This window comes from Oxyura jamaicensis, chromosome 5 (genome assembly GCF_011077185.1).
Source record: "Oxyura jamaicensis isolate SHBP4307 breed ruddy duck chromosome 5, BPBGC_Ojam_1.0, whole genome shotgun sequence".
NCBI lineage: Eukaryota > Metazoa > Chordata > Aves > Anseriformes > Anatidae > Oxyura > Oxyura jamaicensis.
In genome coordinates this window covers 56,713,031-56,857,209 of record NC_048897.1, presented here as the reverse complement: position 1 = coordinate 56,857,209, position 144,179 = coordinate 56,713,031, and the positions used below count along the sequence as shown (strand labels likewise).

Here is a 144,179-nt window from a genome sequence, read left to right as displayed (position 1 = left end):
ATTTCTCATCAGCATTTCCCACATTTATACTAGTAGCCACTTCTTAAGTATTAGGATAGCCTTTCAAAGTTTTATGAAAACGTGGAGGACAAGAGTGAAAATGAAGCGACTAGTTAAAAACTGAGAGTTAAAGTGAGAAGTTTCATTGTTATTACTTGCCCCGAAAGACTAAATATACTCACATAATATGGAATTAAATTATTATTTTTAATTCAAGTACACTGCTGCAGCCTCACAGACCTCAGAACACTTTAAAGAAAATGAGGTAGGTGCTTTACAGGAGAAAAGAAATGGGATTTTAAGTTAATTCACCACAGTGTAAAACATGACACCAGCCGAGAGACAGCCGTACTTAACTCACCCATGAACAGATGAGATTACAACTATATGATGAAGTTGACCATGACCTACTGCAAATTATGCATACCTGTACCAGGGCAGATCCATGTGCAAGATGTTCCATATCTCAGACTTGCCCGAGTTGGGCAGGAAACTGCTTTCCCCAGTCATTTGTAAAACATGATTTTAGAGGTAACTTTAACCTGACACTTGATTCCTTATATCAAAGGGGGTGTAGCCACTGTAAAGATAATTCCACTTTCCCTAGCAAAGACAGTAGAAACGCTTCACAACTGCAATTACAGTGTTTTGGATAAAGAAATCCTGCGTGTCCTATACATTAGCCTCATGGCTGGAAGGGATGAGACAACATCGCATTGTGCATCAGTGATGAGAGGCAACGCCGTGACTCCTTCTCTGCTGCTGTTCACATGCTAAAGCCCAGGGTCTACCAAAGAGCAGAGTGCTCAGAAGAGAGGTCTCTGCATGCACGTGCTTCTCAGTCCCTACTGGTTTCCCCTCACGGTGTGCCAAATCACCCCAAGAAGCTCCCCTGTGAATATATACAATTTTCCACAGAGTTATATAAGCAATTGAAATCTAAAGGCCCATGACCACACACATTTTGTATACAAAATGCTGTAATCTTGCAATCAATACACGATTTAACGCAAAGCTAGAACAGCCCTTAGGGGAGGGGGGCTGTGCTGTGAACGCTTAGTTAGGGTGACAAGGTTTGCTGCTGTCTTTCTGCTTCGTGGAAATGAACAGGACTTTAACGTTACTGCTCAACAATGCTATCTGATGGTCACAGTGTCTTGGAGTCATCAAAAGCGACTATAGAAAAAAGCAGTCAAGGCAACGCTTGAAAACAGAGCATAAGCATACCTGCTTGGTTCAGACACCCACATCCTATTCCTCAAAAGGGAATTTGCTGCCACACTTACCGCAGCACTGACAGTAATTTTTGAAAAGTCACAGCAAGCTAGGAGAGACAGCCTGCTTCACCCCTCCTCCCCCCCAAAAAACAACAACAACCAACACAGCATTGCTTTGCAGAACTAAACGATGGGCGTACTCCTGATCATTGCTGTTATCAAAGTGTCATTATGTAGGAACAACATTTATCTGCTTTCAAGCTTGAAAAGAGCTTTGGAAAGAAGTAGGATAGCATCTACTGAGTACCACTGATTTACAGAAACTATTTCAAATTTAATTATGTCAGTTATGTACTCTTTGTCATCTGATAAAGTTACATTCACCTAACTGAGGATTTTTTTTAAGTGAAGTTTCCAATACTAACATCTCTTTTACATTTAATTAGACAATAAGGAATTAAAAGTCAGCTAGGTAAAACCAGAAACAGAGTAAAATTAACTTGAAATCATTACACATCCAGAAATCCCATATTTAAACAAGCTGTTACCCTTGTCCTTGCTGCTCACCAGCAGTGGTGGAGACAGAGCAGTGAAATACACAGATGATAGCTCTAGCACTGTATAGCAACTGATGTGAAGCAAGGTATTAGTTCAAATAGAGAAATTGTCTTCTGTGGCAATAGGCAGGTTGTTATTTTGGTTTTAGTTAGCATTTTCATTTGTTATTAGGACTACGGTGTGAAAAAAATGTACCGTGGTCTTTACAGCTGGTAACAATTTGGGATAAACGGCAAAAATGCATGAGATTACAAAATTTGAAGAAACTAGGTAAATTAGAAACACATGCAAAGTTAATACATGTGGCAAATATAATCCCAAGTACAGATGGAAGACGCAAGCAAGCAGCATAGAAAGCAAGCTAACTATCAAGGAACAACATTTCCTGACGAGCTCTTCCAAGCCCTGTTAGCTAGGTTAAAGAGCTTTCTCGGTGCTGGCCATCCTACCTCGTAGGCAAAAGAAGTGATGTGCCTATTCTTCAGTTTCCAGTTCAGAGCCAGGCCCATTATAATGTAAACCACTATTGATTTCAGTTCACGTTAATACCCTGGACTGAACTGTGGTGGTGAAGGGCTCCAATTCATAACTCCTGTCAGATTTAGCTGCCACAGTGAAATCCACAGAGGTTGTGAATAAGAGACCTTAGAAATCATTTCAAAGTGAAACATGATTCAAATAGGCAGGTACAATTTGAGGATATATACACCAAATCACAAGGTAAATTATCAACTAGCTCTTCTTCTACAATGGACAGAGACAGTTTAATTGAATGGATACCACAAAGAACTACAAGCTCAGACAGTGAGTTATGAAACCACTGCCTGAGTGGCAGGGGAGAAACACAACTGAGGCAGTCAGCAACAATACAAGCACCTTCCATGTTTTGGGCACTCGTTCTGGCCTCTGCATTACAACATAGCAGGCCTTCAGGGAACTAGTTCTCCCCTTGAGAATTACAAGAATCCCCTTGTAGCCTCACAGCACACCCTGGGTGGGCAAGATTACCAAAAGCAGTACTGCTAAGAAGTCTGTGACATGCAAACATTGCACAAGCTACTTGTGGATCCTTTGGCATCTTGCCTTTTTGTGCTTTTGCTTCCCAAGCCTACATCTGTTCAGACCATAATCTTCTATTTATACCCACCCTCCAAACTGCAATGGTTCAGTTCCTTGGCTGAGGCCAAGCGTTTAACATCCAAAACAACACAGCAATTCACAAACATATAAAAGTCTTAAGATTCATTTGTCCAGATTTAAATGTCTGCACTATACAAGCCCACTTATGGATTAAATGAATCACAGTACAGATTTATTCTGTCTTTCTACAGACAGAAGCCCACAGTCTAGACATCTAGCCCAGAGGTAGCTATTTATCTAACTACTGACATCTTCAATACAAGATTAACTCTACCTCAAGTCACTATAAGAATAACTAGAAGGAAAGGAAAAAAGAATAAGGACATTAGATCAACTCTAAAAAAAATCCTTCTGTATATAAAGATTCCCCTATCTTGGATTTTTTTTTACAAGGATTAGGCAGAAGCTTCTAGCAGATGTCCTATGGGTAAAGTTCTGCTCAGACAGGAGGAGTTGATGATTGAGCAGACTTCCTCCATCAGCAAGTCGCACTGTCATTACTACCTCAATTGGTAAGAGCAGTCAGTTTATGCTGCCTCTTGGCATCTAGAAATACTTCTTCAGCAAACGACTAACCACAAACAGCCTAAAATTCCTCCTGTGCCTAGACTACCACTGTGATTTAAGATGCTGAATCAAGACTAAAACAATACAATTAAATCAAAAGAAGACAAGAGGCAGTCATAATCTCACTGTGTTTGCATCTACTTTTGCAACATTTTACACAGACTAAATTTTGGCAGGCAAGCACTGCTGTCATATATACAGAAATACTTGTATGAAACAAATGCGTCCAAGCACTTTCTGCATGCCATTGTGTGCGCGTAAGGTTTGGAAATGCAAGCTGTAGCTAACATATACATACAGGAAACCTGGGGACACGCCCAATTCATAGCCCTGGGGAACCTGGCAGTTCACAGGGGCAGTATCAGAAGATGAGATATTTACAGGGACAAACTGGCACCGCTGAGGCAAATACTAATGAAGCAGTGTCAGGGCCGGGCCCACAGGGCTGAGGATCTTCTACAGGTATTTTAAGAGAAACCTATGATCTCTAGCATCAAAAGCCACTGAAAGATCAGTAAGAATTAAAATTGACAATGTGCCAGAATCCACCTACTATAAAACAGAAGGTCACTACAAATCCTCATTAAAGCTGTCTTACTGCTTTGGCCTGATGGAAATTTTTCAACCAGTTTATTATTACCATGAAGGTAAGGGCTGTAGTTGCCCTGCCACAACCTTTTTCCAGGACCTTTGCTAGAAAAGGTAGATCTGAAACAAGGTGGAAATCTGAGGAATTGCCTGTGGACAGCAGAAGGCTGCTTAATCAACTGCTCCGATCTCCAGCAAAGAAGAAACTCTTACAGATGCCATCCAGGTGTTAATGATAGATATTATAAAAGAGAACTGCTACAGTACATCTTCCAAGGACTGCTACAAAAGACTTGCTGGCAAAAGATCAAGAAAACAGCTTGCAAGTGCAGGACCATATCTGTAATAACAGCACAATGTGACAGGTTTAAAATCCATGAGCTGTGCTGAAGTACATAGTTCAGAATCCCAATGACCCAGCTGGAACTGAAGTTGTTGAAAGCCTAAGCACCGCAGGAAAAGATCCAAAAGCATTTCACATCTCTTCACCACTAGACCTTGCACTGGGAACACCAGCAGCCCAGATCGCTTGCCCATGATCAGTTGGTTTCCACCACCACACCTGGAAGACTTCAGCAGATATGAATACTATAAAATAATCAGCCATAACAGGAAGGTAACAGCAAAACCACAAACCAAAAATGCCAAGCCCACCACTTAAAACAACAGGACGTGCTAGCAGCTGGGTGTACAAAGGGGACAATGGCAATTTCACCTGAGTGTCTCTGGCCTTTGAGGCAATGTTTTAGCAGGCAGCGTGGCCATCTACTTACAGCAGTATGGTGATTTTCTCCCAGCTCTGTCCCTCTTGTCGTCTCTTCACTTGTTGTGGTTCTTTGGTTCTTTTTGCTTGCCACACTTGCTTTGGTTTTCCTTCTCCCCTGCAAAGGCAGAAAGGCCTTTAGTTTGAAGTTGTTTATAAGTCTGATTTAAGAGAAAAACTTAACAGAAGTCTCTTTTAGCATAGAGTTTACATCTCCTTTGTAGTACAATACACTCTTTATCAACCAAACGTTTACACAAAAACATCTAAAGGCAAGAGAAAAAGGAAAATACATATAGCTATAGCTATATGTATTTCCCTCTTCAAAACCCCAGTGAAACAAACAAGCATCCAATCTCCCCAGCATCTAATACCCTCCCAAGCCCTAAGGAGGGCAAGGGAGCAGCATTTCATTAGTGCCCTCTGGGTTAAGTTTGAGAAGGATTAGCATTTGTTCGTATCTTTGGCAATCGAGCATTGCTGCTTTCGAACACTGTCGTTACGAGTGTTTTGTCGTCTACAAGTTAATACAATGAGTTTCTCTTCTCTGTCGTTACGAGTGTTTTGTGGTCTACAAGTTAATACAATGAGTTTCTCTTCTCATCGTTTTAACACAGATCTTCAACTTAACTACATCTGACTCGGATGAAAACTCTTCATTAGCCTCACATGAGCTCGCTGAGAAACCGGTTAACAGACAAACCTTTCTGTCCTGGGTACCATATGATGCTTTTTTCTCAAATGTCGTGGATTAGGGTGGATGCCAGTTATCCCACTCCTGTTTCGCCTTTCCCATTATCTGATTCTGTTTTTTCCAACAATGGTTTTGCTGGTTCCAGACTGGAGTGAGCAATCTGCTTCTTAGTAGCACTTCAGTTGAGCCAAGGTTAGACCAAATTTAATCTTCTTTCAGAAATGGTAAATGTATTATCAAATATTTGCAATAACAGAAAGTGGCTGAATGTCCTACAGGAAAGCTACTGGGAAAGGAGCACGTGCTCAGACTCTAATCCTGAGGAACGAACTAGGCAGAGTATTCTGAAGTCCTGAAAGGAGAAATAGTGATGCCTAGAAGAGGTGGTGTGACAACAAATGTTATTAGAGAAACGAGAAACCATACTTGGGCCAACAGTAGTGCCATGTCACTAACTTTGTGTCACAAACTTCTCTTTGTTGCATGGCTCACACAAGAAATAGACACAAACACAGAGAAGCAAAAAATAAGGATCGTCATGTATCTCCTCAGTTCTGACTCAAACAGAAAGCAATCCGCTACCTTGTCCTCTCCAACAATACATATTTACAATCTGGTCCACAGAGGAAAATACTTCACCTTCCCCTTCAAAAACATACAGTCCTTATTTGGGATGTAAAAAGCAGACGAGCTATTACCATGTCATTGATTATGCTACTAGACGGTGTTCATATGCCAGGACTACAAAACAATATGAGAAAACATTTTAATTAAAAAAAAAAAAAAGTAACAATGAAGAAAAATGCATTCTGGTAGAATTTCTGTCATTCTTGCATGAATATATGTATGCTTTGATAAGCAAGATAAAGAAGATCTAGTTACATTGTCCATAGGCAGAATATATTTTCATTTGTCCATAAATTGCAAGCCAAACTTGAGCACAGACATTGCTTGCCTGGAAGCTTACCAAATACATTTTTCTTGAAGTAGCAAAGTACATCAATAATATTCCTCCAAGTCTTTTATTTCTCACTTGGTAGTGATTACTTTACTTACTCTGCATCACCACTTCATCTTTGTAAAGATGCGCGCGGACCCAAAGCAAGCTCCTACTTCAGTACAGCATTTGAGCACATGCTGAACTTAAGCACCAGAAAATTCAGCTGAGTTGTTTATATATTTGCTCAAATATAATCAGACACAACCAACAAAAACGCTGCAAACAAGGTAACACTGAGCACACCTCACCTGTTCACACCTCACCTGTTCACTGCAACTGAGACCAATGGTTCAGGCTGACCCTGGCAACTCCTGACTGCTTTTGCAAGTAGCTAAGCATCCTCAGAATCACAAGGCAAATCCCAAAACATCCCCCATTAAGGAGGGAAAAGGCACTTCTCTGGCAGAAAATTATACAGCACTGATACTACACAACAAACAGCAGGAACATTTTGCTATAACATTAAAAGAAACGCTATTAGGAGTGCCTATAGCTGTGTGAATGAAATGCTGAAGCATGAATGCTTAAAATGAACAAAGAAGCAAAGGAACCACCACAACAGACATGATCAATTCAATGCTCTCCCTCCCACACTCATTTGTGGTATATGATACTGTATTTGTATAAACAAAACCACCTGACCTGGGTAATGAAATGGCAGCCTAACTATAGCGAAAATCTCATTGTAACATTTAAATGCTGACTTCTGCTTAAAGCACAGGAGTTTGTCTCTTACTTCCAAGAACACTCAGACATAACTAGCCAGGTTCTATGGTGCTTCACAAATGAAGGAGATAGCTTCTGTTAGCTCAAAAAGCCTCAAATAAAGAAAACTCAGATATATAGCAGAATAAAAACAGCTGATAAAGAATATTCTATCTCAAAGTTCATGTCAAGCAGCAGCAAAAACCACAAGATGGTGATAACAGGTATTGTCAACCTCAGGTCAAGGATACTTGCTATATGCTCTGTCAATACACTGTTAACCATGATTGATTTGGTCCAGTGACGGATAATCTATTATGCACTCATACTCCAACCCTACTAAATCAGAGATAGTTTGCCTAGCAGAACAAAATGACACAAAATAGGAGAAAGTACAAAGACAAAATAGTAGCTTTCTCTTCATCCAACTTATCCTCCTACAAGAGGAGGAAACCAACATACAGCAAAAGCTTTAGCAAAATGCTAGTTTAAATCTTTCTAGCAAATGTAGAGGAGGAGAAGAATAATGTTGTAAATGAAAGCATACATTGATGGAAGAGAAGCAGTAGAAGAAGTCCTAGTGAAATGTCAGAGTCGCAAATAGACTAAATGCAAAGAACAGAGGGAGAGAAGTAAACTTCAGAGTCAAGCTGTGTAAATATATTTACATAAACCCTGGGGGTGAGCCTGGTTCCATTCCCTCATTGTCATCAGCTACTGTATGGGGAGGGGGGAAATCAATCCTCTCAGAGTACCAATTAGCATAGCTTGCATGCTTTTATACTATTGCCTGGGACAAACTCGCAGCTTCTGTTTGATTCTCTTTTATATTCTTTCCTCCACTGATGCTGACACCTTCCTATAGACAAGATGTCTGGAGACAGTACCTTCTTGCTACCTGCATTCTAACACTGCTGTTCTAAAGCTAAAGACTGCTGAGCGCCTAATGCCATTGCAATCCACCGGTCTGTAAGAAAAGTAAGTGTGTTTATCATTCACTCTTAATATCCTGGTCCTTGTGATACCAGTAGCCCATGCTAGTAACAGGCAACACATTTCTGGGAAGCAAATGATCTCCGTTACTGTCTTCCAGATACCCTTTGTTGGCCGCAATGACCGAAGACAAACGGACCGATCGAATATAAAGAAATAGCAGAGGACATAAATAAACAAGCAAGTAGAAGACAGATACCCTGAATAAGTCTGGAGCATTAAGTTGAACACTAAACACTGCTGAACAGCGTCCTTTCTTGACACCTAGCTGCTCCTATACAGATTGCACAATGGCAACTAGTTGCCCTGAGATGGGTAGAAGTGTGATAGGCAAAACCAATAAAGGACCGCAAAGATACCTGCAGCGCGCAGCCACAGCATGGCCCCAGATCACAAGTGCTGTACGGGCTCTCCATCCACTGCTGCCATTGACCTACCTCCGAGCTGGCCTGTCCTTGGCAAATCAGCCAATACCTTTCACAGCTGCACAAATCCATTTCTGGCCGTACTGAAGAACCTGATTGCTATGCAGGGGTGTGGAGAGTTATTAAATAAGATCTCCCCCTTGGGCCTTTTTCTTTTAAAGGTCTACGTGGCATGGGCCAAAACTAATTTTCTCATCCAACCACTTCTAGCGAGAATAGCTCAGCCATATACCGGAGCTGTGGAATATTTGACAAGGACAAAACTCCTTGGAGAACACTGCAAAATTCACCTGGAGGTTGTGTTCATCCCCCTCTCCATTTAATATGGGGCAGAAATAAGTGGTCCACCCTGCATCACAGAGTAAATATATTACTATTTTACATTATATTGTGCAAGTACAGTATATATGAATTCAACTCATTTTTACCACAGGTAAGTAGCCTGAAGACACTTTGGTGTTTCCTCAGTTTTATTATTCTCTTCCTTTAGAGTATACGTACATAGACTTCTTTTTTAATAAAGTATATGGGAGATGCGTATAAAATTCCTCCCCAAGCTTTGCAAAGCATCATCAAAGCAAAGGAAGAAAAAAAGCCCACCAGAGCAGTAGTGACAGGGACCTATTTCACTTATGTGCAGCTGGCAGAATCAAATTTACTTCAGCTTTAAATGCATTGCTGATTTGAAAAATTTAACATGGACTTCTTTCCTTCTATTAATATAGACCATTAATAAGTAACGGTTACAGACTGCTTCCAGCTTTCACAGCATCTCCAATATGCAAAACTCAATAGTCTTACATAGGCTGTACTACAGAAAACCTCTCAAGAAATACACATGGATCAGACCTTCAGCTTGCATGAGCCCACACCCCTCTGGGGGTTTAAGGAAATTGTTTCAACTTAGCCTCACTGAAGAAATGTCCCACAGCTTTAAAGTGTATTTATTTCCATACTGTGACTGACACCCTGCATACCAACTTTAATCTTAGTATTTATCCCATTTTATGCATCACTGAATTAAACTTAATAGTACCCATGTGAGAGGAGAAAGAATTGTTCTCAATTTATAGACAAAGCGTAAGGGAACTATGTGCTTGCTCCAGCTTACACGTGAACTCAGGAGCAGAGCAGAAATGAAGCTTGCATTTCCTGACAACAAATCCAACATCTGACCAACAAGCCCCCATCCTCTACTTAAAAATAAATCAGATGTTGATTTTGACCATCCAGGGACACATCTTCAGCTGGTCCAAGTGAGCACAGCTATTCTGATACCAGCACAGTTATGCTCCACCTCATTTGTTTATCTGATCCAGAGTTTTATTTACATGAAAGACAACTAAATGCAAGAGAAATATAAAGCTTAAGCGAATTCAGGTTATATGGTCAACAACCAATCTAAAATGTTATCACCAAAGAAGCTCCCCACCAATAAATAAATAAATAAAGGGTTAAAATGTGAATAGTTTAGTGCCAACAACTATTTAAAATAGTTGATTTTAAATCTACCCTTTCTCCCCTCAGGCACTTAAATTAGGCTTATGAGAACATCTGGGGATGTACTTGTCTTTCATTACCATAAGAAGAGTGACCTCCCTGGCTGGCTGATTTTTAAAGAAATCACATGGTGGTGCTATCATTTATCCATGGTTAATAACTTGGTTGTGCCTCAGAGGCAGAGAGAAGAAAAGTCTCATCATACTGATTAAAGAAAGATCTAAGAATGATACTACTGTCAACTTTAACAATGCAAAAAAAACTGAATATATAAATACATTTATTTATTGAAATATGTTCATTTTACTAGAAATTACAAAGAGAAGACCAGATCATGCTTCACTCAATAGAGAACATTCATAGCCTGTGACTTGTTTGTATCCTATTTCCTGTAACAGGCAGAGAGAAAAATGAGAAAATACATCAAGAAAATCCAGTGGCTGAGCACCATATAAACGGAGAATGTCCATCTGAGCTCTATGCCTCCTAATCAGCACTTCAGCCCCAAAATACTGAGACTTCTGAATTTGTTGACTGGGGTAGAGCCATGCCCTACCCCAAACATATCATTTTAAGGAAAGGCTTATGTCACAGCTGTACATTCCTTTTTCCAAGAACAAAAAACTGTCACAACAAAAGCCACTTGGAAGTAGGCCACTTCTGAAAAATATTCTAGTAATATTTGATGTATGAATATGACCAATACACAAACCACGCCCCAGTCCATCTGTGTTCCCCAGCCCTACTTCGCCAAAAGCAATACCTGAGAAATAAATGCAATTGCTTGTCAATTGTTGTTTTCACCGTATGCAAATAAGCTAATGAACTTACATTCAAAATACATCCAGGTCACAGAAGTGTTAGCACAACCATATATTGAGATACAAGCGTATTATCCTCTGGACAAGAAGACTTCAGCAGAAGAGGCGTTAAACCATAAAATCTTCATTAACAGGCCAGCCGAGTTGCAGCTTACCTGCCTACGAGCACTGTGTGCCCTGTCCTCTGCGCCTCCACAGCCCACTGGAAGTGCTGGTGGAACTCTCTGGTGACTTGTACAGCTCACCGAACTAGACTCATACCATAGAGGATCTCTTAAGCATGCCCACCTAGTAGAGGGGTTGTATTTACGCATTTGGGAACAATTATGATAAATCTTTTGGAGACTTCAAAGCATAATTAGCCACTCAGGAAAAGCCCACTGAAATATATGAACTTGCATACTTTAAGGATTAAATCTTCTGAAGTACGGAGAGGCGTTACCAAAGACCTAAAAGCAAAGTTTCCCCTCAGCCAAATGCGGTAAATCTCTATTCTGCACGCCTCACTGTAAGCAACGCGAGGCTCGCTGGCATTTGCTCAAAAACAGCGTGAGCAGCTCAGATCACAAACTGGATACTCGTGAACTCTGGCAGAAAAACCCCAAGCTGTTTTCTTTTACTCCTAGCACAGCACGTGCGTGCTTGCACTGCGCCAGTAGCTCGAAAGCTGCTTGAAAAGACACAAATCCTCCGCTAAAATTCGCCAGTTTCAGCACAACTTACCTGTCAAAGGAGGCAGTGAATGGCAGGCACCTGGGTGGCAAAAGGGACAGGTCCCAGCCGACGTCCCCGCCACCCCCTGAGCCTCGCGTCGTGCTCGTCAGGCACCACCACACCACCACGCCAGGCGGGAGCTGGCCTCAAAGCCCTCGGGCCGCCTGCGAGGGGCAGGGCCTGTTGGTGGCCGAGGTCCCGCCTGGCAGCCCAGCCCAGCCCAGCCCAGTCCCTTCCAGCCCCTTCCCGGCGGCTGCGGCTCACCTGAGCGGAGCCGCCTCGCCTCAGCGCTGCCGTGGGCCCGGGGGCGGCGGTGCCCGGCCGGGGGCGGCGGTACCCGGCGCTCAGGCGCCACCTTGCGGCGGCCTCGGGGTCCCCCGGCGGCTGGGGCCGCGCTGCAGCCTCCGTGCGAAGCGTCGGGGGCACCCGGATCGTTCCTAAATAAATAATTAAATAAGCATTTAGGCGACTCGTCCCTAATACGCACGTAAATAAATAAATAAAATATTTGGCTGAGATTACGATCCAGGAAAATGAAACCTCCTTCCTCACCGCTGCGAGGGGGCAGCAGAAGGCCGGCAGGGCCTCGCTCGTGCGGCTGCCCTGGTGGGTGCCAAGGCCGCGCAGCTGCGAGGCCTGCGGCAGCCGCCTGGCCCTGCCGTCTCCTTCCCGCTCACTGACCTTCCTTGCCAAGCGGCACGTCCAGCAGGAAAATACCGAGGGAGAAAAGGGTCGATGAGAAAGCTTTTGATGTGCCTGTGGAAAAGAAAACATAAATAAATGTGTCTTTACGTCCGAGGACAAAATCTCTACTCCGAGTCTATATTGTCTCTATAGCTCCAAAAAGCAGGGTTTTTTGCTAAATCTCTGAAACTATCCAGTCATTGCATCAGTTAAAGTGTCCAACAAAACAGTGGACAAGAACCAAAGCTATTGGGGTGCAAGGGACTGTCTTTTTGTCGTGTTGACTACTGCACATTTCTGGTCTCCACAGCTATGGTAAGAACAGTGAATTTAGAGAAGATGCCAAGAAAGGCAACAAAATTTTTCATAGGGAGTAGCCATTATGTGAAGAAGAAAGTCTAAGAATCTAGAAGTGGTGTGGAGGTGAGAAGACAGAGATGTGAGCAAGCTTTACACAGTCACAGATGGAGAACTGTTACACACCACATCCTGCAACGGGAGGACTTGGGACACCCCATGAAACTAGCAGGGAATTAGTTTAAAATTTGTACTTGTCCACATGGGCAGGGCAAGGCAGCAGCGATAAGTGGGCAGGTGTTTGCTTGCCTTAACACCTATACCTTTCTGGCTTTCAAACTAAATTAACAAGAAGAAGGGAGAAGAACGAGGGAAGAAGCAGCAGGGTGCATGGTTAGAGACCTTCTGTGATGAGGGGAGTCAAGGGAGGACACACCTAAATCAAGTCCGTAGTGCACAGAGATTTTGGGTTGTGTCGGGTGAGGTGGTGCTGGGAAACAGCCCGCGTGTTTATGGATGCTGGAGGTGACCCCAGCAACAGTGACAGGCTGAAGGAACCAGCAGGATCATAGACTGTGATTTGGGAACAGTTACCCTGCTCCCTCGTCCCCAGCTACCCAACTGCTCTGGCTTTTTGTAGATCATGAATAAAAGCACAAGGTATTACAATAAAAACCTTATGTAAAGAGAAGAAACTCCTGAGATCCTGAATGCTCCCTGCATGCGTTGCCTGGGGAGCTGTGTGAGTGGAGTGTGGACAGGATCAGGCTCTGAAGCAAGGGAAAGGCCTGAGACATAAGAAGTAGACAGGTTAACAACATGCTGGAGAGCCGTAATAGTTTGATAAACTACTTAAGTAGACATATAGCATGTACCTATTTTCTGGACTCCAAAGAGATGCTCTCCAGAGCTCTATTTTTTATGTATTCTAGCACTCAGAATACTTGGGCCTTGATATCAGCTGGGACATATTCCTATTACAATAATAAAAAATGACTAATTAAGTGTGAAGGGTTATTTAAATACTGCATCAGTCTTGTGCTAGATGGAGGCATAGCATTATACAGCCTCCGTATTCACTGTATGAAAATTAAAAAAAAAAAAAAAAGGCCCCTTCTTTTTGGTTTTAGAAGTTTTCTTTTAAAGTCACCTTTCTCTATGCTGTTATCATAGGCCGCTCTGCTGTATTTTCCATGTGAGTTTCAGATGTTAGATAAGGCAAAAATCTATAATTATTATTTTGTATCTTAAGGACTGTGAAAGAAGAGACTGGTGTCGCATTACTGAGCTCAGGGGTTCTAAGCATTCTTGGCATTTTGTGTGTGCTGTTAGAGAAATGAAATATTAGAGTGGAGAATACTGTTTCCTGACACTTATTTTTAAAAATATTTACATGTTATATGCTTGTGTTCTGTTGTATTTTCCCTTGATATGACAAATGTTTTAGAAATGCACTAGTACATTTCTTGTGTTCTTAATAACTGTTGTAATATTTGATACACTATAGGGAATCTTACAAGCATTATGATCAACGTAAAAGCAGCTTGAATCCCAGCAGTCCTCTTTTTAAAGAAAAAGAAGAAAAAAAAAGTTTTTAACCTTTCATATCTAGCAGTCTTTCTCCTGAGCCCAGTCCTGCAAGTTGCTGAATGGCAGAACCACCAAAGATTAAAATGAGAATTAAAGGAACTAATCTCTGCCTATTCAGACATCATCACAGTAACTGAAGTAACAAAAATATAGGAAGGAATTGGAACTATTTATCAACTTCTGATAGATAACTAGGACCAAGAGCACGCTCTTCTTCATCCCGTAAAAGGTAGTTGTTATCAAAAACAACTTTTTATTGCACCTTTAAAGCAACAAAGAAATATATTTTACAAACTAAATAAAACTAAGAGTTTCTCTTACATATATACTGTTACATATATATTAAACATGCCAATATGTCAAGATTTTGTATTTATTTAAAGAGCTACAAAATCAGACACTAAATCAGAGTAGTTGGAACTCTGGAGAAAGGTTCAATTTCTGCTTGAGCATGCTAAATGAATACTTTTTATGATTTAAGTGAGAGAAAAAAAAAAAAAGTAGCACAAGAAGCTGTGACCCTTTAGGACAAGGATCTTTTCTTTGCATTTAAGATTTTGCATGAATTTAGTGTTTCCGAAGTAGGCAAGTAACTGTACACATTTTATTAAAGTCCACCAGAGATTCTGCCAAATACCTTGCTTCCTGGCTACACTTGCTCCTCTATTTTAACATAATTCCTTCATCAATGACTGATGGGATTTCGAGATGTACACTGATGTTTTTTTTGGAAAGTTCAGTACCAATGCTAAATTTGTATTACACATTATTTGGTCTTCAAGCTCTGACGCTGACTACAGAAGGACACGTGAATGTGCTTCACACAGTATGAGCTGATTTTAGTGGATATATTTCACTATATTTTTAGATATGGATCTAAACTCAATGACATGTTAAAAAAAAACACACCCATTTATTTAACTGGACTTTACGTTACGAATATTTTTATATAATTTATTAGATCCATAAGTCTTTTCTGACAGAAGCCTGGTGCTAGAACCTGCACGTGATTTCAAGACACTTTAAAAGTTGAGGTCCAGATAGGGACATGCTTAACAGCAAAAGTGTGATCTTACTCTTCTCAGTGGTTCATTAGGTATAAACAAATCATTATTTTCTTATTTGAAAATACTTTCCTTTATCAAGGGAATTAAAGTAACATCTGGTGTAAAAAAAAAAAAAATTGCTTGGAAAAAAATTAAAAATTACCATACTTTTACTTGGAGGTTATTTGACATGTATTGGCAGCTCCTATTTTCAACATTCCCTTATATCAGCCTGGTAAAAATGGTAATGTCCAATTAAAAAATGCTGTAATAAGTACAAATCTCTACATCATCATTGTGTTTAAATGGTTTTAAAAAGAATGCAAGATAACAGGTTTTCCAAAATTAGAAGACGCATTTCCTCCTATCACCTCTATATAATGCTTCCAGGTTTTTGCCTAGGAAATTTCAGGAAATATTTTGTCTGTCAGAGGGCCCAGCCTTCTGGAATAATCCAAATTATGTTTTGTTACAGAAAATTTTCTTATTAAAACTGCTCTCATTCGTGATTTTAAAACTGACAACTCAAAAGACTGGGCCTCAGTCTCCTCCCAGTTACAGCAGAATAACCCCATCAATGTCAATTATCTTCTAATAATGTGAAAATCAAGCACTTACCACTGTCCACTTGCTGCTATCTATGCAATAGAACACTGTGGGCATCAAGTTTGGCTTTCTTCTGTAGAAAATTATTTCTCTTTAATACTTTAATAATGAGATCTAACATAGCAAGAATCAAAGGGTCTTTTAAGAATTTCTTATTTGTTCTCTTTTGATTATTTTTTCTAATATACCCTCAAAACTTAAACCAAAATTTAAAATGAGATCAAAACTATTTAAATTCAAACCCAACTTGTCTAGACTATTGATTTATGCCTGCTGAAATCATACTAAATAATACAAGCTGAAGAGCCATAGCTTCGAGCCAAGTCTTTTGTATATTCATAAAAGCTTTATCAAGCCTCTGTTAAAAATTGCATTAAACTAACATGTTTTTTCTTAATGCATAAAATTATCCTATTATTTTATACAGTTTTATATTATCTTAGAAGTTATCTTAATCCCTTACTACGTTTCAGTTCTGTACTAGTTATTCAGTTTTTATATCATGTTACCTTTTGAAAACTGTTTTCTCATGATAACAGATGATTTTGAGAAAACTCATAACCAAAGGAAACACAGCAGTAGCCAATTCTGCTAAATAAATAAATAATTTAGATTAAGAATATTGAACTACAACTGGAAAATTTGTGATCTGAAACCAATCATAGGCAGGTGTATACAGCTGTAGTGGATGCATATCTTGTTTTTTTTTTTTTTTTTTTTTTTCAAATTCTAATGTTTAGTCATACTTTTGGATATGCTCTTCTTCAGTATATATTTTCACACAGTACAGAAAAGGGCCAGAGAAGTTTCTCCAAGGTATCTTATTAGTCTTTCAGTTTTCTTTTTTTTTTTATTGTTTTGTTTTGTTTTGTTTTTGTTTTTCCTTTATTTTTTTTCTTTTTAGCCAAATATTCCCTATCCAGAATCTTGTGCTGTTTCTCTGAATTGGTTCAAGAAACTTGTAATAAAGGAGGCTGGTATAGCCATGAATCTGAATTTTAATTTCTAGTTAAAATAGGCAATCCTATTCAGGGGATATAAGATTTCAGTTATGGATTCTAGAAATCAGTCGCTGTATACTCCTGACTATATAACTGGTCTTGTGCAGCCTTTACCTAACAGAATTCTAAGGATTGCAGAAAACTTTTAATTACTTAAGAGAAAACAAGAACATGAAATTTGTAAATTGTCAGTAGTTTCCAAGATTGCATCTGTTGCTGGGACTCAACGGTAACATAACTACATGGCTAGCATTAGTGCAGAATTATGCTACCTATGATGATAATCAAAAAATTATTTGTAATAATTTTTTAAACAAACAAACAAAAAAAGCATTCAGGACAACATGACTTTGGCTATAATCTGTTCTCAGAAACACTAAAGGATTTCCCATACTTTCAACAGAAAAAAACAACAACACCTTAGTCCATTTAGTGTAAACTGAGACTTGTACTGATTTTGGAAATAAGACATTATCCTTATTTGAGGAAAGAAACATGAGAAGCAGGAATTCTAGGAAGAAAAAAAAAAAAAAAAGAAGAATAGATCATTTGATGAGTCATACCCTAAGTAGAATCTGAGTCTTTAAACTCAGAGATGATCTGAAAAGTAGGGAATTTTCAGAATAACATGGTAAATGGACCCTGGAATCTGTATAATACAGAGACCTAATTCCAGAAAAACAGCCAGGAAAAGAAACAGATTTGTTCTTAATTACAAGGTCATAGTATAGTTGAGTTAATGGGAGTATTTCTAATTTATCTCTGGTGAGGATCTTGCCTAGCATCTCTCAGTTAAAAATACTCTTGGATGATACTGATGATTTTATTAACACTTCTTAACTTTCCAAGAATGTCTATGATCACATTATTTTGTCACTGAATCTTCAGCTAGTTAGGTTTCTCTAGCTAGCTCGAGAAGGATACTGATGTATTCAAGCAGTACTAAAAATGGCCCCTGTCCTCCTAAGGCTATCTCTGTGGATCTTAGTCCAATGGGTAGTTTTAAAGGAGTTCCGAAGATTTAAAACCAAATTAAAATGAATAAGGTTTCTTAATACTAGTTAAATCACACTCTTCATTCCAATTCACTTGCATTTTTCTAATTTAGAACTAAAATATGTCTTCTACTTTTCAGCAGACGTCTATTTTTGAATATTTAAATGCTTATACTAAACTTCAAAACTCCAGACAGGATTTGTGAGAGAGACTTCAAAACTTCATTGTAAGCAGATACTCATACCACCTAGGTATCTACTTGAAAAACCTAATTTGTGAGGTTAATCTCTTCCAGCTGTATCCCAATTAACAGGGACAAGACCCCTCAGGGGCTAGTCCACACACTGAGGATTCCTCTGGAGGAATCACCCTAACTATGTTGCAGGCAGATGCATATCCTTAAGTACTGTGGCCACCTGCTTCCTAGCGTTCCAGTCTCTTCCTACTACTTAATTTTGACATCTCTAGAATCAATTTAGTACACAATTTAGAACATGCACAATTCACAACTATTTTTTTGAGATAGATTGCACAAATACTTATTTCTAGTTACTTTTTACACATTTACAAGAATGGTAACTAGCTTCCTAAAACAAGTCTAGTGCATGAGAGAGCCCAGGTAACATCAACTATACAGTGATTTACCTTAATTAATTTCCTCAGAAGAATGTGCCTGCAAATTCCTACTCACAACATCAACTTTTTTTTTTTTTTTTAATCAAATAACTTTTAGAATGATTGCCAAAGAAATTCTCATCTGTCCAAAGAAACAACAAATACTGTTAAAATCTGCAGAGAAATTAGAAGAAAAACACATTTTAACAGAATAGATGCATTAAGATTAATAATGATTTTAAAGTTTATAGATTCATACCCCTCAAGATCTCGTGTGAATTCTGAAATCCAATTTTATTATTATAACTGTAATAAAGTTTTATAAATGTTATAAAGGAGGTCTTTATTAAGAATGAAAGCAATCTGAACTATCTGGCCAAGTAATAAAAATGCGTTTCTTTGTTGTGAAGTGTCAGGCAAGTAAGGCTTACCTGAAAACTGATCGATAAGTCTTCCGTTTCCACTTGAGTGCACTCACTTTTTCTTCATAGGGTAATCATTGTTTTAAAGGGGTTTTCCATTAACATCAAACTTAACTGCTAGGGAAAAAAAAAAAAAAAAAAAAAAAAAAGGCAAACATTAAGAAAGAAGAGATAGAAACAGTCAAAAAACTTTAGTAATCACTAATGATATTGCATTACAACTTTGCAATGTGTTTTGTTTCTTCTTGTTTCTTATTTATTACAATGGTCAGCTGAAGTCCGGGCTTCCTCCAGCATTGCAAAAGGGATTGTCAAAGCAGTTTGCCCACACTTATGCTGAGATAATCCTGAGTGGCAGATAGTCCATCATTTGAGATACATACTTTGAAATGATACTGTGATTCTGAAAAATAAATCCTGGAGCACTATTCTAGGCGTGTGCATTCAGAGTGACTTCTGTGTACCTCCCCCCAAACATTTCTGTCCTGAAAAGATTACAGCAGGTTTGCTGGAAGGTGACTCATTTGTCATGCTTTCAACTGCTGATTATTCTGGATAAACAAATCTATTTTTTAAGAAGTTTTTGTACATGCATAATTTAGAGAATTATTTGTGCTGCATTTGATAGCTTTTGTTGCTGAATGTCTTAAAATTCCTTTTTTCACTCCGTGTATTGCTTTTGCAACTGAAGATCAATAATTACTTTCTCCCCATCATTGAAAAATAATGACATGTCCACATATTTGATCAGCTGCAAATGAGGCCTCTAGCTAAATGGCACCCCTTGGCCAAGTGAGCCTGGATAAAACAGGCAAATTATTTTGCTGTCAGACGTGCTCGTGCAGTGAAGCAGACAGAAGGCAAACTATACTTTGTTGCTCATCACCACTTTATATAATGAATATAATAAACATGAGTGAGGAGATGATTGGAGCATTTAAAGTAATAGGTGTGCTTACCTGTTTTGCTGGATAGCAATAGACTCAATTATTAACACTAATAGCTTAACTACATCACCACATACAATTACGAGCAGTTTCAGATTGGCCCTACAACACTGTGAATTTTAAAAAGATCCTGAAATAGTTAAAAGGTATCCTTATACTACCTCTTTAATTAAAATGTTTTATTAATACAGCTTAATACATGAGATTTAAAGAATATATTGTGTCCGTCTGCCCTGCGCGGGGCCGGCCCAGATTATTTTATACTTCTATTTAAACACGGTGGATGAACAATATCTTTAAAGATTGTCATGCTACTCTTGAAGAGGACTTGTCCTAAAAGTATGCTTTCCTTGGTTAATATTTTGAGAAATATACTCTTTCCTTGTTCATTCTTCTGTGGCATAGGAAGCTGGAGGAACTCTGGTAACCTCTGGTATTACTCTCTGATAAATTAATGCAATGTATTTCTCTAAATTTCACACAGTGCTAAATGTTTTTGGCAGTACAAGATGGATATTATGAATTAAGTTTAGTTTTTAAACCGCTTTTCCATTTGTATGGAAACTCGGAAGCACCTTGGCTTTCAACCAGAGAACTCTTCGCTTCTCATGTCTTATTCCTTACACGTTAATTATTTTGCAAAGAAAAACATAATAATTAAAAAAAAAAAAAAAGAGAAGAGAAATAATACATGGGGGAAAAAAGGCAGAATACTCTAAAAAAAGGAATTGCATTTTCCAGCACTTTGGTGAATAAAATACACATTTCAACTAAATCAATTAGATTCCACTCCATGTAATTATTCTGAATGCAAACCCAACTTGAATTTAACTAACTACAGAAACTATGCAGTTTGCCTGTTCAAAAAGACAGCTTTTATCACCAGCTAAAGGCAGTTCAATTAAAATTGGAGGCTTAACCACCCAGAAGCCTGCTGGCACAGTCTTGATGAGCTGTAATTCTAATTGGAAACTCTTCGCAGTTAGCACACAACAAAGAACCATAGCTGTTTTTAGAGTGATGCCCGTATTCTTTGCAGATGTTACCTATACGGCACATCCAGAAGGGGGTTATGTGAAGTGCTCCATGGATGAGGGGGTGAAGGATGATGAAGCCTGGATCCACCTGAACTACGGAGCTGGTTCATTCTTCTTTTATGTCGGGTCATGATCTTCATTTTTCTAAAGCCTCCATTTTTTTTTTTACAGATGTTTTTGCTTAATTATTTTGCTGACAAGTGAAGATCTATTCTGTATGTCCAAGAAAAGGCCAGAGGGGACTGATTACATGGTAGAGAGCTTTTTAAAAGGAGTTTTTTGTTGTTGTTGTTGTTGTTTGTTTTGTTTTGTTTTTGTTTTTCCAAGAACTAGCTTAAAGCATGAAAGCCATAGTAATAGTAACACAGTCAATTATATTTGAATCCATTTGTGTATTTTAGAGCTTATATTAATGGATTCAATGCAGTTGTAGGTGACAGAGTCAACGCAATAAATCAACACAACTATTAGTATTCAATTATCATTTAAACAACATTTTTGTTAATCTTTGGTTTCCTTAGGTAATGTTCATACATTCAATAGCAACGTAGATCAGAATTCTTTATTACTTCTGTATGTGCTGTTTCCTCTGCATCTTTCTGCCCCTGAATTCAGCCTAAAAAGCCCTTATGCCCTTGTACTGTAAACTTCACAAGGCAGGACCTTCTTCCCCCCACCAAGGGCAGCAGATAACAGAGAAACACCAGACAGTTCCAGTTTTACCTCAGAAATTAACATAAGACACTGCTCTCAGTTCATTGACTCTGGTACTTCAGTAATTAGAATGGAGATACAACTTTATTTCCTTATACCATTATGTGGGGCATTGAGCAGAATTTTATGATACTCCTTGTAATTGCGATACCCTAAATATGTTTATGACTGTTATGAAAAAGGTCTAATAGTTAATAGAGCAGATAACTTTTTTCAAATGTCAAACTTTAAATCAAAAGCACTTCAAAAATCATTTCACTGAATCACCTTGAACATTTTCAGTAGATTTTGGGACATTTGGCAGAAGTCAAAAGGTTAAGTCTTCTACTATATTTCTTGAGTAATTTCACTGTTTTTTAAGTCCACATTCATCTCAAAAGATTTTCTTTACATCAAAGGAAAAAAGACAAGTAAAAATTCTAACTCGTAACTTTTTAGTGTTACACCATTTTTTCTTGTAGGTATGATCATGGTAGCTTTTTCAATCTGATCTTTGAAGAAGAAACTACTGATGTATTTTAGATCTTTTCAAGTCACCTAATTTAGTATCTTTAATATCTTTACTTTTTTTTTTTTGAAAATAGAATGTACCTTGGAATTAGCGTTTCCTTTACAAAAGAAGTACATTGAGGGTGTTTCAAATTTTAATTAAATGTGATGCTCAAACTAATTGTGCTCTAATACTACTACTAATATTCGGATAAGAATACATAGGATTTTTTGTAGATTTTTCTATGACAATGTCCCTCAGAAAGGGAGGTTACTTACAAATAACAAGAATTCTTACATTCTTACATATTCATTCCCACAGCTGGTGTATATATGTTTGGGCTTTTTTCATTTGCAGTATCTCACCTGGGCATATGTAGACCACACTTTATAGTGTGGTTTACAAACCACAAACCATAGAACGGCTTGGGTTGGAAAGGACCTTAAAGCCCATCCAATTCCAACCCACCTGCCATGGGTATGGGTGGGCATCCACAGTGTCTCTGGGCAACTTGTTCCACTGCCTGACCACCTTCTGAGTGAAGAATTTCCTCCTAACCTCTAATTTAAATCTCCCCTCTTTTAGTTTAAAAACTCTTCTTAGAACACAGCCCGTGTCAAGGATGTGTAGACTGCAAGAAGGAAGGGAAGGTCAGAGAGAAGATAACATGATCAGGAGAACTCCTGTTAGTGCCGGACTGCTCTATCAAGTGCAGCATCCATGAAATGTTGCTGGTGAAGGAGTGAATAGAGCTCTGGCTTAACTTGTGCTCCAAATATGTGGGCCACAATGTCTGAAGGGCTCTGCCTAAGTAATCTTTTAGCACACCTACCATCCTCTTCAATAACCTGTGCACAGAGGTAACCATTTCTTTGGACAGCTGTTAGTAACAGCTGTACAGAATGACTATAGACATCCCCCTGACTTCAAGTGAAATTCCAATGTTACTTTGGAAACATTCCTAAAACATAGGCAATCCCTCAAAAGCACAGTATGCGGTCGGTCATTCATACTGATCTGTATCTCCTGTATTCTCATAGCAAAGATAGTAGCTACTGGTAAGCTACTTTCATAAAATGATGTAATAACGAGCAGGATGCTGATCCTTCAAAACGTAGCTGTTGAGGAGTCCTGAAATACCAGGCTAATGTCCCAGTGGGGAATGAATTCTTAATATAATAGCCTACCAATGTCAAGCAGAACATCATTGTGATAAGGTGGGTTTCTAACTGAATTACCAAGCCTCAGTAGTCACTAATCTGTCTTGGGGCAAGACGGCTAACAACATTAGCAACTATGAAGTTAACCAATACGGTAATGAAAGTCACATAAGCAGCTAAGATTAGTTCTTGATTCTCATATGCTTAACAATTTCCTTAATTTTAAGCAGGAGATTCCCAGTGAAGACAATCAGAATTTCAAGTTGACTAAAGAAACAGTTAATCTTAAAGGTTCTGTTGCATCACGCTTGACCCTGAGCATGACAATTTTTTTTTATCTAGAACAGATAGAAAATTTTCTCAGGAATTGTAAGAGTTTCTGAATTTCTGCTGCTTACACTGCCAGTTTTTCTCACGTTGTAACATTTTTTTTTCTTCCCATGGTAGTGTACAGGCACCAAAAACAGTTAACGACTTGCATTTCCCTCAATGCAAAATGTTCTCTGAAGAAATCTTGCAGTATCACGTGCAATTCTGAGATACATTCTTCTAAGGGCAGCAAAGTCATTCTCCTAAGATCTGTTCTGTAAGCTATGTATGAACCTCTCTGTTTTTATGCAGCTACTTTGTAGTATTGTTTTTTATATTTTCCTTTTTTCCTGGGTATAAAGTGGTACATTGAAGCTGCCACTCCTTCTGCCATGCTTTTTTTGCTCGCTCAGTTTTTGGTAATAGGCTTAGGCTTCAGTTTAGCCAAGGATGTGAGCTTAATTTCATTGCGGTGCACAATGGACACACAACTTCACTAGACAAAGCTCTCAGCACTGAGTGAATTCTTTCATCTTCTCAAGTTTGAACCTGCCTCACAGTTACAGACAAAGCACTCCTCTTTATCAATTTTATGGAAAAAAAATCTTTGAGATGTGCATTTTTGTTGTTGCTATCGCTTACATGCTGTGGACTATGTCGTAGCTGTTAAATATCTTGTAATGATTTGACCAAATCCATTTCAGCTTCTGTCTGAAATTTTCTCAAAATTATTGTATCCAACGTGATACTAAGAGTGGAAAAATTATTGAAGAATTTATGTACAGACACTGAAGGCTGTCAGTTGCTCAGCTACTACTCACATATTGAGCAATCTGTCACAAAACGGGCCACATCTGCTGCTTACCTAATGCCTCAAGCAGAGAGATGGGTACTGCTAATATGATCCAGAAAGTAAACTGGGAGTCTGGGTTTTAATAGAAAATGATAATCATAGTCACTGTATCATAGCATTAATAGATATTTTCCATATTCTTAAATTAGGCATTGTTTAAAATAAAATTAAGAATCAGTAGTTAGTAACAAAATTGTTTTCTTCTTTTAGCAAACATGCTGATGCTAACATTTCATTAACAGCAAACCATCCCAAAACACCTATGATTTATTAAAGAAAGAGAACAATTTCTGCCCCTCTGTCAGTAATCACATATTGTTTAAAACACAATCCAAAGAAGGAAAGCCATGGCATAAGGCTACACATAATCTCCCTTTAAAATTATGAATATTTTAAATTTTATTTATATGTATAAATATGGATTTACTCTTTTTTGTCAGTAGAAATATAAACATAGGAAGTCTCTAGATATAAAGAAGCGACCAGCTCTTGAGGTGTATTTGCATATTTTGCAATATTGCAATGCATATCTTAGCTTCTTCTGTAATTGATTTCAATATATTTTGTTCTGAAGCTGCTACAGCAACATTAAAGTGTCAGACTTCAATTTATATGCCACTCTGTCCAAATCTGCAGTCCAGTTACAGAAAGAGAGGCAGTCACAGCATGAGCTGTTCTTTATTTTGCTTGAAAACCCCTTGCAAATAAACACTTTATGGCTATCAAACCCTCACGTTAATTATGGATATGAGAACTCTTTAGACAAGAAAAGTATGAGATATGCAGACAAACACAGTACTCTTGAGGATGCTGAGTGTGCAGTATGGTCACTGATCTGTCACTGCTGATTTACCTTTGGATCACCTTAATGTTTCTGTAGCAGCAGGAAATATATCTTCCATGGGATGCTGTCAAGCTCAGAGATGTTAGTACCTTTCGAGTTTAATAACAACATGGTTTCTCATTCATCTAAAATACTGGAATCTAATCTGTGGCTTTCAAATAGTTGATGCAAATTTTTAAAAGCCCTCTAGAAATTACCAGGTTTGTAAAAAAGCTGTGGTAGTTTGCAATCGTGACCATAAGTGCAAGGTTTAACCAAAGGGTTAATAACAGTGAATATTTCCACACCCTCAAAAATTAAGCATTTAGGAGTAAGGATCTGTAGCTTACTTGACAAGACAGACAGACACACAGACACCACTTGGTATGATAGCTAAGGGCAGAACTTCACGTGGGTTAATTCCATAACAATACCAGCAAAATTTCTTTTTGATTCACTTGATTGAATGTTGTCATGCATGTAAAAATGTAAAGCATGTTACTTTTATAGAATGGAAAACATATTTCTAATGAAGTCAAAGATCTTCAGTTATCAGGTCTACTTCTGTGTTCAGGATAAACTTTTCAAATGTTTCATTACACTTCTAGAATCCTTTTAATCAATTCTGTATTACTATGAAGTTCATAGCAGTTCATGAACTGTATAGAGCTACTACTGATGTACCGCAGTGATGGAATAAATCACTTCTAACTATAAATAAAAAAATAGTGTCCACATATCTTTTCTAGATTCTGTTTAAAATTCCTATTTCAAAAAAATCTGGCTGTTAGATTTCCCTGGAGGAAGAACAACAGTATTTGTAGCAGCTGGATCTCGCTGCTTTTGGACGCTGGCATAACAATTAAGATTTGTACATTTTAAAATCAAAGTTTATAAAGAGATGACTATTATATACTATATATATTTAGTTTGTATTCGGTACAACAACACATAATATTTTATAAATAAAAATACAGTGAGATGACAGGACAAAATATCAGGAATACATATTAACTTAAAATATCTTGGTTGACCTACAGATTACAGACTAAAAGCTGCTATAGAATTTAAAGGAAATGAATCAGAATTTCAGTCAGGTAGTATGTCTCCTATTGATCATTTTAATAATAAACAATTTTGTATTTTTTTGACAGCTGCATGCAAAGAGAAATAAGCTGATACATAAAGAGAAATAAATCATAGTAGAAAAGAAGATTAAAAAAACAACAGATCAAATTGTCTCTTGGAGTTCGTAGATTGTTCTGTTCTCACATTTGAAAAGAAAAGAGAAAGAACTCTTGGACCCAAATAATATGGAAAAATAGTCACAATCTGGGAGGGAAGGCATTCAGTGTTATTTAGCCCTACCCTAAAACTCTTTCCTATGTGATCACTCATGCCATTCCCGCAGACTAATTATCTCTGCAGAACAGCTAGAAAAAAAGAACCATAGGAGATCCGTGTAGCAAATAGCATCTTGCTGCTTGAACATTTTAGTCCTGAAACCATTTTCAGAAATGAATAGTTTGTTACGTTTTGTTATGATTTTCCCAAAATCTTGGGGACCTCTGACTACACAAAGTTCTGGTGGAGTCTTAAAAAATCTAGGATTATTGCTATTGCTCTTTCATCACCTCTCAAAAGAGGATCATCATTTCATCCCTTACAGAAGTGGAAGGGATAATCAGGTTTTAGAATTCAAGCGTTATTGGGATATTAGGTAGATTTAAGTTAGCATAAGGGGGATTGTAATATTATAAGCTATAGAGGCTGAAAAACAGGGAGATATAAAACTGTAAGCCTCCAATTGAAGTACGAAGCAGTAAACCCAGAAAAATGCTGACAACCATAATGCATCGGGAATGTAAATGAGTTCAGCGTAACGGAAATGATAATTGAGAACTATCACTGATAATTTAGGATGAGTGAAAAATTTATAATTGAATCTTAGTACAATGTAGAGCTCAAGTTTCTGACCACACTAAAGGTCAATCTACTTTCTTAGTTGTCTGTAAGTATTGCTGCTGCATTTCCTGCATTTTCTAGCATGAGTTCCTTCAATCTCATATGCAGTTAGATGTTACCTTGTAAGGCACCTAATAAAAATTACTTTTCTACCTAGGTGTCTTTTATATTAATGACTATATTCCAAGTTTTCCCACATCACAGCAATTTAAACAACCATGCCATAACATTACATCCATATTTAAAGCAAACTAGTGATTAGTCCCTGTTTCACTTATACTACCCAAAATATTGTGAAGGACAAGTGAAAAGGCATTCACAGAAATACATACAACTAAAATGCTTGGTTACCAGTGGATGATTATCTTTTGGTCATCTTATTAAATCAATAGTTTAGTAGTGGAACACCAAGCAGTTTATTTTGCCCTCAAGTAAAACTTCATGAAGGAACTTGGATTAAAAATGGCCTAAAGAAAAAACTTAATCTGGTTAGGAGATGACAGCTCCATCCCGTATCAATTTACACAAGTCAGAATTGGTTAGCTACATCAGTTTTCCTTGGTTATTGTGTTCAATCTTGAATAAACGAGGGGAAATTCTGTCTATGCTCCTCACATGCAGTCATTCACTATTCCTTTCTGGTGAATCTCGTACGGTGCTCCTTGGAAATATGACTGGCGATACCAATTACCACAGGAATATCAGTAGAATGGAATATATTTCATTTTGTTAGAGAATAAGACATCAATGAAATCTGTTGTAATTTCTATATCCTTTGCTATTTAATTCCGATACTGTTTATTTTTTATTTCAGAGGATAAGTATGAATCCATTGCTCCCACTCAGTTTCTCATCATTACTCCATTAAGTCGAATTACAATAAAATTCAAGAACATCCAGATTGATGAATGATGGTATTGCCTTTCAAAAGCCAAGGAATCACAGAGGGAACATTCCTTAATCTATAACTTTGTTTTATCAGATGGTCAGGCCAGTTGAAGACGATATAAGTTTAGGAGTTTAGCAACCAGCCGCCAAACTGATGAATTGCTTGCAATAAGGATATGTTGTAATGCAAATGTCAATAATACCAGAAGTAACCGTTAAAGGGAAAAAGCAAGATCAAATAAAATTTGAGAAATTAATTGCCTTAAGCCAAATTACAATTTAAAATGCAGTTTGTTAAAGAAAGATACTTTTACTGAAATTTTAAATTTATATGAAGTCTAAATTTATATTTAGATGAAGAATTTCAAAAGGATTCAGATTTTACCACTGTGTGCAGTTAAGTTATAGTCCATTCTTTTTCAATAACATGCACTGGCCATCTGGCAAGACTTTGCAACTTGTATAATTTTTGTAGAAGGACAAATCTGATTAATTAATTCCCTTCTCTGCTCATAAAAGGTTCTCCTGAAGAAACAAACAGAACCATGTCTCTCTCTACCTCATCTCATGACTTGTGCAGTTCACTGTCTCGTGTACAAAGAGCTTTAGCAGGCTGTTGTGCATTTAGCTAAAAGGTGTGGTTATCTAGCAGATGAAAAAGAAAATACAAATATATTATTATGTCTGCTGGTGCAGCAACTTAAAATCAAGTCTTTATTTAAGGCATAAATATTATAAATTAAAATAATAATAATGGCATATAATGGTGTAAGAGAACTCGCTCCAGTAAAAGAAATGCTACAATACCTCTTGCCACAGACCCTCAGTCAAGACCCACACTTCAAGTCTTACACAAACCTTTTACAGTTGTTAACGAGAGTTTGAATAAGAAAATGGTTTGGATTTGATCCATGCAATATGAGATTAGCAGAAATGATCGAGGATGTTGTTTTACAGTTACCACCATAGACAGAGACATATAAATTTTGTAAGTTAAAATATTTTTCAAATAACATATCAACATGAATGCTTTTTATGGTAGTTTGGATGTCTTGGCCAGTTCATTCTGGCCAAGAAGGTGATCTAGGTCATTATTTGACAAATTTCAGGAATAGATCATTACATTCTTGCAACTTCACATTTTATTCCCCCAAATTAGTCAAACTGGCATTCAAGAAAGGGATAAGCAGAGAATGCTTGAATTTTGAATGTATGGGAATGCACAGGAATGCATATGCACGTATATGTTTACATAAAGAATAATAAATCGCTTTATAATATTGTTTTCAGTATTTCCTATCAGACATTAGATGTGAAGTGTTAAATAAAGTCAGCATAATTCATGGATTGTGCCAACACATCTAGAAAGACAGTTTTGGTCCCAGACAGAGTCCATTCCTCTGCTGAGGCCTACACTTGGCCTCTGTCAGAGCTCCCCTGATTCCAAGGGCAGAGCAAGGGGCCAAGAGAGTGGCTGTCCTCCTGAACCCCTGGGTAGCAGAGCAGAATGAAATAAAGCTTTAATGCCAGGCTTAGAGTCACTTTTTGTGGCTCAACAGACAATGGGCAGAACCTGGCTGCAATGCATACAGCGATTCAGGAGAGGAGATGCAGGCAGCTGCAGGTCAGGGTGAGACCATAAGTTACATAGGAGGAAGAGACAGCAGTGATTTCACGGGTAGCTATATGCAACTCTTGATAATGCCGGTGACCCTGATCACCTAGGTCTCAGATCTATGCATTAAGTACAGTAATAACTCAGCAAATATTGAAGGTAATATTTCATTCTAATGCATACACAAACAAATGACCTTTGCTCCTTTAGTTTTGTCATATTTTAATACCCTCACATCATAAATAGAGAGTAGGATTTTCCTTCAAAATTCCTCAAAAGAAATAAATATAACAAATTCACAGATAAGGCAATATAAAAGACAGATGATCAAAATAGTAGAAAAGATGATAACCTGGTGAAAAAAAAAATCACCTTATTCACATGTAAGATCTAGAGCTGCAAGTATTTGTTCTTATACTTCATTGGACTAAAGGTGAGCTGCTGCTGGAGCACAGCTATATCTCACATAGCCAGCAAATTCAAACTTGCTTTCTAACACAATTTTTGGGAAGTAACCAATCCTCAAGAATTGTAACTAGATGTAATCTATCAGGTGGAAAAAGAATTGTCTTATTTTACTTTTCTTCTAGCAGGCAACTATTTTTTTTTTCTGAGCATGCGGATAAGTCCATCACAAATTTTTAAAATTACGTAACTATTGCAATGAAGATGTTGCTGTAAGTTTCCTGCAGGCTTTCATAAAATGTATTTAACCAAATACATAAAGCAGTATGCTTTATAGCAAAGAAAGTGAATATGATTTCAAGCTCTCAGAAACAGGTTGAAAAGGTGCAAGTATTGCCGTACATTTAAGTATATGGTCATCAAGCTCCTTTGTAGAATTAGATGTCTTAAGTAGCAGGAGACTGTAACTTAACAAAGGTATCCTTGGAAATAGATTTCATCTATATGGAGAAATTTTACTGGCCATATCATAATGAAAAGATGAGGGAGGACTGAAAGCTGTAAGAAGACTGTAAAGCTGACAAAGAAGGCAACAAGTTAGTACTAGACACAATCATGGAGGTAGAATGAATCTGAAAAAAAAAATCATGGCAAGAGATTTTTAGAATAACCACCAAACTAACTATACCTTATTGTCTGTATCTTATAGCCCATGTCATTCATTTTACTCTGGATTCATGGTAACAGACCTGCATGATTGCTGTTAACAAACAAAACGGTTTCCCTAGTGAAGTTCTCATTAGTCTGACTGCACTATAGTAATCTATGGAATTAATCTAGTAATCAATCCTTGAATCTCCATGTTTTTCCAACAAGACCTGAATCTTGTAAGCTGCTCTGTGATGCAAGGCGCTGTCTTTGACAATCAGATCTCTTTTTTAGTATCTTTACCTCTGCAATTATTTTTCCTGAGGCATAAGTTCTATGGTCATGTTTATAACCGTTCAGATAAGCACAACTCTTTTTGCAGCTGGTTGATCATACAGACATCTCCGTTCAGGTGATGGCAGTTTAAGTAATAATGAAAAATTTCCTTTGGATTGCAACTCTGAGTAATATGTCAATAAAGTGAAAAATTTAGAGAAATAAATTATCACAAATTTCTCTTGAGATTTTAGACTTCATAAATAAATGAAACAATCCATTTCAAATACTCCAGTGGTATGTCAAAGAAAGAACATATATGCTAAGCTGAATGCATCTCAGAGTGATATTTTATACAACTGAGACAAGAGTTGATGATGGCCAACAGATGGTCCAAACATTGCTTACCTATAATTAGGATATTTCATTTTTCATTTATATTCCATGGCTAGATTTTTACCCATTTTATATTAGAGAAAACAGCTATTGCTGACTATGGTGGTTTTACTCTGGTGGCAGCTGAGTTCCACCACAGCTGCTCTCTCACTCCCCCTCCTCAAAGAGGAAGGGGGAGAAAATAAGACACAAAGAGCTCAAGGTTTGAGATAAGGATAATTTAATTAAAGGGAAAAAAAAAAAAAAAAAAAAGCCATGCAGAAGCACAGAGAGAGAAGAAAAAAAAGTTACTCTCTACTTCCCATCATCAAGCGATGTTCGGCCACATCCTGGGAATCATGGCCTCCATACATGTAAGGGTGATGTCCCCTCCCCATCACTTGCCCACCCCCAACCTGCTGGCTCTTGGGGCTTGGAGGGAGTCTTGATGAGATGCCAGTATTGCGCAGCAACAGACAACACTGGTGTGATAGCGGTGCTGTTCCAGCTATGAGTGCAGAGCACAGCACTGTGTGGGCTGCTGCAGGGAAAGTTAACTCCATCCCAGACAGACCCAGCACACTGACACGATGCTCAATTACAAAACTGTTGCTTTTCCTCTGCCTTCCATATTTGGGATAGAAATATGTATTGTGCACAGTTTATATTGTACACCATATGCTTAGCTAATCTCTCCAATCTGATCTAGAAGCATCATTTGTTATCTTTAGTTCGGCCTTTCTTCATGATGTTAACACCATCAATAAACTACATAACACATCAACAGGCTACACAGTATTAAGGTTATTAGCACCAGTTGTTGTTTCTTTTAAACCATGCAATTGCAATGCAGTTTTGATTAAAATGTTTCCAAAGAAAAAAAAAGAAATACATATAAGAATAAAAAGTTAAGAATAAAAAAATCCTCCCTACTACACCTTCTACATACATATATCATGGCTTAAGATCTGATCACATATCCTCTGCATGACCATGTACTAAAATATTGACTGCTTATCCGTATGGATGAAAATTACATTTTACATTCGAAATGCCTCTAAAGTAAACAGCACTCCACTCTTTGCTCTTTTCATGTTTTGACAGTTACCCTAAGGATTTGTTAGCATGGAAATCAGTCCTGTTTTACTGTCCTATATGTAATTAGTCATGCGCATGTCTGTATGACTATTTTTTAATCTTTTTAAAGGTCATAGGTCTAGACTTATAGTCAATTGAAACATTTTTGTGCTTTAAATTGTATGTATATTAGAGTATTTTGTTAAGCCCCTTAGAAATAATGTAATATAGCATCTTCTTAATTAATCATTGGGATCTTTAAAAACCAAAAAAATCGGTAAAGTTCTTTAACAACGTTAAGAATATTTTATAGTGTAGAATATTCACACAAAGTATATCAAAATACCTCTGTATACAGTGCATTTGGAATGAGTTTCATTTGTTCCTGAGTTCTTTTTTGTCCAGCCTCCGCAGGGTTTCACTATTAAAGGCTGGATAGGGCTTCTTGCGTGAACCAACATAGCTGGTTTAAAGGCTGTCAGTCTTTCCTCTGAGATGGAAATTATACTCTTCAGGTTACTGAGCCTGAAATACTAAAAAAGTGATTTGTAAGGCAAAACTAAAAAGAGGTTTTCTGGAAAATAAAGCTCTTGTAAATACAGAGATATCATTCTGTTCAGACTAAGCAAAAGGAGCAAATAATCTATTCATTGGATTTGTATTTGAATTAATCCAAGGATTAATATGTTGGAAACTTTTGTTCAGATGTTAGAAAAAAAAAAAAAAGTCACCTTCTTTATATTTTGTGTTTAACTTCTGTCTTGTTCTGCAACAGCAAAGGCCTTTTCCCACTATTCATGGATATAGTTTTGGATAAGGGATTAGGTGCTTGAAAATAACCCCAATTTACTTTCTTCCTATTGCCTGTGCTTTCCACTACTGTCCTAGGAGAGTAGCTCTTACGTGACAACCATGCTGGTACACAGTGTTAAACACAGCTGTGTTTAACTGTATTTTTTAAACTGCTGATTTTTTTCCACACTGAGGTTTACTAAACTTAAATATTAACTGCTTGCCACTTGCCTTGAGTTACCTCATGTATTTATAAAGATTATGGTGAATTATATTCTTCTGTTTTAACCAAGCCCACACATTACACCTCATTTGTTAAAATGCATAATTTAACTTGCTTTCTAATAGTTCATTTCCTGACATGGGCAATACTATTCTTCAAATTCCTGTTTCACAAAAAATCTGTATGGGAATAATGTTGTGTGTTACAAAGGCTTCCGTAGGTCAAAAAAGTGCCCAAATGCCGAACTGTATGAATAAATTTGGACTTTCAAAAAATACTTAATATAATACTTAATATACTTAGCATAAATTCCTAAATCTGTAACAATGTGCATTACAGAGTGCTTAACAATATCAACCTCGTAACTTTCTCTTTCTGAGTTTCTTGGCACGCAGATCAGTGAAAAATGTGTTATTTTATAGACAAATGGCTCTTTTTTTCTAAATGTATCATAAAATAAATACAATATTTCTACTGTCTATGTTTCCTATGGATAAATATGAATTCATAGTAGCTAGTTAGTATAATCACTATTACTATGGAAAAATATTTAATTTAAATTTTTAATTTAAAAATTCTTTTAAAAAGATGCAGAGTGACAAATTATGGAGATTCAACTATAGACAAATAATTGAAGATAAATGCCCTAATGAAGTTCCATGAAAGAGTGCAGATTTACCAAAATCCTTGAAAGTGAAGAAAAATATCTGCATTTATTTTAACTGTTTCTATTACATGAACTGTTCTATCATTAGTCACTTTTGTAAGGCAGCGAAGATGCTATTATAACATCTTATTAATGTAAAAATAGTTTAAAGTTCTTACTCTTATAAGCGAAAACTATCAGAAAATCAATGAAAACTGTCAGAAAATCAGCCTCATTACCTATGGAAATAAAGCTTATGCCACTGCAATGATCTGTCTATCTGTTGGTCCTTCCCCATAACATCTTTCAGATCCAATGGTTAATTCCAATCCACGTAAAGGACTCAGGTATATTACCTTGCCAAAAAATTACATGAAAAAGGACATAGGGTAGATGAGACAGACCCGGATTTTTCCCTGAGGAAAGGCATCATTACTTGATGCTTTTGCTTCCCCAGAGGCAGCCCCTCGATGGCCTGTATCACACACACCAGCCAGCCATTTCACAGGAGGGCAGCTTCGAGCATATCTTGTCTGTCTATACACTACAGAAGAGAAAGGGAGCACAGAGAGTACATACCACTCAGACAAAAAGTTGTTCTCCACAGGAAATTGACTTCTGTTAGTTTTCTGCAGATGTCCACAAGCGAAGAACCAGATGTCATGTTTAAACTGCCTGAAGTCATCAAGGATAATGTGATTTTATTTTCACTCTTTTCAACTCCCTTTCCTGGGTTTTCAGAGAACCAATGACAAAGTTTATAATGTTAGAATAAAGAATTTATTCTGAACTGACTATTTTTCTTCAAACTACCTACATTTACTTTCATCCATTTCCTCATGTGTTGGGTGTTAATAAAAACAAGTTAAATAAAAGGTTGAGTTATAATAGTTACATCATGGAAGAAGGTAATAAGAATAAACAAAGATACCACAGAGGTAGGTGGGAACATAGCAGAATGATCCACGATGAAAAACAATAGACGTGGAAAATCTCTGTCTCTGGATGCTTAAAGTAAATCTTTGTACTAACAGGGGCCTGTGTATGGAAATGTAAATACCATCAAGACTGAACCTTTATTGCTGGAGGACAAAGGAGGTGCACCATTTAAATCTTACAGGATTACAGAAGAAAATTTGTGTAAAAAACCTTTGTGAGATTTTCATGAAATCCTATTTAAACTAAACTAAAATTACAGAAAAGCAAATTTTTATATTTGGTATAGTGTGAGTCTCACTGTCCCTCTAGGCTTGGTTAATTACCAGAAAAAAATACTATTATTCTCTGTCAAAGAAACAAGCAAAAACTTTTAAGACTTTTTGAAAAGCTCAGGACTAGAATACAAGACTGCCTTTTGATATATGCCTTCAGTAATGTTTTCTGAAACCACTGAGGGGCCTTGGGAATGGATTCTGGTAAGGTCATGAATCTTAGTGTTTTAGATGAAGATGGTCTTTGACGAATCAGAAATTACTTCAAGAAATTCTGGAAATTATTATACTTGCCTAAGAAAAAGCTGAAGAAGCTGAAGAATGGGCAACAATGAAGATCTTTTAACAAAGGAAAACAACAGTTACCTTTTCTTCTGTACTCTCCATAAAACCAATCAGCCATTTTGTTCTTTGTCTAACCAGAGGACTTAATGATGATGTGTTTCTTTAATATATGTGAACCTGAATCATTAAGTACCTTTAAAAAAGAAAAAAAGAAAAAAAAAGAAGAACCTATGTGTTTACCATCCTAAAATCACTTTATTATGTTTACTCTGGTTATATGAAGTACAAAGGCAAGAACAGTAAGAAAATGAAAACGGAAGAATGTCAGCGTTATGTATTTTAACAAGTCACAGCTTGCTATTAACCCCACATCTACAGTCAGAAATGTAGCATACTGTGTTTACTTCATGTAAAGGATAATGTTTTAGCTGTGCCTTCCAAACTCCAGAATGTGCACTCTCACTAAGGGAGAGAATATATGATCTGGGAATAGGTCTGGCAGAAAATCAGGGATTTCATTAGGGCAAGGCGGTGTGGAATAAGAGCACACCTATGAATTCTCTACCATATTCTCTGCAATGTGTTTGTGTTCCATACCGGCTGATTGTGTCTCTGTTATACAGTAAAGGAAGACTAGTATCGATAGTCAAATCTTTTCATTTCTGCGCTTTTTAGGTTTTGAAGGTCCCATGGATTTCAGTGGAATCAAATTTCAGTTTTGATGTACATAGCAGTCTTAATTCAAACACAATGCAGGGATTTTGTGCATTAATGGTAACAACAAACTACTAATACTAATATCTTACCATTGTTTTAAGTAGATAATGAAAGATGAAAACGTTATGTACAGTAATCTGATTGATTTTTTTTTAACAGAACATTTTATATTATAATGCCAAGTAAACATTGCTGTAAAACCTTGTCTTTAACAAGAGGGAGGCTAAAAGACTCAGATTTATTCATTTACTTCTTTTCAGTGACAGCACTGGGTATTTATAGCATGAAGATGGCAGCTTTTAAATCTATAAATGGCTTTTTGGCATTATAACTCAGGGTTATGGTATGGCTCAAACTGTATGCTTACAGAGTGGTATGTCAAAATGTAAAAGCATCAAATGTCATAGTATTTCAAAGTTTCCTATGTAGATGAAACTTAAAAAAAATGACAACACAAAAGCAGATTAAAAGGTATAATTTCTCCATATTTTGACTAATGCTAACTTTTAGATACTTGTTTCTGAATCACAATGTTTTTATTTTAAGAACTTATATAGTGATACTGTTATGCAAGCAATGAAATAAAAGATTTAAAACAAATGATAGAAATCGGGAATTAATTGCTCAAGGCCTGCTTTTTCTCTTATAGTGCTTAACAAAAAGAAAAATATTTAACTGTACCTCAGACAGGTTGTAAACATGTTCATCCAAATTCACAACACCTCCAGATAAAAGAAAATACTCTTCAGCATACAAATTTCAGGATTTTGTCAATTCTGGAATTTGTATTCTTAAACCATAGCCAAGATAGCTCTGGTAGGATGGTTTAAGAGGAAATTCTAGATAAGCCAGAATGACCTTACCTTAAATTTGTATTTCTTATGCAGTAAAAAAGTACACAAAGAGCAGATGAGTAACCAAATAAACATGTCCCATACTATTAATGCTAACACAATGAGTTTTATCTGCAGGTTTAAAGAACATCAATACAGAAATTTGTCTCATTAACAATGTATTTTAAAATGATCTAGAACTAAAAAATATTAACACACAGCATTAAGGAGTCTCAGAAGTCCTTCTGTGAGAAAGTTTGCATTTGAAAGAAAATAAAAAACTGTTATTCCACACCCAAAAGGGTGTAATAACAAACAGCGTGTGTTTTTATCATCTTTGAGATTTGTATCCTATTAAGACATAGTATAACACTTAGAAACACTCAAAGTACGTAAATTAAATTCACAGTTTGAAAACTGCACTGCCATTTTTGTTTGAAGTAGCACTGAATGGGTTTTGCATTCATTTTATAGAGCACATCAATGCCAGAAATTTTTGAACGTTTGAAAACTAAAAATATATGTGTTTGTTCCACTGTTTTTTTTTTTTCCCTCTCATTTTGTCTTTCCCTTTCTAGATTTCTCTTTTGTATATATTTATTTCTGATACAATGAATTACCATTCTTTCCAACATGATAGCTTTGTGATATGGATATGTCTATTTTATCTTTTCTCCCATCTATTAATTCTCAAAACAGCATCTAGCATTTATGCCTCTCATCAGAGTTAGCTAGCTGTATACATTCTTAGCCTATCAATTCAGTTTTGCTGGCAAAAGCATAAAAGTAGTAGATTAAGAAATGACATTGGCAGTTTTTTGAATAAAGGCTGATATGTCATGAATCCCTGCTGTTACTCGGTATGTCTACACAGCAATAACTACCATGCAATCAACCCTTTATTATCACCTTTTATTGAACTTTAGCATTTTTAAGAGAGAGGAAAATGGTGTTGATTATCTGAGGGTGCAAATATGGCTACAACAAGGTGAAGGCTGCATAAAGATGGACAAAGAAAGGAAGAATGAATATTGGAAGAAGAAATGAGGAAAAGTGGAAAAAAAACCAATGAGGTAGGCATGGATCTAATCAGTCTAAAGCAAAAAAAAAAATTGCTTGCTAGGGTAGAAAATAATTTTGGTGGAGATGGTCAGAGTGACAGCAGGAACTCAGGTATGCAGATGTCTGCACTTCAACAGAAATTGCGGACAAGATCAAGGTATTTGTTTTGGTGCATAAAAAGGGTTTGAAGATGAAGGCACTTAACAACAAGGAAGTGGTCCACACACCGAGAAAGTGTTTCATGTTTCACTAAGTACTTTGCTTTGTAGGTACTTGATTTAATTTCATCTGTATCCTTCAGAGTGATTTTTTTTCCCAAGCCTCTGCAATTAGGCTCCAATATGTGAACAGAAGTAAATTAGCCATACGACCTATATTCAAAAACACAGTAGGTGGTTTGTGTCCTCTATTTTTACTTTGTAGCTTAGCTGTCAAAACAGTCATTCAGGAAGTCAGAGGGCCTGACTCTAGTTTGTCCCACTCTCAGGAGCCTCTTAAAATACAAACTACAGCACAGTTGGTCAGAAATCTCATTGGTCTCATTGTGAAAAAAGGTCATTACACATTTAAATGAGGACAAAGAGAAATCCCAAAAGAACTACTCTTCTTATCCATAGTATTTGCATATTTAGCAAAGATGGAAAAACTTCATTTCTGGTCTCTCCTTGCCAACACTGTCTATCCATTTAAGCTTAATTCATTAATTGGCATAGTGTGTGAAACAAGGAGCAAATTGATGACTTTTGAGTCTTCTGTTTGTAGTATCTAATTACTGGCATTGATTTCATTCAGGTTTAAAACTTTCAATCAGCTTGCTGTGGACAACATATGATTTTCATATATGGCATTAGCTGTTCTGCAAACAAAAATAGACGCTCTGGATCTTGTATTGGAAGCTAATTTGCATTTATGTCTCAAATTCTCATGGAAGGAACTGGGATGTGAATATGAGCATACATATTTAGCCAGTTTAAATAATATTAAGTTTTAATTAGTAGACAAATCCAATTATAGTGCAGGAACTAAACCCAGTAATATTTTGGGATGGTCATAATTCTGAACTTATCTGAATTTACATGACTGACATCCATCTAATAATTAATGATATACAAAAACAAAACTGCAAATTTAACAGGATATATTGTACCTCTTTAATGTTTGTTAAATCTTTAAACTAATCTCAAATTTTTATTTCTCTTTTGTTACTTTCAACAGACTAGTATATAAAGTGGATTTATAATCCCAAGGGTCTTTTTCCTTCTAATTATTTTAAGTGTATTAAGAACAATCAATCTTTATGTACTCATATCAAGTGAAAAAGTAAAAATGATTAATGGTAATATTATAAAACTACTTCAGAAGTGTACTCTGAAATGTATATCACCTTGCATGTAAGTCTGACCAATTAATAATTTTTCAGTAGCCTGATATTTATTTAATATAACCTTTACACCAAGTCTGATTTTCAATAGCATTTAATTAACCTGTGCAATGACTGTACTTGTGTACATAGATTAAAAATTTGTAAAAGTAATGGTCAGTTAGGCAGCAACTAGTATAATCTGTACATACAATGACATTAATTATGTTCTCAAATTGGGCACATCATTGCTTTAGACAGTATAAAATTCTGGCCTTCTAGGTGTATTCTGTTTAACTTTTCACAAAAATTTTGAATACCTATTTATAGTGCAATTCAGTATTCGGTATGTCATAAGGAACAGATTTCTTCTTTTCTCCCTCCTGTCCAAAGTTATACAGCACCTTCTGAAATTAATCCACGAATGTAAAAGCAAATGAAGCTGAGTTAATAGAACTTCAAGATCAAAAACATCAGAAAATGACTGTTTTTGGAGACAGTAGATAGCAAAAGAATGTGAGAAGTTAAAGAAGGGTACACTTTATGCTTCATTTTCTCACATTTTCTTTTGGAATATGACATTCAAATTAAAATGTTTTAGTTATTTAGGCACCTTTTTATCAATCTGTAGCCTAAAAAACCCTGTTCTGTAAAAGAAAATCAAAGAGAAGTAATTTCCTTTATGCCATCTTAGATTTTACAGAAAACTATTGCTGATTGTTTTGAAATGAGTAGATTTAAATCAGAAAGAATGTTCTGCATTTATGCTGGATAAGAGATAATCCAAAAGAGAAAGGCTGGCATAAATGGCATGGTAACTTAAATTCTGTGTTCTTTTCTCTGTTCACGATTTTCTCTCAATGATCCACTTTTATGTACTGTTTTCAAAGTGTTTCTTTACTGGCAATAATCTGAGTACAGGATGATAAAGCACTGGCTAGGTGGTCAAGGGAAGTGATCGTCTCACTCTACCCTGCACTGGTGCGGCCTCACCTTGAGTACTGTGTGCAATCTGGGGCACCACGCTATAAGGAGGACATAAAACTATTAGAGTGTCCAAAGGAGGGTGACAAAGGTGGTGAAGGGTCTAGAGGGGAAGACACAAGAGGAGCGGCTGAAGTCACTCAGTTTGTTCAGCCCAGAGCAGAGCAGGCGGAGGGGAGGCCTCATGGCGGCCTGCAGCTTCCTCACAACGGGAACAGAGGGGCAGGCGCTGAGCTCTCTTCTCTGGGGACAGCGACAGGACCCGAGGGAATGGCATGGAGGTGGGACAGGGGAGGGTCAGGCTGAGTGTTAGGAAAAGGTTCCTCACCAAGAGGGTGGTCAGGCACTGGGACATGCGCCCCAGGGAAGCGGTCAATGCACTGGCCCTGCCACAGCTCAAGAAGCAATTGGACAACGCTCTCAGATATACAGTCTGAGTTTTGACTGGTCCTGCGTGGAGCCCGGAGATGGACTCAATGAGCCATCCTTGTGGGTCCCTTCCAGCTCAGGTTGTTCTACAATTCCACGATCTACAGTCAAGCAAATCAAGCTCACCTGTTCCCAGTATCAAGGCATAGTTTGTAAATCTGTTCAAGATCTGTAGCAGCTAATAATGTACCTGCTCAGCAAAACGCTGCAGGCAATGGGGAGGATAAGTAAGCCTTCTCATTTGATTTGATAAGTAAATGAAGAACAGCATCCTTGAAAAACACGAGCATGTAACTACATTAGTTTGAATTGGGAGGAGCTTAGCGAGATGAACATCACTCACATTCATTAGAATGCATTAAGCTTAAAACAACTTTACTCACAGAGGAAGAGATTCTACAAAGGTTGTACAAGTTACTCTATGTGAAAGAAACAGGAGGAAGATTCAAACAAATCTGCGTTCACACACAGAAGTATTCACCAGAGACATAACCAGCAGGTTTAACTGCTGAAGAATTGAGATGAAACAGCTATGAAAAAGCAAAAGTACATACCACGCAATGATTTTTTCTAGTCTGATCAGTCTTTACCATACCGCACAGTTTTGCCGAACAAAAACTTAGAAAAGTGAAACATACTGTCTACGTTCACAACTAGAACACACAAAATGTTTTTACCAGTCAGTTATTACACATTTCTTTTCCATTTGAATTTATATATTTTTTATTTTAAAACTACTGCTTGGGATGCCTTGGCTCATCATTTCTATACTCTAGCACATTACTTAAATGTTCTTTCACCGACCATTTATTTTATATATATATATATATATATATGTGTATATATATATATATATATATATATTTGCAACAAAACTAGCATTTGGAAGTCAAGTGTTGCTATAATGCACACAAAAATTGGTCAAAAAATATATATAATATATAAATGAAGCATATATATACTAATATGAAGTATATTAAATTTAATGATTACACCTGGGACAAGGATTTGTATATAAATATACATCATAAATTATATTCTCTGCTTTAAGAAATCCACCCATCTTACCTGAAGGACAACAGGACACCTCTGAATTTTCACTTTAGTCCTTTCACATGCAGTTGGTTCTGTGGGCATGGTAATTGTCAATGCCAGGTTTAAAATCACTCATCTGGTGAAATTTCTAACAAAAAAATAATAACAATGCTACGTTAAAATACATGTATTGCTTTTCTTTGTTTATTTATATGCAGAAACCTCACCAGAAAGGTTATCTGCACATTGACACATGCATCTTGGTTCCATTACCATAAGTATCCATTCACAGTTTCAGATTTGTTCGCTAATATACACTGTATATGTACACTTCGCATTAATCAATCCTTTCAAATTGCTCAGCTTTTTCAAAAGCACCCATCTCTCAGAACAGTCTCTCCCCTCCCTTCATGAAGAAAACTTATCAGCCTTTTCATCCAAAAAGATTTTTACTTGCCCCCTGAAAAATGGTTGCAAAATCAAAGGAGAAAAGTTGCCTGTGCCTTTCCTCCATAAACAATAGGAGGAACCTTTGTCTAGATAATCAGACAGCAAGAGCTCAGTCCTATATTGCACCTTTAAATGTCTGCTAGGTATTTTCTACTAGTTCTAGATTCTACCCACACATACTTTAATCAAAAATAATTTCTCAAGCATAGATAAAGGTCTAAAAAGCACACCAACATCAAAAGTACTAGAAGACATTATTTCCTGTATTAACATGAGAAAATCTACATTAACCAAGTTCTTATTCTTTACTTCCCTCTGACGGCATACAGATCACAGCTTCTTCCGCTTGATGTGTACAATAAAGCTCAGCATTTTTATTTCTGCATTCCAATAACATTTATTTTTACTAACATTAACTGTAAAGAGCAACTCTTCTAACCACGATTCATCACCCCTTCCCCTCCCCCCCCGCCCAAAAAAAAAAAAGGCCACCACAATGGTTGTGAGTGTAACACGATAGAAGCCTACTTTGCAAAAAACAAACTCTGTCTACAGTGCAATCCAAGGTGTGGCAGCAATTCTGCAGTGACACAGCTCATACAACGTATACAGCTGCAACCAACTCACAATTAGTATTTTGGCAATAGCAGCTGTGAAGCAAAATTATCTAATATGGAAAGAAAAGCATGTCGGATGGTACAGAAAAATAAATTTTAAAAAAGCAAAGAAAGGGAATGCAATGCTATTTTTGAGAGGGTAAAAATCAAAAGGGGTTCAGGAAAGTAAAAAACACTTTCTTATTAAAATTGATGAGTGTTGAAAAAGATGACCCCTAGGGAGTTTTCTTTGGACTTAAGTTTTCATGCAAAATAGTTGCACAATTTGAGATATGATGAAAAATTAGTTTAACAGAAATACATAGAAGAATTTGAAAATACCACCCTAGATATATATAAATATTTGATGCCTAGACTTATTTTGAGTTACAGGAGATTCAAAGGGAACGCTGCTATTGGAGTCAGACACTTTTCAAGAGCACCACTTTGAAATTATGTTGTTACTACAGAAAGGTCCAGTATCTCTCTTCATGGGTCTGCTGACTGTTCAATGTATCTTCTGTCATGCTGCTGCACTGGGTTTCATCTCTTAAGGGAAAAAAAGTAAAGAATAGAGGAGTAGTAAACGGCACAGCAATCTATAAAACTATTGGCATTTCAAGCATGTTCAGTATGTCTTTGTGATTAAAGGCAAATGGTGCATACATGCTGATATTTTTTTATCTGTTTTTGAAAGACACGGCGTCTGGACTTCTTATATCAATACTAATCTGAACTTTTGTAAGAGTATAGTATTTTTATTTGATGATATTTTGATCCTAAGATCATTTATTATGTTCAGAGAGCTTTAAAGCAAAGAGCACTTCGCATATCTGTCCAACAGTCCACAATTGAATGACTATGATTCATTTACTAGATGGGAAGAAAGTTCCTTGATATTAGTCTTGAAAGCAATCAGTCATTAGACTGGCACATTAGCTTTGTTCAAAGTCATTTGTGAGATTCTTTGCAGGAAATAGTGGCTAATAAAGTAAGGAAATGATAGAAGAATATTGAGACCCTATTAAATCATTAAACCCAATTCCTTCTCAAATACAATAAAGGCTTTGAACAGCTAGACAACAGTCTATAAAGTTGCATTTATATTCTAAGAAAAATAATAAAGAAAGTCTGCCTCCATAACATTGGGTCTTAAAACACAAGGAATGGTTTCGGTTGTCATTCGCTTTCCAAAACTGGTGTGACTGATACCATCAGGTGTCTTTTCCACCAATATAACCTCAGGCCTAAAACATAGGTCAAAATCCCACACTCTCAAAATAAGGCTTGGGAATGCATGATTTATAATGTGCTGATCAAACTCCAATAGCTGTCTTGTGCTTTGTTAAATCCTGCAGAGAGCTTTGGCTGAGATCTGGATAAACAGCTGAACTTTAGGTTGATAAAATACTTTGTGAACTTACAGTATAGAGTGTTATATACAAATATTAATCTTCAGAGTCTCTATGTTTTATGGCCCAGGTTTCTAACTTCCTCATGAGAATTATATTAGAGAAGTCAGTATAATGCATACTTGCAGATGTGGACATAGACTAGGAAGGCTGGATTAAGAAAAAAAAAAAAAAAAAAAAACAGGAAAAAAAAAACACAAAGAAAGGGGAAATGGATGGGAAAATATTTCAGAGAAAGTATAAATATGTAATCTTGTGATTTTTGGTAGTTCCTTATCTTGAAATGATTCTTCACTCTTGTATTTTGGGAATTCATTCTCCTCATCAAATTCATGAACACTTTCTTGTCAGAACTATTTGTATTTTAAAAAGCAAGAATTTTCTCTAAGCTTTGAAAACACAAGGCAAGGGAAGGCAAGGCAAGACAGGTTACCTCTCATGGAAAGAGACGCAACACATTTTGTAGCGAATGGCAGGTTTTTTATTCTCTGTAGTACACTCAGGATTTCATCTACAAATTAATTTTTATATATGTATTTATCTTCTCCCAGTATTAGTAGTATGTTAATGCATGTATACTGTTTTTTAAGAACTAGAAGCCAGTATACCAAGTTTCTGATGTGGCAAGAGGTTGGCTATGCAGCAGTAATAGTCCCACATAAAAATTACCTTCCTCTCTTTTTTTATTTTAGAGATAGGAGACGCTCACTTTTTTATTATTATTATTTTTTATTTTTTTAAGTTACAAATACTGGAGAAAAGTGGCTAAAAGTTTGATCTCCTGGTTTGTCTACTTTATGGACAACCAAGCAGAAATTACAACGATTCACATGGGCACCAACCAGTAGGTATTGGAGGAAGGCATGGTCTGACAGCTCACTGTGCATCTCTGTGGGCACTCCAAGGGCCTGGCAGTCACCACGAGGCCTTTCGTTTTGCTAAGAGCTACCTCCTTGTGAGTACATGCAAAGACAAACTACATGAGCAGTTGCTGTACAGGAAAACTGTGGAGCCTCATTCAGCCAGAAGCAAAATCAGCATCTTTGTCTTTCATAGACCTGTGCGTTAGCCATGTTCCTCGGGGAGCACCTTCAGCCTGGAACTCTTTCACATCACACCATTTTCTGGGCTCAGTAACTAAACCCAGACAGTGACCTTAGCAGGGAATGGCTTTAGGATTTTTTTATGTTTAAATCCTAGGTATGTAAAAGACTGTTTTTACAGTGTAATCTTCTAAAGTTACCATGTATCCAGAATTGACATATACATTGAGTTTCTGAAAAAAAATACTTTCCTATAGGATTTCAATAGCTGTTGATATAAGATTTATAATTGTTTTAGAGACACCTTCTTTACATCTCCTAACATATAAGAAAATACTGCCATCTGTTGTTACATACAGTAAGTGCAGCTTCTTCTTACAATTAATATTTCTTAGACGAGTTTCACATCCCTCTGCTATCTTTGCTGCCTTAACAACTCACTATTCAATTGTTTTCAGGAAAAGCTGTGATATTACAGTCTCACATTAGAGTAGGCTAATGAATTTCAAATATATTTACATGTTTAAATGTTGAAACAAGCATAATACTTTTATTTTTCTGTAGTGGGCTTGGTTAAGGATTTGGGGGAACTATGTCATTGAACAAAGGGTGATTTCTGTAACCACTAGATATTAACTGTTGGGGTGGCTAACAAACAGTCTGCTGAGAAATATCAGCGCATTTCGTGCTGACACTTACTTAAAAAGCCTGGACTCTTACCTTGATACTGTAATGAAGCAAATGGCACGAGGTAACTTGTGGAAAGTTTAGAATTTGCAATACAGAAGAACCTGTGAAGAATGATAATCTTATTGTAACACGTGGCCTTTCTAAATACATCTAACTAATCTAACATCTTTCTAATACATCTAACAAATGATTTTATATTTTAATATATAAAATTTTCCTGACTCTTTTTTTCCCCATTCAGATACTTAGAGTCATCATTTAAACTCTTCATGTCCAAGAAAAATCTCTTCATGTCCAAGAAAAAATCTCTTCATGTCCAAGAAAAAAAATAAATCCTTGTGAAACAAAAATTCTTCAGTAAGGGGCATGACATTTACAATCTTCTGCTTTATTCATAATTTATTCCAATTAGGTTGCACATATTTAGTTTCTCAGGTTACACTGTATTGTATTGTTTTACTAAAAAAGTCAAACAGGTAGCATATGAAGGTATGGAGGGAAAAAAATGGTTGTATTTCAGAGGACTGTGGATCTTTCAGTGCAACCATCTGCATTTGAAACTTTGCCTTTGAATTCTTACAGTCACATTTGATGGGAGAGAATATGGTACAAACTGGATGTCAAAAAAGGAGAGCAAAAATCTGTGAACAGTACAAGTTTAACCCACAGCATTTAAAAAATTATTCTGGTTCTGAATTTCTGATTAAATGTCTTCTGCTTTACTTTCATCATCCTCATCTTTCCTATTCTTTCTCAGCCTCTTGCTGTGCTCTTTATTTCTTTCCCTCTGGTTTTAATCTATAACTTCTTGAAAATTTGACAAGCTACCACTTAGCACGTGAAGCTGATAGGATGCAAAAGCTACAAATACTTCAACATAGCTGCCAGCTTGTTCATGTTATTTTTTGTTAATAATGTGTAATTTCCAAAAGGCAGAAGCAAAATGCCTTTCTTACAGATATGGACAGCACAATCTAATCAGGGTGTTCACAAGGCTTTTATTCACAAAGGTTAAGCTGATAGAGACTAATCTACAACCAACAAAAGTGGGCTTCACATTATGATTTGTCCATAGGGCACTGAATTACTGTATTAACTGTAGAGGGAGTCTAGGAAGATTAGCTTCATCAGATTAAAGCTAGTTTTTTGGACAGTCACTGTAGAAATACCATGTTAGTATGAGATCGATATGTAGCTGCCTTTACCGTATTATATAGATGTGTATCTCTGCTAAAATTTATGCATCACAGCTGCTAATGTGACTGTTCCGGATTACTTACAGATAATGATCTAAATTGTCTTCTATATTGTCACTTTCTTCTTTTGTTTCTTCCTCCAACTCCTTATTTTCTTTTTTCTTCACAAGTAGAACATCTGTCCAAAGGAAGTCTGTCTCCGACTGCATTTGCCTTTTACTTCTATAACTTACTACAAATACAAAGATGCATAAAGTGAATTACAAAACATTGCTAAAGCACTGTCAATCTGGTGTCATTGTATAAAAGTGAATAAGATTTTTTTTTTTGAAAAGGTTGATAATTTTTAAATATTTATCTCAACTTCCCATCCTTCAGAACATATTGTGAACTTTTAAGATATAGTTATCACTGTACCTTTTTCTCTCTGTCTATACCCTAAAACCCAGAACTGAAAACTAATTCTGAGACAGATACTAACAAAATTACAGGATTATTCTCTGTGTACATCATAAATGAGATTTGAATGTGTTTAAGCCATGTCAAGGTTTTCATTTTAATTTTCTGCACCAGGAAATGGGCACCTGATGAACCTAAAATGAGGCATTCCCTAAAGCAGACGCAGATGAATGCAGTGTAATTCTCTATACCTGGGCTGATGCATCCCACCCTAGATTTCTCCTGATTACAGGCTCAGTGCAGCTATCATTAGAGCACAGGGCACTATCAGGCTCTACGCAACAGAGTCCACTTCTTAAGCATAGCAGCAGGAATTGCTCTCTGTATACGATGGTAGGAAGGGCACTCATTCAGGGAGTGGGAGACCATCTGCTGCCATTTGGGAACGCCCAGCTGCCTTGCTGAAGACGTGCTATTGTGCAGAAAGCTCCCGCCACCCCAATTCACCAAACCAATGGAAATGACATGAAGCAGCAAACCAGTATGGTGTGTGCAATTGTAAATGGGAGATGTGGATTCAGGTTCCTTCTCCCAGAATTCTGGTACATATTTTCTGAAGGCTGTTCTGGTAGCAGAAATGGAACTTAAGCATAACCACCTGTTCTGGAAGGCTAATCCTGTATATAATAAAGTCATGTTACCAGTTTTATATCAGTATGCAGTATTTGTTTACCAACAATGCGCAACATGCAAGTTCCTGTTGGCGTTGGAAGTGGCTAGGAAGGTTATGCATTTATTGCTAAATATAAAATATACACAAAATATTTATTTGCAGCATTTAGAGAAGATGTGAAGCAACTTAGAGTTCTCTGATTCTGGTTTTTGAATGATTATAAAGTTTGTGAACACGGACAAACTTCTTTCTGGCAAAATTCACTCTGAGAAGTTTGTCTGTGGATTGCCTATACCGAGAAACAGCAATGATCTTTTGATTCCAGGAAAGCAAACAGGAACCTGACTTCTTACTATAGAATTTGAGTATACTTACTTTTTAAGGTTGACGTGAGATATTAACAGCATGTACAAAAATATAAAGTGTTTGAATTCAGTAAAAAGTTTACAAAATTTCAATTACATTCAATGCTAGTTTTTGACACAGTATCCACTTCAAAATACAGAGGAAACAACCTTCATGATCATTGCCTTGGGAATGCAAAAAGAACATTAAGCCTGCAAGGAGAATCCTGACAACACGCTGTGTGGCAATGAGATTTCTTCCTGTTCTAAAACACCAGCTTCTATTTGCTTAATGCTCCTGGGGTTGCCAAGTAAATTGTTTCAGGAAAACGATCCAAGGTAAAATTACATAAAAGCAACAAACACAGCTAATACAGAAAAAAATAAATAAATAAATAAAAAAGCAGCAGGATAATTTCACTGCTCAAGTTTAGAGAATACTCCCACATAGAGCTGGACTGCTGCTAACACAGAAGTGGCTGAGGACAGAGCAATGGGGGGACTTTTTCTGCTGGCTTTGGTGTTGGAGAAACTAGCATAGGGCTCTACCTTTATGCCTGGATTCTCCTCATATTCTGTGAGATTCTTTTCCCTTGACCTGTAAATGGATCCACTGGCTGAAACAAATGGTAGAGAAACACAAGAGATATGGAGGACTACTTTTAGGAGCCTTACAGAAAAGAAAATTCAACAGCTTAACAATGAAAACAACAAAGTCAAATGACTCCAGAAATATGTAGAAGTCAGAGGTGCAGAAGCTAGAACAATTCATTAAAGCTCCATGTAAGAAGATCTGAATTATTTTCAGAGCACTGTATTTGCATTTTAGATATAGCAGAATGAACTAATTATGAAATGTATGCGTCAAAGATTTCAATTTCAGGCTTGACTTTACTTTGGAGATTAATTTTTTACTTTATCATTTTTGCAGGCAGTTCAGTGGACAGCCTTATTTGAATGTTACTCATTGTTCAGTGATGTATGAAGTGTATTTAATCAATGTGAAGAAGTAATATTAAACTATTATGAGAAGCATCAAATGTTCTAAAAAAATCTCAAACAGAGGGTCAAAAGGTAACAATATGAGAAACAGTGTATTAAACTTATTCTTTACATCCAAGCTTTTCATGGTATATAAATTATCCTTTTGTCACATAAAAGTAAAGTGTAAAATGCATTTTTCTATCCCCTTGATTAAAATTATCATATATATAATGAATCAGACATTTTTCCATGTTTTGCTATTTGCTAAAAGAATTTTAAATAATTATTTAAGATTTGGTGTGCATTTTAAATGGCTGGCTGCAAAAACCTTTGACAGGATGGTCCTCACAGTCATTAAATCATTTGTCAGCATTTTGTTATTGCAGAATAAGGTAATTGCCAACAAGGACAGTTATTTCAACAATTCACATTTCCACAAGTATTGCAAACCCCACTTTATGAAGATCCAAGCCTGATCTTAATAAAACTGTCACATGAACCTCTTTTTTTTTTTTTTTCCTTTTTAATCTTTTCAGTCACCAACACAATGACAGTCATCATCTTAGTTTCAACTATGACAGCTAGACATAAGGAACTGCTCATCCCAAACCTATGAGTGGAACAACATTCATTTTCAAGCCAGCACTGCCAACCCCATTGTCCAGTGCTGCTTCATTTGAAACGTACTCAGGATTTCTATCCCTGTCCAAACAATCAATGGCCACATTTTAAGTGCATTTTCACAGCGGGTGCCATAGGTTAAAATGTCCTGGATATAAAGCCACAACTCTCTTAGCAGTGCTGCATACAGCCTCAGTGGGCTAGGTCAGTGTGGAAGGCATACCACCAGCCAGAAAAGGAACTGCCCAAAGGAGCGTGAGCTATGCCAGAGAGCACTTTCTGACAGACTTAGACTGAAAATATTTATTTTCCTTGTACACTGGCTCACAGTTGTGGATCATACAAATAGTAATGGAGGAAGAAATAATGACAAAATACAACCTTTTAAGTCTTGTATGGCTTGCACTTCCTAAGTCAAGGAACTCTCACTCAGAAATGAAGAAGCTACTTTGAGATGAACAGAAGGGACTCAAAGGAAGAAACGATGTGCATTCAAACCTTTGACAAGGTAAGATATTCTCAAAGGGTAATAGAAGGGTAATACTCAAAGTCTGTTTGAACTAAGGAAAAATTCATTACTTAATAAGGAAAGTGATAGCTTTGGCTCCTGTGGCTTTTGGAGAAAGTTCATCGTTAAGGCTACTGATAGCTTTTTTGTTTGTTTGTTTCTATTTGAAGATCTATTCAAGTTAAAGTTAACTGCATTCAAAGAAATTAATTTCATACCACTATTAAAATGAACTGCTGCCACCTCACTGTGTCTTTAACATATTTGTGATACCTCATCTAATAACGACGGATGTCCTTGCTTTTGTTTCTATCTCCATTCCAGAAAACTTGCAGTTTCACAGGCACAAAGTGATAAGAATTCTGGACTGGGGAGTTAAGTAGCGAACAGGCTTTGAATCAGCAGCATTTCAAGTGGCTAGAATAAATGTTTTCAGCGAAAAAAAAAAAAAATATTGAATTTGGTACACTTCCTTCAACAAACCTTCTCAGTTTCTGCTTTGACTTACTAGTGTTGTGGAGAACGCTATATATTCAAAGTTAACTGCACACAAATACATTATAAACATAGGCAGCAATGAAATCTGATATAGAACACAGACTGACAAAGGAAAATGTTTCTAGTTTGTCTACCTTTGAAGAACATAAAAAAACAAACATGAAATGAACGAACATGAAAAAATATCTGAGGCTTCAAAAAAAGTCTTCCACTGGATTTACAGTGTTTTATGTACTACCTTCCATCTACAACCACATTTTAACATTGCCACCATTAAGAATTCCATTGGCTTAGAATTCCATTGGCTTGCTGAAATCAAGCATAACTAAGTCTTTTCAGGATTTGGGTTACGCTGTCCTGCAGAATACTTTTGCTCCTAACTTTACAATCAGAGGTAACTGTACAACATTCCTGGTGGAAAGTGCTACTACGAACAAAATAAATGTGTTCCAATTTCACTAAAGTCTCTGATAGATACCAAAGCTACATAGCCTGACAGACAACACTTAACTACTTTTGCTTCAACTTCCCAGTAGATTATTTTCTTGAGTGAAGCTAATCTATCAAGTCCAGATTTAATACAGTTGAAAAATATCATCATTTAGATTGCCAAGATAAATGAAGACTAATTTACATATCATTACCTGACAGCACTACTGCTGATGCCTTGGCGAAACCTAAAGGTCCACATGACAATACAGTGAAACTCAGAGATTTAAATGAACCTTTTTAATTATTTGAAATATGAAAAACGATTATGTTAAGTTTAAATTTTTGTTCATCTTGATAGCAAATTTTATTTACTGTCCAACTTGTCTTTATGTCGAAGATGCAGGAAATTACCTAAGGTAACACTCAGAGCCTTATATTACATATACTGACCAGGCAGAGCTCAGACTCAGTAGAACAGTTGTCCCGAATTCTTTGTCTCTGACTGATGTCTGGTTAACGTAACGACAAAACCTTTTCATTTAATACATATATTTTTTATAATAAGCAAAAACACATCCAAACAATGCTCAAAATCTGATTTAAATGGCAAAAAACTGTTACTATTCTTATCTTGTCTTGTTTAACCTATTATAACTCACAGCACAAAGATTTATAATGTTAATCTTGATGTAAGTTGTTAATACACGAGTTTACAAACTGTTCTACTAAATCGGCGAGATGTGACACTATCTTATTTGAGCAAGATTAGATAAATTAGTTACAGTTCATAATCAGAAAAAACGTGTTTAAGATTATCTAGAAAGATAAAAGTGGGTTAGATAAAAGTTACAGTTGTGATGGAGTTTCCTTATTACCTTCACACTATAGAAAGGGGATTTTATTTATTTTTACAGTCTACCCACCAAAAAATCCCATGAAACTTTGTATGATTTTGAGCCTTTTAGAATGCCATAACATTTTATAAGATCTTCCAGTCCCTTCTTACGCAAAATAATAGAGTCTGTTAGGGTAAGTATCATAGAATCATAAAATGGTTTGGGTTGGGAGGGACCTTAAAGATCATCTAATTCCCACTCCTCTGCCCTTGGCAGGGAAACCTTCCACTAGACCAGGTTGCTCAAATCAATGCACAGTACTTCACCCAAGTTCATCAGTGACAGTTACAGGCATCTATAATTCCTTAAAAAGAGACAAGCTAATTCCTGGGACAGGTACTAGGTTCAGTGTAGGGAGCCAAGATTGAAACTTGTAGGAAGAACACCTTACCTGTGAAAATTTAACATATGTTGTAGATTGAAGTCACTGTTTGTCTTCATACCTCTATTAGTTTTGGCATGGTGGCAAAATAATCTCTCTAAGAATAAAGCTGAAGCTCTGTGTTGCAGATGTTTCATTCATAGGAACAAATTCTATTGCACATGAATTTTCTGTTATGTTTGAAAGTTTCTCAGTAATGTGGAGGAGGTAACGGAGGCAACATTGAATTTCCAACTAGTTTTTAACCTGGTATAGGAGTAAAAGATTTTGTAAATTTACAATAGAGATTATTTCAGTTAGTAAGCTGTTACAGTATAATTATATCAGCGTTAACTCCTTGAACTAAGTTGTGCACTACCACCTATTTCTCCTGACTCAGAGTCAGTGAGTCATTAATTTACATACTTGGGTAGCTGAAAATTAATCCTATCCTGATTTTTCTTCTCTTCCTAATGGCACTAGGAAGAGGCTCTTGAACCAGACCCTCAGTAGCATATGAATAGTTCTGTGAAGCTTCTGACAAATTCTCTGTCTTACTGTTAATGAACGTTTGTAGAATATGCCAAAAGGTCTTTGCGGCAAACACTATTATGCTGGCAAATGGGGAATCTTTATAAACAGCTTATAAGCCTTTATAATTGCCTTTTATAAAAGCTGACATATTTAAAACTATAACGGCATTAATGACTGCAACTGTTATGACTAGATATGTACAAAAAGTTGTATCATTGTAGAATCCCATCTGTAACGCCACCTACCAGAGGGTTTAGAGGTGTAATTTCTTTCAGTAGCACGAGGTGGAGACAATGATTCACACACAACGCTTGCTAACATACATTTTTCCAGCTGCTGTACCACAGCCACTGCCAGTTAGCATGATTTCACTTTTCCATTCACTTCATTACAGATTGCAAGGTTACATTTTTTGTAGTAGCTATAACAAAGAAAGTAAAATAAAATTATTCGTGCTTTGAGTAGGTACCAGGTCTCCCTGAATCTCTTTCACACACGTGTATGTGTATGTAAATCACAAAACGCCAGGCAAACTATAAACAAAGTACCAGAGCTTTCTTTCCAGGCCTAATATACGTGACATTTATTTACTAACGATAACTCTGACCGCATTTTTTCTTGAGCCATAAGAAACATCCTTACCCATAATCTTAAATTTACTTTTTTTTTTTTTTTTTTTTTTTAATAACTAGAAAATACATACTCAATTAAAAACCTCAGTCTTTGTAAAATCAATGATACTTCTGAAATTCCTGGAAATAAAAATTAACAACAACAGAAACATCCATACACAGTAATTTACTTTCCCCACATTAACTTGATTTATTGAGCCTTTCATAGCACATTTAATAGTCCTTACCACAGAACGGTCTCCCAGTTAGCAGCTGGAGAGTTTTGACGTCGGCCATGACCAATGGTTGATATCATGTGCTCTGTGCCCATCTTTAACTTCATAGGAACTAGTTTTGAACTAGTTAGGAGGCACTAGAAGAGAAAAGCCAACAAAGATAAGCGCATGCTACTAAGCAACTGCCAGGAGACCCCTTTGCAGATATTCAGCCTAAAATTTAAAAAGTGGTTAGCGAGTTAAGAAGGTTTATTGCATCAGTATGAGACACCGTATATAGCAGCAAGGGACTGCCTAATACAGCCTGCAAATCTGACGTATTTGAATTTCCAAATGATAAAAATAGTACAAGTTAAAGATCAGGCAAAAGTAAGCTGTTTTATTTAAGCTGCTGAAACAAATGCAGATGGAGTTCTTACTCTGGCATACTATCTCCTTGTCGTCTAAAAGATGGGATCTCCTAGCAACTAAGTTGTTCTGAATTAAAATGTTTTTACCACACTAAATGCGAGTGTGGGCTAATTTCCCTATGGCAATCAAAGTTTTGAATTTGGCTGAGCCTAGCTGTAGCAGACTGTAGTCTATGAAAGCATATTGGGAGTCTGCATCCAAAGGGATCCTCTTGGAAATATCCGTTTAAGTTAGCAGAACCATTAGAAGGGTTTGGCAAATTTCCCTCTAGGCTGCTGGGGTTTGATCCTGGTCAGGAAGCAGCTGGAATTTATGTAGCTTGGGTTGATTCCTTTAGGTTTCTTTGCACTATTGCCTCTTCCAAAGAGAAAAGGAAGAGAAGTATTGGTTGTTACTGTGCTGTTCATGACATCTGTTCAATGAATAACAGACTGGTTAGGGGTTGGAAGGGACCTCTGGAGGCCATCTGGTCCACAACCTTGCTCGAGCAGGGACACCCAGATCAGGTTGCCCAGGAACTTGTCCAGGTGGCTTCTGAAGATCTCCAGGGAGGAAGAACACAGCCTCCCTGGGAAACCCATGACAGTGCTCCGCCACCCACACAGCACAGAAGTGCCTCCTGATGGGCAGAGGGAAACTCCTATGTGCCAGTTTGTGCCCGTTGCCTCTTGTCCTGGCGCTAGGCACCACTGAAAGGAGTCTGGCTTTGTCTTCTTTGCATCCACCCTTCAGACAACCCATCCATGCTAAAAAAAATCATAAAAAAAATCAAAAAGCCTTTTCAAATGCAGGGTTGCTTTTCAAGCAATGAAGATAACCATTCTTTAAGAACATGATGCTGTGGTCTGTAGCTGTCCTACACACTTTTGCCAAGTGTGAGGGAAAAAAGAGAATTGAGCAGGCTGTTTGAGTGTCAGAAAGTCAGCAGCTGAGGTGACTTAATATTCATTGACCAGCCTGGGAAACATTCACCGAAATGATCTATAATATAATTTAATACTAAGAAAGAAACTTCTGTGATTAATGTGCGCTTCCATCTGATTCAGTCTAACTATCCATAGGAGTGCAATTTTTTCTAGCTAGTATCAAAGGCTCTTACATGTTTTAATAAGATCATAGTCTTTGAAGCATTACCAATACTGACATCGAACCTGAAAACAAAAGCCTAAGTGTAACCGGTCACATGAAACGGACCAAAGGGGACATCTTTAGGTAACATTCACAGCATGAAGGGTTTGTGTTTCTAGTTTGTGATGGTGACTGGAAAAACCTCCAGGCTGTCCTTCCAGAGTATTTTACCACCAGTTTATAAATATTTTAGTCTTGGCAAATTAATAAAAAATTCTACTTTCTCTCTTAGTTCAATTTTCTCAATGACTCATTCCAATATTCCATATTTCACAAAATTGGACTACTTATTACTACTAACTTGAATCTAGTTCTGCTTTTCTAGGGGGGTAGTTTTATGGATGGAGTTGTTAAGTAGAAAAGTACCCCCTCTTTGGCGCCCCCCCCCCCCCTTTTTTTCCTTTTTTTTTTTTTTTTAAATACAGACTGAAGTTTTCAAACCATGGTGTTTGAAGTTGCACTCTGAATTCCATACTGAAGAGTAGTCACATTTCGGAAGACTCTCTAATGAGTAGCATCGAAATAAGTAGGAACTGCTGGTGCTCTGGAAAATCTAATCACTTTTTGTAATAGACTTGGAAAGATGACGGTATGAAATCTAAGCTAAAATCAGTTTGTGTTTTCAAATTTGTATGTGATGTTTACTGTTTACAAAATATTTCAGCTCCATGAAAAATGATAGAAAAAAATCTCCTTTCCACTGTAAGTCACCTTTTTTTTTTTTTTTTTAAAAAAAAAAAAAAAAAACATAGCTGGTCTTAATGCTCCTCATAAATAACTCTCCAATATACTTGACTATATAAGCTATTCTGCACTCTGCTTGTAGGGGATGATGGAGGAAAAAAAGGAAAAACCCTTTCCTCTGCATCTAAAAATATTTTTGAGATTTTCCTTTATCTTCTTGATGTATCTATGAGAACATCCATCACAGAAATCCAATACAGCACAAAATAGAGTACAAAACACTGTATGATGTTGCAGATTTGCAGTGGTACGTGACATCCACAGCACTGCTCTTAATTGTATCATTCCTTAAGTACCTCATGGCAATGATAGGTTTAGACGTCACGGTTTACTGTGGAAGGGAAAAGCCTTGTGTGTGTCACAAGTCCATCTTCGTTCTATTCTCCCTTTATAATGCTGGGGAGGGGACAGGACCCAAAGAGGTGATATATCCAGTTTTATAAGAATGAAAGCAGGTATTATACAGTGAGAACTGACAGAGCCTGGAAAAAAAGACGGTATGCAGAATCACGAGTAGCTATTTGGGGTGCAGATACTCTCAAGTCAACTGCGTGGTGCATATGATACATGTATCGTGTATACGTTGACCACCTGTCAGTCATGTTCCTGCTCCTGGTCACACTTTCCTCCCTGCACACTGAATCCTTCATGCTGTGTATAATCTAAACCTGCTTTTTCTGGCAGATTATTTCCAGATTACGTATGTAGCCACTTATTGACAGCAATCAATATTTAAGAGTTGAATGTGGCAGGAATATAGTAAAGGACAACAACATGAGCCGTTTTTTCTAGGCATGAGATAAAAGGAAGATTCATTATTACAAAGAGGAGTATAAGAAGTGTCTGCATACCTACTAGGTCAGCAGCAACAAAAGCGGTCGGAGAGCCCAGCTGAAATATGAAGAATAAGGATACAGCAAAGGTGCCAATGCTGACAGCTATACACATGAACGCTGTAAAGGATAACTATCTCAAAAAATCCCCAACCCTCCAGTATGGGATTAAATTCCCATCCATACAATCTCTACAACCCCCCTGACAGGGGCACATCAGCATTCTCATGCATGCTATCAGATAATATTCAGATCATCAGCCATATATTCTGTTCCCACACAGTATCATTTACTACATAAAAATATAATTACATTCACAGAGAGAACCACAACTACCATACTTTTCCAAAAAATAAATGTATACCCTTAGTGAAATTCTTGTTGAAGTGAAACCACGGGCAAAACTCCCACCGATTTTGGCGCAGGCAGGATTTTAACCACAGATTTCAACAAAACACAAAAACAGTAAGATATATTGTTCTAAGTAGAATAACTGCTCTGCATTTCATACAGTTGCAAAAAGTCAGAAGCGGTTCTGTGAAATGGTGTTGTGTTTTTTTTTAATGTGCATTAGATACATTTTAATCTACTGTACTTAATCTTAATCCAAGTACTGGCATGTCCCTTTAGGTAAAAAACAAAGCCAAAAAGCCAAAAACCATCAACAAAAAAAAAATAGAAAAAAGGAAACATAAGTATACCCCAAATGTTTATTTTTTTTAATAGTGAAAACTACTTAATATTCAAAGCTATACAGTGCAGACATAATGAACGGCTTTTTAAATTTCTGCTTTCTGTTCAGACTCATGCTGCATTGCTGAAACACTGCATTCCAACCCCTGAAGATCTAATGCACTAATCTAATGCACTGTGGCTGACCTATTACGGATGATTATAAATTACAGAAGTCCTTGTGTTGCTATAATTTTCTAGAGATTGCTTCTTAAAGCCAGAAGGTGAAAAAGAAAAAAAGTGTAAACTACCATTTCCTCTGTCTATGCTGGATTTAGCTCAGTCAGAAACACCATTTCAGAGCGATAGACAAAGTACCCGATTTATTTACTCCCCATATGAAATTTACACCATAAGGAAGCAGACACAAATTAAGCTCTCTAATAAAAAATGAGAGGAGCGGCTGGATCCTGTGTTGCTTACTCTTGGAAGCTTTTGCAATTTTTGTACAATACCTATGCTGCAGTTCCACAGATGAAATGGGAAGAATTATTTCTTTCCTTTGAAATGATGACAAATTCATAAAGAATTGCGAGATGCCACTGTACCACTGCAATGTCGCGCAAGTACATAGTTTAGAAAAAAAATACTTTGCAAATAATAAAACGACAAAGTTTTTACTTTCAAATTGTTACTACTTCATTTTTGTTGGGCGCGTTGTTTGCAGGATTAGGGTGCTTGAAAATTAATAGCAATGCTCTTTTGTTTCATTTTATGCAGTTCTGGAGACCAGAGGAGCCTCAGGAATTAATTGTAGCCTTCTAATAAACACAATGATGTAATGACGTATTTAACATCACTGGTTTTTGTTTGATTCCAAATAAATTGCAGATTTTTTTTTCTGCTGTGATACTAAAACAATTACCTTTTTGAAAAAGGATAATTAATCTACAATTTTTTCACATTAGATCATATATCTCTAAAGAGTGCCCACAGATTTGATGGTCTTCAGCTGCTGTGTATTTATTTTTCATTTTTTCTACTGATGTACCGCCCCATCAGTGCTGACATTTAAATGAGTGAGTATTCAACACAAATGTGATCATTTGTATAGCATCCAATGCGGCACCATACTGAGATGATTGCTTCTGGGAGCCATCCATGGGTTCTCGAATAGGGGGGAAAAGCCAGGCAAAATTTTATCAATTTACATTTTTCTGTGATTAATTTTTATGCAAATAAGGGCCCGACCGTGCTCCCATCTCACCTGAATCATGCGGATCATCAAAGACAAATTGAGCATCACTTATTTAAAAAATAGGCTTTAAACTACTCTACAGCTGTGTTGGAAAATGCTAAGAGCAGGGCATGAACTTTTCTAATGTAACAGGAATAGATAAGAAAATGCTTTTTTGCATTTTTGTCCACACTGTGATAAACATGAATCTTAACAAAATCCTAAAAATTGCTTTTGTTTTATATTCCTTTTGCCCTTGTAAACATTTGGCATGGGAAAGCTACATAAGGGGATTTTTCCAGTTTCAGAATACAAACAAGCATACTTGCAAATAAAAAGGCATTGCTTAGTGATGAAAAATGTTGTACTGGTTAGCACACTTATAGTAAATATTTCCATATTCTTTCCATATTCTATTTAGATAGAATTCAAGAAATCAGAAAGTAATACACTATAGTGGAACAGGCCTTATATAAACAATCATATAATGTAAATGACAAAAAGGCATTAACTCACAAGTAAATATATAAGTTCTGTTTATAAATGAATACATTTTGCTTTATTGTAGATATCTACACATGTCTATATTTGCCTAACATGAACTGGAAATTTAAGAGTTAGCTAAACAACAGGCTTTTAAAAGTAATTTTGATGAGCAAATTACACGGGGGGACATTTTTATAATTACTGATATTGAGAGTAAGTAGAAAAACTAATCTTTTTATCAACTTGAAAACAAAGTATTTCTCTTCCTGTTGGAAACCAACAAAATTCTTTAAGACACTACAGTTGAAGGCAGTATTATCAGCCGTGAGTATAATTTTTGTAGCTGTAAAATAAGTATTGCTCAGAAATACGAACTCTTGGCCCTCTATTTTGCACGTGAAATTAGTATACAGGTGTAAGAATGCATTCTCACGAAAAACGTTCCCATCTCAAGAAGCTGAATTTTGAAAAGGCCGTTTCTCTTCAGAACCATGTTTTGAGAATTATAATATATAATGTTCAGAGACTCATTTTACAAGTCTTTGTACAAATCACTACGCCTAGAACTAATCTCAGAGTGAGATGTGTATTGGAGATAAGATGGTCTTTATCAGTTAGTATTTGAAAAAAGAGGCTCATGTACCAGATGCTCTTGTGACTTCAGCGCAAAATATGTCCCCTTATATATTACATACACGAAAGCTTTTTTTTTTTAAATGGATTTGATTAACCCCCACTTTTAATGAGTTACCTTTCATTAAACTGCACAGCTGAACGAACATTATTTCATATGCAACATAGAATATGCTTGCACACATGCAGACGAGCAATTTTATGTTCAGACCCTCCCGTAAATACTGCAGCCCCATATCATTTACTGTGCAGCTGACTGGGGGAATTGTCACTGTTTTAAAGCTGCTGGGAGTTCTGGTACAGTTCTCAGAAAATCCAGACCTCCAGCTGCAGTTTTTTGAGGCCTGCAGACAAGAACACCACAACTGATACTCTTAAATACCTCAGATGTGAGCAGCATGCGACCCATCATTTTTAATGTTTGTATTAATTCCTCTATCTCATGTAGCCAGGAGTTTTGAAAAAGACTATACTGTGGCAAGTTCTGATCAAATCCAATACATTGACTAAATAAATGCTACAATTTGCTATTCAGAAAAGGACTTGTGAAAACTAAAGCATTGCGAATGAAGACAGTAAGACAGTAAATTGTTTAAAACAAAAGACTTTTTTCCCTTTAAAAAAGGCCTTGTGCAGAAAAAAAAAAAAATCAAGATGTTGAAAAAGACCAAGTTACAAAGACAAATACAGTGCTGTTATTATTTTCAAAATCTGTCTAAAATATTAAAAGCATCAATTGCACAACATAGATTCCTGTGAAGTGGAACAAAGCTTAAAATATTTACTATTCTCTGTCTTTCAACAAACTTAACATCATCTATGGGAAATATCTCGTATGACTGCATTGATACAAATACAATAGTAGATCTATCCAGTCCACCTTCCCTATATGACAGGTTTCTGTATGTTACTCTGTGCCACTGATGCCCATATAATTTCTTATAAACTATAGTCATGATATCCTACTGGAATAGTTCTGCTATTATAATAAAGTAGTATATGAAAAAGTACTATGTAGCAGCTTACAAAGAGGATTCTGAATCAACTGAAAATGTTAAAAGCGATATCCTGGTGTTTCATTCCAAACACTTATCACAATAATCTTATGGGATATAAGAGAGGCGTAAACAGATTATTTTACCAGCCACCGGCATACATTCTAAGATGCAAAATATCCGTTGTTTAGTACCATGTGATCGCACCACACACATTTTAAGGCAAGTAGAAGCATTAGGAAACACAATGAATACGTATGTCACCTCTAAAAGATCACTTGCTGGTACTTCACTTGCCATGGGAATGTAAAACAGCGCTGTAACAAATGAAAACAGACATTTATGTAACATGAATGCCTATACTCCCAGTTACAATGTGAGAAACAAGAAGCAAAAATATTGTCAGTATATTCCAGTCTAGAAAAAGCCCTATGTATCCTTTAATTGAAACTAAAAGAGTGATGTATATAAGCAGGCTCATATATATATATATATATATATATGGATTTTCCTTACACATAGATATGGATTACAACGCCCCCATTTTGGCAAGCTACGATCAGGATGAGGAACTGCTAACAGACATGTTAAGGCATATTGTTGGCATCAACAGGGCTGTCAGCTGAGGGGATTCCTAGTGGTTCAGCTGCAGTTTCAAGGCAATGCCAACAGCCACGGTAATGCAGACCTAGCCTGTCCCTCCCAGTAGTACACCGGCACCCCGCGGCTGCACAATGGGCCCGATGGGACAGCTGGGCTCCAAGCACAAGGACCAAGCTCGAGGAATTGAAGAATATTCTAATAGTGCATTAAAGCAGAAGCATGATCAAAAGTAATTAAAAAAGATGAAGAAAAAGGAGATGATTAGAGCAATAATGTCACACGCCACGTCCCTCCCTCTCTAAGTCACAGGGCAAGTTGTTCCATTTTTGCTGCTGAGGTTCCAACTTTTGGCACTAGGCCCGCATGCATTAGAAAAGCACAATACTCAGAGGGAAATGCCGCATGGAAGACAACACCAGCCTTTTCTTTCTGGGTATGAGCATAGTGACCCAGAAATGGACGATCAAACTTGAATGTCCTTAAAACATCTTTTACTTGTAGTGGATGCAGGAACCAAGGTTTTATGCTTGGAAAAAATACGGGTATTACACTACATGGAAAGGGTTTGGATCTATTATAAATGCGGTTGTTGGAGAAAAACAAGAATAACTTGGCAATGAGGTTATGAATATGCACTAAAATACATCTGCATGTATTTCACTGAGGTAAAGATTTGGCCAAACTATTACTCTTCTGCTTCTTTTTTTTGTTTGTTTGTTTTCCTGAACTCCTGGTGTTGTTGTTACCTGGAATCTTAAATGTTTACACTGGTGGAGTTATGCATATTCAACAGACTTTGCATATGCAGACATTAGTAGGGACTCTGACAAAATAATGAGGAGAAAATAATGAGGAATGGCTTTTGCTGCAAGAACAGTCTTATCAGAATACTTTTGTACAGTGCAACAGTCTGTATGACCATAACTTAAATACTTAGCTATGTTTTCAAGTTCTCTCTCTTTTTTTTTTTTTGGCATTGACTTTGAAAAGCAGAATCAGCTCAGTTCCACATACAATCTTGATCAAGTCTTTCTAAACTGCCAAAAAATCACATTTCGAATTCAACTCTAACAAGCACACATTTGTTCCTCCTCCCTCTCTTCTCCAGAACAAAAACGTCCCACGTTACAGAGCCCACAGTGGACCACCGTGCATTCCACAGCTGGGCTAGAGTTCCCTGCAGTGCACTCAGTGGTTACCAGGTATTCATCAGTACTCCAAAATCCAGCCCAGGTGTTGAAAGTCCTAAGGATCCCAAATATTATCCTTCCACCTAACAGGAGCCAAAGGGGACTCCAAACATCTATTACTGAAACAAAGCTCGAAGATTCACTCTCCTGATATAGGAAATCTCAGCTGGTTTTGGTTTTATAAATGAGAAATTGCAATGATAAGAATGCTGGGCAAGGATTCAGACTCTGCATGGCAGCTTTGTTTCCATGAGGGAGACACTTCTCAAATATGTTGTGAATGCTGATTCAGAAAGGAAAGCGTTTTCTAAGACTACCAGATCTGATGAGTAATAAAGGATCTGCATGCAAAATAAATTCATACAGACTCAGTAGACTCCTCCAGGACTCATCTGCTTTGTTACATACCATCTAAGAAACATATTTCATGGGTTATTTAAAAAAACAACTACCAGTATTACTCCTCACATCTAGAACGTTCAGCTAACCCTTCTCTGTTAGGTTGTAGCCTACTGAAAACAGAAGAGTTCAAAGTTTGCTTTAGATAGTCTAGTTTAAGTAATGACATGCACAAAGATTCTGCAGCAGTAGATATAAATTGACATACTGCTGTTAGGATAATACGGTCAGGAATAACAGGGTGTAACTTGGGGGCATAAGCATAGGTAATTTCTGCCAAGACACCTGTGCAAGATGTAACGATCTAGGAGAGATCCAATGCCACCCTGGAGCTGCAGCCAGAAACCCATAGGACACCATAAGCATATGTAGAACAACACCAGGTTCCTATCTGCAGACATGGTTATTATTCCTGCAGTGTCAAGTTAAAAGAGATACAAAGATCTATTCCTCTTTGAAAACATAGCTCCTTACTTAGCTTACACTCTGCATCTTTTGTGTAAGAATACCAGCGTAGACACTACTAAATTCACTGGACAGTACTAAAAAGAGCCTGGCTGCGTCTGCTTTGAGCTCTCCCTTGAAGTATTTATAGACAGTGATAAGATCCCCTGAGCCTTCTCTTCTCCAGGCTGAACAGTCCTAGCACGGTCTGCCTTTCCCCATAAAAGTGGTACTTCAGTCCCTTAAACATCTTAGTGATTGAACTGATCAAGTGTATACACCTTGATTCCATAGTATAATTAAAATTGCCTTGGAAGAATAAATGTAAAATAAAACAATTTGCTATATTATGAAGACAAATTCTAATTTTAATGTGGACTCCTCTATGCAGATAGCTGCATATATGCAGATATCTGCAGACAGTGCTAGATTCAAAGTTAAGAAAAACAGATTGTTTCTTGCTAGCCTTTGACAAATCACTTAATATAGCTGTGCTTCAGTTTTCCCACCTGTAAAAAGAAAGTACTATCTTGATTTGTAAAGTCCTTTACAATTGTCAGGTGAAAAGTTCTATTGAAAGCTAAGTATTACTGTCAAAATCTATCAGCAAGATCAAATTAATATTCATAATATGACAAATTTCCTTTGAAATGAGGGACACAATAGATGGTAATATATGGCAAAGAGCTCTGTGGCTATATTTAAAAATGGAGTGATACTCAGAAAAAACGTCAAGCATAGCAGAGATTTATCATTTTCTACATTTTTCCTTCTATGTAATTACAAAATCATTTTGCCCAGAAAATACATACTATAAAACATAGGTATGATAAACTCTAAAGAATGACACATTTAAAAAAAATAATTAACTATTACAGAGCAAACTAAACACAATTTAGTTTTGATATTTCCTTTTTTTTCTATTCAGTGAGCTATAGGGATGTCCCTGTTACTGATAAAGCATCCCTGGAGAGCTAGGCTGTCAAGAACTGGACAGACCATTGCAGGATTATATACGGATTTCTTTTCCTATTGTTTTCCTTTTTTTTTTTCTTTTTTTTTCTCCTTTAATCATCTCCCTGTATTCATCTTCTGCTTTCCTTGGTGTTAGGTCTGTTTTTCACTCATTGATGCTTAGGCTCTGCCCTCTTTTTACCCTTCCTTTACCTAGTTTTTGCTAACTGAAATTAAATCACACCAGAGTCCATGATAAACTCCTGAACCCACCATGGCCTAGCTTCTCAGCTTCAAGACCTAGAAAAGTTATTTTAAGAGTAAGATCCATAGAAACAAGCGTACTTATTACAGCCTCTAAACTAAACACATTTTTGAGTCCACGCTCCAGCTCCAGCAATGCAATTCTGCTTGTGCCTATTAGTCATTGTCACTGCTTTCTGTGCAAAGGACCCTGGTAATTATGGAAGCGGGAGGTGCCTGGTTGTTATAAAATCATTCATACACAAGTTGATACATTCACATACTGTATTTCAGTAACCATATGCTGTTCCTCCAACCTTCAAAATACATGCTGATCAGCTCTGGCATCAGAGCTGCATCTCCCCTGGACATCTGTATTCCCTTGATAAACTACCAAGAGGAGGAAATAACCAATATCTACAGTTAGTTATCAGACAGCAGAACACATCGTTACAATTTGTTCAATACAAAGCCTATATCAAGTAGCGTGGCTTCTATTTGCACTGATTCAAGAGATGCTTAAAATCATAATTAATTTAACGCATCTAAAAGGTTCTAAGCTTCACATATGAAAGGCCAATTCAGCTTCAATTGTCTTGACAGACCACTACATTTATATGAAATTTTAAGTTTCCATAAACGAGTTGCCCACTGCGTTACCTATAGTATCAACAACCTCATTACAGTTACTGACTTCTTCAACAAAGAACGAGATCTTCATTACAAGTTTTCAAAAAGTCTTTTTACTGAAAGAGAACATGATTGCAACTTAAAACTAAGAAGCCTAAAAATATTAAAATAGCCCATATCATTCATTTAAATAAGGCCTACAATCAAATGAAGAAATTTAAGTGCTTATTTAAATAAGAACATTTGAAAAAGTGTTAATTTGTACCCATTCAATGGAGAGAAAAAAAAAGTTTGGGCACTTCCTTGCACTTTCTCCAAGTTTCTCCGGTTCATAAAATGGTACAGGGTGGCTAGTTCTGTATAACACCTCATTTGTCTATAAAACCCTTTAGACCAGCAGCCATTAGAGCAGATTTCTTCTACCTATGCAATCCTTTTTCGTCCTCCTCTGAGACTTCTGCGGATTTGACAAAAGGGCTCAACTTTTAGAACCATAACTACCACAAAGAATCATCTAAAACTACGTATGAGGTATGATGAGGAACAGCAGCTTGAAATAAGTAATGTCAAACTTCAGTATGAATACATGAAAGATGCCCTGGTAGTGAAATTTATTAAGTCTGTGTAGGAAAGTCCCAGGAAACATTTGTGTGTTTCACAGGATAAAGCCATAGAAAAATAAAATGTAAGGAAAATACAAGCATTGAACTGGGAGGTAAAATGGATGAACAAATTACACTTTTCCTCTCAGAAGTGAGTGATCGCACATGTCAGCCAGCACTGTTCTTGGGATGATGCCAAGAGCTCTGTTTCTTGTTTCTTCAACTTGCCTAGTGCAAACTCTATTAAGACCACCAAATCTATTTCATATAATTAACAGAGCTGAATTAGAAGAAAAGGAAAAAACTTGTCATTGCCAAGATCATCTGGATTTTTATCTTTTCTTTTTTTTTGAAATCTGACTTTGCCTTTTAACAGTCAAAGCAAGGAAAAAATATGACACTGATTCAATAACCTTGAGCGCTCCACACATTGTTAAAACACTTTTTTCCAGAACACCCATCACAAATATCCCGCTCGCTTAGCTCTATAGGAAAGGCAAGGAATCACAACCAGTGATTTGCAATCCTATTTGTCTAATTGTGAAGCCGTATTTATCTAACCAGTCTGCTACTAGTACTACAATTGAGAACACAGCAATAAATCAGTAAGATTAAAACTTTCCCATCAACTTGAGATGGGCTGTGGCTACTAGGTGCTCTTGAAAGCACTTAGCAAATGTCACCTACTACTTTGAAAGAACATCCGTCGTCTTCATTTTATTATTCACACATAATTAAAATTATTTAACTTGATGCTTACATAATGCCATCTAGTGATCCAATGTACTTGTCTTTGCTGTTGTACATCAAAAAACTAGCTGAAGTCACCTCAAAATTCTAGATAAAAAACCTAGCTCAGCCCCGAGGAAAAAAAAACTGGATAATAAAATTATAATATATTTGGGACATATTTTAATCCAGAGAACCCATTTTAAAAATATATATATATACACTTTTTATTTTGCAAATCTAGTGCCATTGTGTCCATTCAAATAAGAACAGAAGGAGAGAGTACCCAAATAATGTTTCATGTTGGTAATAAGTGTGTAATATAGAAGTGTGATTTTCTCTTTGGTGTCCCATATTATTCTTACTGATGAGGATTAAAGTCTTTAAAATGCTGATATTTAAAAGAAGAAACTAAGCTACAAGCAATTACAGAATAATTTGCCTTTCCAGAAAGCTTACTTCCATCTTTAGTAGTGGTAGTTTGTGTCCAGAAGCACAATGATTTAAATGTACTACCAAGCTATTTCTCATCCATTTTTATCAATTTTGAATTATTATATATTCTTGACAGTAAAACAACACACTTTTTCCCCTAATATTTTACATGAAAAATGAAAACATGATGTTGTAAGAGATGCAAAACAGCAGCAAGAGATAAAACTCTTCTAAAAATCCAGTGTTTCCTGCTGTCACACCTAGAATTAGTTTTTTTCTCGAAGTTTTTCTTCAAGAAGGCTTCTCTGAGTAGCATTCAGTGAAGAGTGTGTGGTGGGTGCTTAAAGTCTGCAAATCCTCACCCTGTTAGCAAGGCTTACTCTTACATGGAGCAACAATATCACTTGAGCAGGAGTAAAAGCAGCATAATTACCAGTGATCTTCCACAAACATGGGCTGTCTTGTGTAACAATAGAAATACGTTGTCCAGATTTAGACTTGGGGTTTTCTTTCCCAAAATCTACTTCCCTGGCAAAAATTGGAGGAAAAAAAGGCATCAGGTGTCAGGAAGTCAACATTTTGCTTTTGGTAGGTAAAAAGCCATTTCATCTTGAAAAAGAAGAATGACGAACACTAAGAAACTCTCTTGTGGTTAAAAAACTCCTGTCTGCACACATTACTCTTTCACAGAAAAAAAAAAAATCTCTGTTTTGCTCTGTACACCAGGCTGCAACTAATTACAAGAAGAGACAGATGCTGAGTAGCCTTAAGGCTTTCCCTGCCACCACAGTGAGACTGTGCACTAGTCAACAAGCAGGTAGTGAGTGAACTCAAATGTTATCTGACAAGGCAGCAGATCCCATCACCTAGGGTTAGAATACAGACAAGCAACTTCGTGTTCAAAAGTAAAGACAGAAAAATTTCAAGCAGATTGTTTCTGACAGAAATCATATCTCAGCCGCACTTTCTGACAAAGTCTACGCGAATGAAACTATACACTTTCTGTTTCCCATCTTCCCCTTTAAGAAACAGCCAGTATTTCAAAGGTACATTGGAGGTGACAGCTCAATGCACAATGGTTAGTGAGTTCTTATAAGCTTGTTTTCTCTTTGGAGTTACAAAGAAACCTCTACGGCTTATCTATGGGCTAAGCAAAAGATGGTTCCACATGTTCCAATTATTCTTCATTTCCTGAACACCTCAAAGATGTGAAGTGTCAGTGTCATGATAAGACACTGTGGCACGAAGAAACATCACACAGGCATGTGGAAGCTTTTGGGAAGCTGCATCACCCTGAAAAGGAAAGTTCGCAAAGAGATGAGATGTTGCTGGAATTACCAGTATTGTTCCCAGTGTAAAACAAACTTCGCTCAGAGATATGCCAGCTGAATACTAGCAGAATATGGCTGTTAGCTTTGAAACAGAATTTCCACCCTTTCTTCACAGTACACAGGATCTCCAAGTTAAAGGAAATTACATACGTTTAAGTGTTGCAAATCTCTGCAAAGATTTGAACAGGTTTCTTGATTTCCATGCAGAAAGGACTGAATTGATCTAGATTGATTTGGCTGTTTCACTGCGAGTAAATGTCAAAACAAGACAGGAGAAATACAGTGTTCAATGGAGCACACCAGATTTTATGTACATAGGTTCTAACAGTGCTGTGGATTTTGACCTGCAAACTGGGCATTTGCTCCCAATGGCCCGTGAAAACCCGTAGGGAAGTTTAGGGGCTTTACTGACTAGAATTACAAATACCACTTTCTTTTGCAGAAGGCCAGTATTTTCCAACCTGAAAAAATTAAATGGAGAGCGTGAAGCATGCTTGCTTACCCTGCAGTATAATTAAAACACTGAAGGTGAATGAGGCATTCATTTCTAAATCTTCCTGTTAGCAGAACGGGATAAACACACTGATAATTACTGCACATGAAAGAGAAAGGATTGTAAACAGGATAAGCAGGTAAAAAACTATCAAATATTACAGACAGCATGTTTGCCCAATGTCAGAGTTATTTTGGACTTTACTTTTCTGTCCTCCCTTCAGTGTTTTTTAGGGAAGACATCAGTGGTTTTGCATAATACTGTCAATTTGCAGCATTGATCTCTATCTTTACCATAACTGAAAGGACTATTGCAACACAGCTCACTTGACATTATGCTAGAAAACTACTAGTGGGGAATTATGGCAAATATATTTGAGTATCTTCTTGTTAGAATCTGTCAATTTTTATCATCCCCTACGATACAGCACTAACAGATTTCTGTGTAGATATTGGCTCTACTCATAACTAATTTTTTTGTGGCTTACAATGTGGTACCTTTCATGCTGAAACAATGCTGTAATTATTTAAATCATTTTTAACATAGTCTGATAGATATTTCTAGGAATTACTGCTATTAGACCTGCATTAACAGTAGAAGCCCAACAATTACGTAGCTCTAAAAGAAATGTGTTTTATTAGCCTTCATACCATGCAAAGAAATTCATTTTTGTTGGAATGTTTTCCTGCTCTACGCTAAAATATTTGACAGAAAATCAAATTCTATGCCAGCAGTAATCATTTGTCCTCGGAAGTGGTTAGCACAACTCTGTTTACTATATTTAGGTTCACCATACTATAGATGCTTTAGTCAACTTCTCCAAAGTTAATCTCTGCTCACTGATACAGTAACAGTAGTGTCATACAGTTTGTGATCAATTTGTAAGCACTTAGACTTTATGGGCAGTCATGCGCATTACGTGTATATTTGAGTGTCCTGCCTGAGGTTACAAAAGACCTACAAGCCCACTTCTCTTTAAAAGAAACCTGAAGAACCAAGAAGAGAAAAAGCATAGTTTGCAACAGCACTATACTCTGCTAAGTTATTTCCCCATTTCCTCTACTGGACAAACCCTTTGGATCTCCACCAGGGAAATCAACAAGAGGTCTGAAATACAGGGGGTGAGATGTCCTTAATGAGGGGGACTGAAGAACAGAAACCTCACGGGTTTGTATTAGGCGAAAATGACCAAGAAAAATTACACCTAAGGAAATTAACCAAAATCTGGATGACTCCAGAACTCTGGTACCTCATACTAGGTATATGGCTGAATTCATCCAGGCAGACCCTGAGCTTGAGAGCACTTAAGCTTTGGACCTTTCAGATTAAATGAATGGTTGGATGACTTACTCAAATAATAACAAGCTCTTTCTATAATCAAATGAGCTGCCTGGTCTCTGTGAAATCATTATATCATGAGCATCTGAACATCATGAGTTCTTGATTAACGTGACCAGCCAGGAAGCCAACATTCACAGAAGGATGAAAATTACAGCAGAAGTGAAAATTACAAAGAAATTACAAAAGAATACTACTGTTATAGCCCAGTGACTCAGTTAGTCTGAGGTTACTCCAGACAAAGTATGATGTAAAATCTGCTTCAAACATTAGCTCCTTTTCCACTTTTTCATTCTGATACTTGGAGTAAAAGTTAATAGTTTCTCTCTCCTTAGACATAGGATGAGTTGTTTTGAGAAGCATTGGGTAGTTGCACACAGGCAAGTCAGATTTCCTGTGTATTTATTAGAGCGTTTCTATAAGGTCAGGAATATTTTGTAGAAGTTGACCAGAGACAATATATACTTAGCAGGAAAACCATCCAAGTGTCCTTTATCAAACACAGAGAGAATTTAAACAGCTTATTAATGATAGCTCTGCTTTTTAAGAAAAGCAGGAGGAAAAGAGTTTCCATCTGATCATTCCTCACTTTGACGTCAAACAGACATGTTCAGATCAGAGCTTCCAGGAGGACTGGACCTTGTCTGGTAGCAGCCTGTCAGTACTGGAGCTCACCTGAATCCAGAGTGCTATCTATCTGAAGAAAATAGCCAGACTGAGTTGTCCCTACAACACTGCAAGTTTCCTGTTTGCCAAGTACAGTCCTTATCAACTTATAACTTTTTTAAAAAGAAAGGAACACAATAGGTTACTAGGGGCAACATACTAAGATTGATTTATCAGATCCATGGACTTTGTCCTTTATGCCAAATTTGATTCTCTCAACTACAAAATCAGAATCAAGATAGCCATGACGGATTGCCAAGAAGAGTCCTCTCTGCACGCAGCCTCCTTTCCTGTTCTCATTTGCAACAGGCAAAAATTAAGCCTGCAAATAATTTTGATTTTAAATTATATTTTAAAAATCTATATGGGATGAATATTTATCCCATAGGGAATTTAAAGAAAAAACATAGGGGTAGGGGCCTATACTTTAAAAAGCATCTGGCTGTCTCACTGACAAACAAAGCAAAGAGTTCTAACAGATAACTTAATGGCTCTATAACTTGCTTTTGCTAATGAATGAAAAAGTAGAGTAGAATAGGAAGGAATTTCCCATTTACAGGATGAACATAGGTGCAAGTCCAGATACTTAACTGATTTTAAAATACTTGAAAAATTGTACCCACTACCACCACTGTATCTGCTTCATGCCTGCACAAAACCCACCAACTCTAAAGGCTTTTCCTTTTTGACAGTAACATTCCTCCACCTTCTTGATCTTTTCTTTATTTTGTTCACCCAAAGGGGCTGAAAGGCATAAGAGAAACTTTCAAGAATCTGTCTGTAGTAAGTTCTGTACATTTTCCTGAAGTAGCCTTACATTTTGTTTACTTCATTATTTGATGAAACAGCGTTTACTTCAAAATTCGTAAGAAAGCACTGGAAGAAATGGCAGGTACCTTCTCTTAATAAAGTGTAATTACTTTAGGTAAACAACTAAAGAACCAACCTGCAAACAGGCAGAAAAAATCCATGGTATAGATTTTTGGAGCATGACCTAAATATTTCTGGAGGACTCCCTAGAAATTGTCATTATTACATACCATCGTGCTAGTAGGATGGCATTGCTGTAGCTATCTCATGACTCCAAGTGAAGAGGATGTTGCACATCAAGGAGCATTCTACTCAGAAGTTAAAATGCCTCAGGCACTTTCAGAAGAAAGCCATCATACTTTTAAAATTAGAAATACTAAATTTAAGAATCTCAGTGCCTAAACAACTGATTGGGGACTTCTTAGGAAACAGATGCTGTAGTAAGTGATTTAAGGATATCAGGTCATCTTAATTCTATGTCTGGCCTGCATATGGGGCCTTAAGTTTTGCTGTGACAAGCTGTAGTGCAACAGAAGCGGGTCAGCACAGGTATTCATGAAAGTAAAATAAAATTTAAGGATGTGCTCTATGGGCTGAAGTGCATAACTGTGCATTAAGATCTTATTTAAGGATGGCACATGCCTCCTCATAAATGACTGACTCAGGGCATTGTGTATGCAGATAAAAATATACATGAACTGTCTCTTAAACTGGTGATAAAGCCTTGCTACAAAGAATTCAATGGCCAATTTCATGTGTAGTTTACAGAGAAAATCGGTTCCCTTTTATTTGTGGGGAAAAAAAGGTGCATGGGCCAGAAGAGTCTTTTGTTCATAATACAGATAATTCCACTATGCACTTATATATTATACTAGTTATGTATTGATTTCCGTGTATCTCATGAAAAAGTATTTTTTCCTTTGCTGTTCCTTTGTAGCTTGTTGCTCGTCAGTCTATACAATTAAGGGTTTTTTTGTGCATCAGGTGTTTACAAGGGTAGGAACTTTGCTTTGGTACACTTTTTTTTTTTTTTTTTTTAGAAGTGCTATGCATACCTATGGTCCTTAAAAAATAAACAGTAGTATGCTTCATTTAACAGATCTAAAAATATTTTTCACCCAGGAACAGCAGTCAAACTTTGTAGCTGGCCATAAGGTCAACAAAGTGTAACACACAAAGACCATGAGGATTGTCTCTATCTCACTGTCCACTGCCATGGTCTTTGGTCCAACTCCACGACATCTGGAACTAGTAATTAATATTCTAGTAATTAATAATCAGCATTGGGTACAATGCTTATATATATCTCAACAAAGCAGTAGTCATTTTGTCCAAAAAGGACCTCCTTTGTTTAAGAAGAAACAAATACAAGTAAACATTTTGAAATACTTTACTCCTCAGTTTGGTAAATTAAAATACATATTTGTCTACAAAAGGAAAAAATTGCATAAAAGTTGGTGTATGTTGTGTAGAAAGACAACTGTGCCTATACTGCTGACACAGAACATGACAAAAAGCAGTACAACTATAACATGCTTTCCACACTTTCCTTAACTTCCTTACCACTACATGTTGCTATTTCAAGTGTTCTCCTTCAGGGCACTGTCTACTGGCAGAGGCTGGCTGTTCTTTTTATAAGATAAGATTCCCTGTATGGCCTCTCCTGAAGGAAGTTCGATCAGCATTGACAGTTGCCTTGCTGATCTCAGAAATGCAAGGAGAAAGAACTGGGGGGCACACAGCTAACAAACACACAGCCATTTCCATAAACATGGGCTACAAGTGCTGCTTCTTTAAAAACACATGAGCAGTTCAGTATTTGCAGAATATACTTTTTGTATAAGAAAAGAAAACGTGCTTGTTAATTTTCAGTTTTGCAACTTGACTGCTTTGGTTAGAAACTTGTCAGATTTCAGATTGACCTTGTGACTCGTGACTTGTGACTTTTTTTTTGTGCTTGTCCCTGAGCAGTTCTATCTAAACCACATTTTCTCCAGGAAAAAAAAATATATATAAAAAATCCTGTTATCAGTAATTAGTCAGGTATTTACAACTGTGCAGATCCCCTTACTTGTTCATGAGAATCTCCAAAATAAAAATCCAATACCATAAAACTAAATTAATGAATAGTGTTCCATGAAGACATTTCCATGACACAGGATATCTTCCCGTCACCCAGAGACATACTTAAGACCCAGAATTACTCCAGAAGGGTGGACAGAACAGAAAAGGGGTCAACAAGAAAAAATCACCAAGAGGCTCCCTAAGCAACTTCAGAACAGGACATGGATTCTCCATTAGGATCCACTCAATAGGAAATAGCAGTAAACAACTACTTCAGATCTCCTGAAGTAGATCAGACGTGCTCTACCCCATACTTAAGTTTTTTTTTTAAACATACGTATCTTCAGCCTCAGTGAGCAACAGCATGAACATGTAGAAGACAGAAGTGGAATATGCAATTTTTTATTTTTATTTTTTTTACCAGGTTAGTGAAAACACTGAACACAGATAGCAATGCAAAGGAGGCATACCTGTCTTATTCCTGTAAAATATCCTGCAAGTCGACTGCTGTTTAAACACGGATCTAACTTGAATTCTACCTTGTCCCAAAGAATTCTGAACAAGTCAGTCACATTACAGACCCAATGTCTAATTTTATTTTATTTTTTTAAGATCACATTTATGAGCCTGCAAAAATAAGTGGAGTAAACCATGCTGTATACCTGCCTTGACTATACACAAAAGCTTATTAGTACCCCGGAACATCTTGGGGATACTCTCTTTGGTCTCTGTCCCACATACTGAGATTATCTTGTTCGCTGTTGTTTATACATTGCGTGACTACCAATATCTTACCCACTGTACAATGGGTAAATACGTTTGCTTGAGATATATGTTGGCTCAATTTTTCACAACTTAACAGGAAAAAAGTAATGGATTAAAAGCTGTTTTCCACTAACCTCCAAGAAGAACAGTTCATGGCTCTTGGGTATTTTCATAATGAATTAAGTCTTGTTTTTGTTGTTAAACATGATTTTTAGCCACATTAAAAATTGTTTCTTGGTAATAACAGGTTTTCAACCGCGTGCTTCATTTTTTCTTTTCTTTCTCTCATCAACTGCTATTTTTTTTTTTCTCTTTTTGTCTCCAGCTGCTCATGTTATTACTTGCTTAATTTTTCCTTTTCTCTTTCCATCTTCCCTCCCTCCAGGTGTTTCAATACTAGTTTTCAACTGTTCTATTTTGTGGTATATTTCTCAAGCAGGATTTGTTTCCATCACATTGGTAGCTTTTGCCTATTTATTATTGTTATTCTACATTAAGCTGATCTTAGCAGATCATTGTCATTCCTCAGTGATTTTTTTTTTTGCATAAATATACATGAGATTCATGTGTGGCTGCATACAGCTTCATTTTATGGTATAATTTCAGCTTTCCATTTCTTGGTTAAAATATCAAGAAAATAACAGCTCAAAATCAATATGTTACTGGAATTTACATAGAATTATGACATTAACTTTCTCATTTTGAGTCTGTTTGTGAGCTTTAGAATTGGTAGCAAATAATGTTTCTGCCTCTGCGAATGTCTGTTGCAGGTGATCTGAAGATTAGAGTCTAAATTCATGTTAAGCAAACATCACAAGCAGAACGTATAGCAAACTGCACAAGGTATAGGACAAACAAAGCTGCCTTCTATAAGAGCTGTTTCACCCTGTAGCACTAGTAAAATCCATACAGGAGGCAATTTTTCAGCTTCAGACTAAGCCTACTTTTATAAACTTCCTGAAGTTCTACCCTTTGGTTAATAACAAAGTTGTCTCAGATGTCTTGATTACAAACTGTTTGTATTTTCCAATATGCTTTCATTGTATTTTGCCAAATTCTTGTGATGATACATTCCTTAAACAGCCATTGGGAGTTACCAAATTTCTGTGATTAAAGTATTGTGATGTCACAGGTACCGATCTCACAGCCTAGTTTGACATTTGTACAGGCACAAATTTTCGTAACTGGGGATCTACACAGGGATAGGATGTAAAACAAACCTGCTCAAAGGAGAAGTACTAAATACGGATCCTTACACTGGGTTTACACTTAATGTAATTGCATAGCATTTTCTCACATATATGTAAATAAATATTATGAAACCATGTATATCTTACGCCTTCAAATATGTATGCGTGTTTCTCTGTAGACAGATTTCTTGTATGTTTCAAATGTCAATGACGTGGAATAATCTGTTAATAACTACCCCCCCCCCCTTCAATTTGGTTTTAGTTAATATTTCATGCTTGTTTTGAGTACTTTAAAAAACAAGTTATTCTCCAAGAGACCTGCATATATTCCCAATCATTTCCCTTTGTACAGTAAACCCTCAAAAAAAATGGACCAACAATAATCTTTGTAGACAAAAAAGGTCTCTGAAACTATGAGAACAGGAACTAGTCAAAAATGGAACCAAGAAACCAACACAAATACAACACCAATTTCCGAGACACATTCATATCCTCATAATGTCCGCATACCACAATCTACACCAAGACACTCCTAATTTTATTTCATTGTTTCTGGACCAAATGCTATGACCATAACATCAGACAACAGATTTTTGCATTGAGTTGCTTTTATACTTGTTGATAAAAATAGGGAGTATATGAATAAATACCTAGCTTTCAGATGTTTCAGATGTTCAGAAGTTCAAAGAAACAGTCAGAAGCCTTAATTTAGTAATTCCACTACTGTATGTTTTTTTTTTTTTTTTTAGATAAATTACATTTAGGAAGAATTGAAGTTGGTGAAATTTCAGCAATGTGAAAAATAACTGAAATTTCAGGTTCCTCTACATTTGTTGTTTTCCTTTACATGCTTAAGAAAGCTACCAAGCTTTTGGAACCTAAACATCTATCACCATAAGCCTGATAATTTCTCTGTAGGGATTTTCACTTTTTTTTTTTTTTTAATTGAGATTACATTATAACTTAAATATGAGTCTTTAAAAAAAAAAGTTAGTTCCAAAGCCTTTGGACTAGCAACTCAAAAAAATAAAAAAAGAAGACCGTCTTTAGTTACACTGCCTGAATTTGATTAAGGAAACTATAGAAGCCTACTGAGTCAGACTACCTGAATTTTTAAAAGTAGATTAAGTTCTATAATGCCTATGCACCTGCTTTACCTATCATTTTTTAATGAGGCAGGATTTGCACAAAAACATGTAACAACAGAAACAGGAGGTCAGACCAGTTGCATAAAAATCCCACCTTTAAGAAGAGGAAATCCCTCACAGCTTGCCACGTGGGCTTCCTGCTTCAGGCAGCATGGTGATGGGAAATGAACAGTTCAAGCGTGCCAATATCCTAGATAGCACTTGGATCAAAGTATGGTTGTTTTCACTATATGTAATTCTGTCTTTCCTCCTCTGCAAACATTTATAGGACATGGGGTATCCTTTACCAAAAAGGGAACATGTAATGACAATGTATTCATGAAACTTCAATGGCTCAATTATTTTCATCCCAGTAGTTTTATGAGAGTAAAAAGTATGAAACTCCATGAAATGATATAACTCCCAGGAATTAATACAATGCTGGTGCATTACTACTAATTCTACCCTATTAGATGATACTATATCTTTTCATAATGAAGATTAAATGCAGCAGAAACTATATAATGGCAGAACTCCTGTAGATCAAATTGAGTCTACCATAAGAAAAATGATCACTGATCCCAAGACGTTATGGAATAGTAAACTTAAGAAATTGTGCCGCTTTTCAAGTTTATGTGACTATGATTATTTAATTTTCCTTTGTGCGTGCTCAAGTATAGCTGTTATGTGACTACACATGAGAGAACCTGAAATTAATTTGTCTGTATAAGATCAGTGACTGTACAAATTCTTATGAAAACTAACATGCCATGACAATAGTAATTTTGATAAAATTACAGCAAGAACTGCAATTCTCTGCCATCTGGCTGTCTCATCATAACTACTTTGATGTGCTTTTTATTACTTATTTACTTACTTCAACTACTTTATCAGTTGTTTCAGAGCTTAGAAACGTTAACTGCAGAACAATATTAAAGAAACAGTATCTCTGAAGCTTTGCATTAATTCCTCACAAAAGTTTAAAATCTGCAATCATTTTCGAATTGAAGTCGTAAAAATAATATAGCTACTCTATAGAAAGCAGACAATTTTCTATTTTAAAATGCAAATATATATAAAATTGCAGAGTATTCTGGTTAGTTTCTTGAAAAGTCTGAATGAACTGCCATTCCCCTTTCATCTTCCTGCACAAAAGCTTTCCATCAATTGTTCGGAATTAAGTTACATACTTACTTAATATAAGTACACAATTAGCAGACTAACAGACGTATAGCTAAGCATTTTTCTCTAAATAAGAAACCCGTATACTTGAGGTCAGGCTATCAGCACTGTGCATTTCTAATTCAATCATAATTATTCTAAGGCAAAGAATTTATTTGGTGACTTCTTATGAATGCTAACTACCCACCATAATTTATGAATGACAGAGAAGGTCAAATACTGCCCGTATCTCACCACTGCAAATTCATTTACCTGATAAAGGTCTTGACCCAAAAATATAACACTTCCTTTTGTAATTTTATACTCTCAAGTTTCAGATTCATATTCCCAAGATAGAAAATAGCATGTCCGATGCTCAAAGTATCGCTTCTGTTTCTCAGGAGATACTGATATGTTCAACATTCATTACAGAATTACTGGTTCATAATATGTAATCCAGTTCAAGATGTGCACATTAAGTGTCATGCACTAACAAGAATTTAGGAAGGTTAAATTTCTGAAACCTAAGGCTAAAAATAAAATTATAGATGGTAAGCACACTACCACCATCTACCAACAGTCTAGCTCTGGTGGTTTTTTGATTGTACTTTTTAATACTTGAGAATTGCTTAGATACCACCTGGGGAGAGTACGTTAAGTATAAAGGATTGATTTTTAAGCATAAAGGATAGATTTGGCTGGATAAATAGATTCAGTGTCATTCTAGTGTAGACTTGCATTGTGTGGCACGCAATCAGGCCCGGCACTATTGGCATTCTTGTTGCTTCTAACAATTCAGCAGGAAGTTTGAAGGGCAAAATCCTGGTCCTGCAGAAGTCAAAGGTTAACTAATCTGCATTGAACTTGCTCTGGTTATGATTTCACCCATGACTCCATAAAAGCCCAGTTCTACTTTGAAATGCTGGTCAGAACTTCAGCTGGTGTAACCTGCTAGTTGACTGAAACATTTGTGTTTGGAGAAACCCTAAGAATTTATACCACGTTGGAACCTGAATCTATACCTCCAGGTCATGGCTAAGGCCAGCAGTGGAAACACCACTAATGATGCTAAGTTAGCATTGTGAGGTGGGAAGCCTACAACGCTGTCAAATTCACCTTCCATGAGCTCTAAATTCTCAGAGAATTAAATTAAAAAAAAAAAAAAAAGACAGTGCTGCCATCAGAAACTTCTTGCAGATGGCATAAAATAGCTTAACTATAATTCACTGGGAGCTAATTTCAGTCATTGCTAATACATGCTGGGAAGAAAATTAGTGTCAAACAACAAAATGGCATGATTTTTTAAAAGCATTTGGATTCAAGTTTCAAATACTCTCAATTAACCAGTATTCAAGTTTCCAGATTCAAATCTCACCTACAGAATTACATATTGCCCGCTATTCTTCTGGTTTTAAGAAAAAAATACTGGATATCAGACTTTGTTAGGTAGCAATAATTAAAGAAATGAAACCTATGACTATATAATACAACTATATATTTATGTAATGACCGTACAGGTATAGCATTTTGCTAAACGTTTGCCTAAGACTTCCATCTTTTTACCTCTGCAAAGTGGAATGTTTTGTTACACTAACAGAAGTTTTCCTTTTGTTAGGTATTAAACTCCCCGATTGCTTTATTATCACTGTCCTCAAATTACTAGAGGCAAAGCTTCAAAACCTGCTTGAATAGGCCACAGTACTAATAACTATGCCTACTTGAGATTTCTTTCCCGGGTCTCCCTATTTAAAAACAAACAAAACCCACTTCAAAAAGTTTGTTTTTTTTTTTTAAATCTGAGTACCTAAAAATTAAAGTGAATGCACCAGCCAATCTGCAGATTCATTTCAGAGAAAAAAAGCAGGCTTACCATAAAAATACTTCTAAAAAGCACCAGACTCACTGCATTTCTGACACCATATATGAAGATTTAAGCAACATTCATGGATGAGATTTTCAGTTTTGCTTTCAATTTCATAGATTAATGCTGACATGAAACAGGCAATAATGGACAGTTACTCTAAATCTAAGGTGTTTAACTACAGTTTGTATCTATACAGAGGAAGACTGCTGTACTATTATTTGTACAGGGTTTCTAATATGAAGATTTTTTTAAAAGTAAGTTGTTCATAGAAACAACAGATTTAATGTTTAAAATTTGTAGGCACTTGTCAAGCAAGGAGATCCCATAAAACTGGATAAAGGTACTTAATATGTTTAGAAAATTCTATTCTGTTATTGTAAAAATTCAAGCACTTTCTTATTTGTTCTGCACCTACACAAATTGCAGAGCTTGACCTGTGTTTATATACACCATCCAGACCATATAAAACATGTACAGAAAAACACTAAATGAAGATATCAATTAAAGGAACTAATAACAGTGTCATCTGTAACTTTCACAGACTCTTTGAAAATGAGCTCTCTTACATTCATATTTAATAATCGCAGTATTGTTATACCGTATTGAAACACTGAGAGCATTTGCAATGCCATAGTTGAAGTGAAATATCAATGGCGCTTTTTATTTTCCTCCAGGCAAACTGTGGAAGGATAAACGCTCATTAGTTACAAAGTCAAAAGTGTCCTGTTTCTAAACAAAATAAATTATTTGCAGAGTGGGTTTTGTTATGAAAATAATAATTACAGGACAAAAACCTCCAAACAATTATGCTGAGACAAAACTATGACTTTGGAGATAATGGGTATAGCCAGCAGGGATTAAAGTGTGCAGGATTTCCTGGTCATTTACTCATTGGAAGATTTGAAAATCAGCTTATTCATGGGAGAAAAATAAGCTATTGCCATCAGTCCTTGATCATAAAACACACATGACTTTAAACTCAGTGCAATACTGAAAGGAGGTAAATGTGCATCTAGTCAGCTTTGCCCTTAGTAGCAGGTATCACTTTGGCAATTAGGAGCACACTGTGGACAGCAAAAATAATGGGAAGACAATATTCTGTGGGGAAAAAACAAAAACACCACAAAGACAACAAGAACAACAACAAAAAAAAAAAACAACAAAAAATACACTTTGCAAAATACACAGAAAGACTATAACCACAGGTGGCTATTTTTGCTGACCTAAAACAATTCCCTAAAACAGTGGCTGCAACGCAGCCAGAACACAAAGGGCATGTTTTCTTTTTTAACTCATGCATTCTTCTGGAATTCTGAGGTCTGAGTAAACTGCACTATGCCCAGTAACCCTTCAGATGCGAAGGAAAGCTCCCACTGAAAATCCACAGATAGAATACATTAAATGATTACCTCTTACCACTGAAATTCCAGATAAGAATCATTTTTCTTTACACGTCTGTATCAGGAATTTTATTCAGTGTTTCCACTTGAGAGAAACCTGACAAAATGAAGCACCCTTACTGAACATGATAGTAATTTTCATAAAATGCACGGTCAAACTGGTAAAGACAAAATCATCTAAATTCTCCAATTTTTACTTCAATTTGAAATAAAATAATGTGAAATACAGTCATTGTGGGTTTCTTAAAATAAGGAACATTTTCCAGGTACTAACACCAATAAGTAACGTATATGAATATTTCTTTTTCCTGGCAATTTTGAACTGCTTGTCTTTCATAGGATTTCTTATGGCTATTTACATTTTCACTCAGTGAAAATCAATTACCTTCCTGCAATAAGCCTCATTTGCTACCTTTGACTATAATAGAAACACCATTAGGATGATGACATTACCCAAAAGAAGGGCACCACACAGTTGGTAGACATAAATTAAGGACCCTTTCACATATGCATTAGAAATACTGCTGTGACTGAAATATGCATAAAATCTGTATCTATTAGAGCTATTAGTGTGTGCTGGTGATGATTTTGAAGGAGGAGGGGGAGATTGTGATCTACTACTTTGACAAAATTATGTATTTCCTTTTTTTCTCAGTATGTGCCACTGATGCAATAAGCACAGGCCCCCAGCTGAGCTGCATTTGGAAATGCCACTGAGCATGGTATATGCGCTTCACTTCCCTTTGCTGAAGCAAGACACTGTCAGGAATAGAGTGCATGTGTGCCGCCAAGCCCGCTCCTCCTTCATCACCCTGACCTCCACCATTCTGCGGATGTATGCCTGGGTGAAGGCACCACTCATGTGGAAAACAGCTCCTGCAGATCAATTCATAGGATTTAGGGACATTTAACTTCCATCAAGACCGCATCATCTTATTGATATTTGAAGACTAACTTATTACGGAACATTAATGGGACTAACATAAAGGGCTGCGTGTTTGCCGGGGGTGGGGGAACTAATTTAGAGATTCCTCCCCTGGAGCCTTTTAAGCAGAGGAAACTACTTCTGAATGCAGTTATTTTTACCTGGGTTCTTATGAGCTTAAGTAAAACAGAATTATAACACAGTGTGATGATTTATGTATTAAAAGTGTAAAAATACGTTCCCTCCTTCCTACTTTCATATGCATTTGACATATGAACGAACAAATTATGAAAAAGGGAAATATTGAGACATTCTTTTCTGTAAAGATTATTAATGGCAGCTGTCTTGTTTTAGTTAATAGAAAAGCCCTAGATACGTTCTCTTGTGGACATATCATTTAAACTATTTGAGTTCTATCAGTACTTATGAAAAAGGCAGCTTTTGTGCTTGTTCTTACAAACTGAACATTAGGATAATCTCAGTCCTGCAGCAGACATTCTACTGACAGTGCTATGAATATTGAGTTCAATTCAAACACTCAACAAAAATGTATGAAAACTCACTTAATTGACAGAAATACTTAATATGCAGAAGGGTGATCCAAGACTACTGATATTCCCTAACAAAAAGCCTAACCGAAGTTATAACCTGGGGCTCCTCTGACTTATCCTGGTATAAATTAGTGAAGTGGAGAGGTGCACGGCCTAAGACAAATGAAGGAGAGAAGAACCAGATATGGGAATACTGTTAGAATTTCCCTGTAGTTTGAGTATCCTTCTACATCACAGTTCTGTAAAAGTCCGAGACAGTATTCCTACACAGTGCTTGATAGTGAGCAAACAGGCATAATCAAGCAAAGCAAATGTGTGCATCTGAAGTCCCACTAAAATCAAATATTAATGCCATTCAATTAACCAGATGCATAAAGGTTTTACTAGACTTGAAAAGTGCTGAGAATTTTGCAAAATAAAGCCCATGAACAGTAGAAGGATTTTCATGTATTAATTTGTTTGTAGCAAAAAGTTATCTGGGATATCAGCCTACTCATGGAATTTAATATGTCATTAAATCCTGAATTATCCTTGTAATCTCAATATTCAAAGCCACACAAGAACAAAATGAACACAGTCATACTTCATGGGTAATTTTCCTTCTAATTTACTTATTTCATTTTTCTATTTTGAATTAAAATAATATTTGTATGTATTGGCTAAATGTTATTTCTATCTAAGCTTGAAAGTATAATAAGGTGTAAGTGAGCTCTTAAAGAAAATGCATTAAGGATCTAACCTCTTTTATACTTTTTCCCTAGAAAAAAGTCATATATGCAGCTTAAGTGTACAAAACAAATTTTGCAGTGTACACATTATATACCTTACATTAAAAAATTATAATTGGTGGAGGAATGCTCATCTCAAGGCATTTACAATATTTACAATAGGAAATATGCAGAGCGGACGTGGCTTCAGATTAATCATTTAGACACTATACATTTCATAAGGATAAAGGTCATAACAGCTGAGCAAACCATTTCCATCAACATTTTAAATAAGATTATATGATACACTGAATTTTCATTTGAACTAACAGGACAGAATTTGTGCAAAATATTGCAGCATTCCAAGAAATTATCTGTCTGCATGAAGAAAACACTACAGTGCGATATATAGCAACCTTTTAAATATTAAACATAAAAGTACAATTAAATATTAGATTTTTTGCACAGTTTCAGAAGTAATTTTAAAAAATAACTTAAGTATACGTACAAGTGCTGCATCTGTTCACATCCTAGGTTTTGGGATTTTTTGAACATACCTGAAACTTTTGTTTGAACACATACACAGGGTTCTTTAAAAATTAGACATAAGCAAAATGTAAAAGAAATGTCTTCAGAATGAAATTTGAGAAAATAATTATCATAAACCAGAATTGCAACAAATTCCACTATTTATTGAGAACATATATATGTATTTAGGCACAAAACTAGAGAGCTAGGTTTCTATGCAATGAACAATAGAGTATACCTCTATTGTCTGATAGATCGTGATTCTTCAGTTTGGAAAGAGAAGACATGGAATATAACAAATAAGCATGGAGAAGTGAACTGGACTGTTCACCATCTATTTCAACCTAAGTAGTAGGAGGTCATCACACGGAGCAAGGAGTTACAGGTTTCAGAACAAAGAAAGGAACGTTCCTTAACAAACTAACTTTATATAATCTCACAGATACTAAAAGACTACACTTTCTGAACAAATTCAGAGCAAAACTTGGGCTTGTAAAGATCCATTCTGCCTTCATTGTGTTGATAAATCCTTATGATGATTCATTTCAGCAGTATGAAGCAGATTGAAAGAGACGTGTTCTAACACATGCTACTGTAATATTATTTAGAATGATGTCTACTATTGGTGCTCGTAGATCCATTATGTATATACCACAAGCTTGTTTGTGTGGTTTATTAATTTACTTTTAATGGATTGCAATAATAATTCTCACCATGAAAAAACATACTTCAGAAAAAAAAAAACAAAAACACAACCAAATGACAAACACATTGTCTTCAGCTTCCTCAAAATATATGCATGCACAGCAGCTCAAGGGACTGTTTTGGTATAGTTATCTCACATTATGGACACTAATAGGATGATGGTACTTGTTCCTGGGTCACTGAACAAACTAAAGCTGCCTAAAGTTACTTAAGCTTCAAGTGAAACCGTTTTTCTTTCTTTTCCTTTTTTTTTTTTTTTAAAAAAAAAGAGGAAAATGTGCAAAAATGCTTAGTTTTGACTAGTTCCACATTGTTTCATCTTTGCATGCTCCCTGCGTTCTGCTTCAGCATAGCTGTGGTAGTAATATTCTTGCCTTTAGGCCAGAAGGTCAGGGGTTGAAGGACAACATAAAAACTTAGGCTGTAATTCAGTGATGACACAGAGGCACAGTGCTTGTAGGGGAAGAGCATCCATACTGTCAAAGGTGTCTTCTTTGGATGAAACACTGAACAGAGGACCCTACTGGCAAAGTCAAATGAAAAAGGAATAAAAGCCTCACTGTGAAAAACACATTTTAAAAAATGACTTCTGTAGAGTTCAGAAAGAAAGCTAAAGTATTGATGGAGTTTTATTTAGCTAATAAAAATTGATTTTACATCCATCTTTTGGATTCATGGCAAAAAAATAAATCTATTATCAGTTTCACGTCACTAATAATTTGTACTAGACTACCTTAGAATATAAAATTTATCTTAGTAAAAATCATGTGCCCTTGTTTTAGGAAAGGTTTTAGGAAAGTCAAGGTTTACAGTTGAGGAAAAAAAAAAGCATTTAACTTTTCCTTTTTGGAACCAGATTAAAAGGGACTCAGTTGTTGCATTTTAGAGTTTTAATTTACTGTCTTCATGTTGTCACTGGTTTATTAATGAACAAGTGTTTTAGTTTGTAAGAAAGTTATTTTACAAAGTAGCAAGGTTATATCTAAAAATAAAGGAATGCAATGAGCAATAAGTAACAGACAAAACTCTCTAGACTGTTATCTGAATGCCACTGATTAGTGTTATTTTGAAGTCCATAATATTAAGCTGAAAAGAAAAAAGATGGATGAAATACAGAAGTAGAAAACACCAGTAATCATTCTTGCTGACATATATTTGGAGAGATATACAGTAGACAGAAGAAAGAACAGCGCATGATGATGGGTAAGAGGAAACCTTCAATATGTAGAGGTAGAAGATGAGTCAACATGAAGTCCAGAACAAAAAAGAATCCGGATCAAGAGAAGCAGTGAGACATACACTGCTTCAAAGGATGTCTTCTATAATTTCAATCTCTATTTTCAATATTTTCCTGAAAATTTTACAGTCTTCTTTAAGTGCCATCATAATATTTTGAAAATGCCCCACTGTCTGCCTTTAATACGACACATTTCAGTTTGTTTATTTTGCCCCGCAAGTGAAAATTCCTTCAAAGTCATAATTAGGAGATACGTCCTCTAAACCATACACATCCCCATACAACCCAGAAAAGCAGGGTTTTTAAATCAGATCAAGAAATCCAGTTTAGAAGATAATTTAAGTTTATAAAAACTCTGCCTGTTTATGAAGATGTATGAGTTTACAGATGCACATTTTGTAGAGACCTGCAGAAATGTGGTCCCTATGCTATTGTCTCCACCACAACACCATAAAGGGAACGAGAAGCTCATGGACCAGATCCTGCAGGATTCCAAGTAACTCCAGTGAGATTTTGATCAAGCTATAGTGACAGAAGTCTATTGGTTTACAGGGATGGCACTGTTATACATGGACACTCACCCATATAACCAAAATATACGCAAATGCTTAAATAGTTATTTTATTTTTAACTAAAACACCCCATTGTAAATTAGGTGAATCCTTTATCAGGCTTTTGGACCCTTTTATTACTAATTTCTAAACACAATTTCATATTCTAACAGACAAATAAAAATACACCTGAAAGCACAATTTTACCTTTGTATACAGCTGTAATGATGTGGATCAACAAAAGAAATGTTGAAAACCCTAAAAAAAAAAACATCGTAAAAATCTAAAATATTATATAGAAGTAGAAGAAACCTCATATTTTTACTATTTTATTCTATGCAGTACAGGCAAAATTCTAGAGTTCTGAAAAATGAAACCGTATCAGAAATATATCCAGCAATTTTATAATTTGAGTGTTTTTGCTTGGAAAAACAGTATCAGTAATATCATGACTCAATATTTGGTCACCAGCTGACAAGTGCTACTTAAACCTCTCTATTCCCTGTACTAAGAACCGTCATCTCTGATCTTTCAGAGCACACCTACACTACAAAATTCTGCCAGCATAGTCATTGCCTCAACCAAGAAAAGGCAGGATAAACACAGCATCACAAATTATAATACAAAATATGCTTTTGCTGGTATAACTTTTTATTGGAAAGAGGGAAGAGAATGGAAGAGAACCATATGTTGACACAAAGCTTTAGTTGATATAAATATGTTTGTATTAGAAATACTACCCTAGTATGGTACAGCACTCATGTGAAGTAATACTGCTGGAAAATCAAGGTGTGTTTAGAAAAACATTCAGACTGACTGAAAACTTTTCCAGCTGCCATAAAGATGATCTGAAAAAACTGATCTGTATTAGAAAAATAATGTAAGGACTTACTCTTACTAAAAATCCCTGCAGCTAAAACAGATTGAGCAAGTCAAAATGGTCTCAAGTGTAAGTCAAAATCAGAAGTGCAGCCACAGCCCAAATAAGGCTTGCAGCAAAAAAGCTGAGGTGAAACAACTATCTGCCAGTGTTGCTAGACAGTCTACCTTTCACTTTGCATATAACAAGCATTTAAGACCCAATGTGGACTCTACCAAAAGCTCATTAAAGGTGTGCCCAGAGGTGCTGGTTGAAGCCAGTTCTGAGTACTTAAGTTTGGCCCCTCCATTCTCCAAGCACATTTGAAAACCTAAGCATAAGTTTCAAAATATGCAATTGCTGTCAAGCTTCTTAAGTGCCAGAATCACCTCTCAAATGGCCTTAAAGTGTAAAACAGCATAAAGAAAAGTGCATATCAATGGGATTTACTTTTACTTAAAAAAAAAAACAAAAAAAAAAAAAAAAACAACAAAAAAAAACACACCTACAATATTTCAGAAAAACTCTTTCCCGGTAAGCGCTAGTGTAATGAAATGTAGGATTTTCCCAGAATGGAGCTAAGTCAAAGCAATGTGAGGAATTTAGAAAGGTGCGTTTCTCATTTGTAGAGACTAGCAAAGCAACAGTGTATGACTTAACTTCACTGCTGAATTAAGTGGGATGAATTCCTATTGAAATTATGGGAAAGGTGCAAAATGTAGTAGTACAGGGGGAGTGGTGGGAGTAAATTGAGCAGATAATATTTTTTGGCTGAATGTCAGAAAAAATATTCTTAACAGAGAGGAGTATTATGCTGTAGAAAAGACATCTCCAAGACAAGTGATAGAAGTTTTATTGCTTCAGTCCTTTAAAAATGAATTGAGTAATGCAGAAGAAAACAGATGCAATCCTGCCCTTCCTGAAGGACTTTTAATATGCCCTACTATATCTTTATGATCTCTGTCATTTCATGCATATGAGCGAAAGAATAGACCACGCATAGCAAGGAGAGAAATCTGTTTCATTGGTTTTCCTCCCTGCAAGCCTCCCTGCTTCTTGCCATTCACAACCATTTCCATCATCTACAGATGGCTAGAGGAGCAGGGGGCAACACACTATTACAAATTAATCTCTATTATCATTGCAGAAGCCTGGAGTTGCACTCCAGCAGCACATAGAGCTAATTTTCTTGTCTTTCCTTGGGAGTGAGAAGGTTGCTTGTACATTTGTCAGTTTTGTCTTTGTCAGGGAGGTTACATCCTCAGTATAATGAGATAAGTGCACAAGTAAAAAAACATTTCACAAATTTAATATTGTAAGACTTCTCACTAACACAAGGATTACCATCACGAAGCTTTCTTTTGATACTTTTTCATGTACAGTATTACAAACCTATCAGATTCTCTCTTTCATAGTCACTGTCACACTTCCTAACCTTTCTTAACCTTAAATCTCAGGACTTTCATATACTACCAAAAAAATAAATAAATAAATAAAAAACACCATCTGACAGATTTAAAAGCCTGTCTCTGAAGAACTTCACCCAAATTCTTCAGATACAATTTCACCGTGACTTCCAGATATACCTGTTTTTAGCAAGAAACAAGGATTATGAAACTATTTCTCATCTAATATCAACTACTTGGTCTTGTAATTTAGGATAAATTCTGACTTCTTACCTTCATTAAATTATATTTGGATTATATACCTTTCATTTTGAAGTAGTCATAAGAAACTCTTCCCTTTCTTCACTCTTGCATATACATTTTTTTCTGGGTAAGGTGATATCTTGACAAAAAAGCAGGAAAAAGAAGAACAAAAATCCCCCCACACAACAAACCAGCACCCACAAAAGAAAAGCATCCTCAAAAACTACTACATGTGACAGGAAAAGCTCAGGAGAGGGTTTGTCCATTGCTCTTACGTTTCTTCACAATCTAATTCATTTCTATTCTCTATGTTCCATCTTTCTTGTAACTAAATCTCAAGTTTTCATTATTTTCTATGCCCTCTGCATATATTTGGAAAATTTACAATAGAATAGTTAGAAGGGACCTTCAAAGACCATGCAAGTCCAACTGCCTGAGCACATCAGGGCTAACCAAAGGTTAAAGTATATTATTGAGGGCAATCAAATCCAAGAACAGTGATGAGGAAAGAAAACTGAAACCTGACCAGCATGTGCTAAGAGTCTGTAACTCACCTGTAAGAGGTAACACCACAACTACATTTTGGTCTGTGATCTTATTTCCATTCCATAATCACCAGAGGAAAGATAGCCTGTCCTTTCAATTGGGACAACTCACTAAGAATTACTACAATGGCACAATTTTTACTCAACACATCGACTGTCTAGATATGCCTTTTTATCCCTTTTGTTTCCTATTCCAATATGTTAAGCATTAACAAGCTGCAACCTTTGCTAACCAGTTATGTTGTCAGCAACTCAGTTCCTGCTGTGGCCTTGTTCATTCAAGTTCATTAACTCATTTTTTTTTTTTTTTAATCAGTTTATAATAAGCACTTGATGATCACTTGAAGCTGGATAAACAGAGCTGTATGCTTGCAAGCATATTTTTAACTATAAAAGCTTACTTTTTTTTTTTTTTAAACAGGATTTCTTTGCCTATTTTAGGTTAATTTGAAAGAAAATCATATTTCATACAATTTAAGTATGCTTAACTAGCAGTTGTTAACATGAATGAGCTCAGTACACAAGTGTGATGAAAGACACCTTGACTATTAAAAAATTGGATTCACACTTGAAGACAAAATGTACAAATTCAATTATTTTATGTAAGCTTATCTGTAGGTAAACTATATCCTGTAAAAATATAGGCTACTTACGCATGCGATTTCATTTGGTTAGATATTACAGATTTTTTACATAATAGCACTCTCCAAATTTTTAAAGCACCTCAGATTCTCTACTTCATAACCTTCTTTGAAATATGGAAAAAAATGCAAAGCTAACACTTACTAATATATATATATATATATTTAATGAAGAAAACTATTCAGTTTTTTTCATTACAACTTTTTAATTGAAAATTTAAAAAAAAAATCCTTCAAGATTGACTGACATTACACCTCCTATCATCAAAGCCAACTTCAGTTAATAGACTGTCCAAAGAGGTAGTTGTTGCACTGTCTTGGAAATTTAAGATTTAATACTTTTTAAAAGGTTAATATTTTACAAATGTTGGTTAGTTATAATTGTTTTGTTAAGAGAACAGTTCCAAGTGACACAAGTTGTATGAATGAGTGTCCAACCAGCCAGCAAATAAAAGTTCCATTAATTTTCACCTCAAATTTGTCATCTACTTAGCATTTGATTGGTCATATTAAAACACCCTATTAAAATACATTTTGTTTCTGATACATCTATTGAACTTGCAATATGGAAATATTATATATATGTGAAATATTAAAAAGCTCTGAAAAAGAAGGGAAATGGCTTCCAAATAAAACTGTTAAAGTGTGAATTCATTATTCAATTCCTTGCTAAAACAAAGTTTTTCACAGACATATCACAACTTTAATGGAACTCATTACTTTTCAACTGCAACAGAAATAGTGGACATGCTCAAACTCAATAGAAGGTCTAAAGAGACCGTTCCCAACGAGCATGCCTACCATTTCCAGTTGTGCTGCATTCCAAATACAGGCCATGTCCTTCCTCTGGGTTGATCACCACACTTCATGCAGTTAGTCTCTCCCCAAAGTCACTGGACTGTTCATCAGAACCAGAGAAACATGCAAAATTACAACTGGAGTAATTGAGATTGCACTAACCAAAAAGAGGCTCTTACAAAGACACCGCAAACAACCTAGCAAGTTATCCTGAACTTCGCCTTAGAAAAGGAAACAAACGACCATTCTTATTTTTAACTCCCTTAAATCTTTCTGTGGAGGATGAACACACCCAGAGGACTGATGAACTCAAAAAACTTTTCTCCAATTAGAGATCCCAAATTAGTGACATCTCTGATGAGATATTTGAATCCCAGGAAATCCCACTGTAGGGTCCTATGATCCACAGGTATTAAACGGGGAACTAAACTATCTGCTCAGAAAACCCTGACTGCTACTAGCTGCTAAACCAGGCAGGTCACCCCTTCTCTATGCCAGTACCCTCTCTATCCTTTCTTTGTTTTATGCCTGTGAGATTGCTATCTACTCAGAGAACAGAATCTTTTCCTGTATCCTATGGGACCTCCTTGTGATTAGAACAGCAGCAGCATTCAGCGAAATACTTTTATATTTTAAAAGTGAAAATACTAATACTTTTATACTTTAAAGGTGAAAGTATGGGTTCAGAACGTATCTACAAGGTCTCTCTGAACTACATACAATATAGTAGAGAATTGTGCTGTATCCTATTTACCCCCATGTCTTTGTACCAGGTTTAAATAACTAAGGACTGGACAACACCAAAAATGAGGAACAAGACATTATTTTATATATCTATTGGTTCCATCACCACACAATTAGGCAAGAGTACTTTAGAGTGTGTCACATGCAAAACTATAGCCCTCAACGGAACTGATTCATAAATCTGTGCCTTCAACCTGACTTAAAGTACAGATTTCTTTCCTTTGCATATGATTACTGTTGACTGCAGCTCTTGAACTTAGAACATGAAGCAGCTCAAAAGAAGGAGCAGAAATGTATAAAATTAGAAAATAATTTAAAGCCACCCCAAGCCTACAGGAGGAAAACAGCAGAAAGAATATTTCAGGTTCTGCTTGCTGTACTTCAAGTCATAGTGAGTGAGGTCTTTAATATTCATATAATATGCAAAATACTTTGTAAGAACTCATTCCTAGAATATTATCTAACAAAAGCGTTATAATAACCATGTAAAACATTTGCAGTTTGTTGAAATGGACAGCTTTCCCCTTTGAGTCATTGTGTTAGTCATTTTTCAGAAATCATGATTCCATGTTTTGCTTAACAATCATCTTTCACAAATCAACTGCTAAGAACCATTATGAGAACTGGCATCCCTATATTTAATTCTCCTATCTGAATATTCTAACTACATTGTAAGCCAAGTTATCTGAGATTTAGCACTACTGCACCAGAAAAGGCATGGATACTTTGGTCAATCTGGAAAGGGAAACAATTGTTTTCTGTAACAGCAAATAAATGGTGTTTTCTGTTTGTTTTGCAACGTATCATTTAGTCATGAAAAGCTGCCTACTTTTATCACACACCACATGTAGAGTGAAATTTGGACTATATAAAACATTACCAGTAGACTTGATAATTTACTCAAAACAGTTAAATAAGACAAGACATAGGGAAGAAAGGGTACCAACGGATATTAAACACTGCTCTAAGTAGGTAACAGAATGATTACAGGCATCCTTGCAACAGATCTTACATGAATATAGACAATATTTTTATTTACAATAACCAGGAATTCTCTTAATTTCTTCTTTTTAATGATATAAATGCCAAGTAAATCATTAAAAGAAATGTCAGCTCTATCAGTGGCAGCTGCTCTTCCTACTTAAAAAGGAGGGGAAGTGTAAGAGCAGGGCAGCTAGCAAACCCCACAGCGGTCTGCAAAGTCACTAGTGGGAAAACAACAAAGGCCTTTCCATGCAACTAACACAGATGTGCCCATAGCCAAACTGTCAGAAACAGTTAAGATGACGGCTACTCACAGTTCATTATTTCCTTCTCACAGGTCACTGGGTGACAAGCTGGGTCACCATGCTTTGTCGGCTACTACAGTCCTTCTCCTCCTCCCTACCCCCCCAGTTCTTATTCAATTTAAATAAAGGTAAGCCGCTCAAATCAGTATACTAATGTAAACAAATATATTCAAATGATTTCTAAAAATGGGACTGTAATGTTTATTATACATTCCCTTCATTTTCAGATGGACATATAACATTTCCCCTCTGTGATGAGCTGAGAACCAAATTTGTATCTGTGGCAGATATAGCTATTAGAATAATTTTGTCAAGATGAGACTAAAGCATATAATGAAAGCTAATATGTCACCAATTCAAAGCTTTAACCTTTAGAACACTTACGTGGCAGATACATCATGGAAAATCACTGCAACTCAGTGAAAAGATACTCGTCATAAAGGAGTTCTCATAAAGAAATCTGAAGGAGTATTTAAAATTAATACAGACTAGCTTTTAAATACAAAAATACAGTGTAAAGCTGTTTATAAGTGGAACATGAATTATTGTATTTTTGAAATACTTGGTATCCAAAAACAACTATCTTTTAAAAAAATACATTCTCATCTGTATTCAGGGAGTAATCATAATTTATAATGTAGATCAAGACTTTCACCTTCATTTTGTCCATTTAGAATTTATAAACTGCTTATTAATTGTAAAGAATCGAGGTCAAACATTCAATTAGCCATTACAAACAATTTTAGCAATTCATAGTTGTGTCATTGATGAAAGTGGGAGAAAATTTCCATCTCCCTGGGATGTTCTTTAGTCATTTTTCCTCCACTGGTAAGTCTTAAAAACGTAATAACCAAATCTGCCCAACCGATTCAGAAAAAAATAAAATAAAACCAACTGCCCCAGAAGTGTCTCTCTTAGTATTAAAAATGACAAGGTCGTAAGTATTCTGACCCAGATCCAAGAGTGCTTGTACCTAGCGTGTACATAGCTCGGAACACACTTAAATGCATATCCACATTGGAGACAAAATCAGAAAATTGTGAAATCAGGCTTACCTGTGGAAGCAAAGTGATCCAATAAGGCCGCAAACTAAAAATACATTAAAACAGGTGACTAATTTTAGGAATGTTACCAGTGCTGTTTAAAGGGATGAATCACAAATCCAGTGCATTGCTGGGAGACCCAAAATACAAAGCAAGTATTCTTTCTTCCCCTTTTTCTTACTAGAATTTGGCAGTCTTCCATGTTGAATTGTAGTTTGACATTCGAATATGGAAACAAAAGGAACTAATATGCCATTTGAAGTACAAAATATTCCTCTTAGAGATACATACAAGAAAAAAGTGTGAACTACTGTATGCAAGTCCTTTTCAGGGCCCAACTAGTAAGATCATAAGAATAAGAGAAGTAATTTAAAATGCTGTCAGAAGTTACGGGGATCACATTTCTACCATATAATACCTAAAACATTAAAGTTGTTCTCTTGATGCAAAGATGATACTATGCAATATCTTTCTACATGTGTTCATTCTCCAAAATTTGAGTGAAAGGAGATAATGGATCTGCAGTTTCCCTTATGTGAGCAGTTCAGATGAGAATAAGGATGGGAAGGAAGTTAGTGGCTGTTAGTTCTTAGTTAAGTCATTAGTTCCTGTACACTGAGGGAGGTACATACATCAGAATCATACAGCTCAGTTGTCCACTCATTCTTATCTAAATACCATGTTGTCTTAGCAATTTCAACCCTCCGTACCCATGGAATAGCTTGTGATAGGATTTTTTGTCGATTTGGGGTAATGTTTGCCTTTTAGAAATAGAAACGATTTTTTTTGGCCAATGGCATTTGCTGGAATGGATGAGTTTTTCACATTGCACATAGGAACTCAGGGATTAATTCAGGTAAATCATAGATGAGGTTCAGGTTATCATATCCTACCAACATCATGCATCTTGTAAATTTGTGAAAGTATCAGATGCAATGAAAAAACAGCATTTGACGCCTTGAATAAGGTGTCCCCAAAGATACAAAGGACTTGTTGTGACTGCTAAGGTAGGACATGCAGAGAAACAAGACCATTTGCTTGTCTTTGCTACCATGTATCATCGGATAACGTGCAAGTGACTAACCAGGAGGAAGGTAAGAAAGGGACTCAATGCAAGTTACAACCAGAAAAAATAAGAAAGTCTAGCTGCATAAGAATTATTGCAAACAGATTAACTTGCAATCCAATTAACCACATTCTTTGAAATCTATCCCTGTTTTCATAGAGCCCTTCCTACAAAATCCTATAGATTAGATTTTCTTTCATTGTGGCACTGACTTCATTCTGTGGTGACTCTCCATGAAAGTGTGACTGTTTCTCAGAATCAGAACCCGAACCAAACAAAACCCTAATAATGAAGCTCTGAGCTGCACATTCCCCCAAAACACTAAGCTAGAGAAGGAAACATTTAGGGCAGGATTCAATTTCTTAAATATAGACCCTTGTTGGTATTTGAGACTCCTAATGTATCTGCATTGCATAAAGGATCTGCACCTTACAGATGTAACAAGATTTGCAGGAGATTTACCGTAACCTGAAGGAGCTGGAAGCCTGATGATATATTCAAAACCTAAAAATCACACTAAACACATATGCTTTGGCAACTGAATCTCCTTTTAGAGACTCTTCAGATCACTTCTCAAAAACCAGTCTGATAAAAAGTCAACAAATGTGTTGAGCAGAACAGTTAATCAAAAAGATTTGTAAAAATAGTTGACCATCTTAGGAGGAACAGGATGATATTCACTTCATAGACCTATATTGCTGGACTAACTCCCAAAACAAAAATTCTAGGACACAGAGATAGTTTCCTCTACTAACACAATGTATACTTCATTTGCTCTTATGACAGTTTTTCATGTTTTGTAAAGAATGGCAAATTTAATTCCTACATTGGAATAGATAGAAGGATAGAAACACCTTTCCCTTATTTTTCACATCATCTTCCAGAAAGGCATTGAAAGTATTCTACGAGCTACAGAATACATTAGTCTATCAGTCTGCTCAAAAACAGCAGGAAAAGAGGATTTAACTCACTTAGTAACTTCCATAACAGAGGGAATTGCAGCAATTTTGAATTAGTTGCCACTGCTATTTAACACCAATGTTTTTGGCAATAAAATAATGTTATTAATTTATTATTTTAATATTTAATTATAGTTCAGGAAAATACTTTCCACTTTTGGTGGAAAGAAATGCATAAAGACAAAGTCAAGCATTCAACGCTTATAAACTATTTTGACTGCAGATAATCTAAATCAAATGTCTGTGTTCTCCAGGACAAGTTCTTTAGCTTAATATTCAAAAACTTATTTCAACTTTTATTCTAATAGTGAGAAATGTCTAGTGGCCTTCCATTTAAAAGGGAGCTCAAAAACATCTAAAGAATGGCATTTGTTTAGTTAACATTTTTTTTTTTTTCCCCAATTATGAAGAACTGTCAAACCAGGGCAATGTTTTCTGCCAGCTTTAAGTAGAAGTAATTCAAAACATTACTATTAATCTTTTACTTACTAAAATTAAAATACAGTCCTATATTGAAACTAACTGTCACTTAGTACTTCAGCTCAGCATGACTTTCAGGTATATAACAAAGCATTAACCATTTAAACTTAAATCTTGTGGCACAAAAGGTGTCACAATATTGATAGAAGCTATATTTCTTTATGTAATTTGTGTAATGTGAGGTTTGTAGATAAAATTGAAAAATAAATTTTCAATTATCAAACATTCTACACATCAATCTTTAAAAGAAGTGCACATAAATGTCACCCTTTTTCATTAATTTTAGGCAAAATTCATGTTTGCTTATCAGCCAGAGGGTTTTTGAGATATTTCAATAATATCCAGGAAATCAATCTTACATGAAACTGAAGGAAAACATCTAATGTCATTGAACAATAAATATCAGTTCTGTCAGTGGCTTACCTTTGAGCTGAGGCCTTAGGATGTTTCTCTTCTAGTTTCCTCACCAGTGCCACTGTCAGCTGTGTAGTCTCCCCTAGGGGATCTGCAGGCATTAAATGGGCGTCCAAAGGTCCTGAAAGTTGTTTCTGATTGGGGTTGCTGACATTTTTTTGCAGAATCTAAGAGATGAAAGTACAAGCATGCAATTTATAAATTGTTAATTAAAATAACGTGTGTCTACTTTTCCAACTAAGGCTGTTGAGCAACAGAAAATGTTAGAAATACAAATAGTTATGTCAAGATGCATCAAGAAACAAACCTAAAGAGTGATTTTTTTTCCTTTCCTTCCTTCAAAGTTACTCCATATAGAAAATAAGAAATTTCCAATTTTTTTCTAATGTGGAATATAAACTTAAATAGTTCTGAGATATAAATATATATAGAATACATGTTTATTCATTAAAATCCTGTCTGCAACTATTATTTGCTTTATATATAAACACCTTATTAAATTAAGAAATCAAATTAGGTTATTTAAGGAAATAAGTTGACTTCCACACTATTTTCCCTTTCAAAATGTGTTTTTGAAAGAACTGTCTCTGATCTGCCTCTGGCTTAATACTATGACCTCTTCTGCTGAGCTGCTGTCTATCTCCCGATGAGCTGCAGATCAGGCCCCATGGTGAATGCGGTTTTCTGTCTGGGTCACCTCCTCTTTCATTTAGTTCCTCTAGGTAGGTCAGGACAAACTCAGGGTAAGCCTGTAGGAAAGGACAGAGGCAGAGGAATACTGAAGAAAAACATCAGCTTTATCAGCAGAATCACAACAATCTAAACACCAGGAATGATGGGAAAAGTGGTCACTGATGTAGGCAATATTACAAAAGTTCCTGTGTGTAAATAACTTTGTATTTCACAAAGTTTTCAAATGTACAACTAGATAACGACCTTTTCATACGCACTCAAGTGAAAAATGTATAAAAATCTTTTATCATTATGTATCAGTTTAAGAATGAAGACTGACAGCTCTCAAAACAGGAATTCTTATAAACATGAGGAAAAAAGTGTAACCCTATATTTAGATAATTATATGTAATTAAGTGACATATTTAGGTAGGCATTTCCATGAAAGATTAAAAGAATTTTAAATGGCATATTCTAAATTAAAACATACCATATACATACATTTTTGATTGTTTTAAATCAAAGAAAATACTACTGTTTTAATTAGTAAATTAAAACATTTATGTTCTTAATACACTGTTGATCCTTGCTTACATGGCCAAATGCCCCAAACACGCCAATTTCTCAGGCTCCACAATTCTATCCAAGCAGTTGTCAAAAGTCTGTCTCCATGGGGAAATGGGAAGAATATTTTATCACTCCTGGCTCCACATAGGAGCACCCAAAAATCCAGCCTGAGCCTTTCCTGTCACAGCTCCATGCCGTTCCCTCGGGTCCTGTTGCTGTCCCCAGAGACAGAGCCTGCTCCTCCGCTCCCCTCATGAGGAAGCTGCAGGCTGCCATTAGGCCTCGCCTCACTTTCCTCTTCTCTGGACTGAACAGTTCAGGTTACTTCAGCTGCTCCTCATGTGTCTTCCCCTCTAGACCCTTCACCATCTTTGTCACCCTCCTTTGGAGGCTAATTGTTTTACATCCTTATACTGCGGTGCCCCAAACTGCACACAGTACTTGAGGTGAGGCCGCACCAGCACGGGACAGAGTGGGACAATCATTTCCCTTGAACACTCAGCAATGGTGTGATTGAGGCACATGGAAGACAATGTGCTTCACTCTTTGATACTGATCACGTTTTGAAGTCTTGCCTTAATATACATTTTATTTGATTAGGCTTTCGTTTAAAATTCTGTGAGCATCTGTACTATGTTTAATAGAAAATGTATAGATATTTACCACAAAATAGTTAGACCAAAACTAGTAACTATTCAAACACTGACAGTTAACACTAACAAATTGAAATCTGTTAACCTATTAAACTCTTAGAGTTACAGACTGAAGTGCCTCACAAGTATAGGAAAAGCCATCTTTTTCTCCGTCACGTCACTCATTAGTGTATCAACATAAACAATTTCATTTTTAAGGTAGGTATTGCTACAATACTTAAGTACCTGGACATTTTCCAAAGCCAGTTCTGCATGGACATTCCACTGATTCAGGAAAACTTCTAAGCTTGAACAGAAAGCAAAACACCTAAACTGAAATCTACTCTCACGTTCTGAGAGGACTTTTTTGTTCATATCTTAAGAACACTATGTTTAATTTGTTGTTCTGACATTATATTTTATTAGACATTTAACAATAAAGCTCAGTTTTTTAGCTTCAGCAACATCATTTTTAATTAAGCCTTCTGTCAGGCTTTTCCCATGAGTGCAGATATTTTCAATTTACGAACACATTTTCCTTTAATTTAAACCCCTTCACAGCAGCAGCAGTACAGCAGACAGTGGAGTTTTTTTATTTCTTGAGGAAAACAACTACAACTTAGCAATCAATAATATTAACTCTTCTCCTGTTTATCACCTTGACTAGACAATATATCATGAAACTTTGCTGTGCTGCTTCAGTTCCATCTGTATTTTAATTCTGATGGAATAAGCAAACTTAGATTTCTGGCGTATTTTTTAGACCTGGCTATATGAACCGTGAGCTTGGAGTCCATTTCCTTAAATAACACTCTTCCTCTACAAGAACTTTATGCTCACCTTACTTACCAGTGCTATTAAGAAAAGTGGTTCTGGTTTCTTTCTCTCTCACTTTTCACCTTTTCTCCCTGACTCCATGCCATCATTTCTTCTGTGCCAGAACAAAGCACTTGGCAGCCATGCAATGACAACAAACAGAACAAATCTAAGTTAAAATTAACACAGTAAAATGATAGTTATTAACCACAAGGGTGCTCAAACCCAGCTTGCCACATGGCACTGTGCAGCACGTTTATGCCAGTAGGCCAGACAGCATGGAAGCTGATGAGGGAGTCCTTGTTTCTGTCCGATTCTTCACAGTATCTGTAGGTCTGCATCTCCTTGGCATTAAACAGCCACTGTGGTATGCAGAACTGAAGAACACAATTAGCTTATCTTACTCACTTTCTAGAACTGAAAATTTTACTTATAAATTATCCATACCATTTACCTGAAAAAGAGTATATAACTTGACCTACCACAAATACGGGTATCATTACATTTCTAAGTTAATAAACGTTCCAGGGGGGAAATATAAAATTATTTTTTCCTTTCTAAATAAGAATGAAGAGTTTGTGAAAAAGGAAAGCAAAGTCATGATTGAATTATGGATCTATGTCTTAATAAATACCTAATGATTTTACTGTTTTTCAGTAGATAGTATTCTCTCACATAAACTATACGTTGATTGCATAGAGGAGAGTGTACATTAATGGCAAATACAGTAAGTAGCAGGTATTAAATCCAAGAAAGTGAGTTTTCTTCTCAGTCTGAATGATGTGTCACATATCATTACACTGTATTTTGCTGCTTTCCTTTATGTCAGTTTTTGTTGGCCTACATATGCTGCAACTTAAAATAACATGACACTACAAATAAAGTGAATGCAATGGGAAATATATAGAGAAATGTTTCAAACAGACCTACTGTTGTATTATTTCCCCTCTGGAAGACATACAGGCTAGAACTGAAGTATTGTAGCTGTTGTTATCAGAAACTTTGTATATTATAAGGAGAGAGGTTTCTAAACTGCAGTATTTTTTGTATTGACGTAAATAATCAGTATGCCTAATGAAATAAGGAATAGTACAGCCAACAACTGTATTTTTTTGATTATTCAAAGCATTCTAGAATAATTCCAGATAGCATACAATGCAATAGGAACATGGTCTCCATTTTATCAGTCTATTGAAGTTGTCTGAGTAATTGAGTCGAATCCAATGTCGATCTGAAAAGATGAAAAAGCGAAGTCCACTGCTAGAAAGGTATCTGGTAACGATTTCATACTGGGCAGGGTTTTTTCCCTCCCACTCCCTGCTCAGTTTTCCTAGGATTACCTCAGACAAAGGCACAATTTAAAGAATCTTCAGCAGCATGAATCACTGGATATAAAGCGCTGATATGCTAATGCAACCTAACCTTTTAATTTTTATTTTTTAGATGACAAGGCTGCTGGGAAACACACACACACCCCCTACACTTTGGTGAATACTCTTCCACCCTTCCACTGATGTCCATGGATGCTGTCCATGCAGAAAGTAATGTGTATGAACTTGCTGACCTACAAAACATCAGAACTCAAACAAGAGCTCAGGGTTCTCATCATCAGGAGCACACACTAATAAAGAGGAGCTCCTGTCAACACCGTACAAAGAAGACCATTGCGATCACACTGTCCAGATTTTTGTTGTCATTTGAAGATTTGTACTGACCGAAGTAACTAGAAAGGAACCTTTCAGCAACATATTTACACACAGGAAAATATTCTTGTTTTTAATCAATATGTTTTAAAATGTGCTATTTCCTTTAACTAATAAAAGCAAGGAAAAGAGTAACTCATTGCTATTTTGAAAGATTTCTGTTGTGTTTATTTATTTTTAAATACTTCTTGGAGGAGAAAGGATGTTTTTAAGTTTAGCATTTCTGTTTAGATCTGAAGATTTTTTTTTTCTTGTTATTGAGCACAAGTTTTTAGGACACCTGCTTTGACCGTGGATTGTTTTTTGATTTATTGATATTTATTGATATTTATTGATACTCATCCACAATAACATTAGAAACTGTTCTAAAGTATTTCCCATAGCACATTAATTTCACATAAAGGTGCTGCATGTTTTGCAATAAAAATACGATGCCTCTAACTTTGATCGAAGAACACTTCACCATTTATTAAAGTTTTTTGCCATGTTTCTTCTATAAACTAAATCCCTATATTCAATCCTTGTTAAATGTTAACAGGATGCGCTAGTAGCTTATCAAGCTTGAGCTTAAGGATCTTAAATGCTTTCCCAGAATGCATTTTAAGCCTCTATTAACAAATGAATATAAAAGCAATGAAGCAAACATCTCATTTTAGATGCCAATTGCTCTTCAGATTCCTTTCAGAGTTAGCCTCACTTCTAACTACAGACTTCTAGTTATCACAGGTTATTATACTAACTGAAGAATAAGATATATTTTCAAGATGTAATTTGAAATAATTTAAAATGTGAACTACAGTTCAAGAGAAGAAGTTTAAAAAATACAATTTCACAAGTAAAATCTTGCACTGTTTCCATTAATTTTATATTTATATTCACTTAGTCGATAAATAGAAAATACTTAGAAAACACGAACAGGAATTATTGTAGTAAGACTACAGTGCTTGCGGTGGTAAGGATTGGGGGGGGCGGCCCCCCCCCAAAGAGAATACAGTTAAAAAGAAAAACACACCCCAAAAGCCACTATTTGCCAAATGCAGAAATAATACCACACCTAACAGTAGATGGAGCCATTACTTCCTAAACTCACTACTGATAGATGCTACTTGTCTCTGTTACAAACTTGAGTACTTCAAAGAGTTGCATTTCATTTTACAAAAACACAGAAATAAATTGGCACTTACACTTCAAATAGCATGATTTCACAAGGGGGAATAAATGCTTGATTTCTGAAAACACCATGGATAAGTACCTAACAGTAAATAAAGATATGAAAAAGAAATAAGGTCTCTGCAGCTCAGCTTATTGGATAAAAGGAACATAAAATGAATCATGCATTAAGAATTTTTGAAGTGAAAATGAATTGATATATTTTTTATAGTAATGGAAACTAAATCAGAAAACCTACCTCAACCTAAACTGTTCTCTCTCTATATGATACCAAAGGCACGGGCATTTTAAAATCAGGTTCCAAATTATCACATTTGTCATTAATGACTAACAGTATTTGTATCCACAACACATTTGTTAGGAAAATGAAGATTTTTGAAAATCCTTTTCGATCTTTCATTCTTTGCTACTGGAATATAATTCAGCAGCTTACCTCAATGACATTGTTCTGACTCCAGTAAACCCAAACAGTATGCCAGAAGTGAATTATATCTTTACTATGTGTTTGGATATTTTAGATAATAAAGGACTGCTGTGGTGATTGAGTTAAACAAGAGCAATGAGTGTTCCAGGCAAGTTGATTGTCCTTAATGGCATGATCAGCACTTCTCCTTAAAAGATGCTGTTAAAAAAAAAAAAAAAAAAAAAAAAGAAAACTGTACTTAATGAACTTAATCACAATTGAGATTCTTCTAATTAAAACTGTATAAACCCTAAAGGAGCCCTAAATGATCTCACCCGATATCCTGCTCCAAAGGCTATCACAGCTTAAACCAAAGATTTAGTTACTGAAGCAAAATTGATTTCCCAGCTCAGTCTCCAAATGAAGCGGTCCAAACCTTTAGTTAAATATAGCAATTAAAAGTATTTAAAATCAGCTCATGATTCAAACCACAGAAAAATCCAGCAACTCTCCCTGATTGATTTCTTTGGACACTTTTGCGTTACAACCAACCTTTCTGGACCCATCAGAAGAGTATCTGAACAACTTGTGTACATTAGATATGCAAATTGGGAATAGCACGTTAACAAGGAGAAATTAAAAGTTTGTATTACTGTAACTAAAACAAGAAAAGCTGTCTTCCTGTCAACCTCGCAAGTTCTACAACATTAAACTTTAAATTACAATTTTATATATATTAGCTGAATAAATATCAGATTGTCATAAAACTGAAATTTATATTGTCACAGGTAGAACTGCTATAGCTAATACTACGTACAGATAACTATGTTCACCCAAATAAGTCAGATTGTTTTTTACAAGTGTGAATAGCTTCAAAAAAGCTACTGCATACATACAGGGAAAAAGATTCTGATATTTAAAACAATTTATATTCCTTCTTCCTATGCAATTTAAATAACGCATGTAACAGTTTTTCCTAAGCCTTAGGGGGAAGAATGATTTAAAAATCTATGAATTCCTCTAAAGCATAATATTCCTGCAGAATTCAAGAGTCAAAATTTCAAACAAATTTTAGTTTGTTTTGGTTTTCTTCATTTTAGTTGTCCACATTACTATATTCTCTATTAATTTTGACATTTTATAGTGCTCTTAATAGTTTTCTTTTTATTTTCATTTTTCACGTGTCAGCTGAACAGAGGTTGCTTAAGTAGATGCAATGTCATCAAGTCTTGAAATAAAAACTGTTCCTGATCAGTAGTTTCAGGGTGTTTACAAAAACACATTTCTGAAGTCACATCCTACATCAGGCAAGACAGAATTCTTTGCATTCCAATATACAGACAGTTGCTTAAGGATATATCAGCCAGCCAGGACCACGCGTGTCTGACTTGCATAACACTTACTTTAAATGAAAATAAATCAAAACTAAGTTCAGTACACAATCTTATTCATCTGGGACATGTCTTAGAAATGTCTGGCAGAGGTAGGGGTTATTTTTTCCCCCCAAGTGTCAGCAAGTGACAGATCTCAATGACACCCCATGCTATTTTTCTACAGGGAGTAACAAGAACTAGAAATACACAGACTTACTACAAATCTTGACATCTGTAACAGTCCCAGGGTATCACATCAGCCCCTTTAGGTTATTTCAATTTGATCTACATATCCATGAAAATAAAAATCAATGTGCCCAATGGTCTAGTAAAACATTCACCCTATCCTATCCAATTGTTTCTTTTCTGTGAAGCACAGGCGTAAAAGGCACAGTGACCCTCAGAGCTATGCCACTGGGAACATATCCATCTTAGCAAATGATTTCTCATGCTGAACAAGTTAATAGATATCACCTATTAAGAGAACTTTCCCCTTGATCCTACTGCAGTGGCCAAGGCCCACTGGTAAGTGAACGCTGTAAATATCGGCAGGTGCTTTTACAGGAACCATGTAGAAAGACAGCAAGTGGAGTCTTTTAAAGTCCTTGAACTATACGGAATATCATCATCAATACCTAAATTTAAGATATACATTTTACTGGTATAATCTCATCACACCACAAAGACTTCAGTTACCAATGGAGAATTTCAGAACGTTCTTAAATCCAGATGAAAAATGAGGTTTCTGCCCTTTTAAATGTTGCCTGTTTATACATGTGATTAAACAAATAATTGCCCAGAAGATTAACCTGTCCTGTTTGTCAGTGCAGGAACACACTTGTGAAAGGTTTGCTGTGGTTTGCCCTTCTCCATTACTTGTAGACCCACCCAGGGATCATTTTAAAATCTGGTGAAAGTCACAGTTGGCTCCAGAAATAGTAATCAAACCCAGAGCTCCAGTGGGCCTGCAGATGTTTCCTTCACTACATGCTTGGTACTACGTACTTGGCAGTGAATCAGCACAGCCTCTATCCTCCAGTGCATCCTCCAAAAAAAGTTTGTGAACTGCTGCTTCTAATGTACTGCTTCTACATGCTTGTAACTTCCTAACTCTATGATATGGAAAGAGTGAGAGCAAACACAGAATCAGCCTCAGAGCATTAATGTGGTAACATTTAAAATAGTCTAATAATAAGCTCATTAAGTGCTGTCTAAAGTTTTTAAGTTGACAGCTTTGCCACCTCTCCAGATACCTGCCTGAGCTCTGGTAGTCTTTTCCCCAGTTTTCTGAATAAGTTGGCTTGACTCAACATTACGTATCAGTGATTCCCTTATGAAATACGGTGCATATTTCATCAAGAAGCTATAACTTGATATCTGTTGTCCTTAGACAGTCAAAGTGAAAAAGGCCAAACACCTCAAAATTTTCTTTGTTCCACTGCTCGTTATGGCATACTCCTCATATTGCTTATGTTTGTTACATTCTTTACATTGTTGTAGATTATTAGTATGTCCTTTACATTCTTGTATTCCCCTGAAGGAATGCAGCCACTACATGCAAGCTAATTTTGCATTTCAGCGACAGACATTAACATGGATTGATGTCATGAGAAAAGGATGCAGTACTGAAGATTAGATCCATCATATTTGCTTTTCTGCGCCTGGGTTTTAAAGTCCTCTGAAATTAGCAAATATTTTTTTCTATGATGTCAGTAAGGTTTGGTAAGATTTACAGATCTTATTATGGAGTGAGTCACAGAAAACATAGCATAAAAGAGAAGCAGAGAGCAAAGTTGAAACTAAGCAAAATAACATGGGTTAGCAATGGAAGAGACCAGCACTTTGCTCTCCACTTCCCCACCTGAGGATGTTACAGAGAGCAACGAGGCTGTCTCAGCCTCCTCTTCTCCAGGCTAAACAACCCAAGTGTCCTCAGCCTCTTCTCACAGGACATGCCTTCCAGCCCTATTACCTTATTTATTGCCCTCCTCTGGATGCTTTCAAATATCTTAACATCCTGATGGCACACTTCCACTAAACTCAGATCCTTACAAGGTTAGAGGAAGAATTCAGGCTCAGAAACTATATGCAATTTTTTTTTTTAATTTTAAACTTCAAGACCATTTAAAATATTTAACATATAAGTTATTATGATTCAGTTGCAATTTGGTGACTGGCTATGAAATTGGAATTTAATTGAATATCGAATGTCAACTATAACATGAGTTATTATAAAACAGACTACTTACTATATCAGATTTAACAACTACCAAAACCAAGAATTATTGCAAATTTTCCACTACTGTGCAAAATTCCTATGTAATCTTACCTACAGAAAACCTAGTGAAGATGTAGAGTACCTTTTCTATATACTTTCATTTATGTTCATCTACAGATGTGCCACCACTGATTCCAACTGTAACTGACTGACCAGCAGCTCTGTACCACAGCTCAATTCAGAATCATTCCAGCCTTCCTATGAATGGAGAGGAAAGAAAAAAAAAAAAAAAAAAAAAGGTTTGAATAAGTTAAAAGAACCAGAAAATTCAACAATGTGTCACAAATAGAGAGGTCATTATGCCTGGATAACCCAGGATATTAACAGTTGCAGAAAGTGAAACACTATCCACAACTTAGCAGTCAATGAGCCCTGCTCAGAACCAGTGATCTTCTGTACAACAAGGGTGGCATTTTACAGTTCAGTGCAAAATGGAACAGACCCTTGATATCTTCATTTGTCCTTTTTCTGTGCATATTTCACAGTGCAACGATTTAGGGTCCATAACGTGTCACTTGTTATACTTATAACTATGGAGTTTACTTGAAATATGTATGCACAAAAAAAAAGTTCAGTGAACTGCAAAGATTGCAACAAATCTATAGCTCTGAGCCAAAGTAAAGTTTTACTCCAAGTCTGAAACAATGCTGGTTAAACATATCAAAAGTCCCATTTGAACTGCCTTTGCTTCTAATGTGTGCATTCACTACAGAAGATCACTTAAAGCTTTGCTAGAAATCAATGGCTCAAAATATTTTTTTCATTACCCTCCATTTTAAAATTGCAATAGATATATTTCAGTAGTACTGTCAAAGTACTTTATTTCCAACATTTTACTATACTGGGTATTGTAAAATAAAGAACCTTGTCAGCATTTCAGCTTTGCAAATTTCAGCCTTATTTAAAAAGCTGTAATAGAAAATGCCACTGATCATATTGCACCGTCTCGGAACATGGATAGGTTTTCCATATATTTTTTTATGAACATTTTCTGCTTGTCCATCTTTCTGCACAACTATATAATACTTCTGAATGAATGACTGATTAAGGTATCTTTGTAAAAATATCAGTCTGCAAAGATGGCTTATTATTTCTAAGAACCTGCTGTATGAGCATAGTTTACTAACTGGAAATGTTTCGGACAACATTATGCTACAGAACAGCAACCTAAACAATAATTGAAGTTTATCCTGTGTACTGTAGAGAATAATTAAAGTATTATTCATTTCAATTAAGTATGAAAATGTTTCAGCAGCATATCCAAAAACTGGGCTGAAAAATTTCAGAAGTTCTGTATCCAAATGTCACAGGCTTTTTCATCTATCTGAAGCCAGAAATTGAAACACCGTGAGAAAAGTTGTTTTTCCTTAATTGCTGACTCGACTACAGCAGAATTACAAGAAAGCATACAAAACTGCCAGTCTAATAAACTTCCCATATAAATGTATTTTTAGGCGTATTCAAAGCAGTTTTCAGACTGCCCTATTCTTACTTCAACCATGGCTTCCAGTTGTGTGCTTCATATTTAGATTGCTTTTTCTCTCTTTTTTTTTTTTTTTTTTTTTTTAATGCAAACATTAGGTGAACCTCAAGGCAGAATTTAGATGCAAAGGGAGGTGTACTTGACATGAACAAACAAAAAAAGAAATGCTTTAAACTGCAAAGATTAACGCTTCTACTGTACAAAGACCAGTGGTCCATACTCAAATATGATAAAGGTAACAGTTGTATGACGACTTGAGGCATTACGTTGTTTATCTTGCATCCTGGAATCATAACGACACCTGTATTAGAAGCCACATTCTTAGTCAAATTTATAATATGATAAATGGACAATTAGAATATGTTCAATTCCTTTTTGCCACATAGTAGAATTAAGCAGTTCAGGACATCCTAATTTCTTTGCAATAAAATAGAGAAGAGATTTAGCTTAAGTCAAAAGTCTAACAACATCCAGATCTTAAAGGATTGATCAAAAAACAATTTTTTAAAGTGTATTGTCAGTCAATCTCTCCCATATACCATAAAATAAAATACATTTAGATAAGACACAGATTTCAGCAATGGCTGTTCCCCATTATGTGGGGTGAAAAAGGAAGTTTCCATTTAGGTACATTAGAAAGAAAATTGGTCTATGAATAGCAGAATTATCTAGGTCTATGAATTCAACTACACTCTGAAAAATACATTTATACTCAACTTACTTAAAATATAAACAGCCAGAATGAGCTATTTCATTTGTCCTGTAATTCTTGACAGAAATCAAAGCTCCAAATAATAGTGTAACATTATCCCAGGCTAAAACAGCTAATTGGGTAAATTCTGCTGACTGAATGATGTGCTACTTACAGTATCACCATCTCCTTTCAGATAAATCTGCACAGCACAAGTAGTTCAAATTTAGCAATAAAGTTGGCAACACGCTAATGTACTTGAGCGTAGAAAGGCTCTGTTTTTGCCAGACCTTTGACTTGAACTTGATAGGGCTGATTTGGCATTCAGCGACTGGTTACATTCATCAAGAGGTGAAGCTTCACAACAAAGATAATGTGGTGGAAGCAATTAGTATTCGGAATATCAATAATAGGTCTTTGGCATGTGACTGTAGGCTAAGAAAGGGTTTATCAGTACCTGATATGTAATATGCTTTAAAAAGCATATTACAAAACTATTTTAATGTTATACTGAAAATCATATTTATCATCACAGAAATACTTAAAATACATATTCTAATTTATTTAATCCAAGCTGTTCTGATATTCACATATACATTTTCTAATACGTTTCAAAAACTTCAAGAAGTTAAATACACTTGTTTCTATTAAAGTGCACGGCAAAAGGACAAAAAGCAGTTTTCTCATTTTCTTTAGGAATAAATTTGGAAAGCTTAGCATTTGCTTTTCATAGCATCAGATTATTCTATGTTGTCAGTGAGGATGAGTCAAAATAGGACAACAGTAGTAGCAGTTCTGCTACAGTTCTCATTGTCTCCAACAGAATCCCTGCCAAAGAATAAAATCATTGCTCTGGGCTATATATATATATATAACATAACTGTATCGAAGATGCTGTCTCTATCCTTCCATCCAAAATTTGAATATCAACTCTCATTTGAATATGCTCCCTCTGCTGTCAGTTAAGAGAACAGAAAAACAGGGATCATTCTTGACTACCAAGGCAGTCCAGTCGTTAAAGATATATAATGTATCACAAGGAGCTGGCTCACACCTAGTTGCCTTGCTGCAGCAGAAAGGCCACAGGAAAACAGGGGGGAAAAAACAAACCCACTATTTAAAAAATAAATTTTAAAAAAGGAAAATTCATTAAGAAAATGCTTTTATTATGCTTTGGTGACCAACACAAAGCAAAAGAGTAAGTCACAGAAGCATTCATGTTGCAAAGGACCTTGTGAGTGTATCTACTCCAACATCCTGTTCAGAGCTGGGTCACCACTAATTGAAACCTAGTTCTTTATGGCGTTATCCATTATGGTCTTGGAAACCTCCAAGGATGGAGATTCCACCATGTGTTTTGGCATTTTGTTTCAATACTTAATCATGCTTAAAGGGATTTTATTTCCCCCCTCTTCTACCATTACACCTCCTCTCATTCAACTTATGACCGTTGTCTTTCATTCTGGCATTTCAGTCTGGGGCTGAATCACACGAAGGAAAAAAATAGCAATGAAATCTAATAATAAAGTGATTAATTTGACCAAGAGATTGTTTGATTAAAAGCTTCAAATCAAATAAAGCTTGCACTGACTTTTGCACTGAGCATACTTATCAACCTCAGTAATTTCCCAGAATATCTGAATAGTTGGAAACGTGTATTTTAAATGAGTGAAATTTAAAATAAGATAGGAGTGGTAACATTTTCAATTATACACAGGTTACTTTTGCTTTTTTGAGGAAATTACAGGAACTTACAGGATATTTATAAGGACAATGACTGTCATGGTAATGATTATATTAACTTCTAGTATTATTTCAACCATGCCTTTTTCAAAGTAAGATTAGTTAAAAGTTTAAAGTTATGTCTTTACATTTCCTATAACTACTGTCATCAGCTTATGCTTTCACAACCACAAGGCTAAGACACTACAATTCCCTCCAAGCACAGCAAATCTTTCTTTACCATTTGATCAGAGAACTAGAATTAAAAAAAAAAAAAGCACCACCACAAAAGCCAGCTTCCTCTGCACTCTCACTTCAGGAATGTTTCACTGGTTCAGAGTTCTCTGCAATATTGTTATGTAAATAGCAAAAATAAAAAATGGCTTACTTAAGTTATAAGCATTTTAAGATTTTTTTTTTTCATGGCAACTTGGTACAGTGGTTACACTAACGAAGAAAAAAAAAAAAAAAAGATTTTCTCCTAGCAATTAAATGAAGGAATGTATAATAATATATCATTCATGTTTTAGCCCAAGAAGTTATTGTTTCTGCAGGGTACTGATTCTCACTTTATAAAGTTCAACCTGTTTGAAATTCAAATGAATCTATAGCCTTTCCAACTCTGAATTACTGAAGCCACTGTTCTTTTCATAACGCAAACATTTGAAACGTAGAGAGAACATGAACAGTGAAAGAAGAATAAGTTCCCTGCGTTGTCCTTCATGGGCACTTTGATACCTTCTCCAGCCCACATCTAATAGAAATATTAGGAGGACTGCCCTTCTCCTCATTTCTTCCTCCACACTTGTTGGGAGCAGAGACATTACAGCTCCCATGATCTTGTGATGCAAGGAAGATCAGTCCTTTTCAGAAGTGGTAACTTCTCATTAAAAGTATGCACTTTTGCACAAAGAAGCTATTATAACAGATGTTTCACTGTATCATGCTATGGAATTAATCAGTGTTTCTGAAAACACAGGAATATGGACGCTGAGATGGACTTGGTTCCTTGAGAACACCAAACTAAAAATAACTAAGACAGATCTTCCAAAACAGATGAAATTAAAGCTTTTATAACATCATCCAAAAACATGAGAATTAAACCTTACACAAGTGTTTGCAAAGCTCAGTTCAGATCCCCATATGTTTTATGTTCATGGCTGATTTTTCACACTGTTAGAGAAGGAAGTATCACAGCCTATGGGTACAATATCTAGTGATCAGCCATAGATTAGCCAGAGGCCATAGCATCATTGGTACCAATAGCTTCAGATGGTGTTTTCCTTGGGAAGTGCCATCCTCATTTTCTCAGTAGCAAACACACAAAATACTTTGGATCAACCTAAATGTATCAAAATTGATGTTGTTTTACTTACTATTTTGCCCTATTGATGAAGTCAAAGTATAGCAATTAATACAAAACGCACTTTGGTCTTACAATGCAAAGCTATCTTTCTGTTTTATGCAGAAGAGTTGTATTGGCTTACACAAAGCTTTCACATGGAAATACCTGTGATTCATAGCAGTATATGATCCAGTGAGTCGGTTAAAGGCTCTGACTTTTCAATATTTCATTTAGTGGTTGATCACAGACCAACTCCCAGGAATACAGACAATACTGCTGTGACAATGCTTAAAGAGTCAGAAGCATGCTTCTCTTAGTCTGCTTCAAATGTTTAAAAAAATGCACAACCAGAACAATATCTACAACAAACAACAGTGGCCATAACTTTATTTTTGGAGACTTCAACATTTTCAGTTTTACAGTTTCTTCAAGACTAGCAGCCCATGACAGTCAGTTGGCGTGTTAGGAACTAACTGAGCTAGATCACTCAGAGCTGCAAAGTTGCAAAGCAGTAAAAGTTACACTGACTGTTTCATTGTGCCACACAAAACTTCTGTCAGATACATTTCAGACAGGGTACTTTCATTGCACTAACCGTTAAACAGTTTCCCTTAAACATACATAAGAAAACACCAAATTGACCTTCAATTAAAGTATAAAACCTAGAAATGGAAAAAAGAGACTGATGTATCTAACAAAAACCTACATTAAATTAAAAAAAAAAGTAAATAAGAATTAAAAAAGGTTTTGTTAATTAGTTACCTAAGTGAAAGTTTGAAATATTAAAAATATTAGGGGGAAAAAAATCAATAAAGAATGCCTGTATAATCTAATCAATAATGTAAGTAGTATGAGTTCCTTCCTCTTCTAATTTTTTTGATAGTTTTTTGATAGTGACAAACATTCGTTTTGATAACCACAGTTCAAAGCATTTATAGCAATAGGCTAAAGCTCTACTTAACATGTTCATAATTGTTCACAGTTCATAAATGGGTCTCCATCTGTTATGTTCTCTTCTATTCAAAACGTCTTGACTGGTGGTTATACATAATATGTAGCAGCACAATGGAAAACTGGACCTGAAATATCCATAGTAAACTGAAAATTTCCCAGTTGAATGAAAGAAATCAGCAACCTTTACAGATACATTTAAATCATTCCACTTTCTACAAAAGATAACCCAAAAGTGTACAGAATAACTTCTAAAACCCAGTAAGAATCGTTAAAAAAAATAAAATAAAATAAAATAAAAACGTTTTGAACTCTACAAGGGCAAAACTTATTTACCAAAATCCCACCACCCCACCCGTCACCACCCACCTTCCCCCCAAAAAAAAACAATAGCTGATGAAATGCTGAGATTGATATCACTTGATTAGTCATCTATCCCAGCTTGCTGGTTTATAGCTGATCTTTCTCAGCACCAATAAAAGAACAACAGGTTGTAATTGCCATGGTTAGCTGCAATCCCAAGCTTATGCGAAAGGATTATACATCCTGAATTCCACTCTGCTGGAAAGGTTTTACTTGGCAATAAAAGATTAGGAGTAACAGCCAGGGGCTCAGCTCTAATACCTAAACCTGAAGACATTTTAAAAGTATATACATCCAGAACATGCATCAGAGCCTTTTGTCTCTTAGTGTAATCCTCTTAGAATTTTCCTTACCTCACTGAACTTTAAGATTTTTAAAATAAAAATATATCTGGCACCTTTACTCTGAATTTAGCTTTAAAAACTGCCTTTTGAAGATATATTATAATTTATAGTGTTCATTCCAGATGCATAACTTGGATTATTTCATCCTGCTTTCTAATACCAAAGCCGATATATATATAACCAGCACATTTTTTATTATTTATTTTTTAAAAAGCTTGTATTGCTATCCCTGTCATTCTTAACAATATATCGGCACTAGCAATCTTCAGATGTTCTTGATCGTGTGGCTTTGAGATGTTGGATTACAGTGAGCTGGTAAAATATAAATAACAATGCATGATGAATAAAAATCATTTAAGTTTACTAGTATAAAAAAAACATTAAGTATATTACTATTCTGTTACCCAAATGAAGTTGCGGACAGCTTCAAGCCAGAGAAGTACTAACCGCTTCTCAGCTTCTTCTGTACGCATCCTTCTTTCATCCCACCAAGCTAGGGATCTAACTGTTCCAGTGGTGTCTGATGATTTTTACACAGTAAGAGTCAGACTGGGAATTTATCCAAAGCTGTTAGAGTTTGCATTGCAGTGATCACAGTGGCAAACTGTCTGCATAAAGACTCTTTAATCAAAAATATTTCAATTCCTGTAAAGACAAGTCAGACACAAAATGAAGTTCAGAACTGGTTTGTCCATGACTGAGGAACAGGAACAGCCAGGAGAGTCTGAAATATCCGTATCTGAGCCAATTGGGGTCTACAGCCAAGGAAGAGAAATAAGCACCAGTGAAGTGCAATTCAACAAACCTATGTAGAAATGTACTTCAAGATGAAATGAGTGGCTCTTTACAAATGTGTATTCACCTCAATTAACCATAAAGGGAATCTAGATAACTCAGTGTAAGTAACTATTTAATACTGTATGAGTTATCAGTCCTAATTCGGTACTTCATTCTTTGGGATAAACTGCCTCGATTTTACATGAGTAATGAAACTCACCTGCACCTAAATACCTAAATATTCAGTTATTAATGCACTTGAAATAAGTTAATTACTTCTGTACTGAGGCACTTTATGTAAAAAAAATGGTATTAGAATAACATGCTAAAATATTTTCTGTAAATATAAAGACATACTCCTAGTAGAGGAGCATATATCTATTTCGCTACAGCTGCTTGACTTGCATTCATTTCAGAATCTTTTATGAAATGAAATACCATTAAAATGTTTAATTGTTGGACAATACAAATTTACAGTACATTCCCAAAATTAATGAAACAGTATCTTGCTGGTTCACATACTGTAGAAAGAAAATTCAAGTCACAAAAAACAGGAAATGAGAAAGATACAAAGCAAAATAACTCTTAAGTAACATCAGTTACATTGCACTGCACCAAAAATGAATATACTGACTTCCTATTGTATAAAACAACTATTCACGTCAATCCTAGTCAAGCTGTGAAGTGCATATTAATCTGTAGACTTGGCATTTTCTGGGATTCCTGTACAAGCTTCCCCAGCTAAGAGTAAACAATGACAAACATTCATTTTAAGAACTTTGGAAAGGATATATTTTCTTTAACAATTGTTTTCTCATACGAATTCCATTTGGGTCTCATATTGCTATTTAGAAAACAGAGTAAGTGTACCAATAGTACACATTTATAGGTCTTTTATTAAGGTAGCTTATTCAGCACAAAGCAAAAGTAAACTCAAATCATAAAACTCAAATGCTCCAGTTAAAGCAGAACAAAGAAGAAAAACAGAGATGATCTAATTCTGTTTTTGCTTTGACCCCAAGTGTAGCATAAAACAGTCCTCAGACTGTTCCAAACAATCACAGTGATAATGACTGCAGGGATTATAAGAGCAGAGCAATGTTGCAGACATTTTCTCTCTCAGCCACAATTCTAACATCCTCTAAATTGCACGCCTTAGAGAAGAAGAGAGAACGATGGTGAGCCAGTTTTCTAACAACATATCTCTAGGGGAATGCAAGGTTTACCTGCAGGCTTGGAATTTTGCTGTGAACTCCGATGAGGGGAGGCTTTCCCCTAGTATTTGTAACAGATATCAAATAGAGTATGTTCCATTTTCTGAAGTTTCTACTTTTTCCCCTGTGAAAAGATGGCATTATCTTATATGAACACAAAAACAAATTAATTTTATCTTGACATACATTTCTGAGGTTTTCTTCACAGAATAAACTTGGATTCAGTACTCATACATGAGCCAGCCCACAGGAAAAGCTGTGCAGTCACAGTGAATCTTTACTTGGTCAAAACTAAGCATAGAAGAGATGAAGGACAGTAGGGGGGGGAAAGAGATGTACAAGCAAAAGTTGTAACTAGTTACAGATGCACACTAGCATTGCATTAAATAATTGTATAAAAGCCATTGCAAAGAATTTGATAATGGAAACCTCAACTGTTCTCCAGGAAGTAAGCCAGTGAGCAAGAGCAATGAAAAGCTTGTAAGACATCAGACTATTATGGTTGTGGATCACTGACTTTCCAGGCCAGTATTTCAGAATTAACACTCACATACAATAATGAAAATACAGAAACTAAATCTGCAAGCACTTACACTTACGCCTGCTTTGAGCACGTAAGCAACCTCCTTAAGTTGAAGGAAGGCACTCATATGTTTCATGCAGACTACTCGGAACTTGAACATGCAAGCACTTATGGGATCAAGCTTATCCATGGGACAAAAGTGCATGTACAGCACTACGAAACACAAGCAGCTTCTGATTTTGCATGTCAGCTATTTTTAAGGTACGTTTTAATAGATACCAAAACAAGTGCCCTTCATTTTTATTTTCATTTTCCAAAATTGATACAGTCTATTATATTTTTGTGGACAAGAATGAAGATACTTGTTTTCGGACACATCCTGTTATATAAGGAGGAAGAAAAATATTTAATAATTTGTATTCCTGTTCAAACTACGAAGAACTAATGATAATGTTATATTGTTATCAAGCAGCACGTTTCTAGGTTGATTTGCAAGGCTAGCTTTTCAGTGTTTAAATTTCCTTTAAATCATTCCTCCCCACACTTTCTGCCTAAGCCTGATTATTTTATTATTTCAGAGAACTTTGACCAAGCAGGAGTTAATACACTTGTCACATCCAATCAGCAGATAAACATTAGGATACAGAAAAGTTTCATAAACAAACTGTGATACCACTGTTTTCAGCTGGAGATATTCTGTCAAAGGTCAACCTCAGAACACAATTTAAGGGAGATCTGGAAATAGAAATAACATGAAGGCTGACCTTTGAGTGAAATCAAACAGCTGTAAAAAACAGTAATGAGATTATATATACACAGTGTAACAATGAAAGTTCTGCAGAATGAATTAAAAGAGGAAATGCTAACACCTATATTTCACTTCTATATGTCGGACAGAAAGTTAATCTCACAACCACTTGCTGGTATTAGTTCAGGTACTTCCACCTCAGACACTAATTCTCTCCGCAGCCAGCTTTTTGTCTTTATTAACCTATAGGTCATAGACACTACTCACACTGAATTATCCTTTTAGTACTAGCTTTTCTAGTGACATAAACAAGAACTACTTGGAAAAAAAAGATACTGGAAATATATGATCATCTTTACTGCTCTGCAATTATAGCCATTATAAAAAGTCTTCAGATAAAATATGAAGAAATTAGGCATGCGTAAATATTATTTAACTAAACTACAATGCTGAAATATCCACCCAAAGATGAGTTACTAGTAGATGATACAGCTATATATCTGAGAGCATTCAATCTGTTAGAAAATGAAATTGAGAACAAAATATTCTCTTTTAAATACGGGATATCGTAAGAGACTTGTCTTGAAAATTCATATGATTATTTTTGGATACAAATCACGTTTTCCAGATAAACTAGAGAAAATATGATTTTGTATGTCTTTTCCTCCAACATTTTCCGCTGTGTACATTTAACAGCATTTTGTGCATAACGAGTTTCTAATACACAGATTTATTTTCATGTTGTTAGCTTGGGTCTTTGAGACAGATAATCAGAAATCAAGGTTAGCAGTTTGCTTATTTTTTTAATTTTTATTTTAAAACTGCAGGGGTACTGAGCAAGCAGCTCAACTTGAAAAATAAACTACTTTTAATTAACTCTGGCACCATCACCCAATATTAGTTGTCTGACTTTTTAATAAGAATTCTGTAATTGACTGGAATTTAACTTTGTAACATTGTAAAAGAGACACACAGCAGTCAGACTGTGCAATAAAATGGTATTGGCACAATGCTACTGCTCTTCTAAGGAAATCCATTGGTTGACAGAAAAAAGAGAACTGCTTTTGAAATCTGACTGCTATAGCTATTCATTATTAATTATCATGCAATAGCCCACCTTCCCTTTTTCATTAAATTACAAATGAGTATGTCCTATTAGTTTAAAGCTGGTTATAAGAATGACAAAAACAACCATTCTCTGATGTATGAAATATGGTCAAATTGGGCATAGATAAAATAATAAAGATATGAGTAAAACAAATGGAATAATTTGTTTCAGTTAAAATCTTTTCTGAATAATGACTGGAAGAATTGCCACTTTATTATCATTTTACTTATTTTCGTATTTTTCATCAATCCTCAACATACCTGGGATATAGATTTAGCACAGGCATTTTCTAAATCAATTAGCTTGATCACTGGTGCAATCAAACATCCAGGTCACAGCCAGATTTTTCAAGTTAACTCATGTCTTAAGGATTTAGACAGGTGTCTAGTAGCTTATTCAAAAGTGCATAGTCACTTAAAATATTTTAACAGATGCAAACGTTTCAAGGTGATTCTGAAAAAAAAAAAAAAAAAAAAAAAAAAAGCAAGCATCTGATCTCACCTTTTAGTTCCCCAAACCCTTTAATTCTTAGTGCGCCATTTTCATTTAAATATTTTACAAAATGAATAATTTGCTTGTTTCTTGCGCATTCTAAACATGTTTCCATTCTATATTTTAAGAATTTAACATAGCTTTGAATATCTTCATTAGAAAGTCTTAAAACACTAATGCAAAAAAAAAAGAAAAACACAACAATGAATGTAACTCAGTCTTCACTTCTTGTTTGAGAGATGAATCCAGAAGTTTCCTGTCATTATATGCATAATTTCCTGATACTTCAACATGATCACAACAGATAGCATGGCAATGAATAAACAGCACAGCCATTTTTCATGAGGAAATGGGTAATTCTGTGCTGGAAATTATAAATCTTAAAAAAAAAATAAAGCACCCACCAACCACAGTGAGGGTGTAACAGCTTGGATGCATCCTGAGGAGGGAAAAAGAAAAAGCTTTTGTAGGCCAATCTTTATAAAGCTTTACCAATTTAGCTTTCTTTCTACTGCTATTGGTGCTTAAGAGGTTAAGACTTTATTTGTGAAAACAGAGAGAGATAGCAGGGAATCATGTTGTCTGCAGCTTCATAAGTCTTGCTTAAGATCCTTTTCAATTACCATCCATTTCTCCTTTAAAAAGGGACAAAAAAATAGAGGAGTGGAAACAGGTCAGGGCAGTCTGTGACAATGACAGTGTGATGGGCTTGGACCCCCTGTGGTGTTTCCATCTGCTATCATTAAGGTGACTACTCAGACATGAAAAAATCCCTCTTGCTGTGCTGACAGGCAGACATCAAGAACTATGACAAGGCATTAAGACAGAAAGTAGAGACAGAGATGTCATATTCCACAAACAATACTGCCTCAAACAAGACCTCTAAAATTTTATTGGAATTTAAAATAAAAATCAAAGGGCTTTTACCTGGAGGTTATCAAACTTCCTCTCATGTTAGTTTGACAACGAAGATACTGCTGACAGCCACAGTCACAAATGCTTGGCTGCTACCTGTAAGCTCCGCCATGAGGAACCCAATTTTTTTGCTCACTCTTCAATAAAAGTGAGTTTTTAATTCTTTGGCCTTTCTCATCAAAAAGCTGAGAAGGAAGACTGAGGCCTGATGGTTTGGAGCACGTTAAACATCGGAGTCTTTGGCGGATCACGTAAGCAATAACGAGAAAAGAATAAACTAACAAGGCAGGCGTCTACGATAAACTGTTTTCCTTCACAACAAACGAAGTCCAAACAAATGATAATTAAATTCATATCGAATGTTAAAGGAAGTGTGAAATGACTGCAATGTTTATCTCGGTGTAAAGTAACAAAATGAGCACAGGCTTTTAACCAGCAGGGGGGGCAACAGGATTATGATTGAGCTCTGACCCCTTGGCACGGGGAGCGCAGGCAGATGCGGCAGCAGCACCGGGCGAGCGCTCAGCCCCGCGGCTGCAGCGGCCCTCTGCAAAGCCTGCGCTCGTCGTGCTCATGCGAGATAAACTGCTTGGCTTCTGGTCTTTCCGAGCTCGGGCAACATGTAGCCGGAGAGCTCCTCTCCTTCTCGCTGAGCCATACGTGATCAATACTTTGACAACAATATCGCAAGCCTCATTTAACAATTTCTGACTGCATCTCAACCTGCCCTCAGCAGAGCAGCCTCGATGAGCTGCCGGAGAGCGTGAGGCACACCATGCTGCAGCGTTCCTTTCAGGAGCTGACTGGGAACATCACTGCAGAGGGTATTTGATTTCTAGGATTTCACCCTTCCGTCAGGCAGCCTCCAGACACACGTTGCACCCAGTTCTTGGGCACGTAGTAATGGCACTCAGTTTGCTGTTTCATCACTGTGAAGACTGTTCTCCATCTTAGCTCCTCTTCCTTTTGCCACCTCCATTGGACTAAAAAGCAATTTCTCTGTGAACACTACTAACACCTGAAGCATGGTTAGAGATTCTGGTATTCTCCAGTTAGCTCTGGAGCAAGTTCTCACCTCTCCTTCTGCACAGTCTCATGTATTTGTTCACAAACCCTTTGTGTCTTCACCCGTGACTGTAACTGAATGACCTTCTTGTTAAGTTGCTCTTCCAGTCTCACCTATCAGAGCCTCATTAGAATCACATGCTAGGCAAGGGGAAGGAATATTAGGCAGAGCAATAGATAAAAGCTCTCTGCAATGATAAATTGTTTATATTAAGCTTCTGGTTTGAGACCAAGATTTTATTTTTTAAGTATACCAGTTCTGAAATGGCTACGGTTAATAAGAATTAACCTAAATACTCAATTCACTCTCAGTGGAGAGTGAACACTAGGCACCAAATGTTTCCCAGACTGTTACACCAGTTCCCATGGTTTTCTGATACCTATGAATTAATGAATATTAATCAGTTAAAATCAGTCTTTGAAGTACCTAACAATTACTCACAGAAAGAGTAAAACAATACCCTAAGAGTGGAAATTATATTTATTGCTCACTGAATCTTACTGTTACAGACTGAATAAGCATGTATGAGAAAATGCATTTATTAAGATTTCAAATCTGATTTTTCATAAATTTTGAATTTTGGTAAGCTTGTAAGTTTACTTACATCAGCTATACAAGAAAAAGTAAAAAACCTATGGATAGTTCATTTTCTTCTGCCCAGCTACAGAAGAAATGCAGATATGACAGCTGTACTGGTTACCAACACTTAAATTATTTCAGCCACTGGTTTAAGATGAGTTTTTGCTTTATTTAGATTAAATGAGATTTAAAGTCTTAAAAGTCATTTAGTCTAAACTAGTTGTTTAGGATTTTACTATAGACTATGGGATGGGATAAATACTTACCTAGGGCAATTCACATTGGTTTTAGCATTAAACTTTTCACATAGTTCCTTAGCTCTCCTTTGACAATATAAACAATTTTGACAACTAGCTTATATTAGGTACTTGACTGCTATTATCAGAGATTGTAACCCAGACTTCTGTCTCTTAAGGAGAATTCTAGCATGAATTTCAGTGAACAAGTGCAATTTATATTCAAAAAGATTGGAATAATGAAATATGCACACAAATATTAGAGGCTACAACCGAGGTTGCCAATGCACCTCATTATCAAAAAGCTTTTGCCTTTGAAGCATCCATGCCTAATTCTTCCTATTTACACCAGCTGAAGTTATCTGACACCATTTAGCCCCCCATTTAGACACCATGATGCACCCCCCTCCCCCAACAGGCTTTTACACATCCCATGACACACGTTGACATGGAAATAGCCATGCTCACCGAAGTCTCAGCACAACCAATTTAAGAGAGTACAGAGAAGACAAAAATATCCCCTCTTATGTCAAGATTTTGAAAGAATAATTCATAGAGATAAGGATAAAGGGAAAATCAGGTAGTTTTATTTGGGTTAAACTGAAGTCAGGAAACGTCAAGAAACAAGCAAGAAATCAGAAACTATAGGAATACTCCATGCTAAAAAAATGGAAACTCACACGTGTAAGAAAAATTCGCCAGAAGAGCTTGACTTCTTCCACGTCTTCATCATCATCATTGCAGCTAGAAGTAATTTAGAAGTGCTTTTGCTAACATTTGAAACGGCAAACATATCTATTGGTGGCTATGGGTCTAAAGACTGCGACTATGAATATCCTGAATATCATATCTAAGTAATAACAGAGACCAAGTTCTTACCAACCTCTCTGGAATTTTGGAAGAATCAGACAGCACTGGTGCTGAGGTCTGCAACGCCTGTGCATCCTGACTGAGCTGGGAATGAAGTCACTCACCTCCAGCAGGTGGTTTACCAATATTGGCATTGAGACCTATGCTTGAAGAGGACAGGAATGACAGGTAGGCTGCTTAAACTTCTAAAGGCACATCCAGTTAATTATATTACTGAACAATATGCCTGAAGAGAGGCAAAGAACAGTGAGATAAGATTTTCCAAAATTGAAGGAGAAAAATAATTGTCCAATTGTATGGGAGAAGGTATGAGATTGACAAGTACCTTCCCCTCTTTGCTAAACAAAGCTTACTTTTTCCGTTGTGAAACTAGGACTGAAGATGCTAAGTATTAAAAAAGGACAGAGTTTGCACAAACAGTGAGGGAAAAATCAAGGATATGTCAATAAAAGCAAACACTCCAGTAAGGAAACTTACAGGGATAGAGCATGGTACACACAGAATATCAACGAACACGACATGAACTTCAAGAAATCATCAAGAAAAGATCAAAGTGTAAATAAGATCATAGGGGTCCTTTTTTATTTTTACAGCTTGTTTTATGTGCCTTTTATGTGTGGAAGAAATAAATAAATAATATTTTGTTTGAACTTTAATCAACTCACAGATTCCATGAACAAAAGGTCTTATAGGTAGCAATCCCTGTTGTTTTAAGAAGAGAAAAAAGGGGTTCCGTTCCCAGAGACCCCTACAGTAAAACCTGGGATCATTCATCTACAATCAATGTGGGTTTCATTGACTCTGAGTTGTGCCTTGACTCCCTATATAAAAAAATGTTTAATCTAGCAGACAAAAGTAGAAGAAATCTGGCATAATTAAAAAAAAAAAAAATACATCCTGTTTTGTTTTTCAAGTTTGTAGTAATGTGACATTCTTCACTTCACAAAAACTGTGAAGTGACTGTCACCTTTCTAAGGCTGTACTTTAAGTAGGTGCTGAGAACTATGCAGGAATCACTGGGCAAAATCCTCCGTACAGCCACCTTTCTTGGTTTTCTGGTCTCTGAAATGAGCATCTGACAATGATGAATGCTATCTTAAAGTATCTCAATGTGTTCATCTGAAAGGTATCTTTATTCATAAACACACCTTAACGATTTCACTCATAGGCACGCTGTGTGGAGGTAGTCACATTCTCTATCCAAAAAGATAGACTATTAAACCTTAAATTACTTTGTCACTGCCCTTCAACTGAGATAGGATAATCATTTGAGAGCTCTTGGTGGGTTTCTTTCAGCGCAAAACAGGTTTGCCTAAGTGAGCAGATCTTAACATCCTTGTCCCTAGTCCTAGTGAACCCAGCTGCTGTTGGCAATCAGTAACAGTAGCCATCTAGTGCATAATGTTGTGTGTCGTGCAACTTGACTTTGAACAGATCTACTTAAAACAAGCCTGACAGTAATGGCTTGCAAGAATAGATTTCCACTGCTTCCAGTGTTGATAGAGCAGATCTGATATTAACAGTGGCAAAGTTCTCAAGAATTCCTCTAGCTAATATCTTAGTAAAATATCATAGGGAAAAGTAGAATTGAAGAGTGGTAACAGAAATGGAACAATGGTGAAACATTGATTAAAAACACAAATTAGGATTAGACAAGTTGAATATATGACAGGCATGTATTTTTACAAAATAATGCCTTCAAGCAATTCTCGGATTAGCCTATTCACCAATAAGACAATTTGTGGATGGAATTATTTCACCTCAGACAGGTTCTTATGTAAACTTTGAACACAATAGCACAGTTAAGAAGCTCCCAATGGGTAACCTTAATTACTTAGAGAAAAAAGCTAAACTACAGAAGTAATGAAACAGAAGAACCTTTGTTTAATATAATAATTATGAGAAATGGTAATTTACTATTCAACAAAAAAACTGTATTGCTCTGTCCCTGCATCTCTACTGGGTAAAACAATTGTTCTGCCATAAACAAAAATGAAAGGATGAGATGAATGAAAGAAAAAGCCCCTTTGGGGAAGCAATGAAGAGAACAAGATATAGCAGTTTTCAAGAAGCGGCAGCTACATTTTCTTTAACATTACTGTGTATTTGTTGAGTTCAGAAAGACACTGCCTTAAAATATCTTACAGTATTATTTATTAGACTTTTTTGCCCCTGACAGATCTCATTGAGTATATTTTATTCATGATATTTGAAGCAGGAAGTCTCCATATATCACGTAATTTTCAGGTTACCTGGCATTTTGTCAGATAGATTAAGAAATTAGTATTTTGACCTGACAAGAATAAATAGTTCTATAGACACCCAGAAGATATCTGATGCTGGAGAAGTGAATAAAACAAAGAAAGAGTAACTGATTAAAATAGCATTGAAAACTAGTTTATGTAGGAACTTGGGTATAGCCTCAAAAATACTTCAAAAAATTTTGGACTTTCTTTTATAGTTTGTCAGAAGCTATTGTCACAGGAAAAAACTCCCTCCAAAAAAAAAAGTATATATATATAATCACTAGCTCAAAGAGATTTTCAATAAAGAACTCCAGGAAGAGAGCCAGCTTCTACAGCTGCTTTCAAAGGGGATGAATTTTTAACATATAAGAATGAGCATTAGCTAGCCCTTAGTGATGATGGTGTTTCAATGACTCTAGAGCAATTTCATTCAAATTTTAATTCCTTAATGGATCCATTAAATCAATATTTATTTTTTATTTATTTTAAGTAATTGTACTTAAGCATAGAACAGATTAGTAGTAGATCCTGTCAGGCTTCCCAGGAGCCAGACGATTTTACTGATATAATAATGAACATGTGCTTGTGGAAAATACAGAGAACTGAAGAGAAACTGCTATCTGACCAACTTTGAGACTTTTTTTGACAATGAATTTGTAGCTTCAGAAACTCTACATGAAGAGTTCAACTACAGAATGCCAAGTGCTCTCAGAACTCCCCAGTAACTTCACCTTCCCATTAAGCTGGAAGAAAATACAATAGTTATCATGAAAGAAAATATCATTTGTCACCTCTGTAAAAACAGTTGCTAGAAGGGCCAAAAAAGAAAATGCAATTGTTCCAAAACATATCACTGAATTTTGTCTGGATGAACATATGACCATCTGATTAGATAAGGAACAGAATAAAGAAATTTTGCATATGTTATTTTCAACTAAAAATATGCTGGTGATATAAAGAATGAGCTAAGACCACATGGCAGATAAGTCAGCTGCTTTCTCACTCAAAATCACATTGATAGAAACTAAGCCCATTATCTTTGTTAACTACCTACAAACTAAAAATGCCAGCATAAGTTTGTATCAGGGCTTGAATGCTACTGCCACCTGAGAATTATTCCTGTGCATCAGTGTCATGACTATCTCAGTTGTCTGAGTACAGTGAGTCATTTACCTGGCAGATGCCCAATTGTACAAGGGATATTGTTATGGCTCTGATGCATTAAAGACCCTATGTATTGATTCCTGGTGGTAATGTCAGTGGTCAGCAATCAAAGCTATAAAAGCCCAACTTTTCTGAATGAAAACTTAAAGTTATTTAATTCTGAAAAACTTAATAGATGAAATAAAATTGGTAATTTCCTTGCTCTTTATCATAGCTCTGTACTGACTCTCAGAATAATTTTCCAGTCATTTTTCATTAATAAAGTACTTCCCACGAGTCTTTGTCATTTCTATACACCTGAAAAAAGCAAGTTAAGTATGCAAAATAACACCACAATCAACCCTCAAGAACCGTTACATGCATCTGCATTAGCATTTTAACTTAGAGCTAGAGAATCACCTCTGAGGGAGATCTCCCAGATCGCCCCACTTGCACACTTCCTTTCACACCACAGTCTTGGAATAAATGCGTTTGATTCCGTTCACATGAAGCTAAGCAAAAAGTTGCATTGCAGCAACACATCTAACAGGCTCCAACCATGAACAGGCATTCAGTCCACAGACTACACTTGAGCTAATCAAGTAAAACCTACAAAATTGCACCCATAATGCATGTAGGACCATCAGCATTGAATCCTTTGCTCTAAAGATCCTCTGTGCCATAGTGCTTGCTAGCCATGGCCACCTAAGCTCTCAACGTTTGACACTTTTTGCCTATGAAGAAAAGAGAGGGATATGACAACCCCATAGCTATCACTATTAAATGCAAAAGCTGGCATTAAAATCTGAATATTTAGTTCATCTGTGAAGTACTATACCATATGAAAAATTCCAAGTATAAAGGGGCTTCTTGTTTATAAACCAGAAAGTCTGTTGCAGTTCAAGTCTTGAACCAAATTTTCCTACATTATCTCATGTAAAGCTTAACATTCCTTCAATGCATCAGATATTTTGCAAGTTTTAACTTCTGTGCTTCATATTTTATGCTCAAAGCAACTATTTCTTTCTTATGAAAAAACCTCAAAATGGCGTTTTCAGCAGAAGAACTGAAGTAATGAAAGGCCAACACAAAATTCAGAGCTTTCTCTGAGGTTTATTTATCACCGTATAAATGCTGACACCCTCAGTATTTCTACATATCCTATAAAGGCCATCCATGAGACAAATTCCAGGTAGTCTCTAGTATGTCATGTTGATTACCACTGTGTACAGAACTTCCATAACTGCAGTGCTCATTCTCTTCACACACTCCCCCCCACTTTTTTTATTTATGAAAAGGCACCAAAATGGGAAATACAACATTTCAGATGTCTGGACCCTGCGAGGGCAGTAAGTGCAATTTTATTTCATAGCACATTACAAAAGATAATCATAACCTATCATACTAGTTCCTCACATGTATTTCATTCTCCAGTCTAGCACATTCGTAGAGATCAAAAGAGTGAAAAGCAACAAGAGTCTATTCTTAAGATAGACTCTTAAGTCTATTCTTACCCAGGACCTTCTGCAGGTGAAAAAAAGATGAGTCAAGGGAATACCTCCAGAAGAGGCATTGCCCATGCCACCTCCTAAAGAGGAAAGATCTTTCCCTCACAGCAAATTTGGTTTTGATAAAAAGGATCCTTCAGCCTGGTTTTGCAACCTATGTTGGAAAGTTGATTTTTTGTTTGTTTGTTTGTTTTTATTTTTGCAACCTATGTTGGTGGACAGCACCATAAAATGACTAAAAATAGTCCAAAAGGAACTTAAAGAGTGAATTCCTTCAATACACTTAAGTAATGAGGACAGAAATTCTTGATGCCTGGCACAGTGGAACGAACTTCCCTTTCGTCCCATCCTTTAACGCTTGTAGGATTAAAGGACAATGAAGATATGAATAACAGCAAACAGGTCTTAACAGAAGTCACAATTTGCACTTTATGACTTACTGCTGAAAAAAATAGAAATCAGTGAGCTGATGAGCTGAATGTGAATTGGAAGACATCCCTCATTGACTTTTTAGTATCAAGAGAATACATTTTTCCAGTTCCTTAGAACAGGATAAACATAGCAACAGATGTAAAATCAAAGAAATCAGTAGAATCAATGATGAATGTAATCACAGAGATGACATTTAAAGTGTCTTTTTTCCTAAAGAAACCTTTCCAAAAGACTTAGTGCTTGATCATAGGCTTCTCTGAAGTTAAAGAACAGACTCTTGATATTGCCCTCTGAAATGTTACTACTATGCATCGAGATGCTGTACAGGGAAACAAGGAATCTCTGAAGAACAGTGGGAAGTTCATGCCAGCTGCCAAACATGAGGCAAATGGGTGATGCTTTCAGACAGAGGGCCCACACTAGTTCCTTCCAACACCACAAAAGCTGTTAAAAGTTCTGTCAAATTTCACAGAAGGCATTAGGTATTGTCCAATACCTCTTAGTCTATTTCCTCCCTTACAGCCAAAACAATTTGCTACCCAGATGCAGAGAAATAGATAGACACAATTCAAAGATGGAGTATAAAAAACAGCCTGATGTTTCTTGTCCTTCGTAGAAAAACTGATGAGCTCTGAAAAAATAGATGCAGAAGCCATTTGGACAGCTTAAAACAAATTGAGTCACTGCTACAATGATCCAAATAGAGAGCTCTGTATGCTAATGATTTTTCTAAGTTATATGAAATAAATATTTGTTAATTCCCACTCACTGGGAATTAACACATCTCTATTTCTCTTTCATATTACAGCATCAGTGATCAAAATTAGATAAAAATGTTTTTAATCAAAGATCTACATTCTTTTAACTATATGACCGAAGTTGAACTTTTCAACTTTAACCTATGAAAATAGAGCCAGAAGCCATTACCGAGAAATCAAAGTTTATAACCAATGCACAATTTTACCAATGGAATAATGCCACCTCTTGAAAAAAAAGGCAAAGATAAAACAGTATCATACATGCTATACAAACAGAAAAAAGGTTTGGTAGCATATTATTAAGCGACTTTTGGGTGTTCACAATTCACCTACAACAGCAGGATAGAGTGAACTGTTTCTTATTTAGTATTGCTGTATGTATGCAGCTATAATCATGCATCGATGTCATATGAAGGACAGTGCACTGTATGCAAATCAGAGTTCAACATCCTTTGTCTACACACCAGGACCTATATTCCCTGTAGACATATGACATAATAGCTTGGCATTCCACAGGAGTAAGGAGCAGTACTTAAGAATAATCTAACCTGTGGGTGCAAGCACAGAAGGATTAAAGTAGATTATGCTGCACAGTGCTTATGTCAAGAATGTGTTGTGGTCTTCTAAAGTTTGTTTCCTTTTTTTTTTTTTTTTTTTTTTTTTTTAAATTAAAGACTGAGGAATATGCTTCTTTACCTACAGTATGACTTGGTCATATATGATTTAATTAAGAGCCAGTCTGCACATACACAATGCTTGATTCAACGACGATTTTAAGATAGTCAGATGTGTCAACACTGTGGAAATGGTTAGACAAGTATTTACTAGACACTCAGGGGGAATGCACAATGAAACAAACTTTTTACCTCACATCCAATTTACAGTGTAATAAGAAAGAATCATAAACCTGAGATCAATTAAGTCAAAAGCAGCAATAAATTAGTGATCAAAATTCTACCGAAAAGGATAACCATCTCACTTTGCAACAAAGCTTCCAATGTAACCACACTTTGCCTGATTTTTATTTTTATTTTTTAATTGATTGACCCTGTGAGCTGTTGATCACATAAATAATCCTTCCATGGAACCTGTAAGGAAGCGTGCATTCTGAATTTTTACGGAGGAAGCAAAAAAAAACTTTCTCAGAAAGCACTGAAAAAATACTTGTTAAAACAGTTATTACAGCATAGAAAACCATAGGAAAAGTGAAATACAGTAGAAGTAGTTTTGACTGAACAAGATCACATACATGATATTTCCAGTAAATATTAGTATGAGCAGGAATAGAGCTCAAAGTCAACGCAGAGTTCTACTGTGATCTATGAATAGGTTAGTAAGCACAGTACTGATGCGTGTGGAAAATCTGATTCAATGTGGGTTCCTTTTGCTGAAATACATTTTTGCATTATGCATATAGCAGGATATCCAAACAGAAGTACCTCAAGATAGTACAAACCTATAAAATAAGTATCAGGAAAGTTGCTTGAAGTGATCAATAAAAAAGCAACATCAAGCCTTCTGAAGATTTACATGGTTCAGAGATAAGTGGAAGAAAAAGTTTCTGCTTGCTAAAGCTACCTGTTGACAGTTACTGTCCGTTGGCATAATTTTTAGGTATTTGGAATATCCAAAATGTCGAGAGCTGCCTCAAAAATCCCAAGATCTCCAACAGAGGCATAAAAAAGTATGAGCCCAGACGTCCCATTTAGTTTCCAGCAGGGCATCCAGCTCTGCTTACAATAAGCATTCACAAACAGTGCAGTTACTGAGGAAACATGTGCCCTGATTCCTGGGAGATCACAGGGCATTGGGAACAGGGGCAGAGAATCAAATGTTTCCATAGCATAGCCTTGTACGACACAAGTTCAAGGCTTATTGTCTTGCTGATTAACTCAGGTTAACGTTACATTAAGGATAGCCACATGTTTATATTGATGTGCAAGTATTTCAGCTTCAGAAAGCTTTTAATTCTGAATGTTTATGAAGACAAAGTGTGATCATGGATTGATTTCAGTTGAGAAACACCCACATAAGGAAACGTAAGTGCAATTGCTAATCTGTAGTGCTATGTAGGTAGCACTTCACAAGCACACAGAGAACTAGGGCAAGCTAAATAACAAGATATTTAGCTGGCAACATCTGCAAGCTCTAGTCCTCTAAGATAACTGTTTCTATGTTAGCTTTAACAGGAAGCATAACTTATTCTCATGTATGTTTTTCGCATCCAGAATATGAAAAAAACGCTTAATTTTAGATTTGAGGAACATCAAATTATATTTCACTCCTAACTACAGCCAAGATAGGACATAATGGTCAGCAATCAAGAGGTTTTCTTCATTTTCTAATTTTTTAACATTGAATGTAAGCCTTCACTAAAGTACAGTGGGGCTATACTTCTTTTCTGAAGTTATCTACAAGAACTTTTTTCTTCTGGCAAAGAAATATGTTTTTGTCCGCCCCCCCCAAAGCAAAGCTGGAAAGTACAACAGTTTATAATAAAGCAGAACATGGTATTATAAAAAGGAAAAATCCTGGGTTTAGAACTAAGCATTCCTGGAAGAGTTAAGACATTGCCAATTGATTTACTGAGTGTTCACAATGAATTCTCTAAGTTTCTATTAGTTGTGTAACATGTACAGAAGAGTGACAACAGTTTTGTTGAGAGTATTTTAAGCCAAGACCAGTTCAGCCTGTCTGTGCACGGTGTTCTGACGATACAGCTTTTTTTTCCCCCTCTTCTAAATGAGATGCTAAGAGCATCACATGAGCCAGGGGCAATACAGAAACTGGAAAGACTGAAGAAAGTTGTTGGGAAATGTTAGCAATGTCACTGAATGTCTTTGACATCTTCTTGGGCACAGTGAGAAGCTGAAGCTTCTTCCTGCCCTTCCATCATCCTTGCCTGATATGCTAAACCCTCATGTCTTCTGTGAGATTTTGCATGAACTTGCCTAGCTACTCAGCACAATAGTTAGCTATAGGAAACAATGAATATCTGAAACATGGATATTTCAACCACTTTCCTTCTGTGGAAGAGTAAAGAAACGGGAAGAAACCATAAGGTGTGATGTTACGTAGTATACAAAAAAAATAGATTTATTATGGCAATTAAATTGTTCAAATAGTAGAAGAACAAAGTATAGGCTACACTGGAAAAAAAAAGTCAGCAAGATCTAAGTATGCCTTTCAGCTGTTCTTAAAGTCAAGCCAAACGTAACAAAATTAGTAAAGTACTCCTGTTCTCTTCATTTGATTTTGTCAGACTATAATGGACACCTAACACTCTTTCAGGCACCGTAGTGCAAACCTTGCTGTGTGAATGTCATCTTAAATTGTTTTAGTTTATTGGTCAACCATTAGTCAAGAGATATCTATATCTGAAGTGTATATCCCACTGATCAAGGATAACAATTTAATGGAATCCTTTCATTTGGTAAAATAAATTTTCAGTATACCTTAGAACAGGTTAACATCTTAATTCGCCCAAGTATGTTACTATCCTTTCTCCTGAGTAGTACCTGCCTTCAAACCCCTCCGTTAATATTTCATGATCCAGTAAAAATCAGCTAGGAAGGTTGTTTGATTTCATGGATTTTTTTCAAAACCAATTAATGAAATGAATTGGCAGCATATTTCTACATATTTTAATAACTTTAAGATTATTAAGAAATATACCCAAGCCTCCCCCCCACCCCCAGCTCACCAAAACCACTCCCCTTTTGAACAAAGGTATTTCATAATTCATACAGCTGTAGATGGTGCTACTGAGCAGATGCCAAGACTCTTTCCTAAATCAAGCTCTCAAAATGGAAAAGCTACTAAAACATACCCTACTTCAGACAGAGATCCTGGAAGAAAAATTTGATGGTAGGAAGCTCTTTTATATATAGACAGACACAGAAGACACTGCTGTTCCTGCTTAGCTCATAACTGTGGAGCAAATGTAGAGAGATGAGGTCTGTAGCTTTGACCAGCTGCTTCTAATTTATCAATCGGTATCTTCACCTGAACAGTTAAATTACTCAATTAAATCTACTCAAAAGAGCTGATGTTGACATCATATCTATTGGCATTTTCTTCTACAGACCTATAGAAAATATGTTTTTTTTACTGTGCTAACTTTGGCAGAACACAATACATGTTCATAACTTCTATGTATCTACCTATTTCCAATATTCATGGATGTGGAACCACATGCAGAAGAGGCAAAAGCATGGAATAAAACTAGTTTTCCTCCCTCCTTATTTTGCCTTTATAGGCAACCATATAAATCACTGGTAATTATATACTTATGATGGTGTTTAAAAACTGAAAAAATGCATTAATTATTTCCATAATTTGTAGTTTACAAGTGGCATACATTAAAATGAAAAAGGACTACGCAATTCTTTAACTCCCAAAGAGTAGATGCATAAACTACCTGTTTCTTTGAATACACCTAGTATATTACCCCAGCTTTCATAAAAATATTTTCAATATATTTGCACAACTTTCATGCCAAATTTTCACTGCAAGAGGACTAGGTTTATATTTTTCTGAATTTGGCAAGGACAAGAGAGTGTCTCAAATCAAGGAGTACCGAAGTCTAAATAAAGCAAAAATCATCCCTACCATGCATTCAAAATTCAATACGAACATTACATGTCATTTGAAAAAAAAAAATAAAGGTAAACTTTACAACTGTGAAATGTTTATACTCCACAGTATCAGTGTAGCTGCAGTTCAGAACTCAAATTCATGGAGCTGTTAAAAATAGCTGATTGTGTAAGATATGCAATCCTCACCATCACCATATTAAATCTTATAAACCTTTAAGAAATGCTAGTGAAATTAGCTTTCAGAGAGAACTCAAATGCTCAAAATGAGGGATACTTCCAGAAAGCCAGATCAAATTATCCCAACCTTGTTGGTTTCAGAAATCTCAGGTTTCAGGATCTCAAAATCTCACCGTTTATACAAAAGGTTATAATTTAAATATAGGACTACAGTTACGGAGGGTTTTTTGGTAGGGAAACTTAAAACTATATCTCATTTGAAAATGCAAGCTGTACATGTACAAACAAATAAAAAATTGGGACTATAGTATGTTTGAGCTGATGCCTCCAGATGTCTCCATTTGTGTCCCCAACTTCATTTTTCACATGTAATTGTGCATCTAACTTAAAGAAAATTAGATTACATATATCATTAGTTTTAATAGCTTAGAAGAAATAAACAGGCCAGATTGTGCATGGCAATTAAAGAATTATAGCTTTGTATTGCATGGGCAATTACATGTTTTTCTTACTGTATTTTACAGCAGAGTACTTATATACATGCAGAAGCCTGTATTCACACTATCAAGTCATCTATGACATCTTGTATGGGATTTTTCAGTTTTGTTAATTTTGTCTTTTGCTTGAAGGAGATTGTAACATATATTGAAGGGAGAAGTTTTTCCAGCAGCTCAAACACAGATTCTTCTCTACTGCCAGATTATTTTATCTCTTACTGTATTCCATTACTGGTAATTCATCATTTCAATTATGACAAGACCTACCTATTTGTACAAATTAAAAAATTTCTTGCCACTTAATTTTGCCACATACTACCGTACTACTCAATCTAGTCAAGCCCAGATGAGTCTCTAACACTGACCCTGGTTACAGAAAGAAGAAAAACATCCTTTACAGAAGTATTGGCCCTACTAAGTCAATGATATTACATACCTCTACCCCACATTATGCAAGCTTAGATTTTCTGAATTAGTACAATAATTACGTGTTTATTTTAATTTATTTTCAAACCGTGAAGATACAGGAGCCAGTATCTTACTGAAGTGATTTCTGGTATTTCATGAAGTATTGGGAAGAAAAAATATTGTAACGAGCATTATTTTTATTGAATCTCAACTCTTATATCTATTTTATGCACGTTAGAACTTACTGGATTTTTAATTATACTGTTTTATTCTCATCCTAGTTGAACTATAGTTTTTTTCATTTTTACTTCAAATAAAATATTCTTACTCTTTTTGAACAGAGGTCTTTAAGCTATTTGTATTTTTACTATAACTTTCTTTCCTATCCCTGTGAAAAATATGAAAATGAGATTTCAGATGGTGACATTTATAGAATTGCATTCCAGTATTTTGCTACTACTTTATTTATTTTATACAGTATAGAGTTCATCTGTTTTTCTTACTCTCCTTCAATCCAGCCAATAGGAGTTCCTAGACCTTTTTACTGAGCTATAACAATTTTTGAATCAGCAACTTGTAAATTGTGTAAATATTACAAATGGTTCTTTACATTGTGTAGCACATTTGCTATTAATATAGCTCCTTTGCCATAATAATTCCCACTTCCTCAGCTTTTCTAGGTTTCTCTGAAGATTCAGAAGAATTAGGACAACTTCAATGCAAAATTTTCCTAGGAAACATTTTAGGGTCTAGAACTCTATTTTTAGGTAATATACAAACATAGCCACTTTTTTCTTGGAATACTTCAACACTTTTTTTTCACTTAAACATATCCACTATAGTAGCAGAAAAAAATTTACTCAAGTTCCTTTTTAGTGTTTTTGTTCCTTAGGTAACAAGTTATTCCAAAAGGTAACCCTACAAGCGACCCAATTGAGATATATTAAAACCAAGTAATACAATACCCCTGGACTATTTTACATAAGATTTTTTTTTTTTCAACTCCCAGATGTTGCTGAAGGACAGAAAAAAAAAAAAAAAGACCTGTAAAATTCTTCATCGTGAATCTTTTTTTCTGCAAATCCCTTTTTTCCCCCCTTTCAAAAGCAATTCTGAATAGAGGTAAAAGAAGACAAAACTTGACCTTTTGTGATCCCAGCATTAATAGGTCTGTTCATAATTCAATCTGTGTGTGTGTAGAAGCATCCATGTGGAAACATGCAGGCCTGAGAGACATAAAGCCTTTCCCTTTAAACATTATCTGACCCTATGAGTCTTATTCACAAAAGAAGGCTTACGTACACATAAGTTGAAAAAAATGCATGCTTTCATTGTGCTACAGAGGGCCTACACATTTTACTCCTCATTCTCCAGGAAAACTCATCATGGAAGTGACACTTGTACAGGAATTGGGTGAGGGAATGGTAAATGAACACAGCACAGGAAAAAAAAAAAAAAAAAAAAAAAAAAAAAAAGCACATGTAAAGAACAAGCTACTTCTCTCATTAAAATATAGGAGGGTCCTTTTCTGTGGCTGGCACACACCAGGGTAACTGTACTGATGTGAGAGATGTTGAGGTCCCCTGTACATTGCAGCCTCGTGACAGAACCATGTTTCATTGTTACACAGAAGTATTTTCTTTCACAGTCTCTGTCCACCAAGGTGTGAGATAGCTGTGTCACTTGTACCTAGACTGGTAAATATTTCCAATATAGTATTCACAATATTTCAAAGTCTAATGAACTGCTTATCATTATGTATGGGTTTCAAGATAACTCTGACTGCAAGGTATTTTGTACTTTAAAATCTACCGGTGTTACTACAAACCCACAGCAAATAAGAGTATCAATTATTTTTATTATGATTGTATATAAAGTCCACATATTATCAGTATCTCTTCATGTCTCTTCTCTTTAGTTTGGCACTGTAAAGTCAGCTGTCAGTTTAAATGCTATATAACTCAGAGTCCACGCGTGTTATCAGAGTGCTCTAAGCCACTTTGCACTGAACCTGTCAATTGAAATCTGAACAAGGGGCAGGAGATATACAATTGTACGAATAGCAATAAGAGTATACAGTTAGTGAAACAAATCCTCAGCTGGTATAGATCAGCCAAGCTTCAACAACTTCAGTATTGATTTACAGTAGTATCTAAACTCAGCATCTCTTATTATTTTCTAAACCAGGAAAATCTTATTTTCTAAACCAGCTATCGGGGATCACAAGGAAGACTTCTTAGTAAGCAGTGAGTGATCTAGTTTTGCAAAATGATGACTTCTCCACCAGTTTTCAGCATTTTCCCATAGAAGAAATGTTGCCCAGATTCAGAAAATCTCATTCTGTACCTTTCTGTATCTTCATATGCCCAACTGTTTTCCAAATACGACTTGACAGTGCTCAGCTTCTGGAATCACAGAGGAATGTTAAGGAAAGAAATTTCATGGACTTTTATTAATCGCAAAACAGAAAGAAGACTGTCCAATAGGTAATCAGCAAAGAAAAACAAACAAAAAAAAACAAACAAAAAAAACAACGTGTGAGTAAGGCTGTGATGGTGCCACAAACGGTGATTTACTAGAGGTGGAAATGTTCTGATTCAGCACCCTTTAATTCAGCACCCATATGACTAGTGCTACTAATCATATGAAACAACTGGTGATTGTTTATTAGCTTGAACATCTAATTGAGTTGTTACTGAATAAAAATCTAATCTTTGACTAGCTATATCTACATTTGATTATTTTGCATAGCACAGTTGATAATTAATATGCCTACTAATGTGATACAACATTATTTGAATTACACTTACAAGAATTGTTTAGTTAGAGGAATTACAAAAACAAGGGATATTTAAAGGTAAAGAGGGATTATTTAACATGGAAGTATTGTTGAATCAGTATTCACTCTGATGTCAAATTATATTAAATTTAATATTGACACTTAAGGACATACAGACAACTGACGGAGTACTTCAAAAGACAGAACTAATGGGCCTACATCCTTAGAGCAATGGATGTTATAATTCCATCAAAGAGAATCAGAGAGCTGTGACTATATCCCATCCAGCAACCACTTTGCACACTATGCCATTTGCAGCAGCTTCTTAGATCCTTCCAGTTGCTTCATCGCCGTTCAGAGGTTAAAGCTGCTCACAGATGTAATGGCGAGTTCTGCCATTCAAGTTCAGGCTCATTCAAACAGAAGTGTGACCTTTCCTACAGCATATGCTTGGGGATTGCGTGGTGCACTGTTTTGCACCACTTCCATACTTTTCAGTGTGATGAAGCCTTTATGAGGACAGTTAAAATACCCCGTTGAAGATTAATGAAACACTTGAACAGTTATTTCATGTGATCTGCAAGCATTAAATTAAATAAATTGGATTTGTATATCTAAGGTGTTTATCTAGAATGAACATTTGCATGTATAGAAATTTTAGTTACTGTAAATTAATTGAATAACACTTACTGGAAGATCTTACACTTCTAGAACCGAAAAGATGTATTTTGTCCAATGAATGCATATTTCTTGCTTTTTCTCTGCATAAGCTTTGCAGTTCCTTATTATTTTCATGGCCTTCAAAACATTTCAAGGCCAGATCTGTGCAGTACTTTTTCAATTGTAATAATAAATGATTGTTTTCTATCTTTGTATTTCTGTTAATAAGCGTCATTAAAAGTTTTCCATTTGGTACATGCCTTTCAGCAGGCAGAGATAAAGTTACCAAGTACATGGAACTGGAAAAGATATTCAAACTAACCTCGGACAGACAGTTTCAGATTTCTGAAACTGTTTCAAGTAAGGAGCTCAAGATGGTAGTCTACATGTACATGCCACTTAGTGAGTCTGTTATACTTAAGAAAAAAATCAGCTCTTATAAATTAGTAGATAGCAAGGGAAAGTAATGTTACTGAAAACTAGTTAATGTTGAACACAAATTACTGGTAGGAAAACGGTATAACATGGATATGGTTATAAACAAATTTTTAATTACTTTAATTAACAAGTGAAACATTAAGATGGTGGCATTGCAATAAGATGCAATAAGATGCAAGTATTAATATTGTATCTGAAGGAATAGGGTTTTTGTGCTACCAAGAAAGATGCATGAAAATCATTCTTCACTTGTACCTGCCATCAATTCTGTATTAGTATTTCATTTATATAATACGCCATCGACTTCACAGCATGAGCTACTGTAAGAAAAACGTTTGATTTAATAGTTTTTGCCTGTAATACTTCCTGCATAATCTCATGATTAGCTTACTAAACCTTGACATTGTAAACTACACTTTTTGCCTGAAGAATAGAACAAAGTTTAATGTTTTTTCTTTAGAGCGGGGACATCATTCTAACAAAAGCAGAGCTACTTAAACTCTTAACTGAATACTGAAATGTTTTGCTAGGGTGAAAAATCCTTGTTACATATTGATTTTCTAGTAAGAAGAATCTTGTAATATCAAATGTAGGAAACAAAATTAGAAAAACCTTCCCAGGTTCTTTAGAAAGTTGCAGAATTAACAAAAACTATGACATACACCAAACCTATTCAGTACATGAGATCACTTTTTCATACTTCTTAAAGTCAAACAGGTTTACTCTAGTGGAAGGATGAATCCATTCACTACATGGGGTCAAATACAGTTCTGGAGTCACACATGACATTAAACATATTTACAGCTAGTACACTGAATGCACTGAAATACATTGAATTTTTACCTCATTTCAAGCTTCCCACCTTTCCTTTGATTGGGAACACCCAACCACTGGATGTTGCTCCTTTGTTGTAAGCGCATGGGCACAAAATGGTGAGCAGCGATAAGGAGAGAGGACACAGTCTTTGCTTTACACTTTTATCACACAAGTAAAGGTACTGAAGCTGGCTCTGGGGGAGAAATCATCTGTACAAGTGGAAGGCTTGACAGAATGCACTTCCACTCTGACACAATGTGGGAAAAGTAATAAACTGCACTTGCCACAATTCTGTTTGTGGGCAGGATAGATAGCTGCACACTGGTTCTTACACAGAACTGTGAACCAGCAACTTTAAAATATTAAAAAATACATTTTTTAAATGAATCTTAGATGTCAACCAAAAAGACTATGTGACTGTAATCATGGATCATAATGACACTACTCAGTTTTTGTTTGGTCATTGATTTAATTGGTAGAAGTTAATCTTCAAGGTATATATAAGCGTATGTATGCACTGTAGAAAACAAATGAATTGAAAGGGGTAGAAAAGAGGATAAGAAAGTAAAAGAGTCCATGTCAGACCCACTCTATATGGAATTAGGAAGATGAAAAATGAAAAAAAAAAATGGGTGGGGGGAGGGGGAAGGGGGAGAATGCAATGACTAGTGAGTTACCATCTAAAAGTACAAAAAAAATATACAAAAACACTGCCTTTTTTGAGGTCAAATAGGAAAAAAAAGTTTTAAAACAGGCCTAAAAATCATGTTGCTTGTCACTTGTCTGTACATACACAGAAGTCTTTAAAGAACTGTCATTTCAAGTAAATATTATTCTTTAGACAGTATCTGATCTATATATTTCCCAGGTAAATAATTGGTGCTCAAGAATAGCTTATCAGAACCATAATTCAGAGCATCTCTAAGCACTTAATCTTCCTGTGTTATATCATTAAAGGTTTGTATGTTATAAGAACAAAATAATTTGTTAAACATGTTCCTTCAACACTATTTTAGAGATATGTTGGAATCTTGTATCAACAAAACAGATATATGTCACTGTGGATTTTTTTCACTCCTCTGTATATGACTTTTTTACTGAACCGCTCATAACCATTAGTCAACAGAGGACTGCTTTTTATAGCCAAAAAGTGCCTTTGCAATTACAGGAGTTAAAAACTCCAATTTTCAAGAGGAACCGAAGTCTAACTGGTTTAATAATTGTCTTCACAAAGAAAAGGGGAAATCATACAGTTACCCACATAGCTAACTGAAAGAACTTACAAATGCTATGCATGAGTTTTCATAGATACAAAATTATCACAGTAACCAATGCTTTATATTCAAGGACATTCCAGAGAAGGAATAATTTGGGGGGGAAAAAGGAAAAAAAATCCTGAAAGCTGAAAGCCATCATTCATTGCGAAGTTCATTTACTTTAATAAGGGCAGATGGGTTTTGTGTCAGACAGTATTGATACTGACTTTCCAAGGTATTTATTTATTTCTGATAAGCACAGCTAAGTTTATTCACGGAATTGAGTCATAAACCAATGAGAGACTAACATTAAAATAGGATTATATATTGGTATAATTGGAGACTTTTGTGTGTGTTGCTAACGCCAACGCACAGAAGAAAAATCAAGGTGTTAAGTCTAGAAGAGCACTTACTCTGCCTGTTGGGAAGATTATCATTTGCAACTTGGGTTCACAATAAACCTTGAGAAAAAAAATATAAATTTAAAGATTCAAAAATCCATATCCTACGTGCATATGAAATTACTTGTGGTAAGTGTTTTACTGGGTCACTAAGAAGCATACTGATAGAAAACTGTCCCATTTTTATATGGAAATTGAAATAAGTTTTTTAAAGTTAGTTACAAAGAAACAGTTTTTCTGGCCTTTAAATATAGTCTTTATATGTGTTTTTTTTCCATATCTATCAATAAAATTACTTTATATAATTCACTTATTTAATCCTGCTTTAACTATAATTACTCTGTTGTCATTGAAAGAATGTCTAATGATTTTCCCCTTCTGAGCATCAACAGCAAAATCCAACTGAAAAATGAAAAATATCACAATGAATATACATGGATTAAAAACCCAGTATAAAATGCTTTCATATATACATATATCTTATTGTCATACAAATTTTCATATAAGCATTCTTATGTACATTTGTTTTTTATTCCACACCAACTTGAGAAGGCATATATTTTAAACTTTATTAGGGCAGGCTTGGCTTGCAGTATGACTAAAAACAAACAACCCACAGACTTTTTATAATGAATAACCTAAAAACCTCACACATCTCAAACATGTTTTTTCTATGGTCACTACTTCAAAGTTGGATAAACAGTGTCCAATCTATATGTAGTAGAGAAAAGGTTTTAAAAAACGAAGACCGTGCTATTTTTGACACAAGTCAATTGCTTCTGTATGGGTTGGTTAAATCCCCCAGTCTCCATCTCATGGAGATGGTCCTGTAACTGATACTTGTGCTCTACCTATGATAGGGTTGGCTTTGCATCTGTGTTTTTCACTTTCTGAACAGTAGGCATGCTATGACATTTTTGCCTTCCTCGAGGCACCTGTCAGAATGAATCTGTATGAGAGGATTAGTTGTTAACTTAAACAAAACCAGGATTTCATCTAATGTCCCCAGATTTGAAACAATTAACACTATCCATCTAAGTGTGGTAATGAAATCTCTAGAAAGTGAAAAGGGTTTATATACATTTGCTGTCAGAAGGACATGTGATGGACTAGTGTACACCCACTGGTCTCATGCAGTTGCATCTGAAAACGAGAGCAGAAGAGCAGGAGCAGATGGGTGAACTTTTAAGTAACTATAAAAGTTAAGGATGGTTAGCATTAGCCTTATCACAGTAAGGTTTTATTCCTGGCACAAGCAAAGGTCTATACAAGATATGTCTTTCATGTGAAAAAATATTGTTAGAACTCTGATTCCAAATATATGAGGAACTGCCTGGATGCTTGCAAAGAATCTCAGAACTTTATTTTGACAAATTATTCTGGCACTACTAATGAAATGAATTCACAACACATAGAACTGCATTTTTATGCATAACTAAATATAAAGTAAAACACCTTCAAAGGAAAAATTAAAATCTTTCGTATAATTTGTTTGCATCTTTAATTGAAATTAAAAATACAAATACGATTTCCTTTTTCTTCCGAATATATTTAATTTTATCCTTGTATTGTGTTTATCAAATGGAACTCTAATGGCTAACAAGATATTCTGTTGGTTGCACTTCAGACAGAAAATATACATTTTCCCAACAAAATGAGTGTAACTTGTCTAATAAAGCAAATATACTCAGACAATTGCAACATATGCATTTCAAAGACCAAGATCTGTTCCTGATCGTCCTGATTTGTTTCCTTGCATAACACCTGAAGCTGCTGGAGACAAAAACTAAAAAGCTCTACAATGCTGCTTTTCAGAGATTTTCTGAAAGCCTTTGGAGGAAAAGGCGTGAGTCCAGGTTTGTATGCCACTCAATTAAATGAGCAAAAAGCCACCAACTTCAACTGACATCACTTTACTGCAGCTGAGGGTCTGTCTCAGGACATTCAGATACACAGGGGGAGGAACCAGTCAATTGTAAGTATGGCTACGTTGAGATCACAGGAAAATCCTATGGATCTCTGGGTCTCCACAAAAGGCTACAGAAGCTACACAGAAGAATAGCTCTTCCTTTTCCTCCCTCGACCCCCCACAACCAGTTAAGAATGATGCTACTATGAGCTCCTGATCTGTATCCACAGACCACAGAACAAGATACAGAGAAGTTAAAGATAACAAGACAAGCATTAATTTCTGCATCAAATTTCTGCCCTGTGCGAGGGTTTCTATAGCAAGCATAGCTCCTCCCAGGCCCTCTTTGCGCTGTTTATACTTGCTTTTTCAAAAGTATGCTAATTCCTGCTGTTCCTATGAGAATGGAAAAGAGCAAAGACATTTAGTTAAACTTTTTCTCCTTGCAACTTCCTCACCAGGAGTTTTATAAAAAATCAATCTTTGTTAAGTCTAACTAGATTCTAGCAAGGCTTAGAGAACATCAGAATGTCACTGGTGATATCATAGCATATATTCACATTTTGTTAATCAGATCTGCCTGGGCAGGATTAATGATAAGAGGAAACTGGGGGTCCATCTGGGCTAGCACTCCAAAAAGGAGCTAAATTATGTTAGGAAAATTACATTACATAAACTAAGGGAAGTAAACATACAAGCAAAAATATTTTTGTTTGGAAAGCAAATGAAAGATTAAGAATGAAAATGCATGAGATACAAGAAATTCATACACAAAGCATGAGAAGAATTCAAATCTGTAAAAGCAAGGTACAAGAAGATTAAGTTAAAGAACTAGAATAACAAAATCAGCAAGTGCCATGGCTGATAATCCAGATTAGAAGTCCACAATTTATGCTTTCCCAGTTTTCTTTTTATAGCCATAGAAACCTATACAAACTGGAAATCCTCACTTCAAGAAACACAAGAATAATCGCACGGATACCAGTGCTATGATACCTTATTTCCTTCCAAATTGTGTGGCTTTCTACAGAATTTATGTCAAGTTGTAATAAACAGCTAGCATTTTGCATTTGATCTGCTAATATTTCACATTCATTGTGGAGCGGCTAACTACTTTGCAGGTGTAAGAAAGTGGAGACTCAGGCGTGATGAGTCATTAATTTCACTAATTCTTCATGGCATTTCTAGGTATGTTAGTAAAATTAGCACTGAAAACATAATCTCTAACAACATTCTCATTAGTGGTTAACTTTTCACGA

The 144,179-nt window shown here is 36.0% G+C and overlaps 1 protein-coding gene and 1 long non-coding RNA gene across 2 annotated transcripts in view; both read right to left on the bottom strand.

Moving 5' to 3' along the window:
- MPPED2 (metallophosphoesterase domain containing 2) overlaps positions 1 to 4,951 on the bottom strand; it is a 182,358-nt gene extending 177,407 nt beyond the window's left edge. Inside the window, exon 1 of the mRNA XM_035327976.1 lies at positions 4,844 to 4,951. The gene's annotated coding sequence lies outside the window, so the exon portion shown is untranslated. The remainder of the gene's footprint in view (positions 1 to 4,843) is intronic.
- A 38,588-nt stretch (positions 4,952 to 43,539) lies between these two features.
- LOC118167975 lies at positions 43,540 to 116,494 on the bottom strand. The gene is made up of 10 exons (XR_004751318.1): positions 116,370 to 116,494; positions 114,760 to 115,011; positions 107,519 to 107,665; positions 104,152 to 104,252; positions 100,574 to 100,655; positions 98,470 to 98,602; positions 97,863 to 98,020; positions 54,598 to 54,722; positions 46,323 to 46,393; positions 43,540 to 43,696 (listed from the first exon to the last, which is right to left on the bottom strand). It is a non-coding gene; the product is annotated as an uncharacterized LOC118167975 (long non-coding RNA).
- Between the last annotated feature and the right edge of the window lie 27,685 nt (positions 116,495 to 144,179).